At 40.7% G+C, this 132,129-nt stretch overlaps 3 protein-coding genes across 3 annotated transcripts; all 3 read right to left on the bottom strand.

Annotated features, from left to right (window-relative positions):
- Positions 1–453: 453 nt before the first annotated feature.
- On the bottom strand, positions 454–8,407 carry LOC126047173 (transthyretin). Its single transcript, XM_049820450.1, has 4 exons — positions 8,276–8,407; positions 7,324–7,463; positions 2,613–2,748; positions 454–733 (listed from the first exon to the last, which is right to left on the bottom strand). The coding sequence occupies exons 1-4, from the start codon at positions 8,342–8,344 to the stop codon at positions 626–628; spliced, it is 453 nt and encodes a 150-aa protein (XP_049676407.1). The 5' UTR covers positions 8,345–8,407; the 3' UTR covers positions 454–625.
- Positions 8,408–29,913: 21,506 nt separating this feature from the next.
- Positions 29,914–53,955, bottom strand: LOC126047154 (desmoglein-2-like). Its single transcript, XM_049820416.1, has 15 exons — positions 53,703–53,955; positions 47,287–47,322; positions 46,267–46,401; positions 45,535–45,693; positions 45,130–45,274; positions 43,728–43,888; positions 42,732–42,866; positions 42,401–42,586; positions 41,142–41,401; positions 40,121–40,263; positions 39,233–39,460; positions 37,711–37,941; positions 36,566–36,694; positions 35,078–35,391; positions 29,914–33,003 (listed from the first exon to the last, which is right to left on the bottom strand). Exons 1-15 carry the CDS (start codon positions 53,745–53,747, stop codon positions 31,981–31,983), a joined length of 3,330 nt encoding a protein of 1,109 aa, XP_049676373.1. The 5' UTR covers positions 53,748–53,955; the 3' UTR covers positions 29,914–31,980.
- Positions 53,956–68,374: 14,419 nt separating this feature from the next.
- On the bottom strand, positions 68,375–89,565 carry LOC126047144 (desmoglein-1-alpha-like). Its single transcript, XM_049820406.1, has 16 exons — positions 89,518–89,565; positions 82,710–82,745; positions 82,204–82,332; positions 81,352–81,507; positions 81,058–81,205; positions 79,989–80,152; positions 79,600–79,734; positions 78,856–79,041; positions 78,414–78,673; positions 77,350–77,492; positions 76,981–77,199; positions 75,271–75,837; positions 73,214–73,362; positions 72,677–72,737; positions 70,819–71,027; positions 68,375–69,346 (listed from the first exon to the last, which is right to left on the bottom strand). The coding sequence occupies exons 1-16, from the start codon at positions 89,563–89,565 to the stop codon at positions 68,375–68,377; spliced, it is 3,582 nt and encodes a 1,193-aa protein (XP_049676363.1).
- Positions 89,566–132,129: the final 42,564 nt, after the last annotated feature.

Raw genomic sequence — 132,129 nt, 5'->3', positions numbered from 1 at the left:
CTTTCCTCTTGAAATGACAAAGGTTTGAGGTTTACCTGAAGTTTTAAGTAAGGATACACAGATTTTAACTCTTTCAGCTCTCTGGATATATATATTTCAACAGTCTTTCTGCATTGTTTGTTCTGCTGCTAGGTATTCAGAATTTCTCCTATTTACCCTGTGACCTAGTTGATAGTGGGACCAACTCTTCTGTGTGTAAACTATGAGCAGCATGGATGACGTTCTTATTTTGAGTACATGTGTTTGGTCAAATTATTTAAGGTGGTAGCACAACTCTGTCACTTTCTCACTTTGAGCCAGCGCATTTGGTGAGACTTTTTTTAAGGTGATGGAGGAAGATGACAGAACCAAATCAAGTGCTCTGCCATGCATGTTTTCCAGATGTCCTTTGCACTTGAATGCAAAACATGACACCTTAGAACACAAAAAAAACTTAACCAATAGAATCCAAACTGTTTTAAAGAAGTAACATTTTATTGACTTGTCTGAGGTTAGCCAGGTTACAAAATGGAAAAAAACCTAATGTAGCAAAAAGTTATCCATTAGCAGTAGGAAAAAACTTCCTCCTAAAAGCCTACGATAGTTCTAGCGGAGGAGGGTGGGTGTGTGTAGCGACAGTACATGTTTATTCCTGGGGATCACTGACAACAGCAGTGGTTGAATAAGAGAAAGGACTGAGGAGAGCGGCAATGGTATAGTGGCGGTGACCGGAATCATTAGCAGTGAACACCACCTGGAAAAGAGAAAACTTGTGATCACGATGAACAACGTACATTCAAAACTACCTCATTAAGAATTAGGAAGCACACTCCATTTCCTCTGCAGAATACTTTGCCAGTTCAGTCAATGATTTTACGCTTCTGATAGGTAAGGCTCCCCATTACTTTGTGATGCTTGCTGAAGACTGAGAAATTTGTGAGATTTGGACTGAGGTCCACAAAGAGCCTTGGCTGTGGTGAAGCTAGGTGGAGATACCTGCACCTGAGCCAGGCAAACTAGTTTGTGATGTGGAGTGGGAGGATGAGGGGGAGGTATCTCAAATGACCAGTAAGAAAGACAGAGAGGTGAAATCCCATCTAGTGAACTTAAATACAATTTCTGTGTGAGGTGTCCAAGCAAGGTAGGCGGTTGGACCCCAAAGCTGCTTTCTGTACTTCAGTGCCTCTCCTGTTTTTAAGACAGCTAGTGATGGGTCGGTTCTTGCATTAAGAACTGGGTGGCTAGACTTCACAGAACAAGGAGAGACCCTTGTCCTAAGATAATTCAAATTTGCTGCTCTCCAAATCAGTCCCTGGAACTTGGGACACCAAGTTCCCAGGAAAATGTCATCACCTGGGTTAAGTTCCCACTTTCTTTGGCTCTCTTTAGCCTAATATTTGCTCTATTTTCTGAACCATTACGTACTTTCTACAACAGGACTAGAGAGTTCCCTCCTACATCCCGATCCTGCCAAAGCCTAAGCTGCTGGGATGTGAGGACTGTAGGTTCAGTTACCTTGCACATAGACAGTCATTGAACTCTGCCTGCTTCCCAGGCTAATTTGTTGACCTGTAGGCTATTACGTCAAAGGAAGGCTTCTTCAAGAGCCTAGCTGGAAGAGTCTCAACCAGGCGCTTTTATGTACCTTTTGAGGTGAAGCCCTTCTGTAAGCCCCAGCAACTTTCCCAAATGGTTAGGGAATATTTTTGAGGATTGTTTATTTGATCTAAATGACCCAAGCCACACTTCAGACTTCTGTGGACCTGGGCCTCAGTCATTTGTTTTAGTCTTCCACAGAGCTTCATAAACTTGTGGTATAAAATGTTCTACAACACAACCTGTAGCCATTCCGGACTACTTAATTTGGGGAAACTTAAATTTAATGGCAGATTAAGCCTGAAGAATGGAAACAAATTTTTTGGAAGTGCTAAATAAATGTAATAGAATAAAACACACAATAAATCAGTGTAGGACCTAAAGCAAAGGGAGGCACAATACATGATTATATTGCTGGCCTGCTTATGAAATTTCAATATCAATGAAACAGCCAACTTTTCCTTTCCCACTATGATTATTTCTTTATATTTTTATGCCTTTTTTTTCTATTGGATATTTCAGTACTGAGCATAATTTTTTTTTAAAAAGGCACGTGAGAAAGAATTGGTTTTTGCTGTAATTACAGGTCATACTAGAATTCAGGGATTTTCAGGTGACTGGTATGGGGGAAGTACCTCTGATTAAAGAATAGCTTATTTCCTATGAAATTAGGGTTTCTAAATCCGTATATTCCTTCAACAACAATAAAAGCAGTCTTTTTTTTTTTCTTGTTTGTTTTTTAAACACCGTGTACTTTTGAATAATGTAGCTCTTTTTGAACAAAGGTCCCTACTGGTCTGAATGGGTGAATGGACGCAGCTCCACTTTGGAAGAGCTGTGTCAGTATTTTCAGGGAAGTTGGCTACTTCCTTTGGCTTAGCCAGCTATATACTGCCTTTATTTTCCCAGTGTTATGTGGCAGTGAACCATTTCACTGAATGATGCTGCTCCTTCAGTATTAAAGGACTGTATTTGTTCTTACCAGCTGATGCCACTACAGAGTATATAGGTTATTGGGTATATTTGCAAATACTTACATCAGCGTACTCATGGAATGGAGAAAGGCCAAGTCCCTTCCAGTAAGAGCTGGTGTCAAACTCAACCCTGTATATTCCTTCTACAAACTGTTCTTCTGTTGTGAGCTCATGGATCTCCCCATACTCTGTGGTTTTACTGTAATGGTAAAATATCTACATAAATATTTTATACTGTCATTTAGATGCTAAACAGAAACAATGGAATATTAAATAAGAAAGGTGCTGCACAGCCAAATTCTACATTGAATGGTTTCTAATCATCTGAAATAATTCCCTCCTTCTATGTAGTGTATGCTTCCACATTGCAGAGCCTGTCCTTGCTACCAACTCATCCGTATTCATCACAAATCAAAGTTGGGTGGCTTTTTTTGTCATTTTTGTTGCTATGGCAGGGATTGTAGTTAAGGGCTTTCTTTCAATGTCATGTTTAACTTGCACCAAGTGCCCTCTGGAACCAAATGTTAGTGGCTTAGGAAAAGGATTGTCATGGTGAAAGGCAAGATGCCAAATCTCAAATTACAGTTAAAGAGAGAAGAGAGATTTTAGTGGAAAATTACTTCATTCTCTAGTTATTAGCACTGAGGCTTTAGGTTTTACCCCTATACACTGATGTGGTTTTATGTGACCCTAAGTGGTAGTGTCTTGAAGAAGCAATTTGGCATCACAAGGTTTTATTAATTTGAATTACAATGCCTTGGTCAAAGAGCAGGGGCCTCTTCCACTGGGTGCCATATAAGTGAGCAATAGGAATTCCCAGCTCAGAGAGATTATGTACTCAGCTCATAACAATAAACTGTGGGTGAATGAATTCCAGAAGCAAGAAGGAAATATAGCTGGCATTGCACCTAAACGCCATTTATCTCTTTTCTTTCCTTTTATTTTATTTCTGATTTTTTTGCTAGTTCTTTTTTTTTTCCTGCTGAAAATACTTATTTGATATTTATAGCACTTCATAAACATATGATGTAGTTGAAGGAAAAATGAAGAAAGCCTTGACTTGAAGAACTAGTGGAACTTTTCAGTCTTATGGCAAGGGTTTGCTGTCTAGGCAGAAAACAGAAAAGCTTGAGGAGGAAGAGAGGGAGAGGAGAAAGGAGTGACATGCTGATTATCAGAGACAGAATCAGTTGTGCTATTGCAGCTTTTCTTTCCCAGCTGCTGCCTCCTCCTTCATCGGATTTGTCAACTTTGGTTAATGGTGGTGAATGAAAAAAGTCTGAATGACAGAGCTTTTGCTTAAATTAAGAAGTAGCAGGATTGAAAATCCCATGCTAATTTTCAGGTTTTCTTATAGTTCAAGTTCAGCGCTTTGAAGACTGACAGAAGTCTCACTGGTCCAATACAAGTGGAATCAACTGTATCCAGGGTAGACCAAACCTGCAGAGAATCCAAGCCCTATTTGAAACACGGCTCACAGGGTATTTGTGAAGTGTACACATCTGTTTTCTCTTGGTTTAATTAGTACTTCCAGGTTTAACCTATATTGCCTTAACAAAAGGCAGTAGGTAAAAGGAGGGAGAATTTATTGGTGAGTGTCCTTGAAACCATGAAACAGAATTGCTGAGATCCTGCAGAAGTGTTCAGAGTACAAGTTAGCAATTCACATGCATCTGCATACAAGTTGGATAGTCTAGACACAAACCAATTACACAGAAAAATGGTGTCTGCCTCAAAATCTTTGTTCGGGTAAACAAGTTAGTTTTAGTTTGAGAAAACTGTGGATGCAGCTTGAATGGTGCTTTTGCTGATGGGTGTTGACCCAAAGTTGCAGATGTTAACCATCCAGAACAGTTGGGAAACGAAACAAGAATTCACTTGAAGACTCTCGCCTACTACCGGGAGTTAATGGCACTTTCTTAATTTTAGTTATTAAGTGGTAGCCATTCAGTGCAAGTGGTCTCACAAGCAAACCCTTCAGCATTACTGCTGCATTGACAGCCAACAGGTCAGTGTGCAATTCAGAGCCTGGATGGGATTAGCACAAGGCAGAGGATGTCCTGCATTTGGCCCTGGTAGCAAAATGCTACAAGTGATTCCTTCTGAACAGGACTAGTATTTCTGTCTGAGTGGGGGAATAAATACGCTATGGTTGCTTATTCTTAATAGGATCTGGACTGCCAGCATCTGCTGTGAGATGGACAGTTAAGTTAAAAAAGCTGTGCTTTTACAGCAAAAAATTGGCAAACCACTGGTTAAGCTACTATGGCTCCAGCCTAGGCTGCAATCCTCATCCTCTTTTTCACTGAGTTGTATGTTGTGACCAGGTTAAATGTATACTGTGCAATGATGTTTATGAAGTCTTGGGACACATACTGCACTGAGATGAACTCTGCCCGCAGATGCAGACTGCTGAGGAAATATCTCAGGAACATGAATTATTATTTTGGAGTTTTTAAAAAAAAAGGAGGGTGAGGGGGAGCCACTTCAAATATGCTGCAGTTTTGGGGTTTTTTTATGATTTACAACCTAGGTCACATGAGAACTATGTTTGGAGAATGCAACTCTTGAACTTCGTGATAAGACCTAGGTTTCCAAAAACCTGTGAGGAGTGAGAAGGTCAAAGCTAGTCATGGGAGGAGCTCGCATAGAACCCAAATCATATGTTTCCCAGGTCTCTGTTCCCTAAAGCCTTCCTCAGAGTGCGTCTCAGCTCAAGTTATCTCTTCTTGCATATTTTTGGCTAGACTAATTTTTGAAACAAGCCTCTTAATAAAGTCAGCTGTTGCTATGTGAACTTCTTCCCTGCCTTTTAAACTGTTAGTCCAAATTCACCAGTTGCTAGGTGCATTTGCTTAATTCCCTAAAATGTGTTAGCAAAGTAAAAACAAAAAAAAAGGTAAAAAAATAACTTTTATAGACATTTGTACAAAATGTAGCTTTTCCATATGCATCTGCTAGGTACTGTAACTTCAAGATATTATTAACCTGACAGGAGTAGTTGCAGATTGTGTTCCTTGACTGCATTCAGATTTTCATCTGGTTTAACACAGAGAAACTCTGGTTTTCCCAAAAGAAAAAAATTGCAATCACGTTTGAAAACCACGTTCAAACGAGTGTCATCAGCTAAAGTCAATGGTATTGCTGAAAGCAGCCTTGATTAAGATGCAAGTCAACGGAAAGGTCAAAATTTTTACCTGCAATAAAAATTGCGGTTTAGTGTTCCTCCACTGCCTTCCCCCAGCAAGATGCTTCTCACTTGCCTAGGGTTAATCTCAGTTTATATTTAAGAAGAAGTGATTTGATTTTCTCAGGGGTGTACTGACCTAAACTGTCAACAGAAGTTGGCTAAGAAGAACTGTGGGATTTGTCTCCTTGGGCTTTTTGAGAGCAGCATTGCAAACTGGACAAGAAAACACTGTTATGCTGAAAAAGTGAGGACATGTAACACTGATGTTATCAGTGTTATCCCTCTGTAAATTGTATTTTCTATTACATGTTCAAGAGCACTTGATGAAACATTTGAAATATTCAGGGTTTCCTAATAATGGCAGAAATACTCACTAAGGACAGGACATTATCCTTGTCTCTGCTTTCCTTGAAAACAATGCATATTTTTTTCATGGGGTTTCTCTGTTCGTTAAAGTATATAAATCCATTCTGAGAGTCATTTGTTCCTAGATTAACACTCAGCATTTGGGAGTGAAGGTGTTTGTTTCTCCTTCAATCTCCTAAACTTTCTTGTTCCTTTTCAATGGGGAAAAGTATTTTTTGTTTTGAGTTTTAAAAAAAGAAACCCTTCAGATGGAGAGAACGGTATCTCTCTCCTTGTAGTCTTCTCTAGTTTTTTTCTGCAGTTTTTATGTAAATCATGCTATGAAAATCCTAGTAAAAGGCAGTTGGATTCTCTGGTGGCTCCTGTCCATGCTTGTGCTTGTCATTCTGTGCTTGAATATCCTGCTGTTACTAGAGATTTCTCTGGACTTATTTAAAAATCTGATTCAATGAGTTGTTACAATGAAACTTAAATACCTGAATACCTCATCTATTTGAATTTTAGTAAACTGTATTCCTCTGTTACCCATACTTTTCCCACAGACTGAAGATAATAGTATTATTGCCTGCCCCTTAGTGATGTTCTGAGGATGCTTTGTAAGTATTAAGCTGTCATTCTAGCAAAAGCCGTGCAGCTCTATAGAAATGACCACAACCAAATGCTGAGATTGTGCTTCTGTGTTGTGTTACAGTGGGACTCTAAAACTTTCTCGTCAAAGAGTTTCTTCCAGCCAGCACGTTTGTTACACAGGAGAAGGCTAATGCACTTATTATTTGCATGCATGCAGACAAAGCTTACAGAGAGGATTTTGTATGTGACTGCTGCAAATAAAGCTCTATATCCATTGCATATAAAGGTAGTAGGTTAGTCTGGGTTACCTACAAAATTCTGTTAAATAGTCTTTTTAATTTTTTTTTCTTTTTTATAGAAAGGAAAGATAGTACAGAAGCTAGGAGAAAAATTAATTATTAAACCTATTCCCTTACAAAGATAAGATGAGCATCTCAACATATTTTTGCAATGAGGACGTACATTAGTCACGGATAAGTTCCACTTGAATCTGATGAATTTTAGACCAGAATTCACCTGCTGTTAACAGTGATAGTGTGACACGTGCTAGAAAACATATTGCTTTTTTGATCAGAGCTCCATTCCCTTTATTCTCAATTGTTTGCCCGAGGCACCTTGAAAATGGCTCCATAAGACTACATAACTTACCCAGTAGCAAAGTCCTGCCAGCTTCCATCTGCAGCCTTTTTAAAGACTTTAACAGCTACGTTAGCTGCAGGACTTCCTCTGACTGCATCCAGCACTTTCACCATGAGAGGGCATTTGGAATCAACAGAGCCATGGGAGACCTTGGGGAAAGCAGAAGAGGTTGTATAGGAGCTGTTCACCAGCCCTGCAAAAACCTTCCTTCAAAGTAAAGATGGATTCTTACTGCAGAATTAACGTTGACTTCAAAGCAAGTTCTTTGTCAAATGGTATTCAAAGCTAGTTTGCGAACATCTATTTCTTAAAGCAGAGTATCTTAGAACTTTATACTGATCACTTTATTACACACACAGACACACACACAAACACATACAAACAGATTGCTTGATAAATATTTAGATTTGCATATGACCCTGGGAAAATGTTATAAAGTATACATTTTTAATGAGGTCACAAAAAAAATAAAATACTAAATTATTGTTAAGTGCAGGCAGGGTATGTTAGCATAGGAAATCAACAAAGAAATATCTATGACATCCCTAAGGACTGTAAGAATATTTATTTCTTAAACTTCATTTTACTATATGGAATCCTTAGTCATACTTCAGAAATATTTTTTTTAGTGCTTTAGAGATGTACTTGTTTGGTGAAGAAGGTAAAGCTACCTCTATAGTGAAGATACGGGATGCAAGTCACGAACTGACAGAAACAGAAATAAAAGGTCACACCTCCTAGATCCCTGACCCTTTCATAATATCCTAAAATAGATGGGTAAATGGAAAAAAACTAAGTAGTTTTAAGAATTCTGAAGAAGCTACTTAAAAAATGGTAGTAAAATAGCACTCCAGCAAAGCCAAATGGTTACAGAATTTCATGGATGAGGAGGATGCTAGTCATCTAGAAAATCTAGATTATCATTCTTGTAATGATTGAGTTTGAATAAAAAGAGACTCACCAGTGGTGCAGCTTCAGAGAAAAATACCAGTCCAGCTAAGAAAACAAAGAGCACAGAGTGAAAGGCCATTCTGTTTGCTGTTAGTGAGCCTTGGTGCCAGCAGCTAGGAGCTGGGAGGATTTGGGATTTTATACCCAATCCTACAACAAAACAGGCTGCTTATTGGGTGCCCATATGACTCCAAATCTGCTGATTCTGACTATTTGCTTAGTAAATAGTCCAATCCTAGAGTTAGTCCATGAATAGCACTGCCATTGCAGTCAATGGAAGGACTGCAGGATCACTAGAGCAAAGAGAATAAGTAACGGACACAAACATGACCCTTGTCTGGGGAGATTAGACTCGTAGAAAGCCCTCTACAGAATAATGTAAATGACCTTTGTTTGCCCAGAAGTCCAGCCAGTTCCAGGAGATGTTCTTTAGCTTGCCCTCAGGTTGTGTACGATAATGCCCCAATGCTTTCTCCGGACCTTCATGTTTCTTCTCAATGTATTCAATGCTTTCTGAAGACCGGTTACCACATGTAGATGCAGACTTGGTATGGGTGATGGAGTTTGTTCTCTGTCTGGCTCAAGCAGTGCTAATGGTCCATGCTGGGAGACAGGTTCCCAAGCAGTTCCCTTGCTTGTTTACAAGGAGCAATGTTTCTTTTGAAACCTAATTTAGATAGGATCTGACAACATGCTGCCTCTCATCAGAAGTTCCTAAGGATTCATCTTGCCTAATCTTCAGGTAGACATTGAGGTTTCCTCTTAGTCACTCGGAAGACACCTGGAGAGTTCTGTCCCCTTGGAAAGATAGAGATCTCAGAAAAGCGAAAGGAGTCCTCTCTTGCTCCACATACCCAAGAAGGAGCCAAGGCAACTAGCATAGACAGGTAGTTTATGCTAATATCTAGCTAACGTTATAGTTGCCAAACCCTTATTATGCTGGAAATGTTATTGTTATGCTCTGAAATGTACATTTAGGTAAGAGGTTTTACAGGGTTGAACTCAGCCCCAGCCTAAATTGGGAGAAGGTGTCAACTGGGGGAACAGGCACGGTGTAGCAGAGTTTCTCCAGCTGCATCACATAAAAGTTGTCTGTAGTATACCTTGTACTAGTTGAGAGACAAAGAAACAGCCCTGTTTGGTATTTCCTTCTCCCCATGTCCTAAACAACCCTGAGCCTACACTTCTGTTCTCAGGAGCTGGGACACTTGGTTTTTACTGATTTCACAGTATTCTAACAAAAAGCAGTTTTGCCTCTTAACTTGAATAGGATTATGATGCAGGTCTGAGAAGTCATGGACTGTATTCTCTTGTGGCTCTCATGCCTTCAGGCTGCTTTATGCAGTTGTTCTCTTTAGGCAAAGCTGGTTTTTGAAAAAATCTATATTACAGTAATCTCCTGAGCTGGGATCAAAGTGCCCTTTGTACTTACAGCAAAGCAGGCTGCTACGTAGGTAGAATTCTACACTCACTTTGTGTGCATGTAAAAGTCAATGCAAGGTGTCCAGCAGTAACAAATCATGCTGCAATCTAGTGCTTGTGGGTTGTATTCAGATCTTAGAAAGGTAAATACTGCTCTTAGGTCTGCACATTGACACTTTACTTCATTATTTTGCTCTCATTGTAAATATTTCTCTGAAGCAGTAAAGCTTTATATGTCACGAAGAGAAATTATCTGTATCCTAGTGCAAGTAGACTGTCCTGTCATTTGCTATCATCAGCTGTTCTGCAGGGAAATAATGCCAAGGAACTAATGATACTGGCACCTGCCTGCATGTGAAATTGCTCTCCCATGGGAGAATGACTTAAAAAAAATATTATTTTTTCTAGGTCTTCCTGCAAGGTAACAGTTTCTGAAAAATCAGGTCTACAGGGATAGTGTATTTCAGCTGTCCATATTATCTATTTTACTTTCCTCTTTTATAACATTGACCTTTTGGCAGCTGGTTTTTAAAGTGAATAAGGAGCATGGAAAATTCTAACCCCGAGCATGATTTTTTTTTCTTGTCCTTCATTTGCTGTTTTTTTCAACCCTCGCCATCCCTACATAGCCTAGATAGGGTTCCTTTGACTATTAACAGGGGCACCATTCTGAAGGGAAATTAGACTTTGTGCGTTTGTGAATCTCCTCTGTTCACACATTCTGCAGATAACTAGATTATTTCTGTAAGTTCTAAGATACAGGTGGACTCAGTGGGAAGGTAAAAAAATTATCTTTATTATTTCTCTGATCTGGAAGGCCATGAAGGGTCTAGAATTTATAGAGAATTCTATTAAAATCCCATGTGAACTTAATTTAAAATTAATATAGCCTGGTGAAACCAATGCTAGGTAGATCTTCCTCCTTCCATTGTCAGCCTCAACCTATTAGCACAATATGCTAATGTTTTCCATAAAATGTATGGGAGGACTCAGGAATTTGGAAAAGCTGGCTGAAAAGAATGATTTTCCCTTGGTGGAGAATCAAAACATGTGATTGTGGAGCGAAAAGGAGAAAGGGGATGGGAAACTGCTGAGCATCCAACAAGTGCTGATTGACCCTTGTCTGTCTGTTGTTGTTAAACATTTTCTGTGGAATGGGAGTCTGAAGCGTATCGACTGAATAACTTATCCCAGATAAAAAAATATGGGAATGTGAAATGACAAAGTGCTGGGCACTGAGGAGTAAGTGGGGCTGGGAAACTCTAGGCCTTCTGAAGGAGTAGGGAAGCTGCCACGAAGAGCAGCAAACAGGGCAGTTCCCTGAGACTGCTAGCTGGATACATGCCACAAAGAAAGTGGTGCAACACGGAGCCTTAGCAGAGAGCAATAGCATAAAAGGCCTACTGTAAGAAAAGAGTAAAGAGAGTCACTGAAAACTCCTCAGAAAGAGATATTTAGGAATCCTGGTGTGGAAGAAACAGTAGGGTTACATAGCTAATACAGAGACAGCATAAGGCTATTTGGGGGCTAGGAGACACACAAAACCCAGAAGAAGGGGTGATCACCCAGCATAGAGGGTGATGAGGGAGCTGGAGAAGAGAATGTCAAAGAGTGCCTGGTGTGCAGAGTAACCTCAGCCTTATGGAAAGCAAGAAGTATGAGACCCCCAGTTATGGAAAAAATTAGATAATCCTCAAATATGTGAATGCTTTAAGGCTTATCTGAATTCCAAATCAGTTGAAGTTCATCTCTGAAGAATTAGAATTAATGCCTATTTTTAATGAAAGCATGTTCCCTGCTTGGAAGCATTACAGCGTTCAGGTCAAGAACAAACATGTCCCGCTAATACTCTTGTTTATGTCAAGGATTTTTCCAACTGTGCTACAGTATTTTTCTCTCTCTTCCATGTAGTCTCACACACACTTAATGCTTGTTTTACATAGATAAGCTCCTTATTCTCTGCTCCATTCCCTTCTATTTGATTTTATTTAGAAAGGCAACTGCTTCTACATGATAAAATGCTCAGACAGGCTGGAATATCTGACTTTGACCGTAAAAACCTGTAAGCTTCTCCTGTGACTTTGGAGTGGAAGCCGTTCAGTAATCTGAGTAGATTTCCCTAGCACTTTCCAAAGAATTAATGAATTCCTGAGCTCTGAAAAAATCTTTTCTGTAGTATAGATACCCGAATGTGACACCTTCTTTCACTTTTCTGGAGTAACGTTCCATAGGGACTTAGAGGAAAAGACCTGAGATTTACCTCTTGAAGAAGTTTGCCTGAATTTTCTGAACTAGAGTCAAGAACTTTGAGATTTTCTGTTGATTTCGCTATTTGCTAATTATGTAACATCTTCCCCATCTGCAAAGCTAGGGATAATACTTTTCTAATTAAAAAATGTGCTCAGAGAGGTTCATGTTTGAGCTTGAATTTCAATTTGTAAAGAATTGCATTAAAAAATAGTGGCATTTCACGTGTGTGTGGTGTGTGCATGTCTGTCAGCCTGCTGCCCATTTAGGTTTTCTGTGAGGACTATGTATTTAGAGTTTTAATGATCATTCTCAGATTTCTTTGCTTATAGGACTAACATTGGCTATTATAATGGGAAGTAAAGAAACACTACTGATCTTAAACAGAAAAATAAGAAAATCATCCTTGTCTTGTATCCTATATCAAATCCAGTCAATCTGAAAATCAGGAAGTGTAAACTGTTAGCAAACAATTTAGAAGACAGATAGGTTGGGTTGGGTTTCTGGTATAAAACCACAGGGTTTGATCATTTCAAGGTTATGTCCAAGGAGAATCCTGGGACATAGCCCAAAGTCCAAAAAAAGAAACATCTAAACAGATGATTGTTCCTTTCGGGTATTTGTAATGTATGAATTCACCTGGCACCTGCTCACCTCAGCAGGCTTTTGCTCTGAAGTGTTTAAACTCCAAGGTCACTGGGCACTGATCACTCTGAGGTACTACTTCATTAGCTAACTCTATAGTCCCTGTGATCCCTCTAAAACAAAATTCTGTTCTTCAACTTCAATATGTATTCATTTTTACATACTAACCCATCAGTCTAGACAAGTGATGCAAAAAAAACCCCAAATCTACTCATACACAAAGCTAACTGAATAACCTTGTGCCAGCCCTGATGCCTTAGCCTTTCCTATTGCTGAAAGATGCTTGGGACTTGCCATGAGATCAATGTTTTGAAAGGTAAAATTCTTTGTTAGCAAAATGATTAGATTGTTTAGGTTATAAATTTATTTTCGTCCCCTTCTTACAGTGAGAGGTACACACTGAATCTACAACATGATGCAAATGTTTCTGACTGATAGCAAGAAACATTACCAGAGGCCACTATTTTCATAGGGTCTTGGCTAGGCTCTTTTGAGAGTGTATGACATTTTTTAAGGGAATCTCCATAAATTCTCAATTTACTCTCAGTGGACTGCAGCTGTCAAATGAATAATTAGATCAGACATGACAATTAAAATCTTCCCCTAGATATTATGACCATTAAAAAGATTCTGTAGGGTTAAATTATAATCTTTTCTTAAGTTACATATGTATTTGCTAAAGCTGTTGCAGCTATGTACTTTGCTCAGCATCTTGCTGTTCAAGATTGTAAAATGCTGAGTCTCAGGCACTTTATTCTGGTACCTGAATACAAATAGGTGTGTGGAAATGCCTGTTTTTCCAGCATGCAGGGCCACCTGGGTAGTCTCTTCAAAAGCTTCTTCAAATTTGCACAGGGCCAAATTAGCCATTGGTTAATGGCTAATCATCTTATAATGTAATTTAAATTACTCAATTCTTTCTTCAGTGGGGATCAATATAATAGATCACCACATGGACTCATCTGGATGCAGCTTGGATGTGAACTGTCACTGGAGTGCCCATGAGTGCCTTGACAGTGTCCTGTGTGTGGGCTGCCCAGCCCCTATATCCCTCCCGCCGATCTGCCCCACCTCGGCATAAAATCCCCATCTGCCCTGGAATAAAATCCCCTGGGCATGCTGTTGAGCAGGAAGCTACCAAGTTACAGTGACAGTCACACACTATGCCTTTCTTTCTATTAATTGAGCCAGCGCCTGCCTCCTGCCAAAAGCTCTGAGGAAATGCTGTACTAATCATTTTATCTCATAAACGGTGTTCCTGTATCTACCACGGGCTTCACTGAACTTTTGCATCAGCTTCCAAGCACATTTACCAGTGTCACTGGTCTGGCAAAAACAAACGTGTACCACATGAAAATGGATCTGAGAGGAAACAACCGTGTATCTTTTGAGGGATAGGAAGAAAAGGGTATCTCAAACGGGCAGGAACAGGGCAGATTATGACCCCTATGTACAATACAGTAATAACATCTGGATTTCCTTTTTTTTTTTTTTTTTTGTCTTTTTGCTCTTCCTCAACTTTTAAGAACAAGAATAAGCTATACTACGGCATTTCAAGGAGAAGAACTGTTAAAGAAGGGCGAGATGCTTCTATGCTGCGGAACCAGCGAACAGTGTGATGCATATGCAGAAGAAAAGACTTAATAGCTATTGTAGACCAGCCACTGTTCTTAGACTAGCTTACCTGAGCCAAAAGCTGTTCCTGGTTATACCCATAGTACATGTGAAAGCTAACTCTGTAAGCAAGGTAGGAAATATGTGGTGAATGCATACTATAAAAATACGAGTAGCTCTGAGATGCCTTCTCACCACATTGCCAGTAAATCAAGCTATTTGTGTACTATGTGGGACAAAAATCACTTGTAAAGTTTGAAATGCTGTGGGCTACATGAGTCAACAGGAGATTAACTGGCAGTCATGACTTGGTATATTGTAAGGGAAAATCTAGCTTGTATATGTTTTCATCTATGTAAATACACGAACTCTCCCGTATGCATTCTGTATGAAGTGCTGTCTGCCTTACATACTGCAAACACAGACTGCTGCTTTAAATGGATGAACAACGGCAACATGTGTATACTTTTCCCTGATTAAGCCTCTGTAGTTATAACCCCCTTTATCTACTGCCAGCCAAGCCGGGAGACTGAATGCTAATCACGTAACAGGTACATGCCTAGGTTTACGGAGTGCAAGCTTGTGAATAGTTCAGTGCAACACTTGCTGAGGATAAAAATAGCAGTTTCTTTCCTTACTATCTCTGAACTAGGTTCAGAACACCTCTTGTAGCACAAAAATAAAATATATATCAGCTGAGGCCACAACTTAGCTGTATGTACGGCCGTTGTGCCACTGTTCGAGATCTACAATCACAGCTATTATAAAATCTGCTTTTTGCAGTTGGGGTATGCATTTTATCCCTGCCCTGTGTTTGCGTATGCTCTTCCTGGGGAGCTTCTCTTTCTTGGTCTGCATAGTATATGGGCCCACCACATACCACTGCTGAGAAACTGTTCGGTCACAGGACTGTTCGGGACTTGTTCTGCATCCAAGGATGCTTTATCAGTAATAATAATGAAGCAGAAGCCTGCGGTGTGTTTATGACAAACTCAAGCAGAACAACAACCACCTTATCCAGCAGACCCTCTATGTGCCATGCAGTATGTCATGTCCAGGGGGTGAAACAGTGGCTGGCTTACAGCAGCCAGTCAGATCTCTGCTATAGCTAGGAAAAAAGCTGTATATCTGTACACAAGTCAGAGAGGTAGGAAGTTTGAGTTCCTGACTCCAACAGCTTGTTTTACAAATCTGAGTCAAAACACAGTGATTTTAAATATTGTGTAAAAAACCACTGTGCAAGTGGAGTGATCCACAGCGCTGGATGAGCGTGGAGCTATTGGGGAATTATTCCTACTGCTCACTGTTATGGCATGTGGAGGTCTCAAGCAACTTTCTATGAAGGCTCATTTTCCTTGCTAGCAGCAATTCAAGCTAGTAGCAGAGATGTCCAAAGGATCCCTTGATGCTGGGTGTTTGTCCACTGAATGCTATATACCAACGACTTCAATACAAGGCCATAGGTCTTTCATATGCAGGCAATTAGTCTAAACGCTTCTTCTTGCTTGGCTTTAAAATCTATAAATTCTGTAATGCAGATTATGCTGTAGAATGTACCACTAAAACATGCCTGGGTTGTGCTTTACCTTTTGGGACATTTTTCCTCCAGAGGTTGAGTTTGGGTGTTTCAAATCTCTGAGGAATTCAGTGTTGCTTGACTAATCCAAGGAAATCTGGAGTCCTTACAGTATGAACAGTGATTGTTGTACTGGCACTACTAACAGCAGTTCCCAGACCAGACCTCATGGACCACTCCTGCTCCTCATCACCCCAGCATTTGTGCAGAGCTTATCTGGGGACTGCACAAGACCTCCTGTCCAAAGGCATCTGCCAGGTAGTACCCTTCCTGTTTGTGGGGCAGCACTATGGTCCCTTTGCTACTACACGATGCAGTGCACACAGCATCCCATGTCTTCCTGAAACTGCATCGCAGCCTATAATATTGGAGCCACTGGAAAACAGCTTAGGGAAATATGTACTGGTAAACTAAATTCATTTAATCCCCTTCATCTCTGTGATTTTACCCTCTAAGCATGTTTCAAAGGAATTTTAATCCCCTTTCATGTAAGCCAGGGAAGGCACTGAGGCTAGCAGCTTGTCCACACCTAGCAGAATAGTTACTACATTTTATGTTCACATACTGCCTTAACTATGTCTCAAGTGTGGCCAAATAGACAAGTCCTTAGGATCACTTGGATCCCTCAAAATGCTTTGAAATGTCAAGTTGAAATCACCCTTGCTAATTAGCATTCTCCCCCAACAGAGGACAAAAGGCTTACGCACTCTGGATGATTTTCTTTACTCTGCTTTCCTTCACACAGTTTAAAAGATTCCCTGTGTCCTCAATATTAGACTTCGCTACACTACCAGCTAATACTTTGTACTGTTGATTTCCCATGAGCTTAACATTGTTAGCTATTGAGCTCTTGGTGACAGGGAAAAAGTAAATTTTAGCTTTTTCTGTAAAGACGATACTCTCCAAGTAGGTGCTTTAGTCTCTGAAAAATGATGGAACAACCATAGACTGAGATGGGGAAAACCAGCAAATAACTCCAGACCACAACTATTATCTGGGGAATATGTGACTATAGACAGAATTGTAGATCTTTTGTTAGTATCAGCTTGATGAGCCTACTGAAGTTCCTCTGCAAAGTATGAAAAGTCACATAAAAAGAGGAACACATACTAATTTTGCTCCTTCTTTGTACCATTATGTGAGGAAGGCTGTAAACAGCAGGCAAAGTGTCTAATTGCTAGTCACACTCCTTTCTGTGGAGCAATTTGTCTTTTTTTTTTTTTTTTTTTTTTAACCCCAGGTTTGGCCTGCAGAAGTTGGGAAAAACTTTTCCCCCCTCTGCCTGAAGTGGCATGCACAACTGCATGCTGCATACATGCAACTGGCTTGTGAATGGTGGGTTTATTTCCTGCAGAGGTCCATAAGTAGAATCATAGAATCACAGAATGATTTGGGTTGGAAGGGACCTTAAAGATCATCTAGTTCCAGGCTCCCCGCCATGGGCAGGGAACCTTCCACTAGACCAGGTTGCTCAAAGCCCCATCCAACCTGGCCTGGAACACTTCCAGGGATGAAGCATCCACAGCTTCTCTGGGCAACCTGTTCCAGTGCTTTACCACCCTCACAGTAAAGAATTTTTTCCTAATATTTAATCTAAATCTGTCCTCTTTCAGTTTAAAACCATTACCCGTCGTCCTATCACCACACTTCCTGATAAAAGAGTCCCTCTCCAGCTTTCCTGTAGGCCCCCTTTAGGTACTGGCAGGCTGCTATAAGGTCTCCCCGGAGCCTTCTCTTCTCCAGGCTGAACAACCCCAACTCTCTCAGCCTGTCCTCACGGGAGAGGTGTTCCATCCCTCTGATCGTTTTTGTGGCCCTCCTCTGGACCCGCTCGGAGAGGCCCATGTCTTCCCTGTGCTGAGGACCCCAGAGCTGGAGGCAGTGCTCCAGGTGGGGTCTCACCAGAGCGGAGCAAAGGGCCAGAATCCCCTTGACCCGCTGGACACACTGCTCTGGATGCAGCTCAGGATACGGTGGAATGACTCTAGTGATGTACTCTAGTATAGATTGATGTACTCTAGTAACATCTACCAACACAGGTGTAACTGCTTTGAGAAACCACTCCCTGGGCTCTTTTGAAATCCAGAACTCCTCTGACTGTTCCTTTCACCCAACCACCCAAAAAAGTAGAGGAGAAGTAGCAGAGTGCCCTGTTCTGCCTTTCCCATTCGCCTGCCTGTCAGCTCCTTCCCAAGGGGACCCTGCCCCGTGGCCTATGGCAGGGCACCCGGCGGTCGTGGAGCTCTGCAGCCCCTGCGGTTGGTTTGGCCTGGGAATAAATGGCTCCAGCAACCTGGAGCTAGAGTCATGTTGTGGTACAAAGGGACTCTGTTAAACAGGGTTCATGGGTCTGGCATAGGCAGGTCTTGGCTTCTCAGTTTCAGAGCAAAACTTCACTGTAAAAATAAAAAAAAAGCCATGTCCTTGGCTGAAGATAAACAAACCCGGCAAAGCAAAGTTAATCCTTTTAAAATGTAAATATTAAATTAAACTTTCATTTTAACAGCACCCTTGGGTCTGCTGCCCTTTGGCTGGAATACCTTCCCTCTCTCCTCTGCTGCTGGGCAGCACCATTGGGTTGGGAGCACATCCCTTCTGCGGTACAGGCAACAAATTACTCAAGGTGGGAGGAAGCTGTTGTTGCTGGAGTCTTGACTCTGAGGATCACAACGCATGCAAAGAAAAAGGCATCCCAGCTGGACTCTGGGGGAGAATCTGCTGATGGTCTGAATGACAAGCAGGGTGTGGAGTCTTACCAGCCACTCTGAGATGCGTCTGAGCCTGGCTGTCGAGCAGCTTATTGCGTGTCTTTTCACTGCCTCTCTGCCCCCAGAATCATAGCAACATTGCTAAAGATGATGGCTTGTGTGGTGCTCCAGACTCTTCAGTTAAAAATCACAGGAGAAGAAAAAACTAAGAAGAAGAAGGAAAAAAAGGTAAGAAGGAGATGGAATGAAGAGGCTGAGATGTAAAGAGCATGGTGGTAGGCACCTAAATCTAATATTTTTTGTGACGTTCATGAAAATAGCTGAACATAGGAGAGGGCTGAGGTAGGCTGGCACTCTGTTGGGTGTAGAGTCAGTCTCTCTCAAAGATAGGATGATGAAGGCCACTGGCTCTGGGTAAGGATCGTTGCAGCAGGATAACGCTCTCCTGTGCCATTCTCTGAGCATATCTGTGACATTGTGGATGCCCCAAAAGGTGTGGTGACTGTTGTTTTTATCAACCAGTTAAGAGTAATTTCCAGTGCAGCAGTTTTGGCCTTCTGGTCCCTTCCTCCACGCTCCTCCTGCTTACAACATATGATCTTCATGCAGTCCGTGGATGTATTTGTTTGGATTAATCCTGTGTTTCTGTGAGTAAAGTTTGCTAATTCTTATAAACAATTTTATTTGCCTAGCCGAACTGGACTTTGGGCAACTTGAAATTCAGGTGTCTGCATAATAGTGCTGAAAGGCACAATACAGCCAGTACCTGGAAAACCTGCTGTGCCTGCCCAGAGAGGGACCTTTTCTCCTCTCTGCTCAGCAGAAAGAGGAATTTTAAGTCACCCTGGCTTTCCATCCTCAGTTTGTAACTCTGTTGCTAAGTGGCAACGAAAGAAGATTATCGGATCACAGATTAACAGAAACCTCTATTCAGTGCTCTTGTGTAATTACACATTTCAGTTACTTATTTAAGAACTGATTTTTAGCTGCCGTGTTCCTACCCCACCCTCACCCCTCCATAGATCCGTTACCCTCAGGGTCTGGTCAGGGTCCTGAACAACTGGCCGTCCCTTTCCACACTCAGCCTCTGCTCCCCAAGGGTCTCTGCTCTTAGCGGGGTCTCAGTAACTAAAGTTCTACCCTAGTCCTTCTGAATCATTTATTTTGGGAGAAAGCAGGTAAGAGTGCATAAAACGGTTTCGAGAGTTCAGATCTTTCAGAGGTCGCCCATTTTCTTCCTTCACTCAGAAATTGCCCATTTCTTTTTCTCTTTTCCCAGCTGACATGGTTCTGTTGTCTCAAGCAAAAGTGGTCAAGCAGCTTCAGAAAGTGGAGGAAGAAACAAGCCTGAGTGGCAAAGGTAATTATTAAATATTAAAGGTGAATCTCTGGCAGAAATTGCTTAGAGTGGGGTGTGAGGGGGAACCAGTGAAAAGGGCATGGAAAAACTCAGGAAACAGCACAGCTGGCTGGTGTCAGGGATGCAGACAGAAAGGGAGTCTGGGAAGGAGATGTAATTTGTCAGCTGGGAGGAGGGCATGGTCGTGCACAGCACGTGCATTCACAGAAGCACGAAGAGCAAAGTCCTCTTCATGTAGGAAAGCCGTTTAGATTAAGTAGAAAAGCTGCACCGAGGAGAACCATGCGAGGAAGAGGAGACAGAAAGAAGGACAGAGCTGCACGGGGCCCTGCGACTGAAGGAGAGGAAGGAATGCGAGCCAAGCATTTAATAAGAGCAGGGAAGGGGAGGAGAAGAATTGCCTGGCTAAAATGGAAGTAAAAGGTAAGATTGGCATGGAGGGATGGTGAGAAACAAGAGCTGCAAAAACAACAGAAAGGAAGGATGTGTGAAGGGAGAGAGGTAAACAAAATGGTAGACCGTCAGGACGTGATGGACACAGATTGTCGTGCAAATAAAACACAGAAGCAGAAAGTAGCAATGTATAGAAAAGCAGTTCTGTGGGCAGTTCAATATACCTGTTTTCCAGGGGACTGGTATTTTCAATGATGACTTTTATGCTTGAGTCTCCCAAGGAAGCAGTAATTCAAGAAAAAAACAAGGCTGAAATACTATTTTCTGAGCCAGCCTCTGTGTTTTAAACTCTAGCTGACATTAAACATGTGCTGCCCATGTGCCTGCTCAAGGCCTTATGATTGATGGATATCCTGCTTTACAGAGCCCCTTGCAAAGGAGACACTGAGGTTTTTGTTTGTTTGTTTGTTTCAAATTTTAGAAGGAATGAATACTCACTGTCCTTTTTTCTGAAGAGCTTGTGTAATTCTCCTGTCACCCCACTCTGCCTTAGCTTTGCATTTAACTTCTCTTTGGAGGTAACTGTGCTATTTTCAAACAGGACACTGTGTTTGCTAAGATCGGTTTTAGCTCAGTGACTCCATCAGGGTAGCTAGGGATTAGAGTAGCGAGTCCAAAAATGGAACTGCTCTTGCTGGGATGTGCTAATTCAGATGATCAAACACAAGGCAAACATTCACTTTGCAGTTCCTACCCCAGAACAGATTTCTCCCGTATATGTTATGGGTCTCCTTCAGACTTGAAGAAGAGAATCGGTTTTGATTTCTCTTCATCCTTAACAGCAAGCTGCCGGAGGTGTTTGCTGCCCATGTGGCTCTTTTGTTTTGGCACAGCACCCTGGATGAGGACAGGAGATCACTCCTTTCTTTCCTTCCTGTCCAAGTCCAGGTGGATCTCCAGCTCTGAGACACAAGTTTTGGGGATTTCGGTCTGAACGGATAGCCTCAACTTCATCACAGCAGTGCCCAGGGACCCCCCCAGAAGTAGGAGCCTGGGAGAGCTTGCAATGTGGAGATGGTGGAAAGCAGAGAAGCGAGCAGGCAGAGGCCCCAGCGTGTACTTTTGAGCAGTGATACACACAACCTCTGTTTTTGACTGCTGCCCCCATGAGCAGTCTGCTTTTGGAAAAAAAAGTTTTGCCTGAGATCATGTAGGGCCCTTCATCTGAAGTCATTCTGGACGGAGGAAAAATACCCTTCAAAAATAGAAAGTATTCTCTTTTCATGCCTACAGACATCCTACTGTCTCATGATTAGTCATCTGCGGTCTGAATTCCATCTTTGACCAGAGTTAGCAAAAACTAAATTTCTTGCACTCATGAAAACTAAATTACTAGGACTATGGCAGCCTTGCTATTTGTCAGAATATCCAGTTATGACAGGGTGACTAATTTGTCCCTGACCTCGTAATTACTTACATTTCCCTATATGCCTGCTGTGATTAATACCACAACTCCTTAGAATTACACTTGCCTCTTATCCCAGGCTGAGCTCTGCTCAGAAGGAAAAGGAATTGCTGGACCCTCTGGTGGTGCCCTTGCCTAGATGCTGAGGAAACTACCAAGTGAAACCTGATGAAGCAAATGTAATAGTGCCTTTGTGGCAAATAGGGTCTAGTCTCGACCTTAGACCAAGTCTAGTCTTCTTTTATGACTCTTCCAGCATAGCGGCATGGACAGGATGGACCACGAAAGAAAGAAGCACTGACGGAAGACAAACAGCTTTCTGTGGAAACCCGATGAAGCAAGGAGAGAGAAAGGGAGTGAAAAACATATTGTGTTGCATCACACATAACAAGATTGTTAGCTTTCTGAGGGAGGGCGTATCCTGTGCTGTTCTGTGTAATTTTTTTCTCCGTCCCGTCTCACTTTTTGCTGTTAAAAACCCCCCAACAACAAAACCATCCACAAAAGGTCTCTGTTCTAAAGGTGTCACTGATCGGTTGTTCCTTTTGACTTAGCGTGACAGTCCGTACAGAAACCACCACACAGTGAACTGGGATGCTGGGACCCTGTAGCTTAACTCTTCACCCGTATAAAGGCAGCACGCTGGCAGAGCTGCCCCAGGTTAAACCCATGCAAAGTTGAGAGGCAGAAGAGTGAAGGAAAGGGGGATGGAGAGGTGCTGCTCGAGACTGCTGCGGCATTACTCGAGGATAAGACCAATGAGGGACTTTACTGCTCCCCCAGGGCACCTTTTGTTAGCTGCAGTTCTGTCAATCAGGGTAAGCGTTGTTTTCGTTTTTCTTTTCGTTACAAAACGTGCCGAAACTTCTGAAAGAAAAACGCCGGAAGCGCTTCCTGAGGGATTCGTCCTTCGAGATCAGGAAAGCGTTGGTATGTTGCCAGAGAACATCTTATTTAAGAGATCGATGGCAAAGCTGGAAAAAATCGTTATTCTTTGGAAGGGATTTGTTACCTACGCGAAAGGAAGCACCAGAAAAGAGAACACTGCACTGCGGTCCGGGACCTTGTTCTTTCCTCCCACGGGCTTCGCGGAGCACAGCTGCTGTTTCGGTGCCCTAAAGGGGTCCTTCTCACCGGCCCCAAACCCTTTCCGCCGCAGGGACGCTGGAAAACCCTGGCTGGCTGCTGGCCCTGGAGGCGTTTTAGCCAGCCGCTCGGCCGCCCAGCCCTTGCAGGGGCGTCCGTACCCCCGCGGTTTGGGGGACCGCCGTCCCTGAGGTCCCCAGCGGGGACACACGCGCGATCGCGGGCTGCCGCCTGGCGGCCGCGCCGCCCCCCTGCCGGCACCTCCCCTCTGCGGGGGGGGAAATACCTGTTTGGGGGTTTTGTTTGGTTGGTTTTGGGGTTTTTTTTGTTTGTTGGTTTTTTGTCTTTGAGGCGGCGGGGCGGGACGCTCCGGGCCCGCTGCAGGCAGGAGGCAGGCAGGGGAGGGAGCATCGCGCTTTCCTGGACAGAAGGGAAGGTGTAACTAACGGTTCTGCTCCAAAAAACGCCTCACAGCCTGCGTGCCTCCGGGGGAGTAGCTGCTCATCTGTGGGTAATGAAGATAATCAACCAGTTCTCTTCTCAACGACACCGGGGAGAATGCCTGCCATTCATTCCTCTGTCACTGTGGTTCAGAAGCTTATCTATTGGGGCAGGCAGAGCCAGCCATAAAAAACTAAAAATCATTCTGTCACCAGGGTAAATAAAGAAAAAAAAAAAAATAAAATGCTGAAGGCAGATTTCCCTTCCCTTTGAATGCCAGGATTTCTTTCCTGATGCTCCACAAACAAACTTAATGTGCTCAGGTCAGCTATTGTCCAACTCCAACTCCTGTAAACAAAAATGCACCGAGTCTGCTGGACGAGTAGGAGGCACAGTGGAGTATTTCGGTTCCCGTCGATCCCTTAATCTGGCTATAGAGCGCAGCGGGAAAAGGTAGATGTCGGAGAGAAACAAAGAGGGGTTATCTGAGGGGCAGGGCTTTTCAAAGGAGGCTCTCTCTGGAATGAACCCTGGTGGTATTAACTGCTAGTTTATTTGTCGTACAAATTCTTTCCAGTGCAGCAAACATTCCTCACAGATTATTTCTCTCTAACACACAGCGGATAATTTTCTAAGCTCAGACTGAGTGGTACGTTCAGCACATTCTCTTCCAGAAACAAAAAAACCCAGCTGCTCTCCTTCCACACCATCACATATTGTGTCATATTGTCCTTTTCTGCTAACCCCAAACTTCGGCTGATGAAATAAATCAGCTTTCAGGAGCCTAAAATCATGTTTACAGCAGAACCTCACTGCTCTGGAGCTTTCTATGTCAAATTATTTTCTTGCTCCTTACACCAGATTACATTGAGAATGTTTCCGTGCCGTTCATGTGCTTCAAAAGTATTCTTTTTGTTTTGTCATAGGGCAGAATACTCCTTCTCAGTGAAAAACCTGGATAGGATATCTGACAAATAAGTAAAGACACTCTGGGACAACATCATGTTCTGCCCTTCCTTTTGGGTTTTGCACTGTGAGTGTAGCATCCTGGCTGTGTCCCCTCCCAACTTCTTGCCCGCCTGCTTGCTGGCAGGACAGTGTGAGAAGCAGAAAAGGCCTTGACACTCTGTTAGCACTGCTCAGCAATAACTAATGCGTCTCTGTGTTATCAACACTGTTTTGGTCACAAATCCAAAACATAGCACCATAGGAGCTACTATCAATAAAATTAACTCTATCCCAGCCAAAACCAGTACAGTGGGATGCCAGACTACACTAGAGTTTACCAGTGGGGGTGTAGGAAGGGGATCGCTGTGAAATGGTGAGATCTTTGGTAAATTATACACTACAGTGTATCTCTTCTAAGTGGGTTAGTGGGGGCCTTGAATGCTTAGGATTTTTTTAGCAGAACATTTGCTTAAGCATCTCCTTTAAAGGACTTCCTTAATCCTTGAGTAGCTAACTATACTTCTACAGTGACCTGGATTAATTTACGAGTCCAGTTTTACTGTGGTTTCTTTCCCAGCTCCTAATACTGTGTTATGCTCAACCAGTGCCAGGTACTTATGTCTTCTTTTAATTTTAAACGGGTTTGCAGGAATTTTCTTGGATTTTAAAGGAGGAGAAATTTTAAAGGAGGAGAACACAACAGGAAGGGGTTAGGATTTAAAGGCAGCTACGATTTTTTTTTCTAACTATATGTTTTAAAAACAATTGATTCTGAGTGTATCGCAAGTATTTTGAGCTGATTTTATAAAGTAACATAAACAGAGCGAGCCAGAAAATTTAGCAGTATTTATAATGGTGGTTGCCTCTATTCAAGTTTTACGGGAAGTTTTCATGTGAGAGAAGACCTGTGTTCAGTTCCATCCTATTTTCCTGTCTTTGATACAAGCATCCTAATTAACAACTCCAAGAATTCTCTAAAGTCGCTCTGCTTGGACTTGTTTCACATGGTATCAAATATTTAAATGCTCATTAATTTGAAGAACAGGAGTGTGAGAATCATCCTCCACCCCTTGTTCAGGACACGTCCTTGAGATCTGCTCCAGCTGTTTACCTGCTGTAGTCTAGCCTTCACCTGTCCCGGCTGACAGCCATTTATGCAAAGTGCAATAAGCTCAATTACTAACTAATTCCACTAGTACCACCCACCCAACCTGCAAAAGAGTATTTGGGGCATTTAGGGGGCAACCACACTTTTACCCATCTGACACTAAGTCTAGTTTGCTTGTTTGTTTTAAGAGATGTCTGAAAAACCTCACACAGAATTCTAAGTGGATATGGTTTGTTTTGTTTGTGTCAGGGAAAAATATTTTATTCCAGTGAGGCAGAGTGTGGGGAGGAGGAATAGCTCCTCTCCAAGTTACTAGGACTATGGAAAATTAAATATTTGTATGCATCTGTATTTCAGCTCTCCCATATCTTGCTTGTGGGAACAAAACAAAGGGAGGATGGATGACAAAGAAGCTTTTCTCTAACAGATCTATTACTTTGACAGTACCTCTCTGGGGTCCTGATTCAAAAGGAGCGTGAGAGGCTTTATCTTTCCTGCTGCTGAAAAGGTCAAGCTTGCTGGCTACAGGACAAAAGTGTTAGCTGTATCACAGGATGATAAATGGTAAAATCGTGGTCACTCCTGTGCACAGAACAAGTCTCTCCCTGCTAGCGTTGGCTGTGTTTTTAGATGCAAGCTACATCAGGTGCAATGCATCAACTGGGAGATGTGATTCGGCTCCATCTAAAAACTGATGCTGTAAGTACCTAATTCCTTCTACTTAGCAGCTCTGCTTTTAGTTTCCTTTTCAAGAAAGGATGAAAGGAGTAATTAGTCATGCTTGCAGACTTAAAAAAAAAAAAAAAAAAAATCTGCCTTACATCAGAGAGGAGTTTTCCACGAGGGGAAGAAATCAAGGGAAGCGCGGAAGGCACCAGCTTGACCTGTGTGAGTGGCAGGAGAAGGCAGCGAAGGCAACCGGCCAGGCTGGAGGTTGCTCAGGGAGGCTATCGCAGCCCTGCCCCTGGTACCCAGCCCCAGGCACTGCTGCAGCCCATGCCCTCCTGCTGCCCAGTGCCATGTCACTGCCACTGAGCTGCTCCCAGCAGCTCAGTGTCTGCCACCAGCCTGTGTCCCACAGCTGCTCCCAGATACCCCATCTCCAGCTGGAGAAGGGTAGTTGGCTGCTTCGGGAGGCCGGATTCAAGGCCTAAGGGAGACCCATCAGTTGGTACCAGCACTGTCCTCTCAAACTCCTGCGCTCCCCCAGGGTTTAAATTTTAGCCATGCTCCAAAGATCTTGGATAATCGTTAGCCAGGGAATCAACGCAGTTTGTTGCTTAATCATTGGGAGGTGATATCTCATCTCTGAGTTTTATTTGCTAGAGATAACAGATCTATGAGAAATACTCTGATGAAACGTTTGAATTGTAGGTCAGAAACCAGCTTGGATCTGAGGCGGGAGGGCTATAAACCCTCCTGCCCCCAGCACCCTGCAGAACAAACTGTTTGCCATGCAGTTTTCCCCCAGCGCATCTGCAGCACTTTCTGGAGGCATTCCCACCGTTTGGCTGAAGGCACATCGTGATACATTTCAAGGAAATGAGTTTCAGGGCAATTTTAAAACCAGTGCTATCACTTTGTGCCCACATTTCAGTAACTAAAAGAAAATAATGAAGTAAGTAGAGGGGAACATCTGCACAGTGTGAACCCCTCTCTCCCTGGGCTTCCTCAGCAAATACAAGGTAATGATGGAAGTTTCCCTCAGCATTGGGCACGTCAAAAAATTTGCTTAGTATTAAATAGAAATACAGTTTTCAGCTGTGGCCCCCACCCTCATGCCCCCTTTCATTACAGCCTCAGTGGCTCCATGAATGGGAAGGATTGAGGATAACCTCCCCACATACCACCCCCGTGCAATAAGGGAACAGGTACCCAGCCCTGCTCTGTCTCAAAGTTACATCAGCGGCTTTGCCTCCTTTGGTGTTTTTTCCGGCTGCGGAAATAAAGACGTGGTGCGTTGAGGAGCATGGCATGGGTCGCCGTTACCAACTACTGGTACAACTTTGTTTGTATCCTCTTGGGCTGCAAAACCAAAGACCCTCCAGCACTCGGTACTGCCCAGGGAGTTGTCCTTTGTGGCAGGCAGTCAGCAGAGAGCCACGGACATGGTGACGCTCTGTGCAGCAGCACCTGAAGTTAAAGAAAGTGCCCATTTTGGGAGTAGCTTTCAGCCATCTGTTCCGCATAGACTGTATTGCTATCTATCCCTCTCTTGGGGCGGTGGTTCTGAGTTTGATTTTCAGCTGCCAGGGTGCCGAGCAATAGGATGTGCCAGGGAGACTTGACCACCTGCACTGCTGGCTCCTTAAGGGAGGCCACCTGGAGAAACTGGGAGCTGGAGAGTGCAAATGCTTTGTGTGGTTCAAGGGTCACAACAGCTACATTTGTGCTGTTGTTTCGTGGCAGAGACTCTCAGTAGAGGGTTGAGGCACTGGGCATGGCTTATCTGGCGATTGGGGCCCTGCCCCACATCAGTTTTATTCAGTGATTGCTCTCTCTGCAGGGAAAGCAAAACACCCCGTTTCTCTACATCCAGTCACCTCCCTGATCTACTGTCCTTTTGGCTCAGGTGACTGCTGTCCTGTTCTCCCTTGATATTGAGCCTCTCGTGGATCATGCCAAGAGTCCTCCTCATCCAGTATCCGATCATCAGCAGTCACCATAAGGGGATGCCTATGGAAGAGGGTCTTCACACCAGGAGTCTCAGCTATCAGCTTTTCCCAGAGCTGGAAACCATTTCTGTGTATTCCGTAACCCCCAATGGCTTGCTTTTCTGTGCACTTGTGCCCTGAATCCGCACAAACTCTATCATTCACAGCCGCTTTTGTAACGGACCGTGCGCTTCGGCTTCAGCTACAGCTGTGGGGCAGAAGACACCGTGCCCCATTCCCAAACGGAGCACCCCTGGCTGGGAGAGCAGCAGGTTCCAACCCCTCAAGGAAAGGCCCAAAATCCCGAGTCCCTGGCTCTGTGTCATCGCCGCCGTCGTCCCCCAGCTATGACACACAGCACAGCGTCTGGCCCCAGCACCAGGCTGCAGCCCAGGTCGGTGGGGGCAGGCCTGGGGTACGCCGGCTAGCTACCTGCGGTCCCTCAGCCACCTCTGTGCACGGCCCCTGGGCCGAAGCCTACGCACGCCCAGGCAGACAGCAGCCATTTTGCCTGTCGTGCCTCCAAGAACAGGTCCCGGAGGGGGCCTGCCCTGCAGCTCAGGGTGCGCTGGCACATCCTGCGCGAGGCGCTGAGCAGCTACAGGAGCTCAGGCACCTACGGGCTGAGCTTCCTAGCTTGTGTGCAGTAAGACAGGCTCAAAACCCACACCCGGCTGGCACTCTGACCCTCTGAGGACCCTGTTCAGCCCAGCCTCGTGTCCTCACACACAAAAGGAGTTTGATATCCCTCCCCTCCTCCTGATTTTCATCCAAGTTGGTTCAGCTGGACAAATGCATTTGAAAGCCTGCACCAGTGCCAGAGGCCAACTTTCCTCCCCACAAGGCACAAAGAACAAGATAGCCGTCACCGCGTTTTGAGCTCACAGGGAGCTCAAAGGCCACCAGGAGGGAGAAGGAGCCAGAGGAGACAGCCAGAGTCACTAGCTCTGCTACCACAGCACAAGCAGAGGGAGTGATGCATTTCTGGGATGCCTCAAGGCCATAAACACTTGCCATGCCTCTCCGGGGGAGAGCAGCTGATTTATTTAACTTTTTAAAAACTGATTTACTACCGATAACCCCCACACGCTTTAAGTCTTTGATGGTGGACGATGGTCAAATTCCCAGGAAAGAATGGAGCCTGGAAGACATCATCCTGTCTTGCAAAGTCTAGTCTAGCTCCAGGTATATGCTGAGGCACGACAAAGGAAAAACTTTCTTGTGGATGCTCGGGACAGGCGCTCCACTTGCCCTCCTGCTGCGGAGAGCCGCATCCCTGTTGCGTCAGGCTGCTTCATACTCGTGGAGTCTGACGTACTTAGTGAGGATTTGCAGGAAACATAAATCACAGAAGAACAGCATGGATACAGTCCCTGTCATGCTGGTATGTCAGCATAACCATGCTCTGTTATTTTTAGATAACAAAATTACAGACTTCATTTTTACTTTTGAAGTCAGAATGAGGCACCTCTCACAAAGATAAGTTCTACGGCTAGTCCCAGGCTCAGGGTTATCTAGTGGTCAGATGCTAACCAGGCATTTCCATTAGTTGGGTCTTACATTCCTCCCACCAGCCACCATCATTTACAAAACACAGCTCCATGAGAAGTGACTTATTTATCTGATGGATGTTCTGCCAGCATGAGCTGATAGCATCTGAAGTCTTGGTAGAAGACTAAGCCAAATCGTGGAGATTCACTCTTAACAAATCTATTCAAACAGACTCGTTACAGCACTAGCAACTCTGTGATAAAAGCTCATATATAAACAATACACAGGGAAGTCAGGATTTCTGTGACAGTCCTGACTCTTGCTTCTGGGTTTTAACAACTACAAAACTGAGACAACAGTTTATGCCCTCTTGTTTGGAGGTATAAACTGATTAAGAGAGTTTGACTCAAAGCCCAGTAAAGCTGTTGTCTTCCATCAAGTTCTTAGATTATTCAGTGCACTTAACCAGCAGACAGAATTCACGTTTGTTTTTTTTTTTTTTTTCAGAATCTGTAAGTTGGCAGGACACCAACTTTTATTACATCTGCATTTTTCAGATATTCCTTCAGGCTGTTTGGGAAATCTCAATACTCATTCTATCTTTAAACTTTTTATTTGCAGTAAGAAAGTCAGTGTTTTCATTGGGGTAGCTGTCTTAAAACTAAATGAATAATAATAATAAAAAAATACAGTAGAACTCTTTATTTTAAGATTGCATAAAACCACAGAAATACTCCATTAAAAAGTAAGAAGTTCACTCCCTCTAACTGCAGGAAAAAGTAGTGACCACTTAAAACTGCATGCTTGCTTAAAAGTAAATATACATACTTTAAAAGCGAAGTTTAAGAGATAAATAACCAACAGGTCCGAGCAAGGGAACAGTTTGATTTGCTTGGAACTATTCCTCCACTTAATGTAATGGCCCATCTGTCAAGATGCACCCTGTTGAGCTTAGCCATGGTTCCTACTTTTTATGTTTATGTTTTTGAATCAACTTTTACATCCTTATCAGTAAAATCAAATACACTGAAAGCATTTCTACTCAAAGGCAAAACATATCAGTGGAAAATATAACACTGAAGCTGCAGGAAAACTCCAGGAGAGATGGAGACAACCAGAAATTTCTGCATGTCCGCAGGCTTTGCAGTACTATATGGCCAGCTTGCTGATTTTAAAGGTATGAGATAAACATGGTACCAATACCTTATCTAAAATAATTCTTTCTACTCTGAGAAAACATAAGGAGTGTATGACAGTTTCTCCTTTATAAAATAAACTTTAAAATGTTTCAAACTGCATACAAATATTTACATGTGCATATATACATAGTGCCAAACAGTGCAGTACCGTCTTCTGCTTTTACCACATAAAATTCATGGAAAGAAAAGTAATCTTAAGTGTTGCAGACTTGAAGGGCACTTTCGTCTTGTTAGAGCTAAGGAAAGCTGCCATTATGCCACACAACACAGGCCACTGGAGCTCTGGTAATGCAGCCAGCAGAACCACGCACAAACACACACACACACACACGCACACACACACGCACACATCAGGCTGCATTTCTGTGCTTGTATCTGTGAGTTCACAGATGGAAGTAAAATCACTTAGTTAATTGCACTTGTACATCAGATCCTACAGATGTTTAGGGGCCATAAACTTTGCCAGCAAAGCCACTGACTGAATCTCTGGCTCTACAGCTAAGGTAAGTTTTGGCTGTTTCTTCTACATTATTAAAGGACCAATTAGGAACCAGTGCAAAATCTGTATGATGCAAATGCTTACTTGTCCATGTCAGCCTAGACCCACACCAAGTAATGGAATTTTTACATTGAGGTATCAAAAAAGTTGCAGTTCTCAGCTTTTTTACTACTTGCTCTCTTTAACCCCTGTGCTAATATTCAAGTATTGATTGCTTAAGGTACAAACGCTGATAACCCAAAGTTGTGACATCCCTCCAGCAGATCAACACACCACCGTGCTGAGGACATGCTGGCTTTGGTGGCCTGGGCTTCTCAGGAAGGAGAGATTTCTTAGCAGTTTGCCAAGGTGCAGAGAGCTGCAGCTGCAGCTCAGGAGGAGCTGCTCGGCCCACAGGGTAATAGATGGCAGACACACAATGGAAACCTGATGCCCCTTAGGGGAAACTTCAGCAGATAAGCTGAACAGCAGTTCAGAAACATAACTTGTGCTTTGCACACTGCTATCCATTACTAGATTTTAGACCTTTTTTTTTTGCTTACCCATAATTATGCACCTGTGGTTATGTGGTATTATTACACTAACTGAATAATAGAAAGCAATTACAAAAATAGCAAAGAAGGGGAAAAAAAAAGTATTTCCCACATCCTTCCACTTCAAAAGCATCACTGCCAATGTTACATAATAACAACAGCAAATTTCCTTACTAGCTTCCTGGTCATAATCCTTATTTATACAAACTACCGCAAGCGAGTCCATGTCATTCTGAAAGCTCCAGCAAATTCAGGCCTCAAGAAAAAGCCCAAGATGCACAAGGACACAAGTGTGCCAGACACCGCCACCCCTGCAAGGGGCCAGGCTACGAGCAAGTGTACTGCACCGTGTTGTATTTGGTGACCCTGGAAGACTTGCTCAGTGTGGCGCTGGCAGGAGATGGCCCCTCTAAGTTGGAGCCCGCCTGGTTAAGCAGGGAGTCTGGGATCAACACGTGCTCCTGCCTTCCCAGGCTGGCACCCGCCATCTGTTCGGCTCTACACTGCGTCCCCGAGGCTGTCACCACCCTTTCGTTCACCACCACGCTGCGTCCCTCTGCCAAAGTGGGGAAGCTGAGTGAACCCTGCTCTGCAGCAGGCACAAGCACCCTCTCCCGTTCCCTCACCACAACATACTGGGAGTCTGGGAGATCCTGAACCGTCAGGGCTCCTGGCCCAGCACCCTCCGACTTCACCATCCTCTCCGTAACCACCACATTACTTCTCCGTGGCAAATCAGGGATTTCCACCATACCCTGCAAGCTTGATGCGGGTGCCAGTACTCTCTCCGTCACCACTACATTCTCCTTAAACTGGGGGTCTAGAAAGACAGTGCCTGAACGGGCAGGAGCCCCTGCAGAATAGGACATTTCTGTCACGGTGAAATTGGTCTCTGCGTGGGCCGTGGGAAGGGGCCGAGCATCGTGCTGCCCAGAGTGGGATGCAAAGGTTGTTTCCGTGACCACCTCAGTGGAGAGGGTGTCTTCTCTTGTGCCACCGCCCACAAGCAGTGGTGGGGCAGGCTGGAAGCAACTGCCCGAGGCAAAAGATTGTTTGGAGCTGGAAGCATTTTGCTGATCTAAGAACCATGAATTTGCGTCATTAAGACCTAAACCTGATTCATTCCTGGAGCTACAGTCTTTCATGTTGATGTTTCTGCCTATGCATATTTCTGCTAGAGTCTTAAATTTGTCTCCTAAATCATCAAGGAAATGGTCGTCAAGATCACCCTCAATAAAACTGCAGCAGCCGATGGAGCCATGGGGAGAGCCTGACTCTCCCTGGGAATAAACCAGGAGACAGTCGTTTGCAGCTTGGGCTTCATCTTCTTCCGCAAAAGAGACAGCTTTCTACAGACAGAAAACAAAAGCAAGCAAGAGTTCATTAATGTCAGCTCTAGACTTAATAAATTTGAAAATCAGGAATGCTTGGTCAAAGAGGTTAAAATATGAAAATTTAACTGAACCCACAGAAACCGTCAAGGAAGTGAGAACAGTACCTAAAAGTGCTTTTTGCTTTTTTGAAGTTAGTCTGAACTTGACAGTCCACTTGATGAGAAGGGAAGTCTGAGATTAAATTGAAAACCTTGGGTACTATCACCACCTGCTGTTATTCCTACCAAGAATTGTGCCATTTGTGATACTGCTCCATCTTCACAAAGAGATTGTTTTTATTTTGGTTCAGTGAATGAACTTCACCTCTAGGTGTTTGTGGGAGAGTGCCAAAACCATGCCCAAGAGTATCCTAACATTTAAACACACATTTATGAGTACATGTTGAAATGTTATCACATGCCATGTCCCTTTTCACTAGCATAGCCTGCAGGATCACACCCAAGGAGCCCAACAGCAAACAAAATGTTAAATAGCTTGGTAAGTATGGGAATATAGTCCAGCACATAAATTTTTAAGCTCTATGCAGGCCACTTTGCAACAAGGAAGGCTCAATAGTTCTGACTATAGTGCTTCCAGGGCCAGCTCAGTCTGAAAGCAGCGTCTGCAACGGAGTTTGTGCTAGCACTAGCACAAATACCTGTGTACATGCTTACATCAGCACCAGTTCCTGGAGTGAAGACAGCCAAATCCTCTGGGACTGCTGAACCAGCTTCACCCAGTACGGTTGCTGGCTTGCACTCAGAACCACTTTTCTACCATATCTGAAGTTCTAGAGTGCATATTTTCTCAGTCATCTGTGTGATATCGTATATATCTGGACCCAAATTGACTCTGTATGTTTACCTGTGTTTCATCCTGGTGGAAGTAGGCACATTACCTGAGATGCTTCTACAAAAATCAGCATGTGTCTGAAACTATTTGGTTTGGTTACTTGTCTGGATTTCCCTCCCCGCCCCCCCATAATCTGAGATATCTTAGCCTCCCAGAAGTGGTAAAGAGTACTGTAGTATGACCTTTACTAAGCCATCCTGCAGGACTTCAGCAGGCAGCTATACTTAAAGTATGTCTTAATATTAGGAAGTGCAAAGAGTGGAAGGAAAGCAGAATTGCTACTATTGCATCTGTTCACCTAGAAGACCAGTAGCTAGAGCACTCAGGAGACATACAAGTATCTTAAGCTCAAATCCTTCCCTAGCTTGAGGTGGCGATTCAAACCTGCACAGCTACTCCCCTGCAGAACCCCATCATAAGCCAGCTCTAGGGTGTGTGGATGTTTTGTTTGTACAGGTGGTAGACAATCTGTACACTCCTTGGCATAGGGAAGTGAAGCTTTCACTATAAGGAGCTCACCAGCCTAAGGACTAATGATGTGCGTTATGCAAAGAGGAATAGCTGCAATGAGTAGGAATAGCCTACTGGTCAATGGTTAGGTCACAAAAAAAAAAGTCGGCAGACAGGGGATTGCAACATGTGTCCAGGCTGTTGGGCAAAGAGACAAGTCCAACACCACTTCCTTCATCAGCTACTTTGAAAATGCAGACCCACCCTGAACTGTATGACATCTATGTCTTATCTTTCAAAAACCTGCTCCATGGTAAAGTTTGTAGCTGTGACTCATGATGAGTCATAGGTGCCTCCCTACAGGCCAGTTGAATGTGCTTAAATCCCTGAGATTTAGATCACATTCCTTCTCATAGCTTCTTCCTGGGCAAGGGGCTCCTTGGTCATTGCTGAATATTCTGGATCCCATTCCCGAGTACCTCCCTCGAGAGAAGCATCACGTTGTGAGAGACCTTGTAAACGCCCAGTGCTACAAGATGGAGCACTATCATGCTCTAAGTCCCACATGTGAGCCTAATCCAAAACTCCTTAATGCCCCCAACTCCACATGCACACAACACTGGCCATTGTATCAGGACTGTTTGTATATACATATCTACTCATCTGTGTTTGCAATAACATGAACAGCTTATTTCACAATCCTAAGTGTAAATATCAAAATACTGTTATTTTTGGGTTATATGCTTACGTCATTGAAGTAGTCTCTTAAAAATTCTTCATTCATGGCTCCTGCTGCTCCCACCACAACTCCTCCAGCCACCACTGTCTTGCCTTCTACACCTGCCATGCCTCCACACTCAGCACCAGAAAGGAGATGTCTTTGCTCTTCCCATCCTTCCTTGGTAATAGTGCTGCAATGCTCTCTTACATGAGAGGCAGAGCTGCCGCCTCCTGCCACAGTTTCCTCTCCACTCATTCCTGCTGCTGCCGCCACTGCTGTTGCTGCTCCGCTGGTCGCTCCTCTCGAGTTCCCCAGTGCAGTGGGTGGGATGAAGCTTAGCACTGGCTACATAAATAACACAAATTAGGATGTGACATGAAAGCTGCACTCTCTAGCACACGGAACTCACCAAACCAGCAGTGGGACTGGGTGGGACCTGGGAGGGTGCCGCCTTACAACTTGTTTGAATTTGCACTTATACATGTTGCTGCAAAGAGTAAAAGGCCTCCTGAAATAGGGTGCAGCTTCCATAACTGCGCTCCCAAGTTAGATCATGGAAATGTTCCTATAGATCATTGTTTTCTTGTAACTCAAAGGGGTGGGAGTGAAAGCGGCGGGGGGGTGGGGTGGGGTGGGGTGGGGGGGGGGGTGGGGAACAAACAACAAACCCACCAAAAAAAGGCTTGCAAAATTCCAGAGAGCTCAGCTGTTCCAAGACAGACTCTGGCCAGCTTTCCTCAGACACAAAGTGGGGGAGTGGGCACTGCCTGCTGCCTCTATTGGTGCTGCCTAGCCCTTTCTTCTAGCAGTTTGGCTTCCCTGTTGTTTTTTAACAAGAATTTGGTGTGAGCATTGGCCCTAAATCAAAGTCTTTTACCTTACTTCTATTTTTTTGTTATTGTGCAAAAGCACGCCAGTGTCATGCTCTTTTTTTGAGAACTGGGTTTTGTGGCATAAAGAGAAAGGGCAAACTTGTCTTGGCATTCACTGTTGCCTCTGCAGATTTGCACTTTTTTCTGCCTTTTTTTTTTTTAAATTAAGAATTTCCTCTGTTTAAGAAGGCAAACATACAGGGATGTTAATTTAAAACACAGCCTGAAACTCTAAACTAGTGAGGAGAAGCTAAGCTTTATAACCCATTCTTTCACTGCTTTACCATGCTCCCAAAGGGGTGTTGAACATTCCAGGCTTGCAAATGCAAATGCTTTGCTCTTTACAGCATCCATGCTTTTCCCACACTCCTATCTTCTGCTCAGATACCATCAACATTTGCTTGATTGCTTTCCTTTTACTTTAGGATTTAAACACTATGGCTGGTTTTTCTGGAGCTGCTGGTGGAATTCATCTTCCATGCATATCCTTCACTGAGCCTCACAGGGTTAATTTTAATTAATGTTCATGTGCAGTTAAAATCTGCTGTACAGCCTTGAAACATCAGCCTGTAACGTGGAAGAGGCGCCAAGTGCCAAACTGAATGCTTGGATGGAAATAAAAGAGAAATGCTATTAGGGATACATGCCTTTTCCTCAGGAGCTGCTCCTTCGCTGTTCCACTGATGCAACACTGCTTCACTGTAGTCTGGTATTGCACCAAATCCCTTTGCTCCTGAGCCGCAGGGACACAGCAGCAGTAACAGTGGAATAACTACAGGGAAACAGAAGTTTGACATTAACTATGTGATTATTAGGGTCAAAGCATGCTAACAGCCAGTATCGATGTTTGGCCAGCTCCCATACCAAAATGTATCTTTAATAAGCTAGTGATCAGTATGAAGGCTGATAAAGACTGAAAACAGTTTCCAAAGTATTCAAGGTATTTCCTAGAAACATGCGCCTGGCTGGTCTCCTAGAAAGTAAACTGACAATTAACCCATCAGGGCCTCAATCCTGCAGATGACCATGCATCTATGTAGCTACACTTCTATCAAAGATCTCATATACCAAGCCCTAAATGTCAGTGTACAACCTCAGCATTTTGAACTCTTCCTGCTCTTTTACTACTAGATAACGACACGGTGTCATGTAAATTCCACCTCACCACTCCTATGACACATCTAGAGCATTGCCTGGGGAACTCAATCCAATTTCAGGAGCAGAGCATATTCACATGGCATGAACTTTGTTTTGCCACAGCTAGACTGCTACCAGTACAAGCAATAAACTATTGCCATTATAAATGCAGCACTGGTACACATGGCCATACCCTGACTACAAGCATTCTTCTCTTATTTTTGAGCTTCTATTTTGTCTCACCAAAGAGCAATGTCACATGCTGCTCTGAGCAAGGCACCAGACCTGGGTCTGCAGCAAGGGAAAGAGTGGAGGGAGCGCTGTGATTTGAGTGGGAAGAGTTAGGTTTCACATGGGGAGGTGTGAGAACACTGAAACGATTCCTTACTGCTTCCCCACCTGTTATTTACAGTGCCATAAACAAATATTAAAGTTGTATGTATTAATTTTAAATGCACAGCTTGAAATCCTTTGAGGGTGAAATGCTGATGTTACCAAAATTAGTTGGGAATTTGCCATGACTTCACACAGACTAGGAGTTTATACAGAATATATCAAGATGATAAAACCTGGGGGCTGAACTGTTTCTGTCCTGATGCCTTGCAGACCATATTTACAGTGCTTCTGAGATAATATGAAATGATAACTTACGCAGCATAAGTAAAAACGCCAAGATGATTAGCGCAACTGCTCCTGGTCCCAGACCCACTGACTTGGCGCCAATAAGTTTATCTTTGCATACGCCGTTATCCATGCACTTACAAACAGTCAGTTGCAGAGACTGTGCTTGAGCGCAGCTTAACCCTTGGAAATCCTTTATTAGGATGGGAACTTCAGTTCTGCCCAGCTTCAGGTTTTGTGGTACCAGCTGTATGCTGGTGCCTGAGGCAGAAGGGGGGGTTAAAGAAAAAGAAGAGACAAGAAATGAGTGGAGAAAAAGGTGACTCCTGTAAACTAAGGAAAATAAAACCTTCACCACCTCCCAGCAAGCCCCCTCCAGTTAAGTCCAGCCAGTGCAGTGAAATTAAATATAATTAGCTGCTGCTACAGCATGCGTGCTCTTATTTTTATCACGGAAATTCATGCTGGTAACAAAGCAGCCATGCTCACTTGCAGTCTCAGATAATTGTGGAGCGTTTCACACCACCAAAGACTTATCACAGAAGACAGCCCAACTGCCTATATAGCATTAACCTTCATGTCATCCGGATAGCTAAAGGCTGAATTCACAAAAAACCAGCTTCAGTCTTTAGATAATCTGTTGTAGGTCACAGGCAGAGACTGGGGACCTGCTCCTGTGGCCATGTCGCATCAAGGACACAACTAAGCAAGAGATGCTCAGATGATGTTCCCACTGGGGAATGCCACCCTATTTGGAAAAGCTGTGATCCCCACAATTACTGCTAGTCTGGCTGCAAGCGGGGTGAGGAAAACTAAGACGACTCCTTCTTGGTCCTAAACCTGGCCATTAGGATGACTCTGCTGATTGCTTTGCAGCGTTATGCTGTAGGATTACAGAAGAGACAATAATGAGTCCGAGAAGAGAAAAGTGTTTTCTGGTACCTTCGATCTACCTGAAGCATTTCCTTCAAGCATTTCCCAGGCTTATATGAATGGAAATGCAAGAAGAAAATGCTCATCTCATTTTGAAATAGTCATTAAAATTATAAATAAATTTCTGATTTATTTTTCCCTCTGCTGTGCTGGACAATCTTAAAACAGGTTACACTGTATTCCCCCTTTTCAAGGCCTGCTATACAGACATATTTATTTATTTGTATGTTAGAGCAACTGCAGCGAGAAACACAACCATATCTCCAAGCTCAGTTTTAACAAAAAGCATCCTCCATCACTGCATGCTTTTTGTGCAAAGATAGGAATGGCTTGATCCCAGCATTATCCACAAAATCCTGGTCACCGCATCTGGGTCATCAAGGTAGGCAAAGATAGTCCAACTGAGGGAAGGGAACAGGTCCCAGAATACATGTCTGTGCTTTTATAGGCATTAGAGAGAAGGGAGCAGAATGTGAGTGATGTGTCTTCATACCCGATTCCATATATATGGGGTTTTTTTGGTCTGGATAAGTGAAACTGTCAGTTTAACTGCAATTAACAAACTACAACACTAGGACTCCAAAGAACTGGAAGTAATTAAAAAAATATATTTTCTTACCATTTCTGGATGCAATTATCCATTTTTTTGCTGTCCCTTCTGGCTCATCAATGACAGCAAAGCTGAAGGGATCACTGTTTGGGTAACCATCCACATCGTTAGCTGTAACATCAACTAATTTTGCATCTGAACACACAGTCTGCACCGGGTTCACAATAACTGGGCAGTTATCATTCTCATCTTTAACTTGAATAATGACTGTGCCAGTGACCGTTTTCTTAGGAACATCTAAGATTTTAAAATATGAAAAATTAAATTGATTTGAAAAGTGCAAGAATTTAATCTTAAAGTAAAAAACTTAATCTTTTCCAAAGCACAAACATTGCTGAAATAAGTTGAAAGAGCTCTCCCTGGAGCTTATGGGAGTAGTATTTCACTCCTAACATATTGACAAAGTTCTTCTGAATGCAAGCTGATTTACTATTTTAACTTAAAAAAAAAAAACCAAACCGCATTTCCTGTGTATGGTTACACAGTAACATGCAGATTATAAAAGGCAAATTCTAATTATATACACAAGAAGTTCAGGGATTCTTTCCTGCTTAGCATTCAGGAAAACTTAGGACTCTGAAAATAAGCATACTGAGACATTGGCAATTTCCACCTTGACAAGGGATGTTCCTATCAGACTTGGTCTTTGCAAAACTTTTTGTAAAAGTTAACCTCCATCTAGTCAAAGAAGAGAAATGGGCACCTTGGCAACCATTCCAAGGTTCATCTTATTTCCATGAGTTGTCTCCTCCAAACACAGAGCCTATGGGAAACTGCACTAGGTGCCTAACTTTTAGGCCATTAAAGACAGGGAGGTTAAACCTGCTACAGTTGTAGAAAGGCAAACTAAACCCTAAACAAACCCATTAGTGTGAAAACAAAACCCTCTCAACTCACCAGTAGTTACACCCAACATGGTGATAGTGTAGGTACCATTTACTACATGAGACGATTCATAATCAAGTTTTTTGTCAAGTCGGATTTCACCTGTGACCGAGTCTATTGTGATCCAGTTTGCTGTATCTCTTCCTTTCATGTATCTGATTAAAGTTGCATACAAAGATGTAGAGATTTATAATGAGGAAAACAACCGCCAGCGGGAAAAAAGCAGCTTCACAGTATGTTTACTCTTCATTTAAAGCCACGACCAAATCCCTAGGTCTGAGGTCTGACACTCCTGCCCCTGGAATTGGTTTCAACTAAACCTAAGATTATAAACCTACCCTGAATGTTGAAACCTACTTTTCCCACTAGAGCCAGGATTTAGGTGTGGAGGCATTATAAAAAGTAGCCTCAGGGAGCAAGACCGGAGCACAAGAGGGAGCTGCACTGCTGGTCATCGTCCTCTTCCCCTCCATCCCTGCTCCCAGCAAAAGCTGAGCAGCAGCCACCCAGGACAGACTGTATTACAGGCATGGGGGAGAAGGGTCCATCGTTGGGTATGCACCTCTGCTGGTCTGCACCGTTTGTAAAAGCCATAGTGGTGGTTCAACAACATTTTAGCTGAAGAGCTAGGATTCAGAATCCAAGCACACACACGCAGACTTATCTGCTTCACACCCTTTCTATCTGATCACTAGATGTTTTTGCGTATTTCTTCCTAATGTTTCTGCAGATGAAGTCAGGCAAGTAAACCTCTCAAAAGTAGACAGGCATGACAAACAGCATGCAAGCACAGACAACTTCAGCCCAAACACTCATGTCTCATCATATACAACAACACAAGTAGGATTTTCACATTAGCTATTTTCTGCATAATAGAATATTGAAGATGATGATAATAATGTTGTTTTAGGTATGAATTATGCGTAGTAGAAAACCATTGCCTTTGGAATTATTTCAGTTCAATATGCACATTTTTACAGTAAATTGTTATTTCTGACATACTCAGTTATGATGATTGTAAAAGGATTCTTACACAATGTGCTCTGCTATTTTTCCAGTGTCTTCATCATAGGCTTGATACTGTCCAATAACCTGTCTTATCTCCAGTTTCTCACTTGCTTCAATAATTTTTGTGCCACCAGGGAATACAGGGCCTTCCCGCACATTAATCACATTAATTTTTATTGGAATTGTTTGTGCTTTGTAACTGCGTTTAATTGACTTGTGGAACTCTGCTTTGTTTGTAACAACAATGCCCAAGTTTAGGCTTTGCATTTTTTCATAATCCAGCTCCTAGAACAATAAAAAAACCAAAAAACAAACCAAAAACAATCACTCAGAATTTGACAGAATCTGGTATCTAGACAACATTCATACTTTTAATATTTAAATAATATTATTGAAATACTGTAGCATCCTTAATTAAATAATAACTGTTTAATAGTAAGTGTTGGTTAACATGTTATTCTCAATACATAATGCTTCAAACTCTTTAAAAGTATATAAGGAAGATTACTCTCTATTTTTAATGGATGGCACCATAGATACATCTTTATTATTGAATTTAAACTAATTTAAGGTAGGTGCAATGAGTCCTACCCATATATTCTTGTCTTTACTTTCAGTGAACCAGTGCTCAGTATTACTTGGTTCTTCCAATTTTATTTATTTATTTTTAAACCAATTCATGTACTTAATAATGCTTATCAATATTTACAGTTATCAGTTTTCAGGCAACCACAGCAGAAAAAAAAAAAAGAAAAAGAAAAAAGGTACTTGGGGAACTATGCATCTTCCATTCCTGTGGACTAAAAGGGAGTGAAATTCATAAAATAGAAATTTCCATTTATGGAAATTATTTTCACAGTTTCAATTTATGGAAATTCATAAAATAGTCTGTAGCCCATGGCTGATGGAGTAGGTGTTGCCTGCAACGTTATCTGTGGCCACAGGAAATAAAGAAATTTAAACTGGGATCAGCAACCAGAGCAAAAATATGGGCTAGTTTACAGCCTAGTTGTTAGCACTGTTGCCCAAACAACGAGGGAAGTTTGGGGACTTCTGCCCCACTAGATCTTTGAGATCACACAGAATGTAAATAGTAAAGCTGGACAAAATTATTATTTTGCATGGAATGATTGAATACACCAACAAAGAATATGTCAAAGGAGGAGTGTCCGCCATGTAAATTTACAGCTTACATTCTGACTGAATATAAATAATTTGTATGTCAACTTAAAGGGAATAAATTACGCTAGTATTTAAAGAAGGCTCTCTGAAGAATATACTAACCTTCACAAGAGTCAAAATTCCTTCATTTGTTTGGGTGTCTGTTACTAAACGAAAAAAGCCACCCTCATTGCCAGAGACAAATGAAAAGTTCGCCAGCCAGTTATCCGAAAACTCTTCATCTTTGTCAAATACTTTTATTCGTAGAATTTCCACATTTGCTCTGTTTTCTTCAATGCTTCCTTCAAACTGCAATTGAAAAACACCCTTTGTTAAAAAGATGTCATGATTTACCTCATTTCACCAGAGCAAGAAAGTTTGTACAACCTCATATTAAGCAATGGGACGCTGACAAGTGTAGGGACATGCCAAATATTGTGATAAATGTACTTACTGTATGACTTTCAACCACAGGCAGATTGTCATTGACATCCAAAATCTTGATTTCTAGCGAACATGTTGCAGCATTCCCACCTATTTCACCACCACGGTCTTTTGCTTCCACCACCAGAGAATAGCTACTTTGTGTCTGCCACAATAAGAAAAAAGTGTTTAAACCAGGCTAAAACTTTTTTCCTTCCCTGTATTATGTTATTAGATTTTGGTAATCCCTCTCGTGGCCAATTATAACTCCCCTCTAGCTAACAGTAAATTTCACATACAACTACCTTGACAGGCTCTGCTGGAGGGTCTCAAAAGGATTTGGGACTTTTGCATCTCCCCCACAAAGAGTTAGACTGTACTTAGGTGACAAATGAAAAAATTTCAGTGGCCATAACCCGGGACAGGACCAGCGACACCTGCATGTCAGGACAGGGCTAAGGCAGAGCCATTGCCCTCAGTCGCAGAGCTAACATCCAGAACACCATCTGCTGGCCTGGGAAAATTCATGCAAGCACAGGTAAAGCTGCTGGCAATACATGGCTTTCAATGCTGTTTCACAGCAGCTCCCGTCCTAACTCTTTACACTTCGATTTGCGTAGCAGGCTACAAAAACCTAGACGCAGTCAGCAGCTTTGCAGCTGGTGATCTGGGTTGTCTTTGCTGTATGCTCTCCAGCAGAAAGAAATGACCCCTTGCTTCATCTAACGGCTGCACGGGAGGGACAGAAAGCAACAGCCCACAGGCCGGTGCTGTGCTAGGGACCTGACGTGGGGAATACAACCTCGATCCCGTATTCTGCACTCCCCCCTCCCCTCAGTCCCTGAAAAACATGCATCAGCCAGACAAGGCTTTAATCCCAAGGGAGGCGAAGGAAGAATCCCAAGGGAGGCGAAGGAAGGTAAGAGGGCCTGCTCTTCACTCTGGCAGGCAGGGCTGAAGGTGACACAACAGGTGTCAGAAAAATGCTGTTAACAGATTAAAAATGGAAGGTGGTTTTTTTTTTTACCTCTCTGTCAAGGTTTATTTTTGCTACTCGAACCTCGCCAGTATCCTTATTCATACTGAATGCAGCGCCAGGGCTTTGAGAAACGATCCTGAAAGCAATTTTGGAATTGAGGTTGTTTGGTTCATCTGCATCCGTTGCATTTATCCTCATTACAATTGTACCTGGAAAAAACCCAAACAAAATACAGTATTTGTTTACGTTGCCACGTACCAGCAAGTGTTTTTACTATAATGTCAAAGATAAGAGCATGTTGTCAGATGCACTGCACAGTTTTCTGATGCTCTTGCCTTTACTTATTTAATGAAAAAAGCTGAAGAAGTGTTCCTAAATCCAAACAGTACATGTTAAAAGTAAACCCTCTAGCAAACAAGAAGATTGTATCCATGCATCTGTAAGTCATAGAAATCAATGCACCAGAAATAATCAACAGGTTGAATTCTCTCAAAAATCGTGACAGAAAACCATAGATATACAAAGAAAGAAAAAGTTTTTGAACAACAAGCTACATTTACATCACAACATTATTCTAAAGGGAGCACTACTACCACCTCTATCTGAACATTATTAAAACAATTGCTCTGTATTGATGCCCTCCAACAGCTTTATTCAAAATACATGGCGGTCCCCATGGTGCAATCCCCTTTTAACTCATGGCACAGGGTTTTTCTCCTCTGGGAAAGGGCGTGCCACAGTTTGAACATTAGCTGGAATTCAGGCAAAGAGCAATTCCCATATGGCTACTACTGACTTGAAAGACAGCTGAAGGAACTCAATACCTCACCCAAGTAGATGGTCAAGAATTTATGTCTTCAGATTATCGCAACACTGAAATGGACACAATGTCTGGTATTTATTAGGTTGTTTTATTCCAGCTTTTCTTATCTTCTGGGAAGTAATCTGTTGTTCTTGTGTCTACTGACATCAATAGGTAAACTGCCAATAACTTGTTCTTTGAGTGTTAGGTCACGGCCATATGTGCTTAACAGCAAAGTACCTCTCCAGCCCATAGATAAAGCAGGGCTTTTCATGAGCATGGCAGAGTGGAGTCCTTCCCAAATAGGCTGGGATTGCTAGGCCAGAAGGTAGACTGCATTTCCCCTGCAATTCCTGCTGAAGGACTTCGGTTCCTGAATTTGTGGTAGCTTCGACACCAAACCAAAAGTGCCATAAGAGGAAGTATTGTTCTCTATTGCCTTTAGGTGGACGCTTTCCCTTAATCGCACCACACAGCTTAGCTCTGAATAAAGACTTCTGCATTGACACATGGATAACCTGGCCTACGCAAGCAAGAGAATGTATCCTTGTTACTGCAGGTATGCTGCTGCAAAGAGTATATTCACTTGTGCCCTTGCATGTGTTGAGAAAAGCTAAATGAAAAAAGCAATTCTAAAAAAAACATTACCTGTTTCACTTAATTCTTCAATTGAACCAACAAAAACTTCCTGTGAAAACACTGGAAAATTGTCATTTATATCCACAATTTTAATTGGGAGGTCTATTGGTTCTTCCAGTTTTGCTCCAGTGTTATCTAGTGCATGACCTCTGAGCTGAAATAATACAGACAGAAACAAGCAAGTCCAATGAGTGAGGGTAATATATAGAAATACATATACAAAATAGAAATAAATAGAAATATAAAATATATGTAATAAAATCTAAGCATTATATAAGCATATGTAATATGCTTCTAAGCATGTATACACACACAAATATGCAGAAACTTTAAAACTAATCAAAGCAAACACATTTGAACAAAAATGAAAAATGCATAGGAGGGCACCTATAAGGAAGTTACTATTCAACTCACAAGCAGCATTGGAGTCTTTTCTCTGTCAACTCTTCCTGTTATGTTCAGGTCTCCAGTCTTTCCATTGATAACAAATAATCCATAAGGGGGTTCTGTTACTCCTTGACCAGATATAGTGTAAGTTACCACTATACCTGTATCTTCAAGATCAGAATGTATCTAGCAGGAATATAACAGATTAAATAGCATTCAGTAAATAAAACCACACTTAAAAATGCAATGAAAATATTTTTGGTTTTTGCAATGAACAAACAAAAACAAATATGAAACCACATTTCCCTGCACTCCTTTGAGTCTGGAGATGTTGAGATGAATGCAGGAACGTTCTGTTTGAGGATCTGGTGCAGGGAGATGAGGAACATGATGGACAATGCAACAGTTGGGAACTGTGGAGAGGTCTGTGGGAGAAGAAAATTGGGACTGCTTGGACAAAGAGAGTGGGATAGGATACAAGTGCAAGGAAAGGCTGGAACACCATTTTGATAAGGTGAAAAGCTGGAGTGAGGGAAGGAAGAAACTGGCTGATCAAGTGGATGGGGGCAAATGAAATGTGGAGAAAGGTGAAGGGAAAAGAAGTCTGGAACAACAAGTGCCAATCTTCAACTGATATTCAATAGTCCTTTAAAATTAAAGAAATATTTGTGCATGTGTTTAGGGCAGGCAGACCCTTATTTTATATTTTCATCTCTATTTTTATGTGTATTCTGTATTTATTTCTTTTTCTGGGCTTACTCTAGCAATTGGATTCTTATAGGAGTTGTCCTCCTCTTCCCGTATGAAAGCCGGAGGGACTGTCCATTCTCGCTTCTGTCTAACTAGGCTGTTGGGATGAGACAACATGCCACTCCTGCCATTTCGATCATAAACCTGTGAAAAAACAAGGTTGAAAGTCAGCATTATATTTAGCCACTTCAGATGAATGCTTTATTGCTGCTCTAGCCCAGACTTCTGAATAGCTTTTGCTCTTTCAATAGCTAGTAACTTTGAAATCACAGAAGAGCATTAGCCTTCTGAGCCACAATCTAAGAGCTATATGCTCAAGTTGTTTGAAGAGGAAAACTACACTAGTCTTTTCATCAAGACAGAATTAGGTAAGACAGGCTTTAAATACATGAGCAAGCTCCCCTGACCAGAGGTTGGTGAAGATACACCTGTTCTGGAAGATTTAACTGCTTGTTATCAGATGTGGGAAGAAGTTTGGCACTAAGGCTGTTTTGAACCACCATTTCTGCCTTATTACCCCGTTTACCTTGCCACCAATACTGTCTCATACTCAACCTTCTCTGAAACAGAATCCATGAAACAGCGGGCCTCTATTCAACCCATCCACTGTCTCTGCTATCCTCGCTCAACTACCCCTCATGCTCACTCTGCATGACACCCTTCGTCCTTCTGTCCAGCTTAGTCCCTACTGTGTCTCTTGACTTCCAGACTAACATCTGGAAATGTGTCCAGTTAACATCCTCCATAAAATTGTAGCTGATTTCATTTACAGAGAGTTAAAATAAGATCTCTACAAACTTAATATTTTAGGGGAAGTTTCTCAAAGTTGAACACCACTCAGTTTGATGGATGTAGGAATCTATTCACTTACATTTTGGCTTTCATTTCATTATTCATTACATAGCTTTCACATTTCAGAAAATGGTAAAACGCAAGGTATTTATCAAGTAAGGCACACTTTTGACGCTTTGCTCAGAGAGCCCTTCTTCAGGCATTGATAAATAAAAGCAGTTTTCCATTATTTCCTACCTTCATATGGAGTCCATTTCCATAATTCAAACAGATCTGCAATGGAAGTTATGATAATAATTATTAATTCTATCTCACTTTAGCCATACTAAAACTTAACTGACACGACCACCCTCATAAGAACAGCAAAGCCATAAGGAAGAGGGCATCTGACCTCTATCAATTAATATTTACTATTTACCCATAATAGCGTCTGAAAAATTCACCCATAACCATTCACATTAAAAACATACACTATAATTCTATAATTATTAAATTTTCCACTTTTCTCCCAGCAGGAAACAGATAATAAGTAATCTTTTTTTTTTTTCCCCCTTCAATAAATGCAGACTTTACAGTCATTTTTAAACAACCATTTTTTAGTACTGAATAATGCTGCACTATTCCAAAACGATGGGAATTTGCCGTTGACTGAAGCAAGCGTTGGTTGCCAGCAGCACTCTGGAGAAGCTCCCTCTTCTGGGCAAATCACCGGTTATACAGGCTGTGGTGGGTTACCAACCACATCAGAGAACAAAACAGGTTAAATAACGTTTAAAAGCAAGGAGTAATCAAAACACCTGCTGAAGTGTAACCAACAGAAGCGGCTCTCTACTTAGCACCTTGCTGGGAGGATAAATGGCATACATACATCCCTTACTTAAACAAGGCTGAGACATGTGCATCCTAGCAAGCAAATCATGCTTGCTCTGACAAAACCTTACATGCCAACATCCAGTATTGGGACTGCCCATCTCTTAATGCACCAGGATAGCTATGTATGCCTTTAAACACCTCAGTTAGGTGCCTCATCCTAGCTGGAAGGTACCAAATTACCAGAGACCCTGCATTTATGACCACTCTGCACACACTGAAGACCCCGCAAGTAACAAAAAGCTTCAAGCGGTGCAAAAACATAGGCACAATGCTGGGAAACAACAACAACAAAAAGTAGGTTATTACAAGTGAAACCAACAAATAGAACTTTTGAGCTTTGCATAGGTAGAGAAAAGAATACTTTTATTGTTCTCAGCACTATTACATCTAGCTACATTTTGCATGTTAGGTGATTTATTTTATTTTTTTTTTTTTTTAGATATACTAATGCCAAAGGCAAAGCAGGCTCAGAAAAGGTGATTTCCTACTGAAATAAGTCAGGGAGTGTTTCTTTATGTTTTCTTTGACTGTTCTCTCCCTATCCATCCCTCTGACTCAGACTTGATTGCTGCATCGATGACAGCTTTTTTTTTTTTTCCCCAAGACGTTATCTCTTTCCCACACAATGCAGCAATGTAGTGGACGGTGTTGAGCAATGTAGCAGACTGCTGTTTCAACTTGCACAACAAAACTGTTTTGCATATGGCAATTTTCCCAACGTATATATTCTGAAGACAAAAATCAGCAAGGACTAAGTTCCCTAATGGATACACATTGTGAGGGCTACAGGATCTTACACCTCAGACCAAGTTGTTTTCATGAATATTCTTGATCTTATTCGGTTTTATTAGTTATATGGATTTTTTTAAAATTTATTTTTATGATTAATGAGATTGTACCAGCAAGAGTGACAGGAGGGTTTGGGTTTATAATCAAGGTTTTCCAACAGAAGCTGCAACTCTTTTGGAAGGTGAATAGTTGACAAGATGTCCTCGTGAACATTCTTGTTTGTTCTTACTGGTAAACTAAAGGGAAAAGTGTTTCTGTCTCAATACTGAACGGAGACAAGAGGCAGGAGGTGAGAAGCTTCCTTGTATTGAAAACCTGAGAACCACAGTATAAACGAAAGTGTCTGAAGTTCAAGAATAAGCAGGTCTTCCACTGAGATGCATATCAAGAAAGCGGAGAAAATCCCATTAGTCATTATAAACAGAAAGTCTTTCATTAAGATAACTAAAAGTAAAAATCAATTTGTTTGCAAACACTGCAAAGCAACCTCAAAACATTCTGTTTTACTGGTAAGACAGTAAAAAACACTTTTGCTATTGTAGCTTTCAATCTGTAGTCCATGGGCAATCTCATAAGGGACTTTAAGACATCAATAAAAGGTGCTTAAGAATGGCACTTTTATTTACAAGATGCATAAACACATTTGGAACAAATATATAAAGGGATCCTGCATTTCAATTGGAAAATTTTTAAAGGATCCAAAAACTTTAAGAAGGGGAAAGCACTTTTCAATGACATTTTCTTCAAGAAAAAGTGAAAAGTCACACATCCAACAGGTGTTGAATTCTAACCCCCTTCCCCCTTTTTTTTTTATAATATCCTAGAGCTGCCTTCTATTAAACAGCTTGGTAAGATCAGGAAAGCCCTGCCCATCATTTACTGTGGATCATAGCCTTGGCACAAAAAAAATAGATATCAACTGATGACATCTGTTGATGACACAGAGCTGAGAAGGCATTGTCAGAAGACAACTGGATGGTTACAGAAAACTAGGTGGAAAACCTGAGGCCTGAAGTAATAGAAACGGAATGAAATACTACAGGAAAGCAGCAGGAGTAGGTGAGAGAGCAGGGAAAAGAAGGGAGTGACTGACGTGTATAGGAGTGCAAGGCTGTTCTTGCCCTAATCCATGCTCATGTGTAGTCAGGAAGTGACTAAAGGACAGATTTTGAACACACAGCTTTGTTTTATAATGTAAAGATGCAGACTGAGCAAGCAAGAAGGTACGTGTCTGTATTTGCTACACTATGAAACAGTACGTCCTAGAAACATGGTCTTTCATGCGTGCCACGTGTGTCAGGAGATTTGGATCTCGCACCTCCCGTGAGTCAGTTTGGCTTTGAAGACCATGGGCAAGTGGAGATCTTCCACACTTAGAGAAGCAGGCTGAAGAGACCATCCGAAGTTATCTACTTGTCCATCTCCTGGCCCCGGGGCAGGACGAACTACACTAAGCGCTTCCTGACAACTGTTTAATCTGTTCTTAAAAACGAGTGATGGAGGTCCCACAGCCTCACCAGCTAACCTAAGGTGGTGCCTACCTAACCTTACAGATGGAAAAGGCTTTATTAATTTTTATCCTAGTTTTATTATCCTAATTTTTAGCTCTCCGCAAGTTGAGCATATTGCTGTTTGGATGAGATTCAGTTTCAGATTAAGGCACACATTTACATGTCTAAATGAATGCTAAGTGCCTAAACTTGTGTTATACTCAACAGCAATATAGCCAATACAGACAAGGACATCAGAGAGCAGTTCAGTTCACCCCAAAGCCAGCCCACATATCCTATTTCTCTCTGGACTCCACTGACTGTAGCTATGTCTACTTTGTAAGCCCAATACGAGAAGATTTGTAGAGCAAAGCAGTTGCTGCTGAGAACCCAACACTACATAACCCATGTTTTGTGGTTGTTACTTCAGACTAGAATTAGCCTGGTCCCACAGACCACACACCCACGAGCAGACGGCTGCATCTCCCAACGCAGTTTTACGTAGGAGGGATCAGATTCACACACTCTGGAGATCTGCTTCAAAAGCACAATTTGATCCAACCAAATAGGTGCACTCTGCATCCACTGCATCTCTATTTACCATAACAGAAACTCAAACACCTATATTGAGATGTCTTAATCTCCAGCCAAATCTCCTTCTTTGCCACATTGATAATGCTCTCATTGAACAGTGTTATTACCTTTCCTTCGAAAAATTACCCTTCATTTATCTGAAAACTTATCATGCATCTTACCCACCTTCTTTTCTCAGTTCCCTGTTCTTTAATCTCACTTCAGGAATCATAAAACAGGATATCCTGAACTTAGATTGCATTTTTTGCTTTCCTCTTGTCTCTCCTGGGCAGATCCACTTTATTCTGAAGTCTGGTGTCCAAAATAACACACCACGTTAGTTCAATAGGATGGATAAAATACCAGATTTCATGTATTTCTCACCTGCTTTCCTATCTCACCATAGCACTGTTTTTTTTCCTCCCTTTTTGGAACAATATTAAGTTGCTGAATCAATGCACAGATGCTTGTAAATATTTTTACTATGTTTCAACACGTTACTGGCAATAGAAGGTAGGCTGCTTTGAATTATCTCACCTTTGCTCTTTCTAAAACTAAGCATCATAGGGGCTTTTTGTTGGGTTTTTTTTGTTGTTGTTTGTTTGGGTTTTTTTAAAAAATTTAACTTGTTTCTATGATTTTTGAAAAGTAATTGCTACTGGCTCTGACATTACAATAGTGATCTAATGTATTCTGGACTGAATTTCATCATGCCCAGCCTAAGCCTAACCACCCCAAACATCAAGGACATACAATCCCAGAAGATGTCCAGAGAAAACATGAGTTTTGCTACTCTTTCATACATCTCTGTCAACTCTTCTTTCACTCAAATGTCAGAAGTGTTCGAAGACTTGACGTCCACACCCTTCAGAAATGACTGAGAAACCTCCCAGTCTAATAATCCTCGACAGCAGTGCCCGTCCGGCAGGCCCACGTCTCTGGGTGTGTGCCCTAGACACAAACCAAGTCAAGCCCAACCCTACATGTACACTATCCTCCGGCACACCCAGGCATCCCTGGAAAAGGGTCAGAGGCAGGAACATGGGGAAAAGCTGCTGTAACCTCTGCGAGGTACCCAGGAATGAAGATACAGGGATGCAGCCTGCAGGCCCGGAGGGAGAGCAGATGACCAAGAGGTACTTCCAGGAAAAACAAGGAGAGGAAGAACTTACAGTTCTCGATGCTTCTAACGTAGAAGACGGTGTAGGAAGACGCTACTTTTAGACTGTTTTTTTTTCTCCGTAGTTTCTTAAGGTTTTGAAATTACCAGTGCCATTTTTGCATGCCATAAGATATAAATGACCCTAATCTGATGCTCTCAAACAAGCAACTAGACTTCCTGCCACATGAATGGCTTCGTCCAGATTAGGGGGGAAACCCCCCCTCCCCCCAAAACAACACCCAAACAAACAAACCCACCAAAACAAACAAGGCAAAACCCAGCAGTGCCCCTCTCTCTCTCTACCTCCTGACATCAACCAACTAAGGCAGCTTTATTTGCTCTAATATTCTACCTGATAGTGAGGCGTTCAGGCACCAAACTCGGTTCACTCTTAGGATTCCATACCCTTCCCCAGTTTTAGCTGAGACTGAGGATGATGAGGATTAAGAAAAATAATTTTCCTCTTCAGGCAAGACCAAGAACATCCTGAGCCAGTGCAAGCCCACCAAAATGGACAGTGGTGTGCCTTCAGGTATTACAGAACAAATTGGTGAAAACTTTTGTACAAGTAGCACTCCACATGCTTCCCATTGCTCTTTTGGGCAAAACAAGGATAAAACATTTTCCAACCAAACTGTAACTCCCAGCTTGCTGCAAAGACCAGGGTTAACTGTTGCTGGCTGACTTGTGGCCAACCACAACTCCAACATTAAAGTTATCAGGCAACGGGTCTCCAGCTAACAAATCTGATTTTGCAGGATCCGGAGCTCAGGGAGAAAGGTCCCAACCTACAGCACCTGCCAGCCTGACCACGCAGCAAGCCGTTACCGAACCCTGCCTTGGCAGCTCCCAGGCACAGCCCATGGCCTGGCCTCCACCCTCACCTTCGTCTGAGCAGCAGCAGCCCGACTTCCACAGGCATTTTGCCAGCCTGGAAAGGTGAAGAGCTAAAGAACACCACTACAGGTAGGAAGGAGAGCTTCCTGTAAAACGTCTAGCAACAGCTAGAAAGCATCAGTCCAAATCAAGCAAACCAGGCGCTTTGGCCTGAGTTCGTTATGACGTACTCCTTGCTTTTAGCCTGAAAAGGTATTTCATAGAATGGAAGGTCTAAGGGCTGATGGCGAAAAAAAGAGCGAGGGCAGGGAAGGAGAAAGACTAAAGTGTCTGGGATTGTGAAGAATTTGGTATCATTTCTCTTAAGCCAATGAAGACTTCCATTAAATCATACTTCATGATCCTTTTTCCCTCCTGGCACTATTCCTTCAAAAAGGTAGTGCAATTTACTAATACAGAGAATACGTTGAACAAGAAGACGGCAACAATACGAACTCTTCTCTGCATTCCAGTGCCTCCCGCCGCCTCGAAAAACCCCACCCATTCGAGATCCCGTTCTTCCCGGGTTCTGCTGCCTTCACCTGCTTTCGGACAGCAAACGGCGACTGCTTCTATCTCCTTTCCAAAGAACGGCAGAAAACCCGTTCCCGGCCACCAGCCGCCGCCGGCGGGAGGGCTGCCAAGCCCCGACGGGAAGAGCTCTCCCCCGCCGGCCCCGGACGAGTCCCCCGCGGTCCCGGGGCCGGGCGGTGCAGCCGCCGCCGCCGCCGCTCCCCGCGCAGCCCCGGCGGGGCGCAGCCGCGCCTCCCTCCCGCACGGCTCCGCGCAACGACCGGCCCGCCCGCCCGCGGCAAAGCGGCGCCTTCCCCCCCGCCCCGGTGCCGGGGGAGCCCCGCGGGCAGGCGCGCCCCGTCGGGGCCCGGACTCACCAGCAGCGCCAGCAGCCGCACCGCGGCGGAGGGGCCCCGCGACATGGCGGCGGCCGCCGCCTCCTCCTTCCTCCTCCCTCCTCCGCGCTCTGCCCGGAACGGGGTCACCTCCTCGGGCCGCCCGCGAGGGGAAATGGCGGCGGCCCGTCGAGGGGCGCACAAGTAGCCGCGGGTGGGTGGAGTGTGTCGGGCGGGGGCCGCGCCGGGAGGGGGCAGGTGGCGCCCGGCCCGCCCCCGCTCCCGCTCCGCCCGGCCCGGCTTGCGGCGGGGAGCTCCGGCCGCCGCCCCCCGCTCCCCCGAGCTTCGCCCGCGGGAGCCGGCGGAGGCTGCCGGGGGCCGCGGCGGTGCTGCCGGCGCAGCCCGGCGGGCGGCCGGCCGCAGTTTCCCTTCGCCCTTCAAAGTTTGATTTTTATTCGCGCCCGCCAGCCAAGAAAAGCGGTCTGGGGCATGAAGGAGGCACGCAAAGCGACCGGGACAACAAAACGATAAATTAACGAGTAATTGAGGGGGGGCGGGAATACAGTCTCGTGGGAAAATAAAACTGTGAGCTGTTTTAGCATAAGCGTCCCTGTGATCTTCTTTTTAATGAGCTCCCAGCCATATCCTTCCTACTCTTATCTGGCAGGGATCTTTCCTGGATACACCTGATTAACTGATGCTTAACTGCTAGGCATACCTGATTCTTCATGATGGCGAAACAATTAAATATACTTCCCATACATCCTCTCTCTCCTTTGAGGCAGTTACCACACTCGGTCGTCGTAAATAATTTCTGAAGCGGCTGGTTATGATACCGTGTGTAATACTGCTAGGGCTCGGTGAGGGAACCGGCCTCACGGGTGTCTTTCCAGTTACATTATGTCCCCTTATTACTGTTGTAACAGTGTACGAGAAATAATTTCACACTGCACGCGACATCAGTTGCATCAATTATAATTTTCATGGGGATCACAAGGGAAACGGTGTTACGTCACAGTTTATTCTGAAGCTATGTATATGTATTTGTATTATTTACTCAGAATACCACAATTTACAGAGTTTGCTGATACACTTGCATTAATATAATTTTCTTAATTTAAAGAAAACAAAAGGCAGAAACAAAGAAACAAATGTACACCAAAATGCACAGTATTAAGGGTTTCCACATTCTTTCTCTGCTCTGTCGCTGAGTCACTGTGCTGGACTGATCAGTTTGTAACCAAACGGAAATGTGTACCTTTGCCCAAGAATACACCCTGAGATCCTCTGGGGATCTCCTTCAGAGTCTCAGGGGCAGGGGTGCTGTTTGGTACAGGTTTAACAGCCAGCGTAGCAAGTGCAGCTAATGTCACTAAAAATAGCGTGAAATTCTTTTTAGTAATTCCTGTTTGAGGTAAATGAGGCAGACCATGTCTCGGAGAGCCTTCATGTTACACTACTTTTCATTTGGTGATTTAGAAGTAGGTTCCAATCCTAGCTGTATGTTACATTTCCTAGCCTAATGGTTAAGCATAACGTGAAAATATTTCTTTACATCGAAAGGCTGTGAGAGAAGAACCTTGGTTTGCGACTTTCTTCTTAATCTGGAAGTCAGCTCCCTGGAATTCTGAAAAAGTTTTTGGTTGCCTATCCAATGCACTGTTAATGAGGTGTTAGTAAATGCATATATTTACAACTATTTGCTAATTTTTAAAATGCTGCTATGGTAGAGTAAAAAGCTAATTTAATTTCCTTTGAAAAATCCTTAGCACTGATTTCCCTTTGAAGTTACCTACATGTTTTCAGGAGGAATGAGTAGAATCATCTCTTCTTTACAGAGCTCAATAGCCACAGAGACAGCAGCTGTTCTGCAAATTATTTTGCCAGAACTTAAGACATCTGTTCTTACGTTGCTTATAACCTTCCCGTGGGTCACCTACATGTCCTGCACATCCTACAAGAACCTTGGTCATCATAAAAAAGTTCGGGGCTTTTTTTTACTTGTTTAATCGATCAAAGCGGGAATACTTTAAATATTAGGAAGGTTCCTTAGTTCCTTTGTATGGAAAACTTCTATTATTCATATTTTACAGAAATAATTTACCTGATGTTATGAAATAAATGTCAAACAGTATCAATTTGTTTCTAACACAGCTAGTAGCTGTGTCACCGACCACTGAAGTTGAATTTCTTTTTGTCTTTCCTCCACTTTAACCCAGCAGCTGCTGAACGCTCCTCCTCCCACAACCAAGCTGCAGTTCTGCCCCTACAATCAGTTTGCACGGGAGGATCCATGGAGCATTAGATCTTTGTTTTCCCTTTGGAGACAGCAGCAGTTCAGAGTTCACCGACACCGACAGAACAAAGAGGACGTTCATCTTTGCTTTTCAAACCATAAAAGTAACTGAGCCCTCCTTTGGTGCCTGGTGAGGAAAGGGGCTTTCCAAAGTGTGCGGCATGCACCAGGTTGTTCTTTTCCCAAAGTACAAGCATCTGTCTAAATTCTCTTGATAAGCTTTTAACAGCAAATAAATTCCCTTCTAAACCAACATAACTTTTCTCGGGAGTCAGAGTGTTTGCTTTCAGGGATAATAGTTGTCAGCACAAGTATTGTAGCAAGTTACGGTTGTGCAGAGTGGCCTCAATGTAAGGGACAGTGGCTGGCCCTTGGTGACTCCCCCGAAACCTTGCCTTGCCCCCAGCTCTGCCCGCCACTCCCTCCTCATGCTGAGTAATGCTTTACAGCAGTGCCAGGCAACTGCAGGCTGCCCTGGGGTGGAGGACAAGGACATGCTTTACATCAGACCAGCAGAGTCCACCTCTGATTCTTACAAAAGCAAAGGTAACTTTATTGCAGCTGTGGTTTTTGTGTTTGTTTTTTTTTCTTCTAGAAAAGTACAGTTTCTTCTTTTAGACAAGCGATTCAATCAAATGAGACAAGTGCAGTATCTAGCAAATGGTGTTAAGGTGGAAAATCCAGTGTATCTTCTTAGTAATGAAATGCTGAAATTAATTTATGATCCATATGAAGCTATTATGCAAATATTTCACGTTGTTTGAAATTATGTCGTTAATCTTTCCTGCATTGTTTAAAGATTCTTTACTGTACCACGGCCCCAGCTGCCACTCGGTTTTTGGGAAAGATCCCAGTAGAAGGCAGTGTAGCGAGGCTGTGCATGAATATATCGAAATTACATTTAATTATTCAAAATACATAATGAATAATGCATATTCTGTGAAAAATATGCACACTACAGAGAGGGTTCCTAACCCCCAGACAGCTCTTGGAACCGGAGTGGTTGCATTAGGTACAGTTACCAGCTTCGAAGTGCTTGCAGGTCCAAGGCACTGTGGGGGAAAATTGAATGGACTGAGGAGATAAGTACATTAGCAAAAGGGTTTGGTACTTTAAGTAAACAGTTGGCACTCTCGGAACAGAGCCATTATTTTTCCCATGTGCGTTAACTGTTTTTTTCATTCTCCATGCCTCCTGTCGCGCTCCTTAAACAAATTCAAGCTGTGTAGTTCCATATAACCACCAGGAATAAGCCCTCCCTTTCTTTTGCTTCACCTCCTCTCTCTCACTCAGCTGCTTTCTCCTTATCTTTCCCTTTTCAGCTCTTTCCCCTGTATCCACTGTCTTGTTTGCTGCCTGCCTGTTTTTTCTTTTCCTGTGTGGACGGTTGTTTAACTTTCCAGGTGCCAACTGCAGCTGTAGAAATGAGTAAGCCTGCTGAGCCGTGAGCTGTGGGCTTGGCCGAGCTGTAAAAAAGCCAGACCAGATCCTTGCCCTGAACACAGGCGTTTTGTTGCTGCCTGACAGCATGAAATACTGTCTTTTATGTGTACGAAACAAGGAGTGGCAGAGCAACTCCTTTGTTGTTTCCTCTGTGTAGCAACCAAGGCCGCACTGAAGTTGTCTGTAGACTGTTTTTTCAGGGTAGCGTGACTCTGTTTCTGGGAAAACTTACATGACAGATAGTGTTTAGGTAGATGCAAACAAATGATTGCTCTGCTGTGCAGCTGGTAGAATAGAATAGAACAGAACAGAACAGAACAGACTAGTCGGTTGGAAGGCACCTACAATGATGATCTAGACCAGCTGCCTGACTGCTCCAGGACTGACCAAATTAAAGGATGTTATTATGGGCATTGTCCAAATGCCTCTTAAACACTGACAGGCTTGGGGCATCGACCACCTCCCTAGGAAGCCTGTTCCAGTGTTTGACCACCCTCTCGGTAAAGAAATGCTTCCTAATGTCCAGTCTAAACCTCCCCTGATGCAGCTTTGAGCCATTCCCACGCGTCCTGTCACCGGATCCCAGGGAGAAGAGCTCAGCACCTCCCTCTGCACTTCCCCTCCTCAGGAAGCTGTAGAGAGCAATGAGGTCCCCCCTCAGCCTCCTTTTCTCCAAACTAGACAAACCCAAAGTCCTTAGCCGCTCCTCCTAGGACATGCCTTCCAGCCCTTTCACCAGCTTTGTTGTCCTCTCTGGAAGCATTCAAGGACCTTCACATCCTTCTTGAATTGTGGGGCCCAGAACTGCACACACTACTCAAGGAGAGGCTGCACCACTGCTGAACACAGCGGGATGATCACCTCCTTTGACCGGCTGGTCAGGCTGTGTTTGGTGCACCCCAGGACGCGGTTTGCCCTCTTGGCTGCCAGGGCACACTGCCGACTCACACTCAGCCTGCTGCCGACCAGCACCCCCAGAGCCCTTTCTGCAGGGCTGATCTCCAGACACTCCTCTCTGAACTTATACTTGTGTTTGGCATAAGTAGAAATATTAGCCTGTTTTTGGTCCATGAATCTTCATCAATGCTGGACAGTTGAACTGTATTCAACAGGAAGATTACATTGAAAAGTTGCAGGTTAGGCTATGGAAGCAATCTCTGCTCTTATTGTAATTTGTCAAGTCCAGTATCAGCTGCAATGGTGCAGTACAGTGTAAGTTTTCAGGGCCTATAGATACAGGAATGTCGCATTCCGTGTCTCAGGAGAAAGAGAGTACTATTCTGTGATTTTTTTTCTGTCACAATAGAGGTACATGAGCCAATATATTTAAAATTATTGTGTATGCCTCTACACTAAGTCAGCAGGTAACTGTAGAAGGGGTTGGCTTAGCAAAAAAAGAGGTCACCATTTTAAAAGTGAAGAACAACACAGGCACAAAAACAGCTTATCAAGGGATCTGAAGTTTAGGCTGGAAATAGAAGAACAGTGAACCTTCAGATTGGTGGAATTTGGGGTGATTTTCAGTTGGAAGTGCAGGGACAAGAACTCAGCTGGGGTTTTGGGACAGATTTCAGTCAGCTCATAAAAGAGATTCTATGTGGTTGCCAGTTATCAATGGACTGGATGTGATAACAGAGACAGTTCTTTCAAATTTTCATAGGATCATGGAATCATAGAATGGTTTGAGTTGGAAGGGTCCTTTAAAGGTCATCATCTAGTCCAACTCCCCTGCAATAAGCAGGGACATCTTCAACTAGATCAGGTTGCTCAGAGCCCCGTCCAACCTGACCTTGAATGTTTCCGGGGATGGGGCATCTACAACCTCTCTGGGCAACCTGTTCCAGTGTTTCACCACCCTCATTGTGAGAAATTTCTTCCTTATATCTAGTCTGAATCTACCTTCTTTGAGTTTAAAACTATTACCCTTTGTCCCATCGCTACAGGCCGTACTAAAAGGGCCTTTACTTCTTAAAAGGCTATTTGAAAGTTACATTGGTGTGCAACATATACATCTGAATACTAACTAAAACCTCACCCTTGGTCATTTCACCACAGAGTACCTTGTTGAAAAACATGCTCTTCACAAGCATTGGCTAGCTTGTTGGAGAGTGTATGTCTGTCCTATCAATAGGTGTACGAGCTGGCTGATGTGTTAGGATATGTTTTCACTACATTTAACTCATTTTCTTAGTTGAGAGTGACCATAATACCATCCATGTGCAAAAACCTCTCATTAAATTATGTTCATGATGGTATAGCAGAGAGAATACGTTGACCTTCGGCTCCACTTTTAATTGTCCTGGTGATTTACCTGCAGTGCAGTGAGGTTACAGACTAACCCATTCGGAGCTGACACTCTTCTATTAGTTACATGAGACCACAAGTCAGCTCACAGTCCCCCAGTAAGAAAAAGCCCTAAAATAACTCAGCTCACACCAGCTGCAAAGATCCATCTAAGACCACCTGAAAAGCCTTGAAGCAAAAATAACTGCTCTCACCTTATGCATGGACATTACCTCACATTTACCTGTGGTGGTGTTCATCATAATGAAGTAAAATATTTATGAGAGAGAAATCTATTAAAATGTTACAAAATACCCAAAGCTGAAAAAAATGTATGGAATTGGAATTTGTTCTGTCATTATTTGTAAGATTTCCTAAAGGACTGTTGTTGCAGAACTTTGTGAATTGGCTTTTATATTAATCACTCTTGTGAAGTTAGTTGGGTTGTTCTTCTCAGTGAGGTACTTTGCATAGATAAACTATCAAAAGAAATGCTTGATTTTGGAATACAGTGCCATTAGTTGTGTTTACACAAAAGATTACTAGTGTTTTCTAAAAGTTTTACACATGATAAATAGGAATGCATATTGGGCCAAGCAAATATTATAAGCAGCTAATAATAATAAGTAATATATAATAATACATTAATAAAAATAATTCCAAGTTAACTGGAGAAGCAAAAAACCTCAGGACACAGTCTATATACATATTCTTAAGTTTTCTAAGTCTTTGATTTATAAAGTGAGAAGAGCATTCAGGAGCACACATGATTCAAGCTAATAAGGACAAACTGGGCAATCTGAAGATAAAAGGAAATCTTGGTTCCCATGTTGTCACAGAGTCCAAAAAGCTTAAGTAAGGCAGGATGAATCACAGGCCCGGGGGAGGGGTTGGACTAGATAATCTTTGAAGGGCTCTTCCAACCCAAACCATTCTATGATTCCATGATATTTAAAAGGTGCATTAAAAAGGGCTTAAGTGCTCTCTGCATTTACAGAGGATGAGAAACTGCAAAAAGGAAGATGTAAGTAAGCTATCAGTTGAACCTCCCAGTAGTAATTAAAGGACTTGTGTCAGCTGGGAGGCTGTTGAATCCTCATTACTGGAAGACCTTAGGGTTAGGATGGCCATTTGTCAGGGAAGATAACAGTAGAGTTATTCCTGTGTTGAGTCCCTTCTGTTCCCATTTTCATTAACAGAATGCAATTTGACTGAGTAAAACACAAACAAGTTAGATGGGACTATGAGGTCCAGTCCTTTAAACCACTGGGCTTTCCTATTCAGCATCTCCTGGTGATCTGAGAGGGGCTGCTGATGTAGTCAGGTGCTGTTCATTTGTGGTCGGGGATGTAGAATCTGACCCTATAACTTTGTGTGCACTTGGTTTTTCTTGTCATGACTTAAATGGATGGTGCTGAGGTCTAAAGCACTTCCCAGAACTAGACTTTTCTTTTTTTTTTTTCCTCTTTCCCCTTCTTGCCCCTCACACCACACCCCCCCTTTGCCCCTTAAGGAAAAGGTCTAGATGCTTTTTCACATTCTCTTTCTCTTTTCACCTACAAATCAAAACAAGAATATATATTGCCAAGAATTTGCCATATTGCCCTGTTTTACATGATTTTTGCACCTCAGCCCCTGAGATTCTCCTGAATATTGCTTGTGAGCTTTACCGTGAATCATAGATTCACTCTGCACTTCTCTATGTTCATACATGTAGGGGTTTCATGTGGCCGACCCTCTTTAAAAGTACATAGCGGTGACAAAAGAGGAAAGAAGTAATGCTGTGAAGAAGACTCATGCCTGTCATCAAATATAGTGTCAAAGGCCTGTCACAAGTGAAAATACTTTAATCTTAGCTAAATTTAATCAAGGAAATTATTTTCAGGATAAACGAGGAAGTAACAAGCTATAGTTTCAGGGGCTTAAAATACCAAGTGAGTCAATCTAGTCACAGATGATTTCAACAGAAAGCTCAATTGAATATAAAGTAAAAAAAAATCAGCAATGGTTTGCTTTGTGGAGGAGAAAGATCTGCTCTTGACATAGTTAACATTTCCTGGTACCTCATTATGAGGGAAATCAGGGCATATTGTAGTCAGGTATTTCATTATATATTCTAACTTTGTCCTGCAAGCTCTTAATGCATGGTGTGCATAATGAAGCCAATGGAACTTTTCAGATGAATCTTTTGCTGATGACTTTGTCATGCGACATTTATGGTGTGTGGTATGGCACAGCTTGTGATATATTACACTGAAATGCACACATATGAAGTACTGTAAAGTGCTGCAAGTCTGTCACACATTGGACCTGTTGTTTTTTCTTCCCCAGCGGTCTTATGCAACTATTAAAAATGCAGCCATTCTACATTGGCTTTTCTTAGAGAAATAAAATGTTAAGCATGATGCCAAAGTAGTTTTCACATGCTTACCCTAATAATCTTTTCTTTTTGAAGTACAAAATTATATTGATAAAAACGATAACAGAGTTACTCTGTGAATCACAAATGGTGATAGAACAAAAGAAGACTTGGCTCTGGTGAGACTTCTGTCAGAGTGGGCTGTGGACATGGACATTCCTGTGTGGGATGGTTACAGGATGTGTATCCTACCACCTTGAGACCACTGGTATTCTGTTGAATCAAAATATGTTCTGATTTTGATGGCAAAAGGCAAAAACCCCCAAATGACCCAAGGGCTGCATTCATTTCTTTCCCTAATGGTTACACAGCTATGAATGTGAGAAAGTGCAAACCATACTGGTTAACATCAGTGTTAACACTGACAACTTTTCATTAATACTTGCCTGTTTCAGATGCTTTCAGACGATTCCTCTATAAAAAGTGCAAATCCCAGACAATTCCCTAGAACCAGGACTAGGCAACTCTTCAAAGGTGATAAAGCAAGCTATTTGCAATCACTGGCAGTACTAGTGCTGGATTTTCAGATTAGGCTCTGAACTTCGGTGTAATAAAATTGAAAGCACCTCCCACATGACAGCGGAGCTTAACTGATAAGACTTACAAGAAAAATGGGTGTATATCTTTTCATTCTGTCTCTGACAATGGCAATGGGAGATGCCATTTAGAAAGTGTGTGCAAGCCTGCCCATTGTTTGCAGCCCATGCCCTAGTACTCACCCACATGAGGCTATTTAGTTTGTATTTATAGGTCTCTTACACATGAATTTCTCTAGTCTCTTTCTAAGCCTGTTGATGGTGCACCTACAGCCTACCATGGTCATTTTTATTCAGTAATATATTAACTAAGGAAATAAAGAAGATAAAACTCAGACTTACATACCCAGAAAAAAAACCACAAGAAAAACATTACTTTCCTGCTGTTATTTTGCTATTTATAGGCAAATAATTGATCTAGAGTGGATTTTATGGTCAAATGACATTAAGTTTAATAGACATTCAACATCAGAGACTTGAGAAATGTCCTCTATATGCGTGCTACAATGCGTTGCTGGCAATGTGTTTGTATGTATTACCAGAACACCTTAGCACCTGAGCATCTGACAAACATTGATGAACTTATAATATTCCTAAGGGGAAGAGATTAAGTTGCCATGCCCCTTTTCAAAAACAATTTATCGAAAACTCAGAAAAATTAAACAACTTACCAAGATTGTATAAGGAGTCCCGGGGAGATCTTTGCCTCCTGAGTCCTGATCCAGTGTCCCAAGATTCACTTCCCTGACAACCTGAGCCTGCACTGACTGGCACAGAGACAGACCCTTGTCCAGATCTTCAGTACTGGATCACTGTAAAATCAAAGCCTGCAGGTACAAAATTACTATTTCACCTAGATTTTGACTGGTTTGAATAAAATTTGTAATGAATGAGTTGGAAAAAACCTGTAAGTAATATATACAATTTTTATTTTATTAGGGCTTTCCTAAAAAAAAATAGGAAAAATAAAAGAGCTAAACAGCTAGCTAACTACATTTGCAGGTAGGCCCAACAGCATGTGATGAATATCAATGGTCAGGGTATGTGATGGATGTAATTTAAGCAGCTTTTGTTTCCTAAATTGGCTTTTCATGACTGTTCCATTTCATACCTTATTGTGCCGTATCCTGAATTACAAGATGCTGTTTAACTAGTGGTCGCAACAAGAAAATATGACAGATTTGTCATTATACAACAGTGCATCCAAAACGTTCACCAATTGTAATTTTGTCATTGTTCTCTTTTTTTGTAAAATTTCAGTGCACTTGGAATATGAAATAACTTTGTCTGTTGAAGCTTTTTTGACTTGTACATGCACTCTCATAGATTTCAACTCAAGTTGCTTGAGCATAACAAATGTTGGGGTTTTTTTTAACAGAATTTTGCTTTATTTCCATTTAAGCAGGTTCTAAATACACAGAATATAAATGATAAATTATTTTTGTTGCTCTGGAATTAGCAGTGTCATCAGACTGATAGCAATATCGTTGCTATAAATCTGAAGATGGACAACAATTTTTTTCTAACTTAGCTTCCTGAAAAGATATTTAAATCATTATCTGAGGTATGTGTGAGTGCCAAAAATCATGCTGTATGAAATATTGAGAAAAAAGAATGTCAAAATGTTAAGCCATAATAAAATGATACAAGAGACTTAGAAGTAAATACATGATTCTCTTTTTAAATGCAGTATTTTACTGCATTCAAATAAACCCTTTTGAAAAATCTTGGTACGAAAAATCTTGGTACAAAAAATCATTATTATCATGAATGCTAGCCTGAACCATTAGAAAGAAATTTGATTCAGAAATGTCAAAATGTACTCTTTTTACTTTTAGAACCAAAGTGGTTTTGCTTGGCTCAACTCAGTTTGACCTGTATGCACTGAATGTACCTGCAATGCCTGTGCTGCTCAAACACTGTGATTCAAGTCTCTTTTTCTCTCTTCTCTGTGGCTTGTACTCCAGCTGAAACCATGTTTCAGAGTTGCAGGACAGAAGGGCATCACAGAAAAGGCCGTCTAAAGAGAGAGAACAACGCACAGCATGATGGCTTGAGGAAATTGTACTATAATTCTTGTGAGACCTGACACAAGTTTCTGCTGACAACCTCAACTAAAGTATCTTAGTCAATTTGACACATGAAATAGTTTCACCCTTGTTTCAATTTTTTTTTTTCCTGAAAGAAAATTAAAACTAGAATTTTCCTGCACAGACCAACAGTTTTAAGGAAACTAGATTTCCCACTGATAAATGGAAAAAAAAATAATCCTGAGCCACTGTACTTAAAACATGATGTTCCAAATTATCATTTATTGTATTTTTTCACTGCCATTCAGAAACTATTACAAACAAATCTCTAATATTTTTATTCTGAAAACACAATAACACTGTAATATTAATTATATTTTAAATAGAATGAAAATTATGCATTTGGTTACTCAACAGTGAGGAGAATTTGAATTATGCAGTTATGTTAATTCAAGCAAAACAGTAGACTTTTTTAATTTTTTGCTTAAATTGTGTGGCGTTTTCATATTGCACGTAGTAGGTGCTGCTCACAACAGTTTAAATGTGATATTTATTACCGCAAAATCAGGACAGAGTAAAAAGTATCGGAACCTGCAGTTCAAATTCAGACAGTGTTCCCAAGATAGAAATCTAATGAGATCCTCAGCTTGTGGCTCTGTTTTCTTCCATGGCGCTGTACTTTTCAGGATGCCAAGATCTTAATGAGCCTGTGTAAAACTGTAGGATCCTGCTCCACAAAACCCAAGTAAAAAAACCAAAGCCATAGAGTTGGTGTTGCATACCGCTGACAGTATAATAAGAGTTTTTTGGCTTGAATGGTTCAGGGCAGGATTGGTATCACTACTTGAAGTTGTCTTTCTTTCCTGAACACCATTCTTGCTTCATTATTAAATAATATGTTTAAAGGTAGACAGCAAGCGGGCTTCTAAATTACAACTGAAGGAAAAGAAACGAAACTAATGTCTGCTAGTCAGGATTAAACCATATGCTATATTTTAATAATAAAGCTAGAAAAAGAATTTGCACAGAATTTTTAATGAACCAAGGATTTGTTCACATCTTCAGATACATTTTTCTTCCACAATTTGTAGTAACCTAAAAATATCCACATCTCACTAAGGAAATAATTTTAAGAAAGTTTGTAAAAATTACACAGCAATAGAAATTAATATTCAGAAATGCAGTGGAAATGCACTGAGGGGTAATTTGATTGCTGTTTGATGTGAGAAAACAATATTAAAAAATGCTAGAAATCTTTCAAGAAATTGTATTAAATAACAAGCTATTGATCCTTAAAAAGTTGGTAAAAGATAGCACTAGAAGTAGGCAACCAGTACATAATCAAAACCTGTCCTTTGAAACAACATTTTTTCTCTATTAATTCTTCCCCTTTCTATTTCTAGACATGCAAGAGACCATAGTTAGTTCAGACACTCATACTTCACACAGCATTCCTGTTCAAGAGGGCCACAAAGGATTCAGCATGTGCTCCTGAAGACTAGCTTTATTACTTTGAAGCACAATTAGGAAAAATATTTCTGATTTGCATAAGATGATTATGGAAATATTTACACAAGACTTCATTTTTTTACATTAAAAAATATCTCTCATGGCCTTTGGCTATATTGCATAGGCTTTCTAAATGTCCAGAGAGTCATACATATTTCAAGTATTTGCTTTTTTATGTAAATAAGTGGTTAGCAAAATGAAAGGGAGCTTGTCAGCATTTTAGTGAATTTCAGCACAAATTCTCCAGATATAAAAGGATACAGCTTTATATGTTAGTATGCATTTTCCTTCTTTAAAGAATGGTTCCAGAAATTATACATACAGTTGGTATATGACGTATAGGAGAGACTAATCCCACCGAAGTCAATGCAATTTTAGTGATATTAAGATAACCAAGGCTACAGGATGAAGTAAAAATAGCAATACTTCAGATATGGGAAGAGCATCTAGCACTCTCAGGTGCTTCAGAAAAGAACTTGAAGCCATGGAATGGGCCCTTTCTCGAGGTAGCCTTGGATTTGGTCATGATTCCTGGGGGTTAGTGGTGTTAATGGCAGTGGCATTGACTCAGAGGGTGCTGCAGGTTGTCTTTGACAGCAGATCTAGTTGCATTTCTGGAAGCATCTTTTAAAAACGTTTTCCTGATACTGGACTCAGAAACTTGTCTTCCAGTTCTTCTGAGGTAAGTGAATCTGGACGCAACTGGAAGTTTCTTTCCTATTCTATAGAGTGGGTGGTTCACAGACAACTCTTAAACTTTTCACTAACCTATGCATCAAAGCTGAAGAAGCAAAATGTTTGGGAAAACTACTGATCTGGTAGTCTAGCAAAAAAAGCTAGTCCCTCTGTATAACTCTATTGTATTTACACTGAAGCGATGTTGCGTACACTATGGTTATTATACATATGATACAGAAGTAAAATGAGATAGATACTATATTTCAGTATTTTGCTCCTTCAGATCATATTCTAAGCCACGTTAAGGTATTATTAGAATAACAGAGTCCAGTAGAGCTGTTTTTGTGGGAAAATAAAAGCCAGATTTAATTAAGATTGTAGAATCATAAAGACTTTTTCAATTAACACATTCAAATAAACTTTCAAAATATCAATGCAAAATACATTGACATATGAAATAACAATTCTCCACATTGCTTATTAGCAAATTCATATTGCTCCCAAGTTTTTTTTTTTCTTTTCATGAAGGACTTCAGCTACCAGTGCCAGTGATACAATACTTGCTATTGCCTCCCCACATCACAAAGCTTCTAAGACTTTATTTTCCTGTCAGTATTAGAAAAGAGAACTGACACAGTGTATTATAGCCCTCTTAATATAACCTGACATTGGAGATTTAAATGGTAGTCACAGGCTGGCACAAAAATCTGACTAAGAGGTCCTGGATGTCACTGAAGTCCCTCTAGATTTAAGTAAAGCTGTAACGGTAATGGAAGAAAGATGAAGCCAACATCTTCCTGGGTGACAGTGTCAACGCGGCAGCGACAGCTGAGGCAAATTGGTGGTCACGCTCCTCGCCATGAGAGTAACAGCATGACAGGCCGTGGCAGAGTGTTTGTTTTACTGAGAACTTCAGAAAGCAATGAAAATGTAGTGTTTATATGATTATTATTTATAACTATTGTTGGTGATGGGAGAAATGATTGAAAGTGCCTTTTTGTAGCGCGTCTTGAATTACATGCAAAGTAAAATGATGCATTTGAAAGTGCTTATTTAGTCTTGAGTTGACTAATTATTATTAACATTCTTTTCCTGTCTTGTCAGTGAGGGGCTATTAACCCAAATCTGCTTGCTGTGGGAGATCACTCGGCAGTACAGCATTTTATCACTCTTTTATATGACGTTAATTCATGCTGATACTGTATGTACACAAGGAACCCCTCTCACTGCTCCGCTCGGTAATTGGATCTCTCTCCAAAAACATTAGTACCTGTTTGTACGCTTGTAGTGCTAGGTGGAGAGAGAGAAATTAAAGCTAACCTCAACTTTCCCTTCACTGACAAAGTCCTGTGTTTGACCTTGAAACGGGGCACCCTTCGGAGATCCTCACACAAGCGGGAATCCCTGAAATTTTAGCGCTATTTCCTAGTTATAAATAATAACAATATTCTTGGTGGGTGGCAGCTAATGAGTGTCGGTGCAAATGGCGATTTCAGCGGGAAGGGGCGGCGGCAGAGGCCTTACTGACTGGAGTACTGCACGGTGCTGTACTTTGTCACTCTTCTCCGGGAGGTGCTGGGGGATGCTGTGCCCATCGCCTGGCCAAGGTGACAGTCGGCACTGAGCATCTGACCTGCGCTGCTCAGGCCCCCCAGATTTGCCCCCCCTAGGCTTGTCCCCCCCAGGCTGCTCATCCCAGACCCTGACACTACCCTCTCGGTCACCACCACGTTGTGGGCATTCGATAACTCCGAGGGAATATTTATTAAGCTGCCTGGCATGCCGGAGGCAGGCCTGAACACCCTTTCTGTCACCACCACATTCGACCCGTCTACCAAATCGGGAATGCTGAGAGAGGTTGGGAGCCGGGAGTTAGGCGCGATTACTCTTTCCGTAACGATAACGTTGGACCCGTCTGTGAGATCGGGGATATCTAGCATGCCGCGCAAATCGGAGGCAGAGGCAGGACCGACAACCCTTTCTGTTACAACAACGTTGGATGCACGCAGAGGGTCAACGCAAAGAGAGGGGGAGCCAGAGGTGTAGGTCTCAGTCACCGTCATGTTGCCGTGGAGCAAAGGATCCGGCATCGGCCTCGGGGGCTGTATGGTTGACCCAGATGTGTAGGTGTTTTCCGTAACAACCGTTGTAGTGCCAACCGAGGGAGGCATAGGTGCACATCCGTTGACAATGATGGTGTTTCCAGGTGGCGGGAGGTTTAGATCACCTTCAGGGTTGGGAAAGGTGACATTAACGGATGGCCAGGGTGGGTTGACATCGGGGAAGGGTTCGATCTCTTTGCCCAGACAGATCTCTGCCAGGGTCTTAAATTTTGGTCCTAATGTATCCAAATACGTTTCGTCTATATCTTCTCCAATAAAGCTGCAGCAACCCACAGAGCCAACAGGAGTACCGACTCCTTCATGATCATATATTAATAGGCAGTCATTTGCTGGCCGACCTTCATCTTCATCTGCATACACAAATGCTTTCTGTAGTTTGCAAAAACAGGAAAAAAAAAAAGAAAAGAAGAACAGAGTGACTTTTCATCAGGTTTTTAACCATGATGACTCAAACCACAGTAAGGTTTCCCTAACCACAGTAAGGCCCAGCTGACTTGAACAACAGGACATCAACAGGGTAAATTATATCATCAACATTTTTGTAACCTTGAAATAAATTTATTCAAATGTTATTGATGTTTTATTCTTGTTTCTGCCAATACTTAGCATCTCAAATTTGGTCTGTCATCAGTGTGTCTGACTGTGGGGTGAAGGGAGAGAGTGAAAGGGATGGGGGAACAAATGTACTCTTTGGGCAGCAATATCCAAGCGAAGCAGTAGGAAGAGGAATGAAGCAGGATGGTGAGGGGAGCAGTGGAGGGGCCAGGACAGAAGGGATGGGATGGAGGGTTGGTCACAGCAGGGAAAGCTTGGTGAGCCCAGAGAGGAATCCGTTTTGAGCAGGACGGAAATCACTGATTTGGGATGGCGTTGGGGATGGTGGGGTGGTCAGTCCAGAGGGATTGGGCAGGAAAGAGAATAATTTTAAGTCAGTGCGGGGTGAGGTTGGAGGAAACAGGGAAGGATGGAAGGGGAGGCTGGGGAGGGAGAGGCAGGAGGTTTGGAGATGGAGATGGTCAGTAAGACGAGTCATCTGTGCAGGCCTATGGCTGGCAGACAATTAAAACGTAGTTCTCCCAGCAGGGAGACTGTGGTCTGGGAGAAGTTTGTGCTCAGGACTTCAGGACTGCTCTGTCCTCTCCTCCACTGAATCTTATTTAAAGTTTGAAATAAAGCAATCTTTATATATGAATTTATATTTTGGTGACATATGCAATTATACTATTTATGCCTCACAGTTCATCCTAATTATGAAAATACGTCCCATTAATCATGTAAACTCCATAGCAATTTTTTATCCCATATGTAAAGGCTAATTAATATGTTGTCAATTACAAAACTGCACATTTGTGTCACTTGCAGTTCCCAAGGCTTTTAGGGAACAGAAATGGCAATGAAAATAAAGAAGAATGTGAAATGGTGTTCACAGTTCTTTAAGGGTTAAAGTCACTTCATTAAACAAGCTGTACAGGTAGTATGTGTGAACAATTTCACAAAGTTATTATCTATTTATACACTGAAAAAGGTGGCAAATATATAAATTTGGTGGTCACTTATGAAGCTGAAATAATTTAGTTGCTTGCTACCCATACCTGCAGTGTGTCCATCAGCTTTACAAAAAGGCTATTGAGCAAAAAAATCTCATATGCCAGCAGCTCAAAAGCAGTACTGCTAGTGTCATAGTTTTTCCTACTAGTACAGTCAGCTTTGCTCTCACACCAGTCTTATATCACGGAAATTTCAATTTGAGTGGAGTTATTTTGGATTTCCACCATGTAACTTGGGGAGGAGAATCTAACAGTAGGCTCACAGATAGAAGAAAAAGAAGATCAGGTAATTACCTCAGAGAAGTAGTTGTCTAGGAAGGCCATGTTGACCCCTCCTTCTCGATACTCTTTTATTGTTCCTCCAATTGACCCTTTTGCTTCCCCTGTTCCAGAAATTCCTCCAGCTGTTCCATAACCAGTACCGGTGCCATAGCCAACCCCTGTAGTTTCTTCAACACCAGAAGCTACTACTCCTCCTCCTCCATATGTGTTTGTATATATGTCTGAAAACAGAAAAAGAAAAGTTATCCTCCCAGTGCTGTGTGAAAATTTACACAGAATGTGCCGGTTGTTTTTACAAATAGTACAATGACACTACTGAGTTTCTAAAGGTATTTTAGACTAATTTGAGTCAGAGATCCATGCACAGGTGCCAAACATTGAAACTGCAATAAAAATTAAGCACATATTAGCAGACATCTAAGACCTTGATTTTATTCCTGAGGCTAGGCAGCATGTGCATATGTGCTTTAGGAAATCAATGATTTACTTGTGTAATTGACTGGAGAGATTCCTCTGTCTGGTGTACATATATGCTGTCATTGGATTTGCATCAGAAAATCAGATAATACTTATGAATATTTATGCAAATACACAAATGTATATTTATGATCACATCGGGGTTAAAATTGTTTTGCCTTAAACTCTTTTCTAAAAGAAATAGCTTTGTAACTCCTTTCACATTTTCAAGTCATTAAATTGTTAAGGGGGATTTGGGAGGATAACAATGGATCATAATAACCACCAGTGTTCATAATGCAGAATGAAAATGACGTTTACAATAAATTACAAAGTCATACTTACAGGATTTTATCTTCTCCAGATTTTTTTCATATATGATAACAAGGAATGAGTGGTCTTAAATATCAGCATGTAATATAATAAACCAATTGCATATAGTAGTCTTGACTACATTAAGAAACACAGGCTAAATTTTATTGGTTTTTTTCATTTAACTTCATTCGTCCCGGTTTATAGAATTTGAACCAGGGGCTTTTGCCATAATGGCACTGAACAGTGAAAATAAAGTAAATCACATGTGTAGGTATGTTCTAAACTTTTCAATTGTCATGGCAGCAGAACCTCCCTGAGAATGAAGATTCTTAATTCACATTTAAGCCCCAAAATGTTCGTTTGATTTTACCTTAAGGGTGAGAAAATTTTTGAATAATCAATAGTCATCAGATAAATTATGTTGCAGAATGACATTTCTTCCTGTTAGAAGCTAGGGAAAAATGGATCTGTGCCAGCATCCTTCCTTTCTGTTATGGTGTAAGGAATGGGGAAAAAGAGGAAAGAAGTGGCACTGCACAACTTGACTTACTCTCTATTGCCATCGAATTCCTGGTGGAACCTTATCTCAGAAGCATAAATTTATTGTCCTATGTACCAGCTTTCTGTCTAAGCTAGTGCACAAATGGTCAGTAATTAACTGGCTACCTGACAGGTGCTATTCTCCCTTGTGGGAAGCAGAGCCTGGAAACTGGGAAAAACTGAACCTTTCACCACTGAGTTATGACAGAAATTTTCCATATTCTGGCCTCAAGATTTAATTCTACTAAAACTGGTGTCTTGAAAAGACCCTCCATTCACTAGCTGAAATGATAAAGAAAAATTGCCTGAGATTTGAAAGCCTTGGCAGATATTTCAAAATAAATGTAGTCTGCAGAAATGAACCTGCTCAAAAGCTCAAACTTCAGAACCTTTATTCATACTGGAAGTCCTACTAGCATCACTTTGACTATCTGCAGATGTGAGATTGGAAGGGTTGGGTTATAGCTGCAAAACCAAAGTGCTCTGTGAATCAGAAGACATGAAATTCTGTAAGATAGCTTTATGACAGTGCACATAGAAAATTTTAGGATCTGCTTACCAGACGGTTCGCCAAAATCACCTCCTGCAGCTGTTGTTGGGGCAAGAATGTGTGAGACATCCTGGAAAACAACATTTTGATGCCTTCAATGATGACTTTGAAATTCCCATATGAAGACCAAGACTTTGTGAATCATGTTAAGGAGTTAGCAGTCTAAACTGTTAACAATAGCTATTAATTACCATCCCTATTAAAAAAAAAAAAAAAAAAAAGAAGAAAAAAAAGAGAGACTCCATTCAAGTTTTTTCATTGTCAACATAAAAGGTGATCAGTGGAGATGGTTTGTGTTACCTTGTCCTACTTTGCACTGAAGAAGCTTGCTAGTTATTGTTTCAGCTGAGGGAATAGTAACGCCAAGCTGTTGGGCCAAACTAATTGAACACAAACCACGCAAACTCCATCTACAAATGTTAATTAAGAGTCACCTTTCATATCTGCCTGGCAATTGTTGACAATGCCAGGCTTTTTTCTAGCCAAATGCAGTCTTTTCTGTAAATATGAGTTACTGTGGGTTTTAGAAACATGGGCTGTACTCACCCTGTCTTCAGGCTGTGCACCTTCTATTCCCCATGGATGAATTGCCCCTTCTGTGCATTCAGGTACAGGTTCAAATCCAGCTCCAACGCCACCTGCAGCGCCAGGTCCACAGCCACAACAGTCGCTCATTGACATCAAAATTGGAATCACTTAACAGGAAAGAAACAGGAAACAGAGATTTAGGACATCTCTTCCTCCCAGGAATAGCTGCTTTTCCCAGAGGGCAGGTGCTCAAGAACTTTTGAAAATATGTCTTCTAAAATGTTTCAAACCAGGCAGCCTGCAAGTCTGGCTTTCAGAATCATTAGCTGCTTTTGGAAATGTATGTATTTGGAATTTCAGAATAATTTGTACCTTTAGTTATAGCAGAGGAAAGTGGAGGTGGAGTAGGGCTGTTACTCCAAATTTATGCTTATACACCTGGGAACAGACTTTGATCTATCTCAGCTGAATGAATATAAGTTGCATACATATAAAAATTAAACAAACAGAACCAGTCTTACTATGTATAGCATTCAGTGACATTCATTTTTGATAGATAAGCATACATTTGTCTCCTTAGATATTGTAATTGAAAAGAATACACATTAGTAATAATAGACATATGCGAATCAGCGGAGAGAGAGCCATCTGCCTACAGTCATCTTTGGCAAAGGCTCCAGTTGCCTTTTTCACATCACATATACATAATGCTTGATTTGAAAAAACAATAGAGACAAACCCCAAACCCCAGTTTTAAAAAATTATTACATAGAGAGAGTCAAGTTTCCCAGTGTGCTGTGTTATGCTTAGTTGTTTCAAGAATGCAGTGTTGGAAATTGCTGAATGCTTTAAACGCAAACATTGAAACCATTGCTCATTTTAGAAAGGCACTGCAATATTAATTCTGGCTGTCTTTAGGTCCTTAACCTACATGGTAAAATCAGTAACCTCGTATCACTGCAGAGGGAGTGGAGAGAGATAGTTGCCTACACCAGACAGACTAAGCAGAGCATCTAAAACTCTCAGTTTAAAATCAAAGTGAACAAAGTGAAGAGAAAAGGGGAAAGGGCTATGCAGTGTACAAAGTGCTACCTCACACTGCGTGACTAAAGACATATTTACTCCAGACTACCAACTAGGAGAGATTTCCAAAGGCAGAAAGACAGTCTGTCCTGTAACATTAACCACCTGGGAACTACAAACAAAACAGCCTTTTGCAGCTCAAAATTTTGTGTTTGCTGATTCCTACTAATCAAAGATCAAAACCCAAAACCACTGACCCCCCTCAAAACTCAGGGTAAAAATGCGTTTCTTCTGGTTTTGTAGTCAATATTTCTGCATTGGGAAATTTTAGATTTTGATTGCTTCATGCCCAGGCCATGAAAGAAAGACGATCGCATCTGATTGTGGTGGTTTGAGAAGTACTTTCTTGCATACAGTCTAACTTGAGACATTCTTATCCCTGAAACTCCTATTTCTTCAAAAATACTAGGATGTATGAAAAAAGTGATCTGTTTTGATCCTGTTATTACAAATGCTACTTGTTTTTAATAGCTGTAATGTTTGGCAGCAATAACCAAATGTTCAAAATTTCAGATTATTATATTTGTTGTTGTACTACTGAAATCTGACATTGAGTTCAAAAGAAGCTGGTTCTTTACATTTTTTCACACCCAACTCGGAGCTGATACTTGTCCGTTTCTTTTAGTAGTATAACAGAATTACTAATTGCAAAGTGTAAGTTGTAAGTGACAGGGACAGCTCTTGCCCCAAATTTTCTGAGTCTTCTACTAAACATTTTTACCCTGTCTGATGGTCTGAGAACTGGATAGCACCTTAGGAAAAAACCCCTAAGTCTTAGGAAGAAAATAGTAATTTCTGAATGACATATGTATATAAACATGTAGAATATAAAATATATAGAAATGCTTATAATTTAAAAGACAATTTTTTCTCTGTTAGATGGCCCATGGAAGCCAGCAAGTTAACAACCACCCAGAAAAGGCACTTTATTTTAGAAGAATTTAAAAAAATACACTTTAAAAAAAAAATTGTTTTCTTAATTTTATACTTACGAACAAATATTAATCCGCCAAGAAACATCAGGCCAATGGCAGCACCGCTAAGTGTGGTAGAAGATAGGATATCTCTGCCGTAATTTCCATTTCCATTATAACCATCATCAGTTGCTCCAGTATATGCTTCATAACCATCACTGTATCCATCAGTGTAAACTTGCCAGTCTGTGTGGTCTTCAGTTTCTCTTCCTCCAGGTCCAAACTCGCCATTACCACCACCTTCTTGTTCTGTTCCTCCTCCACCTTCTGGGCCTCTTCCACCACCAGCACCACCGGCACCACCACCACCACCAGCACCACCACCACCACCAGCACCACCACCAGCACCACCACCACCAGCACCACCACCAGCACCACCACCACCAGCAGCACCACCACCACCACCACCAATGATAATTATTTTTGTGGCCCCACTGGTGCAGTAATTACGACTATCACACTGACAAGCTTGCACAGGAATTATATGTGGTTTAGGGCAACGTCGGCCTTGGTTATCTCTTACATTGATATAGATCCTATAAATGTAAAAGTCCAAGTTCTGACTCATTAGCTCTGCAGAGGAAGCTTTGGGGGGAAAAAAAAAGAGAGGAAAAATATTTAGATTAAGTTATTGACTATAAATACTGTACAAATCTATAATTTTGTGAGTAATGTTCATAGAACAGGATGAAGACTAAGTGTTCCCATTCCAAGATCTTCAGTTACTTCTGCATCTACAGTACTTATTCAAAGCTGAAACTTATGATATTCATCTATGCTAGTTTTTTCTTTTGAAAAACCTGAGCCAGGTCAGTCTAGTCATCACTTTTTAGCCTGAGAAATATAAAAGCAGCAAATGAACTTTTTTGTATCTACTGCTGCCTTTCCTGATTTTTATTAGCACAACGGTGAACATAAAAATTGCAAGTTTTATACATCTTTTTTTCTCTCACAAGGAATTTACATGTATTTTTCATAAGTTTTTTTCAGTAGTTTTAAAATATTTAAAGTTACACATTTGCATCTGTGTAGGACAAATAGGAGACACAAGAGTAGTTGTAATTGTGATATTTACCATTTAATATAGTCTTCTATGCATACAGTAAGTTATGTAAATTCTGTCATTTAGTAATGTATGAGATTTGATTAATTCATTAGTTTGTTATGTCCTGTTGGAGGAAACTGGAAAAGATCCACTGAGCACTAAAAGGTTTTTCTTAGAAATACAAGTACAATTTGTACAATAAATTGCAAAAGCTGTAATCTTTATTTGCCATTTTCATATGCCTCTCATAGAAGTAAAGCTCTGCCAACTAATAACTTTATACTCTAATAAATAAATTTGAGAGTTTTGTCATATGCTTAGAATTTTTTAGATAAAATAGAAATAAAAAGGTATCAAATGACTCCTTTTGAATTACCTCATTATGTTTAGACCAAGAGGTGCTTATCAGAGCTACACTTAAGTAAAGTAGTTTTGCTTAAAATATGATAACTAGATAAAACACATGTAGTGATTCAGATTCTAGTTCTAATATGATTTTTATATATATATGCAAATCCAGAGCAACTTCTTAGATTCATATGAGCATAAAATCACATTTAAGTGAGATTAGAATAGATTCTAATAAGTGTTCTGTTAGTAATTAAAAAGTTATCCTAATCTGTTATCTTAGATAAGAGCTTATTCCTATGGTTTATTCTATTATAAAATGTAGGTTAATTTACCATTTATTGATCTGATAATCCATGTAGTTTGAGGTTCACCATGTATGCTGAATGTAAATGGAGAACCATATAGATCACCATCCATACCCTTTGCTGTGATAATCACTGATGGGGAATGCATACATACTTTCCTTAATTCAGTATTAATAGTTGGGCAATTGTCATTGATGTCTTGTATTGAAAGCACAATGGTGCCAGTAGCAGTATATCGAGGAGCCCCTGTAAAAAATAAGATATTTGTGTTCAGAAGGGAATCCTGATACTATAAATAATGCAGTTCAGGTGGGAAAACTAGAAACAGGAAAAAACATTGAGAGTAATCTGGAACAAAGGGAGTTTTGTCTCAGAAAACTCAATCTCTTTTCTTACCTCTCGTGATAGCCAGAACCTCTGCTCTGTACTGCCCATTGGCTACATAGATTGATTCCCAGTCAATAGCTTTGTTCAGTGTAATTTCACCAGTGTTTTGATTGATTCTGAACCAGGCACCTGGATCACGTCCTATACTATATCTATATTTGGTGAAGTAAAAATACTCAGCATTATGTTATGAATATATGTATTACATATTCATTTTGCAAGTAATATTTGTCACTTTGGAATATTTTCCTTTAGGCTACGCTAGGTTCTATTGCATTTCACCCTATTCAGGCAAAATTCCTGTAGACTTCAAAAGATATAGGCCAGAAAAATAATTAGGAATAAAGTAAATGCATAGAGGTCCATTATATTTTGAAATTGGTATCATAGTCTAAAAGTAAAATCTTTCTGGACCCTGTAAACCTTTACTAGAACCCTTGTTGATATCAGTAGTTAAAGCTACAGCACTTCCTATAACATTCTGCTGTTGTATTTGCCAACATATTTCTCTGTTTTATGAAAACTTTTCAAACCTTGGTAAATTGGGTGTATTTATTTCTACATACCTTAAAAAGCAAACTATGGTCCCATTAACTATCATTAATTTCAGCAGAAATAAATGCAACAATTTTTTTATTTATTTTTGTTTTTACTATAGAATGAGCTGGTAGTGACCTCTTCTATTCTGATTGTATAATATTGCCCATTATTGGGGTTTTATGCTTGCTTTTTTAGAGATGCTAACAAATTCCTTATTTGTAGCACACCTTTCCAGAAAAATAGTCTTAGGTTGGGTTAGAAAAAAAAAATGTGTTCTGATTTATTTAAGTTACAGCCTGTCAGAAAAAATATATTTTCTTTGTCTTGTGCACAAGGCTAAGAAAAGCAGGTCAGGAAACAAAAGCAATCATAGCATAAAAATGGGCTGAAGATTATACTATTCTATCGCTATTATTCTATTGCTCATCTATTAACATTTTTTCAGTTCTTTTTAAAGCACCCTTTAAAATACCCATTCCTCATCCCATTAAAAGAATTATTCAATCCAGGAAGTTAAGCAGAGCAGAGCTTACACAACATTTGATGCAATAGCTCCAGTGTCCTCATCGATGGCTGTGTATGTTCCCACAACATAATTTGCTCTTGTGCGTTCTGGTATAGAAAACACAACCGAAGATGGATGAAATCTTGGTGGTTCATCCACATTCTTTACTTCTATTGTGAGGGGTGTTCCAGACATTCGGAAGTCTTGTGCAACAGAGTGGTGGAAGGCAGCTACATTCCTGACACCAATTATCAGTGAGTGACTTTGAAGATGTTCATAATTCAGTTCCTAAAAGATAAACCACAGAGAACTAGGTAATAAATAAAAGTTCCATTAATTTTATTGAAATATTTTCTCTTCTAACTGGTTGAATGACAGTGTTTTTACTGCTCGTTTAATTTTGTTAACAATTAATTAAGACTATTTTAAGATGATTATTTCAACAGTTGAATCACAATATTTATCCATACCTTAATTACTCTAAGGATTCCTTGATTTGTAGCTCGATCTGTAACAATTTCAAACCAGTTATCTTCATTACCGGATATAAAGAAAAACTCTGCTAACCAATTGTCTGTAAACTCTTCGTCAGCATCCAGAGCTTGTATCCGTAGCAGTTCTGAACTGAGTGAATTTTCTGAAATACTTGCTGAAAACTGCAATGACAGATAAATATCTATTAGCAAACACTAAAATATATAATCTGAGGAAAACACAGCTGCCTGCAGATATTCTTTTAAATGATGCCCTGCACGCAGTCCCTGCCAATTTAATAAAAATCATGTGTTCTGGCTAAATTGTGATCCTGGTTGCATATCTGAAGAGCTGTATCACCTCAAGTGTTTGCAGAGGCAGTTTAGAGGAAATGGATTTGTGCTTTCTATATGAAAAGATCATACAAAGATTGGGTTAATCTACATAATCTGGCCATATTGCATGGGTCTGGACACCTGAATGACTGGATTTCTCTGAATAGAGAAGTCAGTGTCAGGACTGACTTCTCTGAATGCAAAAATAATCTACATGTGTATTATCAGAATTGGTGTGGAAGCAACAGATTGGATTTTGAGCACACTTCAAGGAAACAACCCTGTTAATCCAGTGGAGCATTCAAATGTGAAAGTGCTCTACAGGTTAGTAAGGACTCCGTTATCCACTAGGTTTTTGAAATGGGTTTTTAAACAGTGATGTTTCTTTTGGTATTTAAAACTTACAGAACTTTGAGCAAGAGTAGGGAAGTTGTCATTGACATCAATAACTTTAACGTTACAGCTACAAAGGGATGATATTCCATCTGCAGCTCCATCCCGGTCTGACGCCTTCACAACAAGAGTGTAGCTACTATGTTGCTGCCACAGAAAGAGAAATGAGTGTGTTAGAAGAGCCACCTGTACGTCTTAAATATTATAAATACTCAGGTCTTGCTACTATTTCCTAATGCAGGAATTTGCCTTAGACATTTTATTGTAACATATAGAAAAAATGCATTTCTTCCTTAATTTTTGTAAAAACTACAACCTTTCCTTATTCCCCCCCCCCCCCACCCCATAACACATATACACCACAACATCGTATTATTTAACTTTGAAAAAGGAAATATTACCTCTCTGTCAAGATAATTTGCAAGATGGAGTTCTCCAGTATATTTATTCATAATGAACATGGGTGGACCTGAAGGTTCCTGACTCTCTATCTTGAAGGCAATTTTAGAATTCAAGTGATTGGGTTCATCTGCATCTGATGCAATTATTTTCATCACCAGTGTGTCTAAGAATAAAAATAAAAATTAAAAAAACAAATCAGAAAATTTGTTTTGTTCCTGCAAACAACTCATCAAGACAATGCTAAAACTTGGTGTATAAAAACAATAGAACGCTATCTATTCATTGATATTTACAAAGAAAAAAAAAAAGTTTAATTTTGTAGTACTGATTCTGACTGAATGTTAATGAATTCAAAATGCATTAAAAATCAAGGTCGGATGGAGTAATGCAGATTTTCACTGAACTTCTTAAAGTCACCAGAGGGACAGTGTAAAAACAGTAAGTACTGAGCTTGTAGATATTCATGTAAGAAATAGCCACAATTTTAAATGAAAATCTCTAGAAAGTAGAAAATGAGTGTTAGGTACCATTGCCTCAGTGCTATTTGCATGTCTAATGTTGATTGCTGTACTTTTGCTAAAAAGAACTATTTTAGTGGTTTAAGTAAGCATTTATTTAGTAATATTCTACTGCAACTGCAATACTGAGAGTACAAATACAAATATTTGAAATAGAAAAAATGGGAAAAAACATATTTTATATACCCTCAAAGGAAATAAGTGTAGGTTTAATGTTTGGGTTTTCTTTAAAGAGAAGGAATGAACTGATTTATTTTAAATTTTCACATCTGAAAGAATTTGCATGATGCTATGGTTAGAAACTGGAACATTCAGCATTCATGTGTGGGAGGAAAGGGGGAAGGAAGCATCACTGCTTAATTTTAGGCAATGAGTTCTGGCCTTGGCTTGAATAGCACTTGCAGAAGAATCTGCCGCTCCTTCCTCTGCAGTAGCCCTGGCCAGTATATGACTTTGCCTAAGAAAAAGTAGAATGAGCACCCCAGGTTTATATTAACTGCATTCTGGGAGCTTCACTAACTATACTATAATAGGCGTAACAGTTACTTACTGTCCATACTGTTTTCTTCAATAGATCCTGTAAATACAGTTTGTGCAAATACAGGAGGGTTATCATTTATATCCAGAACTCTGACTCGAAGTTCAAGAGGTGGTTCCAAATCTACACCCGTCACTGAGTGTTTAGCAAAGCAACGTATCTGGATAAAGAGATTTACTCGTTTTAAAACCAAAAGTGAAGGAAGCAAAGTAACAATCTGAAACTAATTAATTTGTCTCCTTCTGCTCTCCCTGCCCCACCCTGGATCCATCATTATAAAGGAAAAAGAAAAAGGGGAGTACTTACAACAAATACTGGGGTTACTTCCCTATCCACTATTGATGTTATATTAATTTCTCCTGTTCTTGGGTTAACAACAAATATTCCATAGGGGGCACGATCAATTCCAACTCCAGAGATGCTGTATGTGATTGGATGGTTTTCTTCACAATCTGATCGGATCTACAATAATAGATAATAATAATTTATGCCAGTTTACTCAGGACACCTGCAGGGCTTTTTTCCCCTCTTATTAGTTCCTGTAAAAAATTCTATATAATTTCAGTTTCTCAACCACTTTTCACAAGGTTCCATTGACAGAACCAATGGAAGACTCTTCTACAAACAGCCTAGAGATCCATCTCCCCTTAAGTGGTGGACAGGTTTTGTCTCTCTCTTAAATCTTCTGGCGGGGAAGTGAAGAGAGAAACTTCCAAGAGTGTCACACTGTGCCTGGACCTCAGTAAGTGTACGGTCATGGTGAGAGGATAGGACGGCATCTTCTAGGCTTTGTTGTCCACATAAGTCATGCACTATCCTTGAACTTCCACTCAGGGGTTTCTCAGGGTGAGAGAGAAAAGAAAAATACTGCGATCTAGTACATAGGTGCTGCGCACAAAGAGACTGTGGTTGGAGCTCTTCAGGACGTAGACTGAAGGCAGTGTTCTAGGAAGCCTTTGGTCACTCCTCAGCAGCCACATGGGTTCAACTTATAAGACTGTCTCAGCAGAGCTGGAAACATTGCATCATCTTTCCTTTATTCTACATTCCTTGCTTTGACTACTCTAAGCAAATATACTTCTAAATCTCCCTGCTTTTATCAGCCTGTCTAGAAAAACTTCCTTGTCTGTGAACACTTTTGTTTTTCTTTCTACTTACTTTGGCAATTGGATTCCTCTTAGAATTATCTTCTCCTTCTCTACAAGCTGCAGCAAATTTGATCCATTCACGTTTTTGTCTTCTGAAGGTTTTCCATCTTGCCATTCCGTTTTCATCCCATTCTTTTACCTTTGACAGAGAGTTCCGGAATCATATCACCAGTAACCTCAATCCATTTTAAATTAATACAGACATTTAGAATTTCTGACAATAAGGAGAAAAGGGATTTTTCTAGATCGTGTGCTTTTTTACGTGTCTGCGAGTACCATACTCTAAGACTGTACATGTTTACTTTAAAATTATTGCTCCGTATGAGATACTAATTTAGGTTCAGGAGAACTTCTCTTAAGAGGGTGAGCAGGTTATTACCTGCAATTGTTTAATATTTAAATATGTTTTCAATCTTCAAGTTCAGAAATGTCTTGGTTCAGTATTTTCCATTTCATTTTTGCATTGGTTACATTTCATTTGATCAGAAAACCAATTTCTAAAGAAATGTATATTACCTCTACATGAAATCCTGTGCTGAAATCCAAGAGTACCTGCAAGAACAATAAGAAGATTGGCATCTAAAAATGCAGGGCAAAATGCAGTAAGCAAAACCCAACTGCCATACATTGCTATGCTGCAGGACTGGAGCATTAATTTTTCTCAAGTCTATTGCAATAGCCTATCTACGCAGTAGCTACAGGATTTCCATAAATGACTTTGTGCAATTCATTTTTTTCCATATCCATCGCTTGAATTCCTTGACAGTTAACACCTTAAAAATTAATTCTGTCTTACAGGGTAGAACTCTGAGTTTGAACAGATGTGCCATACCAAATTTCAAGTTATACCTACATCAAAATACAGCTTTCACACAGATTTTTAGGTTGTAACACCTCAACTGAGGTGAGAAGTGGTTGCAAGAGTTGTTATTAAAAAGTATATCTAGGAAACTAGAAAAGGAGTTGTTTTTTTTTTCTAAAGAACTAATTCTTTTTTTTTTTTTTTTTTTTTTTTTTAATTTAGAAAGTCCACAGTAGACCTGGAGTACCTCACTATGTAGTTTAACCAAAAAGAATAAAACTGTTTTCTTGAAACTTCCCACTGAGGTTGAAGAGATTCAATTTAAGATGGAAAGCCAACTGCAGTCATCAGGCAGATTTCCCTGGAGTGCAGTGGGGTTTGATTTGAGGTCTAACTACAGAACCAAATTCCTGTGTATATAAAGGTGGCAGGATCAGATGCAATATATAATTACTTTAAAATTAAAATAATGGAGAATCCTCAATTTTTTGATTAACACAATATAAAAGAAGGCAAAGTTTAATTAACCTTGTTCCTAAATGAGGTGTGAAAATGAAGTTCACTTGGTTAATGTACCTCCTCAGAGCATCTCTAAAGTTTAGGACCTGCCTCTGCTCTCTTCGGATGACACAGAGTGAAGAATATGGCATTTGCAGGACTAGATGCTTGCTTCATTCATCATTGGGAGAAACAAAATATCCAGGTGACTCAAAAAGTCTTGCAGTTTCTCTTTTCTCACCAAATGTGGTTAACAGCTGTGTTTATTAATTTTTCACTTTACTTATCATTTCCCAGTACTGTTCAATAGCTTTTTTTTGGTCTGATGTTTTATCTGGTGGGTTTTAGGTTAGTTATGCTTGGATAAAATTTGTGACAATCTTTTTTTCTATGGGGCTCTACCTCATGGGACCTTCTTCACTTCAAATTTATTGCATTGTTCTGTCAAGGCTGGGAGAAGGGCACAGACTTTTTTCCACTTACTTCATGTTAAAATAACCTCTTACAAGCAACAGATTAATGAACAGCATCTTCACCCTCCTTCCTCTCTCTTCCCCCTTTTCCCCATTTACATGCCATAAGAGGTCCATCACCTGTCATTTACAAAGTAATGTCTCCAGTGATCTGATCTTGCCCAGAACATTCCCTGAGACCTTGGCACATAATGGCTGCCCTAATCTGCTTCTGAATGAGGGAATCGAGACTGTAGACTTGCCCATTCGATGTACATATACCTTGAAATTTTGTTGGACTGTCCATGGACTAAGGATTTGTTTTCCTTGTTTCTTTGAGCAAGCTATTGACATGAATGGTTAAGAAAAGTACTCTGCAGGAAAATCATTACAATATGTTCATGTTGTGCTAAAGGTATCAATACATCTTTTAGCCTGAGTTTATGTCTTGGTGACTATTTAAAGCTTCAGCTGGAGAATGGGGTTCAAATGCACGTGCAGCCGTTACTCATCTCAGAGAAGGGACAGCATCAGACTCCATTTAAACCGTGGGGGTTTTTCACCCCAGTGGGAACTCAGACGTGTCCTTTCATAATCCCCCTTGGAGCTTGGGGAAACATGGGACAGAAGAAGGGGCAGATTACACCCTCACCAGAGAGCCTGAGTGATGAAGTCCACCAGAAATAGTACTGATTCAACATCTCTTTATCAGCTGATCCCACCGGCAGAGCAGAGCCTCCTTTGGTAAGTACAGTGAAATCCTCTCCACCTTTAGGCTGAAATCCCTTCTGGCATGCAGCAATCGTCTTGACCCAGAAAAGTACGGGTATACACCTCCCAGTGCAATGTTAGTGAATCTTGTCTACTGTCTGCATCCTGTGGCTTATTCTGTTATTTAACAGTGAAACTAATATCTCACATCCAGCCATATCGCTCTCGTACTCTGCAGGCCTAACTGAAAAACTGTGTTAGGCATGTCTGAAATAAGAATTATGCGTGTAAAGATTTCTGTTCTTTAAGGACATGAATATTCATAAAACACTTGATTTCAGCCTATAGGGAGTTCTATTTTCAAGCGGTGAGGAACACACGTTTTACACTGGAGTTTCATCCTTTGTGTTTGATCACCAATAATGGGAATGTCAGGAATTTGTTCATCAGTAATGCTGGGGATTGTAAATTCAGGCCCCGTATTTCCACACTCATCCCATGCTAACTAAGGAAAAGCCCTTTCTGCTACATGTTGCTAATAGAATATCTTGAAAGAAGTCCTGCGGGTTTTGAATCCAGAGTCCTTAGTACAGTTTGTGATATTATTTGAAAAGGCTGATCCGACGAACTTGATGTCTGCGTTGGGTATGTCTCTCTCAATTACTGCCGTGTTATAGGAAGGAGGGCAGGCAGACACCAGACAAAGTTGCCTAGCTCACCAGCTAAACCTCAACAATTCTGGAGTGTCATCTAATCAACTTGATCCAGGGACGGAGTTTCGTCTGCCTCCCCAACTAGTGTTTTCCAGTTCTCCACTATCACCAGCAGTTAGAAGGCTCCTCCCACCCCAGTTGTCTATTTCCAATATCTCTCTGCAATGCAACCCCTTTTTTTCTAGTGCTATTTCCAGCAGAGAGGTACCGCCTCCTAGCAGCTAACTCCAGCATACTTCTAGGTAATGAACAAATTTCCCTCCTAAACTAGTATCCAAATACAGTCATTTCCATAGATTCAGTGATTAATGATGATTAAAGCAATAAGAGCCACTGGAATGTGTGGGATGCATCCTGAGGACCTTGGGATAGGCAAGCTGATCAGAATGGTATCAAGATTTGCTGTCCTGTTAGTCTCTGAGAGACCGTGAAAAAAAGGAAGCTCTGCAGAGAAGCTAGAGGCTTGTTGCACAAGCTGTTGGTTTCTGGTCTGGGTTGGACGAGGTGCAGGCAGGAAACATGCTCATGGTGACTGTCATTTGCACAGTGGCCTGTCTGAAAGCTTGTCTTTCATTGTAATGATACAGAGCCTGAACCTTGTGTCCAAAATGACACCTTAGAGTCACACTGGAGTTATTTTGGATTTATTCTGATGTAACTGGGAACACAATTAGGCCCATAGGATGTGTACAGTTCTTTGCGCCTTCAAAGCAATTTACAAACACGAATTAACTAATCATTAATTGACTGCCAAGCAATATTATACGCAATTATGGAATCCTCCCTCTTCCACCTACTCAAATCTAAATGACTGAACATGCCTTTAACATCTTCCCAGCATTATTCATATTAGATCTGCTTCTCTCTCTTTGAAGTCCACAGCGGTATTGTTATTGGCCTGGATGGGAGGGGTGCTGAGAACTCACACATATTATGTTAGTCATCAGGGTGCCATCGTAGGTCTGGTTGTGTCAGCGTTTTGGGACTTTTACATCTTTCTTACTCAGCCAAAGCTCTGACTAGGAAAGGGTTGAAATAACGAACCCTTCCCTTTATTCATTCTGCCTCTTTAAAAAATGATAAATTGTTGCATATGAAATAATGAGAAGCAGAGTTGAAACATAAGACAAACCCTCATATTTTAAAAAGAAGCCATTTGATCACTTTTAAATTGAACCACGAATGTGTTTTTGTCTATACTTTTCATTTTCATAGGTCACTAATGAATGTGCTTCTTCCAATTTACAGGGAAAGTTTTTCCGGATGGTTTTTCTGGCATATTTTTTTTTTCTGATTCTGTAGAAGTCAGGTGTTCCTATTGCTTCCTGTGTTAGCAGCTGACGTCAGTGTTTTGTATTGCACCCAGGATGGAGAATCCATTGTTATTTCAGCAGAAGTACGACAATGCTCATGTCAGTCAGAAGAATACGTTCCAAAGTTTTATTTATTTTAAAATATGTTTATTCGAACAACTGACAACTTTGGGAAAGTTTCCACTGAGATTGTTTCTGTTCTGCTGAGTCGTACAGATATAATGAATTTCCGTACAGTAACTGAGCTTAACCATTAGAAAAAATGAACAGAAAAGTAATTTCAATACAGGGTGTATGCCATTATCATTCAAATTTTAGTTTTCCAAATTAGTCATCCTAAGTGTCCTCCATAAATCTCCTCAATAAAACCTGAATTCTAATATGGCTTAGGGTGCTCTAGCTGCAAATGCACATTTGCTTAGGGGCCATTTTTACTTAGGAATGTAAAACTGCAGATTTAAGAACCTAATCTTAGGTGATAATTCATGGATGCGGAATTGCTTTAGTTTCTATTTCTACAACAAAATTCTCTGGCAGAAGAGCCTGCAGGTTCCTGGCTACATCCTGGCAGATGTTTCATATGCATATGCAAGGACAGGATTTGGCCCCTTAATATTTTTATGTGCAACCAAGTTATGAGTAGGAGGTGTAACCATAGCCTAACAACTGGGGGTGGCGGGAAAAAAGAAGCATAGATAACACATGGGAAAATGTAGCCAGACAAAAGTGCATATGAGAGATGCGGTGAATTTACAATTATTAGCTGTCACATGATAGCTGGCAGGAGAAGAGTCATACCTGATCAAACAGGTTATTTCCATAAAACGTGTCTGTGCAAGTATCACAAACAGAACTCCCTTACTCATGAGAATAACGCCTTTGAAGTCACGTGAGCAAGGGTTGCAGAATCAGTCCCACCAATGGTGAAATGCATATAGAAAATTATTAGTTTCAGGGCTGGTAAGTTTTCTTTTCTTGAAAGTGTAACAGTGTACTAAAATATGTATAACTCAACAGCAATTGTATTTGATACAACTTATTAACAATATACTAACCAGACACACCATTCAGGCAGGTGATTTTCATGAAAGATTAATCAAGCTGAAAACCAAGACCGTTTCTCAGAATACGCTAAAATTGGATGCATAATTTATAATTTATTTAATCTCTACAGTTTGTGTGTCAGCTTTCTATAAAGTGGTGAAAGATGCTACTGAGCTGAATAGGCCACCATGAACCCTGCTGTGCAGAAGAATGCATAATAAGAACAACAACTGTTTTCCCTGGGTAGTAAAAGTTAAAATATTTGATAGTCATCAAAACATAATGTCAGTTTTCACAATTGCTCCTTTCTCCTAACCCAACACATATCCTGCATCAGTCACAATTGTAACAATAATACACTGAAAGAATGAAAATGGCTCCAGAGTTTCCGAGAAAAGATAAAGCAGTAAAATCTCTTTTGAACGGACAGATCTTAAATACAGTACAGTCAACTTTTTTTTTTTTTAACTTTGACACATCAGGAGTATGCATCACCAGGTAACTGAGTAAATCAAATAGTCACTAATGCTGCATGAAAATTCAGAGGTGTTAGTGTGATATGCAACATGCCAATCTCAGAGACCACTGAGCGGTGTTAACCATGCAGAAACTCATCTGAACTGTAACTTGCTTTTGCGAAGTTCTGTCGTTGTTTTCTTGGCAGCTGCCCTGTGCTGGTTAGTTCTAGTTTACTGACTGCAGAGCTATCACCTAAAATTAATGGATTATCTTTTCTGAGAAAGCCTTAAGATTTCATATTGTATAACAACAAACACTTTTTCCCCAACTACAGCATTTCTAGAGGAGTCAGAAATGAGAGGTTAGCAAACATTTACACTTACTACTATATTGTGTAAAATGTAAAATTGTGTGAAAGCCACAGCAGGACATAACTGTAACAGAAATCCTACTCTTTTCAAACTTCAAGGCCATAAACCTCTATCTAATTTCAGAAGAGCAGCACAGATGAGTAAAAATAGTCCACACAAAAATCAGATTGCAGCAGTAGAAGGGCCTCCATAATTCTTTTAAGTCCTTTCTGGGTAACTTCCATGCCTTGATGAACACATTGTACAACTATGCCACTTGACTTGCCATGGCCACAACTTTCCTTCTACAGTGAGAAAAACAAACTGAAAGAGCAACACTTTCATCATGCATTCACTTGCTCAGCACATGGCAGCTCAGACACTAATGCACTACGAGCCAGGAATTCTTTGTAATGTGAAATAATAGGCCAAGTCTTGATTTTTACTCAGCTAAGGTCTTCACTAAATTTCACCTTTTTCTCTTGAATATAGCCGTAGGATTCGGTCAGTTCTGAAGCGCTCTTGCTAATCAGTTTAGATAAAGAGATTTGCTATTCATATTCCCTCAACTGATAAAAAACCCCAAAGACATAGAACCAATTGATATCCAGTCAAGTTCTTAGGATTTTAGTAACGATAAGACTTTTATTAATAACAGTGACTCCTTAAACAGTAGCCACAGACAAGATTCACCTGAAAAGCCATGCATTAAACATAGAAAGTCACATATTGAACATCAACAGACTGCAGAAAGTCAAAATCAAAAGAAACATTTGTCAGCATTTAATGAAAAACTAAATTATTTGCATAGAATCTTCAGAAGGGCAGTTTTAAATAAGCACAGCTTTGTTTTTATGCTAAATTTCACAAGTTTTTCGGGGGGGGGGTAGTTTACACTGTAAAATGTGACAATGGTCTGCTGAGGAACACTCAACGGGCATAATCACAGAGTTTACAAATATTGTTTTAAAATCTGACTTACCAATAAAAGGAACAAAAATGCAGCCGTTCGGTGAGGGAGCCAATCCATGGCATCTGCCTTCCTGGATACAAGTCCAACTGAGTTATGGTTACAAGCCTGTTCCTTTTCCCCTCCCCCCCCCACCTCTGGTGTCTATTTAAAAAGACACTCGGTAGATGTCCTTATACTCAGCCCTTCAAGGTGTCTCTGCCTCCCTCTGAGGGAAGCACTGAAGATGCTGTATAACAGAGTGTCTTTCCCCACCCCAAAATCCTGGGCTGGTCTCACCTGAAACGCTTGACAACATCATTATTGCTTGCAGGTAAAAGCCAAGAGACACACCTTAATTCTTATTGCACTGAAACCCTTTGTTGGATACGAAAGGGTACGTTTTTAAAAACAGAAGGCAAGCTTCACTGAGAAGATACCGAGTGATTTATAAATTACTCACAACATAAGGAATCATTAAAATGGTAACTTATCATTGCTTTGAATGCAATTACCAGTTTTCCCCTTGCACCGTGTATAATGGAAGAGCTTAATGAATATTACCATAAAGAATATGGACCTGAAGAAATGATTAGTTTGAATTAAAACATAAGTCCATTTGTTTACTTCCAGGTGCAAAGAAGTCAGTTCCGTGCACATTGTTCACAGAAGTGCAGCATTCGGAACAGAATGGGGTTGTCGTTAAAGAGGTAGCATATTAATTTGGGGAAAAAAATAGTGTTTTATTCATTAGGCCACAAGAATATCTGAAGCGGAGGAAGGAGACCTTCTGCTTTCACCATCTGCGAGCCGCCTCGTGCCATACCTTTCCCTTCCTATGGGTTGTGCTCTGGCTGACACGGTGGAGAGGGAGATGTACACATGTCCCACGCCAGAGAAACTGGAGAGCTGCTCAAATCGGCAGGGAGGGGGGGAAAGGGAGAATGCGCTGCACAGCTCGCTTCTGGCCTCGCTTGGGAGGCCGTGAGCACAAAGATGTGAGGGGACGGAGAAACCAAAGAGGATTCCCCACTTTGCTCAGCTATAGGTCCCCCTCTGTCTGCGGCAGAGACGTTTTGAGTCCTTGGGACACCCAAACCGCCCCATAAATGGGTGAAAAAAAAAGATCGAGTGAGCTGCTGCTCTGCCACTGAACCTGGGAGGAGGGTGCACGCTTCACCCCTGAAAGTGCAACACTACTGGTGTGCTCCTGAGCCTGCCAAGCCCACCACGGTGCTGGGCATCTCCCAGGACCGAACTCAACCTGGGAAAAGAGGGCTCGGCGCCTCTGGGGTTACTCAGCACCTCCCGGGACGAGGCCCCATGCTCCTGCTGGGTAAGCAGCTTCACAGCACGCTGTGCCTACACGCTGCTTAGCACGGGCGCTTTGCTGCCTTGCGGCTGGCTGAGGCTTCCAAAGCCAGTCGCGCGTGTCCCTGCTGTCACTCCGCTTTTGGTATCGAGCTCAACGCGGCCAGCGGTGAGCCTGTGGGCGGCCAGTGTTAAATGGATCACATCTAGATTTGCCCTCTTCTGGGAAATCTCCAACAATCTGAAATTTGCTTTTGGGTTAAGTAAAAATAAAAAGTTGCTTGTTCTGCATATAAAGTAAGCATATTCTTTTATGAACCAAAGTGTCTTATTTCAGAACTTTTGCTTAATCAAATATTCCAAAAGATGCCAATCTAAAAACATTTCTCCTTCTAGATTTTTTCAAATGTTTGGTTTGGAGGGTTTATTTTTTTTATTTTTGCAGAATTTTTAACATTATTTTTGTATGGTTTTTTTAATGTTTCATACCATACTGATATCATTGTTATTGCAGTAACATGTAAAATATCCATATTACTAATGCAATCGTCAGTAGTTGAAGTGGGCCAGTATTCTGGCATTTCAGAGTTAGTTCTATACTTTCTATGTAGGGGAAATACAGAATAGAATAAGGGCAAACACGGCTTCAGAGTTAGTAGTTCTCAAACTTCTCTACAGACCTTCAGAGAGTTGGGTCAGTAGACTATTTTTGGGGTATCCCTGAAAGAAGTTCAATAAAACTTATTTTATTTAGATTGTTGAGAAATCACTGCATGTGAAAGCTGTATAGGAGCCTTGATAAGAAACCAGGAAAGACTAAAAGTGTGTATCACTCAAAATGCTCCTGGCAGTCCTGAATTTCCATTTTGACTACTGGATAGAAGAAGTTATTTCTTGAAAATGTAAAATATGCATGTTCTTTTACAGAACAAAATATCTCAGTTTTGATGTGTCACATTTTTCATTTTAACAGAAGATAATCTGATCTACAAAAGATGGCAAAATGCCTCAAACAAAAATAATAGTACCAGCCAAAGTAAAAAAAAAAGCCCCAGCTGTTACACTGTATCTCTCTGTGCCACACCTCATTATGAAGAAGAGTGCACATGGACTCATCAGGGAAGATAAATAAGAACAATTGTTCAATGGGAAAACTAGTCACGTAATTTCAAATGGGATTTCAAAACAAAAGTTCAAACTTTCAAAAACATAATTTGCACATTAATAATTAAAAAATAGTTTAGTCTAAACAAAAATGACTGAAAAAGGTATAGTAGTTTAATCTAGCTTGAAGAAGAAATTCTAAACCACTGACCATTACCCTTTGGGAATACTGGACTTAGTAAGACAGAATTAGTGGCGTCCACCTAACTGACATTTTGTGCTCTTGGAGCTTTTCTCTCCTTTACATTTTGTGTGAAGATTTTTGTGGTTTTTTTCTCTTACCCCTGTTAGCACCTTACAGAACAGCAGAGAAAAGGGCCTTGGACCATTATGTGAACAGAACTATATAAATCAAAATATAATCGGAATATAAAGCAGTTGATAAAAATTTCACTTTTCTTTTCATGGAAAGATTTTTCAACTATATTTTGGTGTCTAAAAATTCAGCCAGTCACCTACTGATGTTGCAAAGCCAGCTAAGAGTCCAGTTCCTAGTGACTTCCATTTGCACCAGGTAACATATTTGAGTGCTTTAGACATCATCCTTTTCCTATTGCAGTGGTCTCATTACTTTTAAAACACTGTTCCCGAGTCATTTTTTAAAATAGAGTGTAAGCTTTTAAGCCTCCTGCTTCATCAGCATTTGATGCAGCCTACTCGCACACAAATATATGTACACACACACACACACATATATATATATATATATATACACTTCAGTCAACTTTCTGAGCATCTCACAGGGAAAATTTGGTACTGCACCCATCCTGGCACAGTCCCCAGTATGACTTACACCTGCCCCTGTCCTGGGGCTCAGAGGAGGGGCTTTTGCCCCAGGTCAGCAATGAGCAAGTCCCCCAGTCCAGGGTCAGTTGCTGTCCTCACTGGGTCAATGCCCACTCAGGGCCTTTCTGAATTTCAAAATAAATAAAACTGCTCCAAACTCAGAAAGGCTGCTTTACTTCCTGCCTATAAATATGATTTATTTTCAAACTTAAAGACATTGGAGAGACTTCCTTTTTTAACATTTCCTATGGTGCACAGTATGGAGGAGCAAAAAAGAGCTTCACAGGACCTAGAAACAAAAGAACAGAAAATAACAAAGAATGACATGATGAAGTAATAATAAATACCTTCATTACAGAAAAGCTAGGGATATTTGTGTATTCAGATAAAATTTTGGTACTCTTCATATTTTGATATTCTGAGAACAGTTTATGTAATGTGCTAGGGTATCCCTTCTATAAATCGGCCAGGTCTCATGGACACAAAAGTTGATTTTTTTCTCAGAATCTGTAAGGTGTCCAGTGAGAGGGAGACATGCAGAAAAGTTAGTGGCGTAAGTTATGTATAAAAGCAGTAATAATAATAATAATACAATGCTGCTTTGTGCATTTAATTTCAACAGAAACTTTCTTAATGTTTAGATGGCTAAGTACAGCTTTTGCATCTCATCTAGATGGCAAAACATGATAAAATTTTTCATTTGATACAATTTCTGGCAGTACCGTGATTGTAAATTGCGGCTTTAAATTAGTGCTCTTCGTTGAACAAAACTGACGAACATATTATCTCTCATCTGCGAAATGCATGAGAATGGAATCAATATGATCTGAAGTTACCCATAAGCCTGCTCTTGCTACAGATGGGTTGAAGAATCAGTATCGTTCTACAGTGTGATATGACTATAAAAGGAAAGGCTATGTGATATTTTTGGCTGGTTTGTGTCACAGGTGAAGGAGGAGGTAGTCACTGATGATGAAGAGATAACTGAATTGCAGATAAGAAATTCCAACTGGCATAAATCCATCTCCAGCACTTGCTTCAGTGTGGGGGTTGGTGAAAAGCCTTGCTCAAGGAGAGCTAATGACCAGCACCTAAGACCCCCTCCCTTCAGGACAAGTGATGAGGTTACCAAGTGGGAATGCTAAGGGACTCAGGGAAATGGGGTGTCAGACTGGGTATCTCGATCAGATGTATGTTATAGGTATGTTCATACATGGCTAACGTTAATGTTTCTGTAGGCTAAAGCTCTCAACCTTAACTCGAGAGTTGTACTATACGAGGAAAACACATGAAAGAAACTAAATGTGCCTTTAAAAGTAAGCATAGTACAGTCTGGGGTGATAAACCCAGAACTGACTTATGAATAAATTCATCACGATTGTATTAGACTGTTACAGAGCAGGCTAATGTGGATGTCTTAACTGACTTTTTAATTTCAAAGATTTCTCACTTTTAATTTATTTCCTTTAGTTCTTCAGTTTCATAATATAGATCACACCTTGTAAAATTTTTCTTTTTTATTAATATTTATTTTTCAGTTTAATTTTTTTTTGCTTTGCTTCAGTTTAGTCTGGTTTTTTTTAGGGGGAGCTTCATTCTGACTTTTAGTTTGGTTTTTCTAGAAGTTTATGTTAAATATTTTCCCAGTTTTTCTTTCTTAACTAAGCATACATATTTATACCATCTTATATTACCAACGACTGTAAAGAACATGCATGTACTCACTTGTGTGAGAGGCTGCATATAATTTTCAGATTTTCTAAATGGCTTAAACCCTGCATTTTCTAAAGATACTAGACATCCAGAGCAGATGATGGCAGGGAGGAAGAGCTGCGGGTGCCAAGCCAGGGGCAGAGGATGGGTAAGACAGCCCCTTTGGGCTGTAGCAAGGGCTTGGATCTACATGAGATAACTGTGAACACACCCCCTAATACTGCAGTCTCAGACTTAGCCTTGAGTGAAAGTCTCCTGTGTGGGAAGGGAAAAACCCCAACAACTTAAATAATTAAACTTTTCTGCTGTAGCCTTACCATCTTGATTAAAGGAAGCATGTTTCCCCAGCGCTTACCTGGAGGATCTGCCATTCCTAAGTCAATACAGACCTCCATTCTGAAAGAGGAAGCCAGCCTAAGAATTTCCCAAACTATCTGTTTTCTGGCAAGCACCCAGGAACGTAGATTTAAATTATTTTATCAACGCTGTACTCAGACCTACATGGAAAGCTAAAGAAGAAAGTTTCTGCTATAGCAAGGGAAGGCAAATGGGAAATGCCATTAGCTCTATCAAAGCAGTGGAGGAGGAAGTCAGCAACATCCACCCTATTTTAATATGGTGCAGAAAGGCACAGAAAGATGAAGCGACTTGTCTGAAATACCTCAGCAAAGCAGGGACAGGACTCTGTCTCACCTGCTGCACTTTAAGATACCTTACAAGTGGCATATGGCAATGCACTCACCTCTGATATATCTTATTTGACATTTATGGAGCTAGAGCTCCTAGGAATTACTTGACAGGCAAGGCACACAGATATACTTTGTAATACTTATGATACACAGGTCTATGTTTTGTCATACACTTTATGTTTTGATATGTTTTGGGAATCTCACTTGAATATCAGCAGGATCACTGTTGTTGCTGATAAAATTTTTATGGAGTACGGGCTTCTCCTGTCAAGATTATTTCAGACTGCTAAGCATCCATTTCAGTCCAAAAGAAGTTCTCTCTAACAAAAAGGGTTGCTAGGAAGAGTAGTATCTCCTGTTATCAGCCTCATTAACACCACCATGCATTATATTATCAACCCACCTGTCTGGATATGAAATTGAATATTAAAATTTGATTTAGGCAAGATCATGTCAAAGGCAATTTTTCAGCTTCCTCAGAATAGATGATTTTTGCAGCCTATTCATTTCAGCTTACTTATTGTTAGTAACTGTTGATAATAATAATAAGTGTGATAATAACATTGTCATTTCTGAGTTGCTGAAGATGCGTGGGACAAACCTAGTAACATAATCAGAAAGACAGCCTTGCAAAAAACTAGAAATATTAAACATGATGCAAGGAGCACAAAGTAAAGAAGAAAAATAAGGTGTGTGGAAATGAGAATGATTAGAGCAATGCAGTCATGAAATTGTTCACTCTGAGATGATGCCTGCCTTCTATGTCAAACCTTCGGAGTCAACAGTAACAGAAGAATATTCAGATTCATACGTGTCCTGGGTAATGGTCATCTGCTACTTTTTCAAGCAGTTAGCATCTCCTGGCTGCCTTCGTATTCTCCCAATCTGGGCCCTTTCATTGACAATGAACAGCCAGTGAGTTTTATCTTCTGGTAAAGCCAAATTCACTGACTCTAGCGTTTGCAATATGGTCTAGGCTTACGTGCAGGTTAATGTTGCCTGCATGAGTTACTGCCATGACTCTCAATGATGGGTCCCACCACTGAAAATCGGTATTAATGCTCTTGGCTTTCTCTCTACTATGATAAGCATAGGACCACTTCCCAGCTCCAGGGCCTGGCTGCACAGCCCAGGAACTCTTCAAGACCCATGTGCAAACCATGCCACTCCCTCAGTTTTCTGTGTAAGGCAGGCCTGGAGCCACAGTGCATAGACTTCTGGTATAAGAAAATTTGCTGGCACGTCCCCATGGTGGCAGCAGCTGGGAGGTGATATCAGAGAACGCATCAGGTGCTGAGCAGTGAAGTTCTTCAGAGGTCTTAAAGTATCATGGTGGAAAGTCAAGAAAGTCTTAGGGGCACATAGCCCTCCCCATCTCTCTCAAACCCCAACGTTGTCCTCTCTTACCCATTATTATTTCCTGAGGAAGAGTTAATTCAGAAGGCAGAATTATTCTTGCCCTCAGAGACTCAAGAGAAAATGGTTAGTCAATATGGGCAAGGGTGGAAGACTGTGAAGAGCTCACATGTCTGTGGGTATTTGTTTGGATTGACTTATTACTGAACTATCCCAAGCTTCCTCACTTTCTGCCACTGTACCTCAGAGGAAAAGAGGATAAGCAGATTTTTTTTCTCTCATTGAGTTTACATAGACTATCTTCACTGTCTAGAAAGAAAGAACTGAAGGCTCTGATAGACTTTGGGCTGCCCAGTTCCCTGAGTGGGAGAACCATGAGTATGGGAACACTGACTTTCCATTTGTGGACACTGAAATAGTAAGGGACCAGCTGTATCAGCTGAATGTTCATAAGTCTAGGGCCTGATGGGATTCATCCCAGCGTTCTGAAGGAACTAGTGGATATTATGGCAGGACCCCTCTTGATCATCCACCAAAGGTCTTGGGAGTCAGGGGAGGTCCCTGCTGACTGGAAGCTAGCCAATGTTATTCCAATCTACAAAAAGGGCGTGAGGGAAGACCCAGGGAACTACAAACTTGTTAGTCTAACCTCAGTTCCTGGAAAAATTATGGAGAAGATTATACTGCATACTACTGAAAGGCATTTAAAAAATAATAAAATCATCAGGCACAGTCAACATGGGTCCACAAAGGGAACGTTCTGTCTAAACTAATTTGATATCCTTCTATGACAAAGTCATCTGCCTAGTGGATGATGGGAAGTCGGTGGATGTAATTTTTCTGGATTTTAGTAAGACTTTTGATACTGTCCCTCACAGCATCCTTCTGCACAAGTTGTCCAACTGTGGGATGAGCAGATTCACGGTGCGCTGGGTGAAGAACTGGCTGAAGGGGAGAGCTCAAAATGTTGTAGTGAATGAGACCACATCTGGCTGGCAACCAGTCACCAGCAGTGTTTCTCAGGGCTCAGTTCTAGGGACAGTTCTGTTCAGTATATTTATCAATGATCGGATGCAGGAGTTGAATGCACTGTTAGCAAGTTTGCTGATCATACCAAACTGGGAGGTACTGTTGACTCTCTCGAGGGACGGGATGCCTTGCAGAGGGATCTAGACAGATTGGAGCATTGGGCTATGATTAATGGGATGAAATTTAACAAGTCGAAATGCCAGATTCTGCAGTTAGGATGAAGTAAAGCTGGGCACAAGTATAAATTTGGAGGTGAGTGGCTGGAGATCAGCCCTGCAGAAAGGGCTCTGGGGGTGCTGGTCGGCAGCAGGCTCAGTGTGAGTCGGCAGCGTGCCCTGGCAGCCAAGAGGGCAAACCGCGTCCTGGGGTGCACCAAACACAGCATGACCACCCGGTCAAAGGAGGTGATCATCCCGCTGTGTTCAGCGGTGGTGCAGCCTCTCCTTGAGTAGTGTGTGCAGTTCTGGGCCCCACAATTCAAGAAGGATGCGAAGGTCCTTGAATGCTTCCGGAGGAGGACAACAAAGCTGGTGAAAGGGCTGGAAGGCATGTCCTAGGAGGAGCGGCTAAGGACTCTGGGTTTGTCTAGTTTGGAGAGAAGGAGGCTGAGGGGGGACCTCATTGCTCTCTACAGCTTCCTGAGGAGGGGAAGTGCAGAGGGAGGTGCTGAGCTCTTCTCCCTGGGATCCGGTGACAGGATGCGTCGGAATGGCTCAAAGCTGCATCAGGGGAGGTTTAGACTGGACATTAGGAAGCATTTCTTTACCGAGAGGGTGGTCAAACACTGGAACAGGCTTCCTGGAGAGGTGGTCGATGCCCCAAGCCTGTCAGTGTTTAAGAGGCATTTGGACAATGCCCGTAATAACATGCTTTAACTTGGTCGGCCCTGGAGAGGTCAGGCAGTTGGACTAGATGATCATTGTAGGTCCCTTCCAATGGAAATAGTCTGTTCTATTCTATTCTATTCTATTCTTCTATTCTATCCTATTCTATTCTAAGGCAGGGTAATAGTCATCAAATAGCAACCTGGGTCTCCAAAGCAGTAGCTACAATTGTGTATAAAAACTTTCAGATATTTGTCCAGTCTAGGTTTTGCTTTTGTTTCTGCTGAAAGACCATCTGTTTGTAGGGAATGGACTGTGCCTTGCTCCTATCTCACTTTCACCAGAGAGAGTAACAGAGAGGCCCAGGATCATAGCTTTGACCAGAAGGCAGGAGTGCTGGAGGAAGGTGAAGGCAATGGCCTTCTGGCACAGAGAAAAATTCTAAATGCATCCTCCATGAACAAAGCTTAGCTTAACTTTTACTTCGAAGTCAAACAAAAGGAAGGAGATACTCAGTAATTTCTGCACAGTTTTTATTCAAGTATCACAGAAAAGAATAATGCTAGAGACTTGTGGTTCATATTAATGAAAGATGAACTTCTTGTATTCCTGGTGGGATTAGCAAAGTCATTATGAATGCATATCTTTACTAGCTTCAGCCTATGGTGGTGATTTTGGAGCTGCTGTTTCGGAGATGTTTAGGTATGAAGACAGGCAGCCTTGGAGCAGGGACCTGAAGCCAGAGGAGAGGCATAGCTGTTGCTGAGTCGACGGAGGAGGTTAGTACAAAAAGGTTAGACAGGTCAGTGGCAGGACCTGTGTGTTGCTTTGCTGCAGGTTACTAATATCTGGGATGCTGCATGGAAAGGACAAAGCTGCCTGTACGGTGGTCTGTTTTTCCCTAGTTTACTAAAGAAAAAAAAAAATTATTAAATGTTCTGATACAATAGGAGAAAGAAAACCTGTTTAACTGAGACAGTAAGCAAAGGTTATGTGAGTGCAAAATAAATGGTTTATATTTCTGTTTTTTAATATGCACGATGGTTAAAACATCGTTTGCAATGTATAATTAACTTCCTTCTTGTTAGTCTAATGTATTGGCTTAACCATTTTACCTGAAGACCAGTCAATTTATAAATCTATCTCAGCTGATAACTTGCCTGACTTGCTTTGGGCATGGGTGAAGTTGATATACTTTCCTGTGCTGTGCCAAAGTCTTGTCAGCACTTCAAAGCTTCTAGACGTAATCCACCACAAGTTTCTATTCTTGTGTAGGTTTGGAGACAAAGAACCAAACTCGTAAGAGGGATGCATAGATTCAGGAATAAAGGGGATGCTGTTATTTGTTTGACTTCAGAAGCACTAGAGAGCGATCAGTCTTTCACCTTAAAATGCATGAAAAGGTAAAAAGCAGATTTGTAAAAAAAAATACATGAAGAAAAACCAGCATGCTTCTGGAATTATTTTATAAACATCTTTCTTACTTCATTGAAAGCTATTGGAAAGTTGGTCTTTGCAGTATGTGTGACATAAGTATAGACAGCTAGATAAATAATAAAGGATTATCAGAATTGAAGAGACTGTAATGTTATTTGAAACATCCATCAGAAGCCAAGAAATGTGTGTCTTATTAAATGCCAATGCTATATTTGCTATTATACTGATCATCAAAAGCAAACTGAGGTCACATCATCACTCATATGTGTTGCAGTAGTGCACAGAGACTGCCCAGAGGCTGCCCTCAGCATAAGGCCCCATTGTGTTTGTTGCTAAAACACTCGTACTAATAGGGCCTTACTTCTGTGGAGCTCACAGTGCAGAAAAAAGATTCACAGTTTTAGAAAAGAGTTTTCAATCTCAAGCTGATATTTTAAACCAGTCAGAACTCCACTTCTCCACTTGTAATTCTGCTTTCCTTTCTGTCTTCTGAATTGAGGATGCACTTTAAATAATTTTTACATGTCAGTATAATACCACACTTTCTGAATAAATGATATATTCACTACATGGATGCTGTAAACTAAGTTTATAATTATTCAGGTGATACTATGTCCCATGGATCCATGTATATACATGGGTATGTACATGGTGTGTACAAAGAGGCAGAGCAGAGAAAGAATGGCGTCTCAGGAACATCATCCCTCTGCTTCCCTCAAAGAGTGTGTTGTACTTTCCAAAGTACTTATCTTTAAAATCAAATATGTATACACATTTGGTTCCAGACATCTTACAGCCATTATAGCCTGTTAAACCGAAAAAAATCTACTATTTATATTAAATTGCAAATATTTTAACATTACTATCTCTTCAATTATTTATTTCAGCTTTTTGAATCATCAGTGTTATATGAAAGATAATTAGTGGTATCTGATTACATCTATGGAATTTAAATAATGCCAAAGGCTTATATTATATCCACAGAAGCTAAAAAAAAAAAAAAAAAAAAAGCGTGTGCAAGGAAAGTTAAAGCTAGGTTTTGGGAATAGTAGGGTCACCAAACCAATGTGGATAAGTAAAACTCAGTCCTAATGTTTGAAATGTGTTCTATATCCTACTGTTTAGGTCAGGCTTTTCAGTGGCTAAAGAGTAAAACACTAATACTCATTTGGAAAATTTGCTTTTACGATATATTTTGTTTAACTAAAAATGCATTAGAAATCTCATGAGCTATCCTGTTTATAGATAAAGAAGAGAACCTCTGTGCTGGCACAAAGAACAACTATAATCCTACATCTAAGGGAGAAAAAAGTCAAAGCAGCAAGAAAAGAAAGAAGCTCTGGGAGCTATGGAAGCAATCTGGAGCTACCCAGGACCAGTTCTGTGACAAGTGGAGGCTCAACTTCCAAACACCTAAGTGGCATGACTTTCAAACATGTCAAGCATCACCAGATTAGTGCTGCTAAAATCAGTCCTGCTAATTAGAAAACCAAGTTGGGTAACAGCATCACAGCATCACTTCAGAAGGAGAAGGTTTTAAGAATCTAACTTCAGCAGCCACTAAAAAAAAAAATAAATAAAACCAACAGAAAATCTTTGCTTGGAAATCTGAAGCATGAAACCCTACTCTTACATAATTTAAAGGTGAATTTGCTTTAGATGGTGCAAAGTTAGGTATCATTTTCAAGACATTTGACTTCAGATAAGCAAGTGGAAGAACAGAAGCATGCCTGGGCATAAAGGACAAAGTTATAAAACTGTGTCTGGAGCACTTCTTCACTCTTCCAGTGTGCCTCCCTCAGCTAACTTGCTAATCTTTTGCACATGACAAGGAGAATTTTTTTCTGGGCTTCAAGAATAATTTCACTGGCTTTCATTGTTGTTAAAATGTGAGGTACTCGGTTCAATTTTGCAGTTTGTTCTCCCAAATAAAAAAGAAAAATCTGTACTGACATTTCACATTTTTACAATATGGATGTTAGTAAGACGCAAAGGCATGTGCATTTGGCCTTTTGGTATCAGTTGCAGTTAAAAATTCCCATCTTACCTCAAAATAACCTATTTTCTGAATGGTGATGTTACCTCATACATGCTGCAGAAGTTCTGTCTTCACAGGTGGAGGGCATGCAAGGACACGTACCACTTAAGAACTGGTGAAGTAAACACCAAGGATAAAGCCTGTGTATAAACTTGAAAAGCTGAACAGTCATGACAGGGTCGTTTGGATTTTTTAGATATATACGCGCATATACATACACATATATACACACATCTATATCTATAAATCTATTCCAAGCCCATGATCAGCCCCAAATGAGCCAGGAATGTATGTCTAAATTCACACAAGCAACCTCACCATCTCAATTTAAATATATTGTACTAAAGCATCCGTGGTTTCTAAACCCTGAGCAATGCTATGTTGTTATCCAGTCCTACTGCTTTCGGTACCCAAAGGCAAGTAAACCCCTGAAGCATAGTGCTGTCATACTAGTTTTACTTTCAATTTTTTTCCATGCTTGCCAAGAGAATGTGATTGAAAATCACATTCACATCTTGGCTCACGCAAAGTCCTGGCTGTTTGGATGGCTGTGTTATCTCAGACACCCTGCACAAATTCTGCACCTGGATCCTTCCCCCTGAAAGCTGCTGAGCAGGATGGGCAGACGAGAGGGTGCTGAGGGCAAGAACTGATGAAGACAATGGGTCTGAGGAGGGATGTGTGTTAGGAGTGGCACTAGAGCCGGGCACCCGCAATGGCACTGGCATGCTTTGCCTAACTCTGTATAGCAGCTTGGAGGAGACACCTTAAGGTTTTTCACCTGTAGATTTTAAAAGGCAGAGCATTTTAATGAGCTTTTCCCATCCTAATCTCCATTGGCTAGCATCAGACAAGTCTCAGGGCAGACTGCTTGTCAATCTTAGCACTTCATACATACACAGTCACTTGTTTCTGGTTTTACTTAGCAAGGAAATACCGGATTAGGCTATCTATGGTGCCCTGTCCCACCTCTATTTCTAGCATTATTTGAGAATATCTTTTCCTCCCAGCCTGTGCATAGCTGTAGCCATCTGTTTCCACTTGTAAGTCATGTGAGAGACAGACAGAGAGACAGACAGGCAGGCTCTTCCTCCAGCTCTCACTGCAGTGGAGCTAGAGGAGAGGTAGCAGGAATTTTGCTGGGCGGATGCTCCTCGGGATGCCTTCACACATGGTGGGAGGAGAGCTAATCCCTTAACTGCCCCTTCTTCCAGGGAAGAAGGGAGGGATGGATGAGAGAAAGGAAACCAGTGCCTTTCCTTCTAGCCCTTACAGCCAGTACTCTAATTAATGGAGTATGATTGAAGGTGATTACAGAAATCCCAACACAGACTTTAGAAGCAATGACCAGATATTTGTATATGCTGCTGCAGGGCATGATCTGTGGTCTTCATCTGCTGTTTTTGCTGAGGATCAGGGAGCATTTACACTTCCATAGCACTAACAAACCAGCTGTCATGACACTACTGGGAGTGTGTTTGCTTCTTTTTAAGTGACTGTATAGAGCAGGTATGTGAGCCACAAGCAAAGCATGCAGTTTCTTGTCTAATCTGACTGCTCAGGCAGTGATTGCTGTGTGAATTGCATGACTAATAGCACAAAGACATTCTGAATCCAGCCTTATTCAAGTATGAACCAGGCCTCTGAAAAAGTAGTCATTTACTTGGATGTTTTTGCTGTCTTAGTCATCACTACATTGATAATGACTTCAGGTGCTGCACTGCCCCTTCAAATCATTTTGGTGCATGAATACCCATGTCTTTTTTCGGAGTAGATCTTTGTGGTGTAGCCTGCATCGGAGTGTTGAGGCAATGAGAAAGTGGTTGTCACACGGTTCAGCAACCGTTGTTAAAATATCACCATTGGCAACAGTGACTAGTAAAGTCAAAAGCATCTCTCTAATACAGTGCTTTATTAAAAATTAGTAATTAGACAGGGAAATCACTGAGTAAAATTGAGGTTATTTTCTTTTTCCTTTGAAGAGGAAGAACCATGGTATTTCAACACTCTGTGACCAATAGAAAATACTTGATTCCTAAGCAGTGACCCCTGTTCTTTCCATTTCAGCAACTAGCTTTTGTGAAATAATCACAAATTTCCACATCGCCCACAAAAAATATTTTAAGATGTCAGATTTTTTATTTTCTTAGGGAAAAAGCCAATGCCCAGGCTTGAGCCTGAAATATGTATTTTAGTGTTTTCCATAATGTAAATACTTCTGTTTTACATTTTATTTACACAACATATTACATATAGCCTTCTTTAATGCGATGGCATTGTTATTTTCTGTTTTCATATGAGCACTAGTAACATAGGCATCTGAACTGTTTTTATGTTTCAGACAAGGCCTATAAAGCATTGTATCTGGGCAAGGATCTCTGCATATTCTATGCTTGTATACTGAATTTGTGAGAAGATGTCTTAATAAAAATATTAAGTGGAGATAATGACATGAGAATGTATCACATTACTAGCCATAGACATCGCACTAAAGTTCCCTCTAGCCTAACAGCTTGCCTTTGAGAGTGACCAACAGCAGTCGCTTAGTATAACAGCCAAGTTCAGAGAGGAACTCCCAGAAAAGGGTCATTGGTGGTTAGGAACTTCATGAGCTGGAAATTGCATCCATACAGCTATGCCTAATAGTATTTGATGCACCTTCCTTCCATTAATTTGTTTTAACACTTTTATACCACCAAAACATCCTCTGGCAACGAGTTCCTCAGATTTAGTTATGTGCAATGCGAAAAAGTTCTTCCTTCTGTTGTATTAAACATGAGGACAGATTATTTCAGTGAATGCAGTCTGTTATGAGAAGCAGCAAGTAGTCGTTCATTAGTCACCTTCTCCAGGTCATTCCCTGGCATCCTACTGAACAATGTGGACTTACACAACAAAATAAAGTGCATACCTTCTAAGAATGACTACTAAACTTCTCTTTTAATCAAGAGTCAGCCTTCCCTGTAAATAACAGTCATTATGCACCATTAAGGATGAACATGGTGCATTGCTGGAAATCAAGATCAGCTTGTTTTATCTCTCTAGTTGTTCTGGATTCTGCCTTTCATCTTTGTTAAGTGACTGACCCGGAGACTATTGAATTCACGGGGGAGGGTGTCTTTGAGTTTGCTGAACTTTGGAACAGGTCCCAAGAGGGGAAATCTGCTTCTGTAGGTGAAATGGGTTTCCCTAATTTCTGTAATCAAGGAGAGCAAGAAACGCCTCTACAGGAGACTTGAATACAAATCCATGAAGTCGGAGTCCTAAGTTATGTGAATCATGCTTTTAGTTTATTCTCCTGACACAGATGCAATTGAATGCTCTACCAGAAGTCCTGAAACAGCCACCCTTGCTAGGCCTTGCAAACGCTCTGCTGAAGAACAGATGGTGGAGATTTCTCACATCCCTAAATCCAAGAAATGAGTCCCCAGAGGGCCTAAAGTGGATCACTAGAGGCTGAGCAGCATTTAGTGTGTCTGCTATTGGTATGTTGCAGCCTGTTCCCCGTAGCCTATCTCACTAGGGACCTCTCGCTGCTCTGTGGACCAGCTTTCCTTTATATCCCTCCAAAGCCTAGATTCACCTCATCTGCCTAATGTAAGCATCACAAATACCTATATAGTCAATAGAGTGTCACCTGGTCAAGACAACTCAAAGATGAGCCTCCAGAGATGGCTCCTTCTGACTATTTAGAAAGTCGAAGTGACTGTACTTCTAACACTACAGCTTTGATGGGTGGGTGCTTAGTCAGGCAGGTAGGATTTATCTGGGCCTGAGTTCCAAACTGTGTGTGAACTGAAGATGTGACTGACTTGCACTGGTCACTTAATGACGGACAGGCTTACTGTGCATTGCTCCATTGTTCCTCTGTCAGATTCTGTTGCAATCTGGCCCATGGACATCTCAGACAAGTTGCTGAAGAACATCTAGACTGGGTTGGGTACCTATTAAGAGTCTAATTAGAAGGAAGCAATTACTGGGATTACACGTACAACTGAGATTCTGCGCAAGCAAATATCTACTTTGGCATTTATTGAAGTGGCTCTTTTCAAATACTTCTTACAAAAATATTTGTCTATTGTTTTCTATTAATTGTCTCTACAATGCAAAGATTTAGGTTTGTTATAAAGTTCTGCATTTTATCCAGGTCTTTCTCACAAAATCAACTTGGTTTTGTTTCTTCTGAAATCTCAAGACACTAATTTTCTAGTTTGGTCACCATAACAAGGAGGAAAGGCATTGCCCCTCTGCAAAGTTTCTGTTCCTATTGCTCTCTAGTTTAATTAACACATCTTTTACTACACCTTTTAAAACTCTTTGCTCTCTGTTGTCTACTCTCAGTTTTCCCACATACCGCCTGCCACAGCAGCTGCAGCTCCCAAGGTGCACAGTGACGCCAGGGCTGCCTCTGAGTGCGGTGGAAGCCAACGGGATGGCAAAAACTGATGCCAGGTGCTCACTTGCCCTGTGTATGTTAAGTAAAGGACACATTACATTTTTTAAGTTGTGCTTACTTTAAGTCAATTGAACTCAGGTATACTAGAAAATCTAGAGAAATATGTATTCTCCAGGTTGACTATTTCCTTTCTTGTTGTTATTTTGTCCCTTCTGGTGGTTTGTGTGGGCAAATTGCCTCTAGAAAACCCTTATAAACCAGAAGATATATAATTTTCTAATTTTGTTTGCATGGCATTTTGGCTGAAATGGTTCAGAACTGAGCCACACAAATCTAAAAGTGACCATTTTTCGTTATTGCCTGCTACACACCCCCAGTGGCAGTATGTACTTGCAGGGACTGATGTTGAGCCCTGTGGCATCTCAGGGGTATCTCAGGGGTGTCCCTCAGGAGGCCAGGCCTTGTCACCATGGTAAGTAGTTCCCTGGCATATGCACTGAGGGATCTTCACCCTTCAGAGTTTTACAGCCCCCCCCCCCAGCTTCCTTTTCTGGTGTTCTCTCTGAGGAGAACTCCCTCACGGCTAGGGAAGATACAGAAGTTATTTCAGGTGCTATTTTTGATCATTTAGTATATCTAATGCATGCATGAAATATGACAGCGTACTTGAACACATATTCACAGATCAATGAATATAATGGGAATGTATAAACACCTTGTATCTGCCAAAAGATGATGAGATACTTGTGAAACTTTAGACAATATTCAATTGTCTGCCATTTGGCTGAATTCACAGTCATCCCCTCCTCACCTGCCCCCAGGATGCATTCCTCAGCTAGAGATGTACCGGACTTTGACCTTGAGAGAAAGCTGCCTCTTGTAGCAAATTTAAAAAAACACCACCACATGTCACTGACCCACAGATTGCCATCTTTGAGCTTCTAAGATACTTTTAAACCATTTGGGTTTCTTCATACACAAAGGGTGAGAAAGTGAAGCCAACAAGAGAAAAGCATGTATTAAGAACAAGGATAAGTCTTCAAATACTGGATTTCACACTAGTGTTTTGTTATGAAAAAAGTAAATCCTTACTGACAGTTTATGCCTTTATGACTGTGATGAATAAAAGATGTTGTCAGAAGAAGCAAAGATTAAACATTAAAAATGTCTTAGTCATTGTTAGATATAAAATTGATGCCTCAACAACAACAACAACAACAACAAAAAGAGCTGTCATGATATTAGCAAGTTATCCATTTGGTTTCTCAAGAGTATGACAGTGCACGTGTAATTAGGCAGGGAATGAGATTGGTGAAAATGGAGAGGTGTGGCTTCATACTGCACTGAGTACAGGCACACACCTAAGAAAACAGCCAGTCACTCAGGAAACTGATAAGCACTTTCTGTACCCCACATCCAAGGTGATAAGCCAAACTCCAGCAAACTTTGTCCACTGTTTCGGCTCTGTACCTGAGAAGTGCAGGTCTGCCAAACTAGCTTTAGAAAGGTGTGTGAACCCTAAGCATGCTTCAGCAAAGCACTGACTTTGAGTTGACTGATGTTGTGCAAAGATATGGCACTCTGCTAACAACACACACGCACACATATATATATATATATATATAAAATATATATCTATTCTTTTTGCCCTCCCACCTTTTGACTATGATCTGACTGTAACGACTGTAACTATGTGTATTTTTTTGTTAAATAATGGCAAGCCTCTTTGGGAAAGAGAATTTAGTTTTAGTCATGTTTATAAAAATTACAGCGTAGTATAAATGTTTTATATCAGTTGTAATGGTATTAATAATGGGGAAGCAATTTCAGACTTGAAAGGAACAGCAGACAAAACCAGAAATGTAAAGAGTCTATATGAAAATAAAAAATAAATAAACTGTTAAAGTAAGGGAATGCTGAATATTTTGGATAATGGGACTAGGTGCCTATAATAAGCTTACAGGAAAACTTTGTATATTATGAATGCTATTGGTTGTGTCTGTGTAAAATACAAGATCTTCTAAAATAAACTAATAGTCTTTTTCTTAAGAGTTGTCAAAAAAACTAAAAGAAGGGTAATAAATCAACCTCACTCTACTGGTACAACTGGAGTTAGGAAACTGCTGAGAAAGACAGTGTCACAGCCGGTAGCTTGGTATGGAAATTGCTAAGAAAGCAAAAAGCAGGCTGTCATTCTCTTCAGTGAACCTAGCTCTTTCAGCTTACATCAGACCCATAGATTAGGGGCAGAAAAAGTTTTTCTAAGAATCCTGTTAAAATTAAGTCATGATTTATCATGAGTAAAAAGCCCATCCTTCAAAAAAACCCCTATGAAACCAGCTCTCACTACAGACACTATTTTTGCTCTTCTTTGCTGTTGATCACTAGAAAAGGCTGGAAAATAGTATCGGATATATTTATACCTGTTGGTACAATCTTGGAGCTTCTCATTTCCTGGGAAAAAACCCCCAACATTTTGAATTCTGATTTTACCATAAAGTTGAAATTATTTGAGGAAAGGTCATCAAAAACTTCACTTTTTCTAGATCACTCCAGTTTTGACTCTTTACCTTAGAAAGGTATGCAGTGCAGGTTCAACTAGTTTTTGAATAGGAGAAGGACATCTGGAAAAGTTTGAGGAATCTGCAAATTAAGTAATTTGTGGTGGCTGTGGTAGTTGAGCTTGCACTTGATATTTTTTCCTGGAAAAGAAAGGTACCACCTTCAAGTAACGTGGTGCTTGGTTAGTGTCTCTGCACAGACATAGCAAGCAAAACAAAAGGGTTGGACCACCAGCACCAATGGAAGAACATTCCTAAATCTGGTTTTCACCCTCAGTTGTGATTTCCCAGATGCTTCTCCTGGTCCTCCTGCCTCTGCTGGTGCAAATGGTAGTCGTTCAGAGACCAGTATAGGTGAATCCTCTTTGTGTTGGTCACTGTTGCCTTTCATTAACCTACTGCACCAATTTCCTCTCAAGCACCTTTCCTTTGGGGTGTGGTTTTAAGAACAGCAGCAGCAGCTCGCATAATAAACTCCTTCTCCCCTCTGCCCGCTGTGTTACGTTGCTACACCAGAGGAAGCAGTTCATACGTTTTAAGGCTAGAGGGGACCATTACAATAATTTTACTTGCCACACATTAGAAACAGAGTACATAATTCAGCAATATATCTGGTCTTGACTGAAAGCCTTTGCATGCTGGAGATTCCATCACTTCCCCTGGTTATTTGTTTAAGATTTATTATACTTCCACCTGAAAAATTGGCACTGCATTTACAGCTTGTGTTTCTCTAGTGTACAGGTTGCAGATTCTGAGTCTTGCTATGGCTTAGTTTGCTGAAGTTAAAGAGTCCTCTAATGTCAAAATCCACCACTCATGTACATAATTATGGCACATGAAAATAGCTATGGACCTCTCTGCTGCCAGTCACAAGTGGTAACACCAGCAACAGCCACAACTTGCTTTTCCTCCTAGAAGAAGACATTGTGAGCTGCAAGACGCTTTCCTCAGTCTCTGTTTACTAAAGCAGTCTCCATCTTTTAATCAAGAGCTCCCTGTTTTCCTTTTCTTTGCATCTGAACTATGCAATTAGATTTAAATGCATAGATGGCTGATTACACACTATCAACAGCAGACTTTGAGAGAAGTGAGAGAGGTGGGCAACAGCCATTCAGAAACTCCTATTAACTGGTTGTCACTGTAAGAGTGATTGATGAGGGGACCTTAGACCCTGTATCAAAACGCTCCTGTACCACTTCCTTTCTACCCAACATAATTTCTCTGCACACCAAGCCACAATCTGCTTTGCTCTTCCTTCTCCTTTCCTCCTCATGCAATCACTCACTGGAAGACTGATCCCTCAGAGAGCTTACTTCTCCTGGAAGGAAGTACCCAGAAAGGCAACAAGCATATCTGAGGAGGAGGAGGAAGTTTTTTGTCTCCTTCCCCCCCCTAAACTGGGTCCATCAGTAAGGCTGGAAACTCCAGTTGTAGGACCATAAGATTTATGGCTAAAAAGGAAAGGAGCTGAGTGGTCCCAAACCATTCCCAAAATCTCTGGGGTAAAGTCTTAGTGCAGTTGAGGATAATAATACCCGCCTGCCCGCCCCCCCCCCCCTTATTATTTCTATGAGAAAAGGATATCATGACCAGTCTATATATGCCTTTCTCATATGCGGAAGGGAATACACTTATTTTAAGTACAAATTTTGTGTAACTTGCTTTCCAGGACAAAAAAAGGAAACAAAGAGGGAAGAATACACTGGAATTCCCCTGGCTAGTCTTGAGGAATCTTCAGTTCATTTAACTTTATGCACCTAACTTGGGTAAATCAAATAGGAGCATAGTCAGTGGAGAGGAAGTCACATGTAGAAGATGAATCAGAGCGTTCAAGATCTCAATTACTTGCTGGAGACACTTATCTCCTCCCAGTGACTACAGAGGGAGCACAGGATGATGACTTTTAGCAAGTCAGAGCATCAGCTAGAGGCCTACAGTGAGTTGGCTTTCCATCCCTCTGAAGAAATCCACTGTACAGATATTTCTCCACTTGTAGAAGTTATTCCGTGTGGTGCAACTACAGAAACAATGTTGTATGGCTTAAGTGAGCTGCATGGCAGCTCTAAATCTAAACTTTGTCTTTTGGATGTTTAAGTGAATTCTTTAGCAGCTTTTGCAATGACCTTGCAGGATCACATTGCCATTTTGGCTAAATTCAAAGCAAATATATAACTGAATAAACTGCTTTTAACTCCTAAGTAGTTTGCAATACAGGCTGTTTACATACAGTATTAGCTGCAAATTGGTCACACAGTCATCTGCAGATCTTTGTGGATGCTTAGCCCAAAGCTAAAGCTGACTTCTAAAAAGAGAGAAGGATGATTCTGTGGTTAGGGTGTACGTGTGGCTCATTCCCTGTTCTGTCACCCTTCCTCTGTGACATCGGGTAAAGCGTCTACTCATGTTTCGGCTTCAGTGCTCAAACTATCCATTAAATGGAAAATACTGTCCTTTTCTAGAGCGGTTATTATAAATCATACTAGAGTCGAGCACCATCAGGGTGCAGTCAGGCCAGGTACAAGATCAATTGTTCATCCCTGAAAGGATTTTCAATGAAGGACCAAAGTTTTGCTTGGTGAACTCAAATTTTCAAGCAGCTTGTGTAACTGCAGAGGCTCTTTACTCCTTTGCAGCTTCTTTCATCTTTTACTTCGTCACTTTGTAGCTCTAATTCTCAAGCAGGACATGTAAACTTCCAGAGATAAATGAATACCTCACATTCCATCAGGCTCATGCTCCACAGTCCTTTTGGTGCCTTAAACATATGATAGTTTCAAAGCTTTGACAGCTGGCTGGAAAAGAAGCCTCAAGGCTTACACTCTGTTTAGATATGTTACCAGCCCACTTCTGCATAGCTTGCAAAACAAGCTCCAGTGTCTATGCTGCAGCTGAAGAAATTCCACAGAGGCATGAGAAGGCAAAAAAGAAAATCTATCCTCTCTTTTGCAGATTACAAATTCAGCCAACAAGGAGGCATTCATATCTCTTAAACTTGGAAATTAACCATACGATCCACTGCAATGGCAGCTGAACCTTTTTTTTGGCCTAGAAACCATATGTGAGTTGAAATATGCTGATTTTGAGCATGCTTGGGGACATGGGCACGAGAAGAATGAATCACCTCTGAGAGCTGCCATAATTCAAACCGCCCTAGCCAGTGTCAGCAGTAGTCACTGAGCCTGAGGGACAGCTGAGCAACTCGGTGGGGGGAGAGAAGTCTGCGCAGCAATTTTGCAGTGGTATGCAAGGCAAAGGAAGTTTGAGAGAGTTGTGCCTGCAATTCCTGCATGTCCGGTTGCCACAGCTACATCTCTCATAAGCTTATGCCAGTAGTCTGCAGACACCCTAAAGATATACGGGTGACTGAGTGCACTGCATTGCACTGGAGTCCTCTGCTAGGAAAGGTCGTCTTTGCTAGGGACTGTAGACACCTGCATAGCAGACTTCCTCTGGGTTGTGTTGTGGTTTAACACGGTTAAGAGTTAAAGCAATGTTTCCCTCTGCAAAAAGCAGTCCTGCTTTTTCTCCTCACAAGGGCAGTCCAATGGAGCCAGAGGAACAAGCTGGGCTTGTAGGTTACATGTTTATCATGCTTTGAACTAAACTCTACCTTCAGTTACACCTCCATGAACTGGAGTAAGTCTTACGCTTCACTGAAACTAGCTGGGATGTTTCATTGCTGTTACAGAGGAAAGGTGACAGCTTTAGACCTTTTTCACTCACTTCAGAGTTCCAAGAGCAATGTCCTAGTACAAAAGCAAAGGGCCAAGTGAAATATGAGATTGTTACTGTAATTGTTTGGTCATTCTTGCTTTCTGAAGCCAAGTCCTTTCAGAAAAATAAATACTTCTGACCAGGCTTCTAAAATAAGGCATTCATTGATCAGAACTGAGCTGCAGCTTTAAGTAATCCTGAAATTCAGAAGTCTAAGGAAGCTTACAAAGCATTTATCTGATTTCCTGACCTTACAAAAGCATGTTTTATTTTAAATTAAAAATAAAGGTAGCAGAACTTTTCTGCAAGAGAGAGGTGCAGTTTTTCTTCCAGTTGGGAGAAATATAAAATAACAAGGATAAGAAGACAGGCCCATGAGGCAAAGGAGTCTGCTGTGAACATCGAGATTTTGCTTGTTTTCCCTAAAGCAAAGGATTTTAGTGTAGGTTCTGAAATAAATGTTTGTAAAAAAATATTTCAGAGAGAAGATACATTAGCAATAATTTTGGCTGAGAAGAGCAGAGGAAACCTGTGAAGTGAGAAACAACAGTTCGTGTAGAAACTTAGTTTTAATAAGATCAAGTTTTGCCCTGCTGTGTTTTGAAACTATCTGGAAGAGCCTGTTGCCTTCCACAAAGAACAAACACAGCTAAAATTACTAACGCAATGACTCTACTTAACAAACAACTTAATACCTGCAGACTTTCTAACTGGGTGTGGAGGTGTAATTTGCTCTTTTGGATCTTTCTGCTTGGACAGAAGCCAATGTAAACTCCCAAGCCAAGTCACCCTGATTTAAAAACCATTTTCTGAAGCTCTTGGTTCCCATGAAAGCCTGATATCTGTTTAATAACCAGAGATTCAGATACAATTGAAACACTTCATTTGGAGGCTTTGTCTGAGTAAAGTCCATAAAAGCAGAAGCACAAATGTGCTTTGGAACACACAAATACCTATGCAGCACACCTGGGTCCTTCTAGGTTAATAAAAGGAAATATTTACAAATTGAAAGTATCTGTTTACATGTATTAGATCATCAAACACAGGCATGTGCATTAAAAAGATTTTTTTTTATATGAAGACTGCATTGTACTTCTAATATCTTTGCACATCAGGCATTGTTGTTTATAATTTTAACTGGAGAAAATCTCTGAGATGAATTCCAGCCACTTTCATGTTGTCAGAAAAATATTGTGACTATTTTTTGGAGGCACAGTAACCAGATGTAATGGTAAAACTTTCTACTTGTGACTAAGAGATCATGTATGTTTCTGTTTACCTTTTTATAAAACACCCTTGGACATCTTTAACCTGTGAATCCTGGAAACGCTCCAAAGCTCTCATTATGCAATTGCATTGACTTTTTTTCCCCAAATCCAGATTCATTTCCACTCATCAAAATATGTGATATACTTTCATCTGGCATGCAATACAGGCAAAACTTTAAATTAATTTAAGAAGACAAGGATTTAAGTGGATCATTGGAAAAGCTTTTAAGCAGCAGCTAATTAGACAACCTTTCTTATCATTCAGCTAGATCTGAATGGTCTGTAAAGTATTTATGGCTTATCTAGTCATAGGCTGGGTGAAAGCTCAGGGTAGAAATCAGGAAAACAGATTTCTGAAAGTATTGCTTCTTAAAGAGAAAGGAGTGGAAGGAGGAATAGAGAGCTGGGATTCCCCCCTTCCTTGTGTGACAGTCACCAGAGATGAGTGGATACAGAGGTGGGAGACAGACAAACTGCCATTGCAAGAAGGGTGGAAAGGAAGGACTGCGTTCTAGCGACTGACCCTGCCATGTCTGGGTAGAGTACCGTTTTATATACCCTGTTACACTCGGGGCTCTTCTACTGGTCTAAGTTTATTTCAAAAAACCGAGGAAGTCACAGGCCTCATTTCCGCTCAGTTTAACTTCTGCCCTTTGTTATATATATTTTTTTCTCCTTGTAATAATTATTTTTTATTCTGCTGATTATTCAGAGTGGTGGGTCAGTAACACTTGCCATTAGCTGAGGTAATACTACTCAGCTATTCCAGTTCCCTTTGCGATACACGCCGACGTGTTGTCTTCCCGTCTCAGTCTACAAGCAGGTCTGGAGGGCAAAGTGGCCCAGGTGAAAACAAAACCGCAGCTATAATACTGACGGTCGTGCAACCGCACCAGAGATGAGCTAATTCTGCCTTGGCAGAGCTGGGGCCAGAGGCAATGCAGTGGATCTCTGGCAGCTGCATTTTTGCCAGAGAGAACTGATAAAAAGATTTTTGGAGTGAAATTCTAAAGGAGCTGCATCAGGAACTCCCCAACACAAATAACAGGCTGTCAGCACCGGTGTCATTTCATCTGTGCTAATATTGCAGATGTTATAGGAGCACAGAATATTCAGTTGCAACTATCCTGACTTTACTGAGGTTATATACACACTTTTACAGAGCTGTTAGTTAAAGTCTTCCTGGCTTATCTGTTAACACAGGGAACGCTTGCTGTAGGAATGAAAAATAATGAGAGTAAATTGCAACACTAAAATAAAGCAGAAAAAAAGCCTTTTGAAGTATTGCCCTGTGGGATTAGCTTAGACTAGTTTGGTCAAGTTTGGGAAGCGTTAGAAGACGGAGGATCTGAAAATGCGGAGAATCTCAGTTCTGACATGAGAGAAAAGGCATTTTACCCATCTCATCACTTACAGATGTAACACTGAGCAAGACAGAGGCAAACCTTCTAAAGGATTTCGATGTGGAAAAAAAAAGTGACAAGCAGGTAAGCTAAGTATTATTCATGCTATTTCAACATTTTTAAGGCATGTTTTCTCCTAAATGCTTTATCTAACTAAATAGTATGTGCTTTACTGAGCTGGCTAGCTCCTGGGTGCCTCTGAGAGAGCAGCACCGCGGGAGAGGTGCAGGGAAGCTGGGCCACTCTCGCCAGCTGAATGAGACCAAAACACAAAATACTGGTCTGGAGGTTTCTGCTCCGGGAACCTGACAACAAGAGGCCTGCACTACAGCGGGCAGAGAGTCCTGTTGGACTGGAAAATGTGCTCTGCATACCAGAAAATGGCTAGGAAGAACTAAGGGCTAGTTTGCAACATTTAGGTGTAGCCATTATTAAGGAATGATGCAAATTCTTTCTTCCAGGAGGAAGCACCGGGGAACGTGTCCACATATTGCTTTACCTTCCCATAGCTATGCCACCTTGCACGGGGTGGTTCACGCTGCTTACCCGAGTGTGAAAGGCTGGACTCGCCCTCTCTGAAAAGCCTGTTTTTTTCTGAGGAGATGGGGATGGAGTAAAGCTTGTGTTCCTCTGGGGGCAGAGCGAGATTCCCTCTGACTGTCCCAGAGACTTTGCAAGAGTGACCTGTACCTCTTCTCTGCTTTTTCTGATTTGAGTCTAGTTAAATAAAAGGTTTATCCCCTAATCTTTAAGCTTAATGGAACTTTTCCTCCCCTGTTTTCAGTATGATCTCAAGCATTTGCTACCGAAGGCAGTTTTAAAAAAAATTGCTTATGTAAAAATGGGTGATTCGTGCCTCTGTATACATAAGGACAACGGTGGGTGAAACCCTTGTCCCCTCCTTTTTCTGTCACCAGCCAGCCTATGCAGACATAACTAGTAACTATGAAGAATAAAGTAAAAAAAAAAGTAAAAAATACTTGTAGGCAAATGGGGACTCCCTACATTGTTCACTTCACATTATGAAGAGGGCTTTAAAGTGGACAGAGAAGACAATCCATCTGTGATGTGAGTCCTTTTACAGTGCCTGTATTATGTAAAATGACTTTTGTGAAGCAAAGAATCAGGCCGAAAATGTTCAAAATTCACCATTTCTGGTATGTAATGCTTATAATAATTCATGAAGACTGGTAGTATGAAATGCTAAAAGGCATCTAAGGGAAAGGATGTTCTTTTTAAGTTTTACAGCTCAAGAGAAAAACATGGGAAATATCGAGTGCAAACCTCAAACCAACTGCTAGCACAGAACTTATGCTCAGTTACACGTGTTAAAAGGCCATATGTGGCACTATTGTTAAATTAACACTTAGAATTGCATGGTCATGTTCTGGGTTTTTGCATGCATTGAAGGCTGTATATTGATTTGCTCATGATACTGCCACCTTCAGGAATTGCGTTTTATGTAAATTTAAAGTAACTGTAGTTGTGAGATGAAATAGCTCTAGCGGTAATCTAAGTTTATCTAATTTGCCAGGTATGTAAACCACCTTAGATCCACACTGGGTTCCCTGTTCATCTGATAGATCATCTCTGAATTTAGCCTTCATAGTCTAAGGCTAAGAAATTCTGAGGCAATCTAAGGCTGGTTCAATTGGTGTGCCAAGGGACTGGGTAAGGGTGTGCCATGTTAAGCAGGTACAAAAAGCTATATGAATGTGTAAATTAAACTGAATCAACTCCACTTTTAAATTACTCCTGCTCTGTGTGTATATTCCACCAGATGGATCAAAAGGGTTAGGTGTTCAAATGTGTCTTGGAGGCACAGACTGTAGCAAAAATAGGTGTGGAACTGAAACGAGCAAAAGATACTTTTTCCATCCCTTTGAACTATTGGAGACTTTCAAACGAGTCCTGTACTGCACTGAATGAAAAGGGATCTTCCGAAGCTGGAAATGCCGTTCACATCAGAATTGTAACTACGGTAGCCCCGTAGTTAGTAGACTTTGATAGGATGTAAACTATAGTGATTTCAGTTCTTGCTTTGAATAATTAAGAACAAAGATTTGTCCCAAGGTCTCTCCTATTCCAAGAAAGTAACCTAATCAGTTGGCTGTTTTGAATGTGCCTTGCTCAGGCTCTTCTATTAGGTCTGTTTAGCATATGAGTGAACCTTGCAAAAACTACGTTCACAGTATCACAAGGACCAATTTTTAACTTATCTAAATTTTTGGTGTCTGTGATGTAGATGTCTATGTCTGAGCTAGTCACACAGGCAACCTAGGGTTACCTAGTCGTCATCTGTAGTCAGTGGAAGTAGAGTAAATACAATCAATGCCACAGAGGGCAAAATTAATCTGACCAAATGTAGGCACCTGGTTTAGGATGAGACATATCCATCAACTATGGGCCAGATCTTTGCTGACTATAAAAAAGCCTAAGCTCAGATGTTTGTATAGGTGTAGTAAACATTCATTTAGTCAGATGCACCTCACACAATTCCCCACATTAACTAAATTTCAGGGATTGGTTATGATACTTACCTTGGGTGTTTGGGAACAAAGGTTAAATGTTTCCTTTACTAATTTTCTCACATCCTCCTAACCTATCAGACCTGGTCCACACTGTGAAAACAATTAAATACTTTTTGGTCAGCAAGCCTGACTCTATGATTGATCTGATTTTTGTGGGATATAGCTTCAACTTGGGCTTGTAAGGAAGTATTGTCCCAATTCTTTCTCTGTCCTTTAAACCATGTTTCAGCTGAAATAAAAAATTGCATGTATATATTTTATTACTTAATTTTCCTACAAATTTGCTCAGAAATCGAAACTTTCCTGCAAAACTGAACCATAAGAAAAGGCTTTCAGCTTATGAAAGGTATTTTTTTTAATATCAGAAGTAGAATTCATCCTTTCTTACTTTCACTTTTAAAAAATCTCATGTAATGCAGTATTATGGCATCTGCATATCATAACTTTAAAGTTACCATAAGAGAAAAAATGTAAATATCATGAAAATTATTATTATTCTTTGTTAGCCAGTCCCTATCTTATGCTGTTCATTTTCCAGATAATATAGTAAACAGAAAGTTAATTATCTTACAGGAAGAAAAAAAATCCCCAACAACCCTGTAATATCCTTGTGTACCCTACAGATTTTACCTGCTTTAAACATCCAATGATCTCAGTTTCATAATTATACATAGGTTCCTAAAATAAGACTCTGCTTTGAACTGCTTGAAATGCAACATAAAAGAACTACACACTCCAAATGCAGTATTAACTTGGCTTGCTGTAATATTGGAAGGTAGCATGTGGATAAATTAATTTTGGGACAGAGGGTTTGTGTCTGGCTCAAGGCTATACCACAAACCCAAGAAAGCCCAATTTAACTTCTCGCTTAAGCCAGAGGGATTCTTTCTGGTGACTTCAATAGGAATTGGCCTGGATCCAGAATAGAAAGAGAGGATGCTATCAGGCATCAACCGCTTTGCCTTGATAGGAACCTGAGACATGTTTTTGAAGAGTTACTTTCAACAGCAAGGGAAGAGCCTTGATGATGTAAATACATGGATGCAGCCTCACCCTCAAGTACTTCACCTTCGGAATCTGAAACAAACAGGTTGCAATATAAGTTTTAAGATATTGCCCTTTCCTTTATTATCTGACTGCAACTTCTGTTGTGGCAGTATTACACCTCAGGTCTAACAAACAGCATTGGTTTTTTCTTTTTGATGTGTGAATTTAAGAAAAAGATTGTGAATGAAGGTGGAAATGGCAGAGGAATCTGATCAGGTGTAAAACCTGTGGAATAATAACAATTTTCATTTTAGTATCTTCTAATAGGAAGAAACATTTTGTAGTTACAGGGCAATGTTTTTGTCTTCTCCAACACCAACAGATAATTTTGTTGATTGCATTTTTCTAAGTCGCTATATTTTATACAAGAATTCATAGAAAGAGAAATAAATACAAATAAAGACAAATGACAATGCAATGCAGAAAAACTTCAAATCCAAAAGTTATATACGTTTTTATAAATAATTTTTATTCCTGTTAAGAATCTGAAAGTTGTGCTAAAAAGCTTGGATGTGAGTTAGCTCATGGAATATGGCCCTTTGGTTTCACAGTTACATGCAATGATAATAATTTTACTATGGGAAGGGCTAATTTCTATGTCCAATAAAAGACAAAAGATCCCTGCAAGGTACTTTCCAGTATAGTGGATTATGTCAACAACATGATTTCATTGTCCCAATATCACCACTGAATGCAATAACTAGTGTATCAAAGGTTTGATAAAATGGTATCTCCAGTCTTTCATATTGAGGATATAAATATTTCTTTTCTTTTAGTTCTTTACTTTTCCCTTTGCAAGAAAAGGAGTAATCACTTTCTCTATAAATAAAAACATTAGAATGAAGAATAAAGAATTTTGTCAGGGGAGATTTCACTTCATGCAGCAATTTGTTTAAAGTACAGATAGTTGCAGTCATAATTGAAATATGTGCTTTATTCAAAATGTGGAGTAATATTCATTCTTGCATCCACTAAACACACAAACAAACAAGCAAAAAATCAGACAAAAACCCCAGCTGTGGTTCTTACATTTTTGTTTTCTGGTCACAATATATCTCTCAGGAAGCTAAGAGAGTGCATTCAGACTTTCTATAAATCAGCAAGTACGCCTGGTTAGTTAAAACAGTCCAAAATTTACAAACTGATATCACAAGTAGGTGAAATGGTACTTTAAGTTTATGGACCTCAGAAAGCATGTGGGTGAGCTGCAGTTTAACAACCATCTGATAACAGGGGAATGCGGGGCCTGGTTTTGAGCCTTTAAAAAATGAGTGATGAGTTCATAAAATAACGAATTAACCTGTTTTTCTGTAGGGAGAAAATAACTTATTATGAACAGGCAATCTAACTATAGGCAGAAATGAGACAAACAGTTAACAATGAAATTAGCCAGTCCAAATACAGGGGTACTTTAAGTAAGTCTCTTTTTTATATGCATTTCAGATCAGTTTTCAGATATATAAAGGTATGGACTGAGTGTAAGTCTACCAAATAATAAAATGCTTCTTTTTTCTAGAGAGATGAATTTACTTTTATGAGTTTAGAGGCTGAAGCCCAAGGTCCAGGACTTCCCATCTTTTATTCTTTCCCCTGACATCAATTACTTCTGCAACTGAAGAAGTGTGGCAAGACACACCACTTCCCAGGATCTGTTTTTTTCCTTTGAAAACCAAACAGACCATATAACAGTATTTAAAAAGCCACTGTGAGTGCTCAAGTAGTTAATGTTTCTGCAATGCTTTAGGCTTCCCCAAAACCAGACTTGCAAGTTATGGTATCCTATAAGTAATACAGAACTTCACTATTTGGCAGTCATGAAAACCTTGAGGGCCTTCACACAGAGCCTGTTCAAGGCTTTTTGGAAATATATGCTTAATTTGGGGGGTGAGGTTAGCTGAGTGAGGTGGAGGGGAAAGGGACTAGCATTAGGAGGCTGTTCCTGTGTCAAGGGGGGGCAGTGGTGCTCTCAGAGAGGTCTACCTCGGCGGGAATTAAGAAGGGATGGGAGAGATGGTCCAGGAGGGTGAAGGTAAGGAAAGAAAGCTAGGCAGGCACACTGCCCATGTTGAGGGGCTGGGAGATGTTCATAAATGGCATGGAAAAGAGTCTTCCTCTGTTTTGTCTCAGACCACCTCTGTATAGAGATACTCCCACAGATTGTCCCACAGTTGCACTTATCTTGAAATTACCTGCCTCTTCTTCTACTTTCTTCTTCCTGCAGCAGCTTTGAACAAGTTATGATGCCTCCTCTGGGTCTCCTCTTCTTTGGACTAAGCAATACAAGTTCTTTCAAACTGTTATCATAGGCCAAGTTTCTCAGGCCTTTGATCGACCTTGTAGCTCTCTTGTAGGCATCTTACAAATGACCCACATGAAATAAGCCTTATCAGAGATTAGGAGGTCAGAAAGTTGGGTTGTATGTCTTACAAACAGTGCTTCTGTTTATATATCAGGGTTATCAGGATAATAATAATTCTGTTGTTCCTATAGGTTGTTTTCTGCAGTAGTTGAAAACCTTGGATCCAATTCAGCTTGTGAACCTCAAAAACTTAGAGCCTATTTTGCATACCTGTTGCTTGGTTAGCCATTCTCCATCTCATATTTGTGAAGCTAAGTATTTTTATGCAGAAGCGGTATATTTTTGACATAACTCACACAAGTGGAGTTACTTCCTCCTTTAAAATTTAAAAACTCCATGTATTGCTGAATAATGTAAAAGTCAAACTTACTGTTGTTACACTGAATAGAATTCATTCCCATAGATAGAAATATTCCAGTAGTAAAATTGAATATGTATTTTGTGTTTGCATGTGTTCATGTGGGTTGAATGGAGTACCTGAGTATGTGGAAATCATGTTAATAAATCACTACTAGCATTCGTACATCAACATGCATGTTGCAGCTTGGTTTTCATAGCATTCCACTAACACAGATCAGAGCATTCCTTACTCTTTTCAATACCTGTTAGCCTTGTTTAGGAGTACAGCACATCTGCATATCTCTGGGAAAAAAAAAAAAAAAAAAAAGAAGGAAAAGAAAGCTTAAACTGGTATGAAAGCTTTTAGTCTTTACAGTTTTCTAAAGGTGGAATACTTTTGCTGTTTGACATTAATTTACAGAATATTGTTTTCATTTGGCTTTTTGCAAAAAAGAGAGATAAGTAAGGATGGGCAAAACTGGCTGGAGGTAGATTTGGTTTGCTAAATCATTCCTCCTGGATTTCATTTAACCACACAAAGGACAACTGAGTGTTTCAGATCTGAGTCGTATTTTCTATAATCTTTGAGGTAATGGTTATCATGAAAGTGATAAACACACCAGGAAAACATAAACAATGAAAAGGACAACTTGTCTTCTTCAGGTTTGATGTGGTTTGATATGGTGCAAATATGGTAAATTGTGAAGAAATGTATCAGCAAGCTCTGGAGAACTTCAGAGATTGTGCAGAACTTGATGGCATACAGACTTAAAAGACAGAACAAGATACTGCCTGTTGCTTAGCTTTGACTGAATAACACAGTCCAAGAAAACACCAGAAAAATAGTCTTGACAAGTTACTCTCTACTTAATTGGCATGCAATCCAGTGTGTTTCATCATGCATATTAATATTTTTGAAGAATAGTGAGTAGGCTTGTTTCTCAGTTCACTTTGTTACTATCAATGCTATCAAGAGCTGTTTCAAAAAAATCAACAGTATTATGCAGATCTAAAAGATGCAGTTGATTAGGAAACAAGGCCCACTGTGCTTATAGTTGTTCACAGAAGGTGCCATTAAGTAGTTATTCTCTACTCCATTAGTCTCTACTACATCTTTCCTTGTACAGTCATTTATAAAGTGAGAAGTAGCAATTATGTATTTCATATTACAAGTGTTTATAACTGTAATTATTTTCTGCACACTTTCCACAGGGAAAAATTCCTACCTAAGCTAGAGTTCTTGATTTGGAAGGTCATTTTGACTGAGTAAGGACTCCAGCATTTGAGTGTCAATCAAAATATTTTGGAGGACTGCAAAGGGAGTTAAATTGTTCTGGAGACATCTTCTTTTTTATTCTTCAAAGCATTTCATGTCTGAAAGACTACTATGGCAAATGACATACAACATGGTCATGCTTATAAAGTAGGCATGAATGACAGTGCTCCTGATTAGCCCAAAATTATTCATTATGCATTACGCTGACTAATAGTACTAAAAGTAAGGACAAAAATAGCTAATATTTCTCATATAAAATAAGTTACTGTAATCTTAGGTGTAATTAACTCTTTCCTAAGAGTAATTTATTGGGGTGGAAATAAACTATCTTCACTGACCATAATTAAATGAAATATTAAAACTATGATACAACACATTAACAGTTTAATATCTCCTAAGATAATGTTCGAAGCTACATCAGGAGAGGTTCAGACTTGACATTAGGAAACATTTATATGCTAAGAGGGTGGCCAAACACTGGAACAGGCTTCCTAGAGAGGTGCTTGATGGCCCAAGCCTGTCAGCGTTTAAGAGGCATTTGGACACTGCTCTTAATAACAGGCTTTAAATTTTGGTCAGCCCTGAACTGGTCGGACATTTGGACTAGATGATCATTGTAGGTCCCTTCCAACCAAAATGTTCTGTTCTGTTCTGTTCTATTCTATTCTGTTCTGTTCTAAGATCAGTCATACCTCGAGATGCTTCTTTTTTATAATTTTTGTGTCATCAGCCATTTTTTGCTTCAGTTTGTAGAGAATGTGCTATCAAACTTGGAGAAAAATCTTTTGTTAATTATTATGACTGGAATTAAAAGAGAGAGGACCTTGAGCCTCAGAACTGTCCCAGGAGGCTCAGCTGAGAAACGACTGTACTTAAAGACTGGCAAAGAGTAATCAAACAACAGATAAGGACTGAAATACTGTTGGGTGTTAACCAGACAAACACTAAAATCAATTTTTGACAAACATGTTTATCTTTTCAATACTTGGAAAGAAGCAAATATTAAAAATAAAAGAAACTGACAGATCTCCTGCACTAAATGCAGGCTCAATTAATTATCTTCAAGTTTTTGTATAAGAAACATTGACAACTAATCTCTCATAGAACAAAAAAATTGTTCTGAAATTGTACTACAGATCAAAGAAGAAATATCTACCCTAAATGATCAAATATTAGTATCAACTATACCATAAACCAGTGTATGAAGCAGTGAAAAGGCTACACAAAGGACTGCAACTGTGAGCTTGTTTTTACATTCAATACCTATTCAGCAACAGAATGAGAAAAAATTATTTTGTCACGTGTTTTTATTACTGACAGGACATTTAAGTCACATTCCATTTGCTTTGGAGGAAGAAAAGCACAGAGAATTTGATGGGCTTCCGTATCAGATATATTGAGGAAAAACCCACACTTGTAAACTACACACACAATCCAAAATGCCATTAAAAAGCTACAGTATTATAACTTTTGCATTTGTAGAAACACCGAATTTTCATTTGCTGGCTGAAGGGATATGATCTTTTTGTTATCTGTATTACTCATTCTTTCAAAAATAACTGCATGCTTTGCTTATTATTTCTGTGAACTTTAATTTTTACGGAAGCTGGTGTCATACCAACAAGAGAAGAACCCTGCCACCTCCATTTGTTTTTCTGAGTGTTCTGGTTTTTCCTAGCTCTCACTCCAGAGTATCTAGCTCTGTAGAGCTGTAGTTCTCCAAGGACTAAGCAACACCTTAGATGACAGAGCAGCTAATGCACCCCGAGCCCTGCTCTGGCACCTCAGGTGGGCTAGGACAAGGCCAGCATTGCCAGCAGCTGGCCATGGATCTGGATGCTTCCCTAGCGAAAACATGGAGATTGAGTCTACCTGGAGGAATTGCGTGGGAGGGGTGTTAGTACGTATTCTACTTGCTTTATCAGTCCTAAATAGCCCAGTAAAATAGCATTAACAGCAAAGACCTATTGTTTACCTGACTACATAGAAATACTTCCAGAAGAAATGATTCCTGTTCATGAAAAAAAGTGCTTAGAAATACTTCTGGAATAAATCATTCTTGCTCACTAATCAAAGCAGATTTTTTTTTTAAATGGACATGTGATTACCAGTGCAGGAAACCTCTTACTTATAATAATATTTGTGGGTTTTATATTTATTCTCATATGTATTGCATGTATGTTGCATGTATGTTGTATATATGTATAAAAAATCCATATGTAAAAGACGCATTTTCAAACAAATAAAAAAATATTTCTTAACTAACTTAGGCAACCATTGTGCTCTATTTCCTGTCTGAAGGTGATAACCACATAGGGCAAGAAAACATCGCACAATCCTAAAATATTTCACCTAGCAAGCATGAATTGTTTTTAACACCACAGAAGTGAACCGTGAGCCTCTCGTGAAGAAGCCTGCATCTGCAGCCATCAGCACAGCCTGGAAATCAGCTCTGCTTGCTTCTTTAAAGAGGTGATCACAGCATTAAGCAAAAAAAGAATATGTAAAGAAGAGCCATGGAGCGTGGCCTAGCTAACCACAAGAAGTTAGGTACAATCTCGCCTTTCTAAAGTGAATCTTATTTCAGACTCTTATGGACAAACCAGCTGGGACAAAGTAACAGCTTATCTCGTTTAACGAGTTCCGTTTTATTTAGAGTAAAAGGTAAAGTTTACATTGAAGCCTGAATTCTCCTGTGTTAACTCAGTTCTGTTACGCTCTCTAGTTCTTTGCCAGTTCTGCAATTACTCATACAAAAACAAATGCCGAGACATTTTAAAAAGGATAGAAATGGGGATGCCTGCCCCACCTTTCTGCTCGTGGTTGCTTCCCCACAGCCGGGTCACAGCAGTGGACGTGAACCAGTTCCTCAAGCACTGCAGTTCACGGCCCGGCATGTTAACACCAACCAAAGTGGATGGTGGTTAATGCGCCCAACTGTGAATTACAGCAGCCAAACGCTGGCCCAGTCTTGCTGACTCTGTGAGAAATCTGAGGGGGGAAGAAATTCTTACACCTTCTGTTATCTCCTTCCTTATAGATTATAGAGGTTTCTCATCTTTTCCCACTAAGATTTTTTTGCTGACAGGCACCGTCATTCTCAAACCTGTAACTGAGCGGGACTTGTGTTTTGTCCAGGGTTTGCGCTGGAGCATGTGTCATACTAGGGCGGAATTTTATAGGCTGGGGTTTAGCAGAACAGGGCAAATGAGGGAGAAAGAACAAAAAATAAATAGTGACTCTTTGAGCACGCAAGTGAAAAGTTCATGCTGGAGTCACAGCTTTTAAAAACCATACTCAAGAAATAGGGAAGCACACTGCATGCACAGCAGGAACAGAAGACTATAAAAAGAGCTGTGCAGTGTGATCGGAAAGGAGGCTAATGAGGAGACTTGAGGAGCAGGCTCCCTCTGAGCTATGGGCTGGACAAATCACTCGGTCCTCCAGTTCTGTTGCCACCAACCCTGTTAGCAAAAGTTTTAGAGTGCTTGAATATATGAATCCTGAACTAAAATGCTAACTGAAGTGGGTTTTAGCTTACCAAAAGCATTTTGCGTGGGTCTTAAAAAGAAACCGCGTACTGAACATGTTACTGGGTATCTCAGCATGAGGGACTGCATGTAGCGAAGCAAAACCACGTTCCCCTACTATTCAAGTCTTAAAAATTTTATTGCCCATTAAATATTTGTTTTCTCAGCCTGAAGCTGAAACCACAGCACTGTAAACATTGTTAACAAATGCTATTTGAGGTTTTGACTGAAACCTCACTCAGATGTGAGATTCATTGGACTTTCTCGGAGAATCAGTCATGAGTCTGAGCACAAAAACAAGCCCGGGTCATGACAGGCTGCAAGTATTGTGCTGCTGGGGCTGAAAAGCTGTGTGGGCTTCTCTCTGCAGGAGGGAGGTGGGGAGTGCCCCCCACCCGGGATGTCCCTCTGGCTCCACTTCTCCCAGGCAAGTCCCACACCTGGGACTCTGCGTGCTGGAGCCATCATTGCTGAGCAGAGGGTGCAAGAAGAAGGAGTCACAGCTTTTTTTTGCAGTTTGAAATTAAGGAAAGTCTGCTATTCAGAGCCTCCTGGCATTCCATGGGATCAGAAAATCATCATTTTTGTCCTTAGAAATGTGCTTTTGGGTTTGTTTGTTTTGTTTTGTTTTTTTTTTTTTGTTTTGTTTTTTTTTTTTTGTTTTTTTTTTTTTAAATAAAAATGGACAAAACAATTGAATTGATTTAAAAATGATCTGTTAAAAAAAGGTGAAACTTAATGTGTTAAAGCAGCATTATTTTTTTAATACCTTTTTAGATGTTTAGTCCAAGCCTAGTATGGAACTCCCTAGAGTTGACATTAGAGAATAAACCATTCGCTGTTTCTGATACAGCTGCGTAAAAGCTTAAGTGAAGAGAAATACATGCATATTCATGAGTTATATCTGGAAACAGGAGTATATGCCACTTCATTTTTGTTTGTAAGGAAAAATATTAGTGTATTTTTATCAGATATATTATAATCTGGTCATCACAAAATGCTGAGGAAGTGTCGCTAAAAGGCTGTTTCTACCTACCTATAAAGCACTTATTTCACTGAAACTTCTGCATAATGTACAAGGGATATTTATTATTCTAATTTCACTAAAACTCCTGCATAATATAGAAGGGATATTTATTATTCTAAATTAATCTAGCTCATCAACATTTTATTTTTAAAGTAGTTTAATTAAAAAAAGTCAGAAAGTGTAAAAAAGTTGCTTTCTGAATATGTCAATATTGAAAGCAAAATTAAATTAAAGTGCCCCCATCTTGAATTTCTCTTTGGGTGTGCAAGTTAGCCTGACTTCTTCAACCCTCTAAAAGATATGAGAGAATTACAATTCACAGATACTTGTCTGATGATTTATCCACTAGTCAGATGGTTACTTCTTAGTGGTATCAACAGCATCAGTTCAATAAAACTGAATATTCGTGTGAGGAGTGTGACTGAAGCAAGTTCAACAGCCCAGTCATACAGATACATGTTGATGTTATTGAAGAACTACAGACAGCAAAAATTTAGCACTCACAACAATGTGTTGGGCCTATTTTAATAACTGAATACACAACGGTCTAGGAAACTTCTCAGTTCAGTCAGTGAGGAGACCAAGTTTCTAATAATTTTGTATGAGAATAATTTTTCTAATCATCCTAGAGCTTTAAGACATAGTTGGCATACAGGGTTGTTTTTTTTTTTTTAAAATCAGAAGCAATCCTTGCTACATAGGATGAAAGAAGCAAAGTCTTCTATTCTTGACAGTTTTCATAACAACACGGGCATTTCCCATGTATATTTGCACACCTTAATGATAGAAGAGCTCTACAACATTAAGTATCAAGGTAGAAACTGTGAATTTTTCTAAATTACAGTTACAAATTCATTCACTTGGGATATTACATTGGTATAAACAAGAGAAGAATGTAACTAGCAATCTTCAAAATGGCAAACAAATAACCAATTAATTCTATATTATTATAATTCTTATTGCATGTATAAGATAGACAGAGAAGTTCAGGGATTTGCCCAAGGCCACAGATAGAGCTGGAAATGCATCAAGGATTAAAATGGAGGACAAACTGATTATCATTCAGTTCACAGTTCTTGTAGACTGTCCAGCAAAGACCATATGCAGCTAGATGAGACACATGAGACTATTTGACCTTTTCTCTTATTTAATGAAACTTGTCAAAAAAAAAAAGTATTATGTGTAAAAAAATAGACAAACATACACGTTGTAAACAATTAATTTATTTCATTTTAAAGTCTTTAACAACTGTACCTACTAAATAGGTCAGGTAAAGATTCTGCTCCGTCAGCACACTGATTGTTGCACACATTGTTCTGATGCCATCAAGAAAGAATGTGTCATTGGGTTTCATCTTTTATGTGAAAGAAAGAAAAAATAACAAATCCTAAAAGTGATTAAACCACACCAGAATGAACAATGGAGAAACATAATTGAATGGTGAGACTTAACAACATCTATTTTTACCATATATATATACACACACACATGAGAGATATATATACACGTATACATGCACACACATATATATTTGTTGCAGTATGTATGCAAGAGTAAAGATTTTATCGCCTGCAACATCAGGATAACGCATAAACTCTATAACTCGGTTCTAGCTGTATAAAGACAGATCAAAGATTCAGCCCAGGTGTGGCTCTGGAGTTTCATTGCTCAAGGCTAATTATTCACAAAAAGTCCCCACCCTAGAGAGTTGTCTAGCAGGTTTATCTTTTGGCTGGTAGACATTTTAGAGAAGACACTACCTAAGCTCAGCTATTTTGTATGACACACTCCAGCATCCAAAAACAATTTCACAGATTTTATGAGATATTTGACCGACTGCAGATTACATGTGAATGTAGTTTTCTCTCCCAGAAGCAGACAGGAATTTCCAAGACCTGGAGCTCATGCTGAGCTCTAATTAAAACCAATTTCAGTGAATAGGCAAAAGCACAATACTGTAAAGACTGCTAAAACTTTTAACTTCATAAAGAGCAAACCTACCAAAACCATTTATTCTGCACATGACCAAAATACATGGAACATACTACATACAACAAAATACCTCATTTAAGAATGCACCAACTATCATCACAGTTTAAAAAATGACTTCTACAGACCTTTTTTAAAGACAGCTTCTACCTTTATTTGCTTATGATCAGCTGTGATCAAGACTGCTCCAGTCTGTCTCAAAAAAATGCTGAAAGATTTATTGTCATAGCTACAAGGAGGATTAGCAAAGAAAAACAATAGCACTTTTATACAGATAATTACTCTGTTCTGGCCACCAAGTTAAAGCTAAAGCAGCAGAGACAGTCCTGTTTCCTGTTGCAGTGCTCTGAATCTGTTCAATGTTTTCTTTCTGGATTTCTTTCTAATGGTACAGCTGGACCATTCAGGAACCTCACTCAATTATTTGAGCAAGAACTCTATAGAAAACATTAACCTTACTTCTCAGCCCATTTATTAAAATGGTTACCAATATTTTATTTAAACAAACTATTTTTTCCTAGCAGTCGAGATTGTGGGGACACTAGTTCTGCCTATCTCTGCTCTTATTTGAAATATGTTTTTTTTCCTCCTTGCTGCCCTGGTATTTCTATATCTACCAGTCAGAAATGTCATGATAGTACTGAAAAGTACTAGCATCTGTCACTTGTAGAGTTTTCAAGAGGTAAGTAAACTAAGCCATCAATTTGCATGGATATTTGAATTTAACAGTAAAAGCTGAGATTCTTACTCAGTAAAAATCCTCCTGGAAGACAATACAATTTCCATCTGACTCAGGAATGAGTAACAATTTGACAGAAGAGGACATCTGAAGAACTTTTCCTCTTCCAATAATATTACAAACATCAACAAATCAATAAAATATGTTTGTAAGGAAGGTGTTATGTTTTGGGATGTAGATACTTTATTAGAGGAAAGAGACATATATGTGAGTGATTATGTAAGGTCTTCCTAGGATCAGAAAGGCTGGGTTTTTAATGCTGTGTTTAGTCCACTATATTACACCTGCCATAAAATATCACATCCACTTATTAAGGGTTATCCCTGCATAGAGAGAGGCTGACTGGGTCACTGGACAGGATGCTCTGGTATGGCCACAGGCCACCAAAGACTGGCTTCCTCTTTAAGGTAGGTAGACAACTATCCTCTTCCCTCTATAAAAGCAATATTTTAGCCAATTAACTTTATTAGGTGGTTATAACTCCCATGAATAGGTAAACAGAAACTGTTTCTGTGTTTTGTGGCTTCACAGGACTCAGCCTTTCAGGAAGGTGGAATCTGTGTTGAAATGTCAATGCATTTAACACTTTTGATACCAATGAGAAAGCTTGGTATGAGTTTTTTAGCAGAGTAAAAATAAAGTCGTAATGAATTAAATAACCCTTCTTGAGGTAATTCTGACTCCAGGCGTGATTCACCCTTTTGTTCAGTTTGTGCATTATCTTGGCTATTTGTATCAGATTAGAAGATCACAAAGACCCCTTCCTTCCTTTACAAGGATGAATTAATTTCTTCCTCAGTTCCCATCTATGAGCTGTGTAATTGGAAAAATATTGTATTACTACACTTTGGATGGCACTTTCTGTCACTTTCTGAGCAGACTAATGTATTTTTAAGTTCTTTTTTTTTCAGTTCAACAATATAATGTAGAAGAATTCGAATAGTAATAGTGTGAAGTAGCTTAATCTTCCTGCCATTTTTACATATGTATTTATGTATGTGCTCTCCTCACTATGTTACAGCTGGGCTTTTGGCAAGAGTACAGCTTTCTGGAAGTCCAACAGAAAACAGTAAGTTCAAAAAGATTCTTCATTATGTCATTAGAACAACTTCTGTAAGTGACAGCATCTTGGAAGAGGAAGTGGATGTTACCTGGGATCTTAGGAACGGGTGCGTGAGACTGGCTTGATCCATCAGACCAGGGGTTCATCCTAACAAACACAGTCTTGGCATAGTTGGAGAAATAATGTTATTTGAAATAAATAAGAACTTCTTTAAAATTTGATGGTGATATCATTTACTTGATTTTGGGTCTTGTGTGTGATATGAGACTTGCGAGTGATGAGATGCTTAAGATGGTTTTAATCAGAGCAATCAGGTGGTCTTCTAGCTATAATGTAGGCTGTTAATATGGATTTTGATGACCACCCATAAGCGCCAATGGTTAAAATGCAAAGTCTTGTGAAGAAGGCATATGGATGGTGATCTGAAAGTTAATCACAGACTATTAGTTATTCTATATGAATTATTAGTACTTTTCTGTTCAGTAAAATGAAGACACTGAAAAAAGTGTATAGGAGTAGTCTCTGTCACTTGATGTCATACCATTGGTGAAGCCTTTTTTGCAATTATCTAATAGCAAAAGGCTGGTCTAATTTATAGCACATGCTATGTAAGGAAGTTAGACATAAGCTACTTGACCTTGGGCTCAAATACATGTGGACTATCATAGCTTGCATGCCCAGTAACTCCACTCAGATGGGTGGGGATTAAATAAACACTAAATAAATAGTGTTTATAATAGCTTATACTTTATTTAGTGTAAATAACTCTAAATAAACATCATATAAAACAGCGTAACAAGATGACACAATTTACTTATGGTGTTGTCCACAGCACATGTATCGCTACTTCCTCTGGGAAAAGGGAAAGGAGGGAGAGGAAGAGGCAGCAGAGAGCTCTCTCAGGGACACAGTGCCTCCTGAGGGTACCTGAAGGTGAGCTAGTGCTCACTGGCTCAGAGATCTGACCTGAAATGTTTGTCACACTAGCATGGAAATAGCAGGAAGGAGCTGATGTTGTGCATAAATATGTGAACATGTGTAGTTCACTTGTGCACA

This window comes from Accipiter gentilis, chromosome 2, assembly GCF_929443795.1.
Source record: "Accipiter gentilis chromosome 2, bAccGen1.1, whole genome shotgun sequence".
NCBI classification, from domain to species: domain Eukaryota; kingdom Metazoa; phylum Chordata; class Aves; order Accipitriformes; family Accipitridae; genus Astur; species Astur gentilis.
This window is presented reverse-complemented; position numbering and strand designations above follow the sequence as displayed.

What these genes read in the sequence shown, in the direction of transcription:
- LOC126047173 (XM_049820450.1), bottom strand. Translation starts at nt 8,344, where the DNA reads ATGGCCTTTCACTCTGTGCTCTTTGTTTTCTTAGCTGGACTGGTATTT. An exon ending in TCTCTGAAGCTGCACCACTG is followed by an intron (nt 7,464 to 8,275) that starts GTGAGTCTCTTT and finishes GCTTTCCCCAAG; the next exon opens with GTCTCCCATGGCTCTGTTGA. An exon ending in TGGCAGGACTTTGCTACTGG is followed by an intron (nt 2,749 to 7,323) that starts GTAAGTTATGTA and finishes TTACCATTACAG; the next exon opens with TAAAACCACAGAGTATGGGG.
- LOC126047154 (XM_049820416.1), bottom strand. Translation starts at nt 53,747, where the DNA reads ATGTCGCGGGGCCCCTCCGCCGCGGTGCGGCTGCTGGCGCTGCTG. An exon ending in AGCTCCTGAGGAAAAGGCAT is followed by an intron (nt 35,392 to 36,565) that starts GTATCCCTAATA and finishes TTATGTAGCCAG; the next exon opens with TGCTAAGCTTCATCCCACCC. An exon ending in TAAGAGACTACTTCAATGAC is followed by an intron (nt 33,004 to 35,077) that starts GTAAGCATATAA and finishes TTCTGTCTGTAG; the next exon opens with AAAGCTGTCTCTTTTGCGGA.
- LOC126047144 (XM_049820406.1), bottom strand. Translation starts at nt 89,565, where the DNA reads ATGGATTGGCTCCCTCACCGAACGGCTGCATTTTTGTTCCTTTTATTG. An exon ending in CATTTTTGTTCCTTTTATTG is followed by an intron (nt 82,746 to 89,517) that starts GTAAGTCAGATT and finishes TTGTTCTTGCAG; the next exon opens with GTACTCTTGGATTTCAGCAC. An exon ending in GTGCACAGCCTGAAGACAGG is followed by an intron (nt 72,738 to 73,213) that starts GTGAGTACAGCC and finishes GTTGTTTTCCAG; the next exon opens with GATGTCTCACACATTCTTGC.